Source organism: Leptodactylus fuscus, chromosome 3, assembly GCF_031893055.1.
Source record: "Leptodactylus fuscus isolate aLepFus1 chromosome 3, aLepFus1.hap2, whole genome shotgun sequence".
In the NCBI taxonomy this organism is placed as follows: domain Eukaryota; kingdom Metazoa; phylum Chordata; class Amphibia; order Anura; family Leptodactylidae; genus Leptodactylus; species Leptodactylus fuscus.
Genome location: NC_134267.1, coordinates 86,497,344 through 86,641,522, shown reverse-complemented (window position 1 = coordinate 86,641,522; position 144,179 = coordinate 86,497,344).

Here is a 144,179-nt window from a genome sequence, read left to right as displayed (position 1 = left end):
AGTTACACCGGGGATGGATATTTCAGCAAGACAATGATCCAAAACACCGCTCCAAATCGACTCAGGCATTCATGCAGAGGAACATTTACAATGTTCTGGAATGGCCATCCTAGTCCCCAGACCTGAATATCATTGAACATCTGTGGGATGATTTGAGAGCGGGCTGTCCATGCTCGGCGACCATCAAACTTAACTGAACTTGAATTGTTTTGTAAAGAGGAATGGTCCAAAATACCTTCATCCAGGATGCAGGAACTGATTACAAGCTACAGGAAGCGACTAGAGGCTGTTATCTTTGCAAAAGGAGGATCTACTAAATATTAATGTCTCTTTTCTGTTGAGGTGCCCATACTTTTGCACCGGTCATATTTTGGTTTAATGCATATTGCACATTTTCTGTTAGTACAATAAACCTCATTTCAATCCTGAAATATTACTGTGTCCATCAGTTATTAGATATATCAAACTGAAATGGCTGCTGCAAACACCAAAATATTTAGAACTAAAAATGATTAAGATTAATAGGGGTGCCCAAACTTTTTCATAGGACTGTAGCTGTATAAGTCTCCACACACCTGAGAAGGTGGTCTCTCGCTAAGGATGGACGTTATCCCCATTACCTTTATCTAGTACTAAATCCTGAAATTTCACTCTGGCCATGAAGTCTAAATAATAGACTGACCCTAGCTAAATATGTAGGGGTTTTCTTTGCTGAGGTCACCTTATTTACATTACATACAACTTACATCAATATAAAATAACACCAATGTAAACATTACAATAGGAAATCTCTTTAAACAACACCCATGGATGCATCCAATATTGACAATTGAAGATTTTACAGCCTTCACAAGGTTCCCGGCTGTCATGACAATGGGATCCCAGTCCTGGAGCTTGCTGCAGGTGCCAACAATCGCCGGGAAGACAGTGGTGGCCATGCGCTGCTGGGAAAATGGCACCTGGGTCAGCTTTGACCGAGGCGCCAGAGGGGTTAATGCAGACACCCCGCGGCTATGATGGCCGCCCGGCTCCCAAGCACCGTCTTTAAACACCCTGCATCAGGAAAGGGTTAAAGCAGATCACTAAATGCTGTTAAGAGAACAGATAAGAAGCTCAGACAAGATGTCAGCCCCATAATCATGTACAGTACATAAGTTAGTATTATAAAAAAAAATCTACAATAGAAAAAATGTGATTTTAATAAGTACATTTTAATCAAAGTAATACATTCCTTTTAAAAGTCTGTGGACGTAATCTCTACAGAAATAAATTATACTTTAATATGCGACCAGCCTTACCATTCAACAAATTACCACTGTAAAGAAAAGTATGTAAATATATAATTATGACATATGTATTGTTTTACCATACATTCTCAGTTTAGAAATTGGAAAACTACAATCATGCTTATTGTGCTTTAACAATCTTAACATTCTTGCACTTGCCTACTTTGCTGTACTATAAGATCTAAGTAAGTAATTAAGTAAACACTTGCATTTTATCATTCTTAAACTGATTCACTAGTCAGGGAAGAAATGTATACTTTACCAGGAGTCTATCATTACCGTTTTGCATTTTTAATTAAGCCGATTGTAATGTAGCATTTAGAAAGGCTATTCTAGGCATACCTCTGTTTTTCTGATCCTTGCAGCCGTTTTCCAGGAAAAACGCTTTTATTCGTAAGATAATTCATCTTCAGGGAGCTCCAGGAGTGTGAGCCCTGTGCTCCGAGCATCACCGCGTCATCAACCTAGATGTTTGTTGACTGCCCGCTTTTTGCTTGAAGATCCCTCCTGCTACTCCTCTTCACTGCTTTCATGAACAGCTAGTCCCGTCAGTGCGTACAGTGCATGTGCAAGATTTTATCGCTCCAACCGGGCTACTCATGGAGGCAGTAAAGAGTAGCAGCAGGAGGGATCTTGAAGAAAGAAGGGGGTGGCTAACAAACATCCAGGTTGATGATGCAGACTAATTAGTATCCCAATAAAAGTGTTTTTTTTTTCTGGAAAATGGCTCTAAGGATCAGTAAAGGAGAGGTATGCCTAGAATAGCCTTTTTACAGCCAGGGCTACTGAGGGACAAGCTGGCCCTTGTTGGAGTGGACCACCACCTCTTCAACTGGATCCTAGACTACCGCACAAACCAACCTCAGTATGTGAGAGCCCAGGACTGTGTGTCTGACACTCTGATCTGTAGTACAGGGGCACCCCAGAGTTCAGTTCTTGCCCCATTTCTCTTCACACTGTACACTGCTGACTTTAGGTGCAACTCATCTAGCTGCTACTTACAAACAGCGCCGCACCTTCCATGAGGTGACCTGAAGCGAGCGCTTCAGGCAGCGCTATGCCAGGGCCTCAGGGAGGGAGGCATTTTTGGTTACCTAAACCAGTCCAGGACAAGCTGTCCTGTACTGGCTTAGCACCGAGCGGTGGTTTGGGGAGGCCACTGGTGCAGCGCTGCTCCAGCAGCCTCCCCTCACACTCAGGCAGAGAGCAGGTCATCTCCGTGCCTGCTCTCTGCCTGCGAACGGTGCTAAGCCCCGCCCCTGCACTTCACCACGCCCCCTCCGCTCCGCCACGCCCCCTCCGCTCCGCCACGCCCCCTCCTCCTGGCAGGGGGGGGGCGGCTTTCTGTAGTTCTCCTCGGGTGGCAAAAGGGGCAGGTTCGCCCCTGCTTACAAAAGTACTCAGATCACTCTGCAATAGTAGGCCTCATCACAGATGGAGATGACAGAGAGTATAGAGAATTAAACCCGGATTTTGTGGAATGGTGCCAGCGGAACTACCTCAGGAATAATGCAGAGAAGACCAGGTAGATGGTGGTGGACTTTAGTAAGCAGAGATATGCTCCGAATCCATTGAACATCCAGGAGACAGGCATTAAGATAGTCAAAACCTATAAGTACCTGGGTGTGCTTCTCAATAACAAGCTACATTGGGCGGATCACCTGGATGTGTTGCACAGAAAGGGCCACAGCAGGCTCTACCTGCTCAGGAGACTGAGGGCTTTTGGAGTTCCAGGGGGCACTTCTTAGGGCCTTTTTCAACTCTGTAGTAGCATCAGCCATCTTTTTCAGAGTGGCCTACTGGGGGAGTAACATACCAGCCAGAGATAGAAATAGACTCGACATGCTGATTAGAAGGACCAGCTCTGTCCTGGGGAGCCCCTGGACACCCAGTGCAGGTGGTGAGTGACAGAAGGATACTGTCTATGGTGAGCTCCATACTGGAGAATAACTCCCATCCCATGTACGCAGCATTGTCAGTGACCGACTGCTTGACCCCAAGTGTGAGAAGAAGCGCTATCAGAGGTCCTTCCTCCCAACCATAGTCAGGCTGTATAATCAATATCAGGATAAGAACTATGTGAGCAGTTTAAAGTAGCTGGGAACAGTGATAGCCTCCTTTTAAGTGTTGTCTTTTTATACTGGTTTATAATTATAGTTAATGTTTTATTGCACTTACTTATGTGAACTATACAAATTATTTTTAGCTAAGTTGTGTCTGCATGACTCCATGCCATTTGTGATATGGAAAAACACAGTTCTATTAGGGGTTAGGCTTTATTTACAAGTCCACATTCGTCACATTCGTGTGGTATCCAATGTTTTTGTAGATGCCATACATACCTGTTTATTTAAACATCAGTGTGCATAAAACACAGTAGAAGCACATCCTTCATTTCTCTAATGCTGATGCACATCATTGAAAGTGTTTGGGCTCATGAGAAAAAAAAAGGAACAAAATCCAGATGTCAGACGTTTGTGATGGACTCTGCATACACAATATAGAAAAATGAAAAACAAACAAAAAAAATTGTTTTTTCACATATATCGTGGACAGCACAACACAGGGTGAGGACCTGTGACTGAGGCTAATGCAGCACTTTTTATTTTACCTCTACCTGTGACGTGAACACTAGGGCTATTAATAATAATAATACATTTTATTTATATAGTGCCAACACTTTACAATATATTAATCCTATCTTCAATAGTTTAAAACTAGATGATATAGTCACAAGCTGCTCCAAATTTATCACAATGGCTCCTGCTATATAAAATTTCATGCATCTTGCTAGACATGTTAGGCTCTGTTCTCACAGAGTAACGTGCCACGTATTCAGACACATATACACGTGTCAGAGTGTGAGCACTTAAAACAGATTCCATTCACTTCAATGTGTGCCGGCTCATGCGCTACACATTGAAATCAATGGGTTAAAAATCCTCCCATTGATTTCAATGTGTAGTGCCCGTAAGCTGGCACACATTGAAGTGAATGGGATCTGTTTTGAGTGCTCACACTCTGATACGTGTATATGTGTCTGAATGTGCGGCGTGTTACTCCGTGGGAATGGAGCCTTAGACATTTCTTGTGCATGCAGGATTCAAGGGAACTTGTTCTCTATCTGTGTCACAACACAAGTAAATCTCTCTGCTATAGTAAATTTGTGAAATAAAACTTGCTGCATTTGTAGTTAGTGTGCCATGTTGTCCCAAAAGAAGAGTACAGCTGGACGTCTATTTGCTACAAATTGTAAGACACTCAGCCCATTGTGGCTAGCATTTTAGCAGCAGCAGAGATCAGGCATAACTGGTTGTAGAGGGCTACAATAACTCAGTGGGAGGCCTCAGGACAAGTTGAATGAAAATGGTATCTAGTTTCAGTTGCGAGAACACATTGATACCGACTGAGAATTGTAGGTATGCATTTTGCTGACCACTGCTGCTTTATTTCTGCTTTTACTTCTTGTATCCAAATTGGATTTTGTCAGAACTTCTTTGTTCATGTGCGGCCAATTATTGGAAATGTAGACTGATCAAATAATGCAGAAATATAGAAAGAGGGTATACAGTTAACAGCATTGGACTCAAACCTATAAGCTATGATATGTCATACATTGGTTAAGGACTAATCCTAAACTTCCACTAAAAGCAAACCATACAAATCCACTGAATGTTAGCTTCAAGGGAGAGATTCAAATACATTCAAGATTCAACCAGTAGACCACATTCCATGGACCAAAAAAACCCAAAAAACCTCCCTTTATTACCAATCTCATAAGATATAATTATTAGTCCATTTAATAGCATGTCATTTATTTGTCACACTGTACATACTGTTTGTCTACTAGTAGAGCAAACAAAAAATGAATGTTTTTTGATACTCTGTAAAGTTTCACTGTTAGGAGGAGTTCACACTATTTTCCACCATGTTTGTCTACTTTTGTAATGGAAAATAAAATCCTGCATGCACAACTTTATTTTCCATTACAAAAGTAAGCAAACATGACAGAAGCTAGGGTCCGTTCTAGGGTCATTCTATGATGGAAGACAGCAACAGACATTAGAGTAGTAGCGATGAGCGAGTACTGTTTGGATCAGCCAATCCGAACAGCACGCTCGCCTAGAAATGAATGAACGTAGCCGGAACGCGGGGGGTTAAGCGGTCGGCCGATGTCAAAGCGGAAGTACCAGGTGCTTCCATTCATTTCTATGGAGCATGCTGTTCGGATCGGCCGATCCGAACAGTACTCGCTCATCTCTAATTAGTAGCGGTAGTATGCACTCGCCCTTAGTAACAAGAGTGTTGCACTTATTTGCAGAGTGGGCGGCTCTGCGTTGGTGCTGCTGTAAAAGTTCAACTCGGAACCCCCCACTTTCCACTCTACTATTAACTTGTTAATGCGTTTGGTGACATAGACACTAATTTAAGAAATAAAAAAATAAAAATCAGCAATTATGTATGATTTGCAACCCACAATGTAAGGTAGGGTTCACACCACCATTGGTGTCCGCACAGAAGGTGTCCGTTTAAAAAAAAAAAAAAAAAAAAAAAAAAGAGATGGATACCAATCATAATGGACACAAATGGACAGTAACTGATGGCCCATAGATCTCAGTGTTAAAAAAAAAAGCACTTGCTGTCCGTTTTTTCGAATTGACAGAAAAGTCCTGCATGTAGGAATTTTTTCCGCTTGAAAAAACAGACATAGTTGTAAACAGACACTTAAGGACAGAAACGGACACTAAAGGACAACAGATAAAATCTAATTGAAATTAATGAAATTATAATGGACACAGCTAGTGTCTGTTGCTAAAATCTTGAATGGACAGTAGCTATGGACATTGCTGTCGGACACCAACGGTAGTGTGAATGCGCCCTAACAGGATCTGGAACAGCTCTACAGTATGTCAAATAAATCAACTAAGCATATGCCCGAAAGTGAGAGGCTAGCGCTTACACAACTGCGCAATAACTTCAATAAGGGAGCCATCACACAAAGTTTATGTAAACTTGTTCATAATGAGCAGGTTAAAACAGATCCCATTGATTTCTATGGGTGCCGGCATACGCGAGTATCACATTGAAAGCAATAGGTAAAAGAGCACGTATGCCTGCACCCATAGAAATCAATGGGATCTGTTTTAACGCTGCTCATTCTGAAAAAAGTTTATGTTCAGAATGAGCGGAGCGTAAACTCTGTGTGAAGGCTCCCTAACATTGTAAAGGCCTCTGACAAGAGCTCTCAATATTAATCTTGATAGCCTTTATAAGAGGAAGATAAAGTCTGTACTGAAAGGCAAATTTACTTACCAACAACTTAATACATATTCAACACCAGTATAAAAACATTCATACAAATGTTGATACAGGAACGCCTAGCACAAGGGCAGAATTATACATACACTATATGCATTTTTTTCTCATTTTTTATCACCATTTTAGGTCAATTAGGATTACCAAAATTATTTCTATTTACCAAATGCCAGAATAATGAGAGAGAGAATTTGTATGGCATTTTTCATTACTTTCAGCAAAGTCAAAAGTTTACATACATTTCATTAGTATTTAGTACCATTGACCTTAAATAGAGATGAGCGAACACTAAAATGTTCGAGGTTCGAAATTCGATTCGAACAGCCGCTCACTGTTCGAGTGTTCGAATGGGTTTCGAACCCCATTATAGTCTATGGGGAACATATACTCGTTAAGGGGGAAACCCAAATTCGTGTCTGGAGGGTCACCAAGTCCACTATGACACCCCAGGAAATGATACCAACACCCTGGAATGACACTGGGACAGCAGGGGAAGCATGTCTGGGGGCATAAAAGTCACTTTATTTCATGGAAATCCCTGTCAGTTTGCGATTTTCGCAAGCTAACTTTTCCCCATAGAAATGCATTGGCCAGTGCTGATTGGCCAGAGTACGGAACTCGACCAATCAGCGCTGGCTCTGCTGGAGGAGGCGGAGTCTAAGATCGCTCCACACCAGTCTCCATTCAGGTCCGACCTTAGACTCCGCCTCCTCCGGCAGAGCCAGCGCTGATTGGCCGAAGGCTGGCCAATGCATTCCTATGCGAATGCAGAGACTTAGCAGTGCTGAGTCAGTTTTGCTCAACTACACATCTGATGCACACTCGGCACTGCTACATCAGATGTAGCAATCTGATGTAGCAGAGCCGAGGGTGCACTAGAACCCCTGTGCAAACTCAGTTCACGCTAATAGAATGCATTGGCCAGCGCTGATTGGCCAATGCATTCTATTAGCCCGATGAAGTAGAGCTGAATGTGTGTGCTAAGCACACACATTCAGCTCTACTTCATCGGGCTAATAGAATGCATTGGCCAGCGCTGATTGGCCAGAGTATGGAACTCGACCAATCAGCACTGGCTCTGCTGGAGGAGGCGGAGTCTAAGATCGCTCCACACCAGTCTCCATTCAGGTCCGACCTTAGACTCCGCCTCCTCCAGCAGAGCCAGCGCTGATTGGCCGAATTCCGTACTCTGGCCAATCAGCACTGGCTAATGCATTGTATTGGCGTGATGAAGCAGTGCTGAATGTGTGTGCTTAGCACACACATTCAGCTCTACTTCATCGGGCTAATAGAATGCATTGGCCAATCAGCGCTGGCCAATGCATTCTATTAGCTTGATGAAGCAGAGTGTGCACAAGGGTTCAAGCGCACCCTCGGCTCTGATGTAGCAGAGCCGAGGGTGCACAAGGGTTCAAGCGCACCCTCGGCACTGATGTAGCAGAGCCGAGGGTGCACAAGGGTTCAAGCGCACCCTCGGCTCTGATGTAGCAGAGCCGAGGCTGCACAAGGGTTCAAGTGCACCCTCGGCTCTGCTACATCAGAGCCGAGGGTGCGCTTGAACCCTTGTGCAGCCTCGGCTCTGCTACATCAGAGCCGAGGGTGCGCTTGAACCCTTGTGCACACTCTGCTTCATCAAGCTAATAGAATGCATTGGCCAGCACTGATTGGCCAATGCATTCTATTAGCCCGATGAAGTAGAGCTGAATGTGTGTGCTAAGCACACACATTCAGCACTGCTTCATCATGCCAATACAATGCATTAGCCAGTGCTGATTGGCCAGAATACGGAATTTGGCCAATCAGCGCTGGCTCTGCTGGAGGAGGCGGAGTCTAAGGTCGGACCTGAATGGAGACTGGTGTGGAGCGATCTTAGACTCCGCCTCCTCCAGCAGAGCCAGCGCTGATTGGTCGAGTTCCGTACTCTGGCCAATCAGCGCTGGCCAATGCATCCCTATGGGAAAAAGTTTATCTCACAAAAATCACAATTACACACCCGATAGAGCCCCAAAAAGTTATTTTTAATAACATTCCCCCCTAAATAAAGGTTATCCCTAGCTATCCCTGCCTGTACAGCTATCCCTGTCTCATAGTCACAAAGTTCACATTCTCATATGACCCGGATTTGAAATCCACTATTCGTCTAAAATGGAGGTCACCTGATTTCGGCAGCCAATGACTTTTTCCAATTTTTTTCAATGCCCCCGGTGTCGTAGTTCCTGTCCCACCTCCCCTGCACTGCTATTGGTGCAAAAAAGGCGCCAGGGAAGGTGGGAGGGGAATCGAATTTTGGCGCACTTTACCACGCGGTGTTCGATTCGACTCGAACATAGCGAACACCCTGATATCCGATCGAACATGTGTTCAATAGAACACTGTTCGCTCATCTCTAACCTTAAACTGTATGACTTGGGTATAAACATTTTGGATATCCTTCTACAAGATTCTCACAAAAGTTCGTAGGAATGTTGGCCCAATCCTCCTGACAGAACTGGTGTAACTGATCCATGTTTGTAAGCTGACTTGCTCACACCTGTCTTTTCAGCTTTGCCCATACATTTTCAATAGGATTGAGATCAGAGCTTTATGATGGCCACTCCAACACATTGACTTTGTTATTCTTTGCCACTTTGTAACCAGTTTGACAGTAGACTTTGGGTCATTGTCCATTTGCAAGACCCATTTGTGCCCAAGCTTTAAATTCCTGGCTGATGTCTTGAGCTGTTGCTTCAGTATTGCCACATAATGTTCTTTCTTCATGATGCCATCTATTTTGTGAAGTGCACCAGTCCCTTCTGTAGCTTAAAGAGGACCTTTCATCAGATTGGGCACAGGCAGTTCTATATACTGCTGGAAAGCTGATAGTGCGCTAAATTCAGCGCACTGTCGGCTTTCCCGATCTGTGCCCCGGGTAAAGCGCTATCGGTCCCGGTACTGTAGCGCTTTACAGTCAGAAGTGCGTTTCTGACAGTTATCCAGGGATGCCCTTCTGCCCAGCAGCATCTATCGTGCTGTACTGTGTGAGCAGGGAGGAACACCCCCCTGGCAGAAGGGCGTCCCTGAATTCAGCGCACTATCAGCTTTCCAGCAGTATATAGAACTGCCTGTGCCCAATCTGATGAAAGGTCCTCTTTAACAACTCCAAAACATGATCTGGCCATCCTTCTGTTTCACAGTTGGGATGGTGTTCTCAGGTTTGAAAACATCTACCTTTGTCCTCCAAACGTAACAGTGGTCATTATGGCTAGACATTCCCATCTTGTTTGTACTTGTGTATAATTGTTTGTACAGATGAACAAGCCTGGATCTTACAATCTCAAAGACTTACATTAAATGTTTTGGTTAGTGTGCAAACAGGCAAGTCAGTCTGCCGATAATATGAGCAGCCGGTGGCGGAATAGCATGAAGAATGTTCTAGGGGAGTCCCCTCACCCTGTACTATAACATCTCTGGAGCTTTAAAGTAAATTGTGCACAATAGATCACAATATACATTTTTCACAGTTTCTCTATAATTTTGACACCGACTTCATTTTTACTAACATCCAGTCTCTTTTTAAAACAATAATGCACGAATGAATAAACTAACAGAGTCCTCCAACAGCTCCCAGTGTGCCTTGGCATTTGTCCTTTATGGCTGAGGTTTACTGACAACTGAACAGACTAACAAGCTCATATAACTGGGCAGTTAATATATTATTGTCCTTCTGATTCCAGGTAGGATTTAGAAACTTGGCAGTTGAACACAATGTAACATTAAATTGCAAAATATCATGAACACTGGGATCATTGAACTGATCATTGCCAGCTTTTGCTTTGTTAACCCTCAAATATTGCATATTTTTAGACAACATGTACAAATGCTTTTGATTTTCCACTCGCTTATTAAACACCGATACTTAAAAAAAATGCAATATATTTTATTTTTGCTGATACAAATTTGTTTTATCGCATAAACATCACATTTGGACAAAAATTAGCAACTTTTCTCAACTGTTTCCACTTTTGAAAAATAGAAAACTGGGCACATTTAGCTAGCTGGGGGTTGGGCTACCAATTTTCCAAGAGATTAATTATAAAAAAAATAAGTAATATAATTATGAGAGACTAAATTATGGAAATTATGTGGCCAAATTATTTTCAGCTTCGGGTACAGCTCCACGTTTATTAATAAGATTTTGATAAATTTGGTGCATTTTACTTTAGACCTTACATTTATTAATGTATTTTACTTGTATTTTTCTTTTCTATTTTTCATTTTCTTAAATGTTAGGCTAAAGTGGCAAACTGAACAGTATTATCCGAATACTATCAAACCATTGGGTCTAAATGACACGTTTCATTTTGGTTGCTTTCTATAGGAATGGACAACTCTCTTTTATTTTATTACTTTAACTTTATGTTTAACTGCATATCTAGCAGTGGCGTAAATAGGAATGGCGGGCCCCGTGGCGAACTTTTGGCATGGGGCCCCCCGACACCGAAGATCTCGACCGAGTCCCTCCTACGCATTCCTGCGCGCTCTATTATGACCAGTAGTGGCCCCTGCACACAGTATTATGCCCCATAGTGGCCCCTGCACACAGTATTATGTCCCATAGTGGCCCTTGCACACAGTATTATGTCGCTTAGAAGCCCCCGAACACCGTATTATACCCAATAGTGGCCCCCACAGGACTAAATACTGTCACGTCACCGCTGACCGCTATACCAGGACAATTGTGGATAAAAAATCTGGTCATGTGCATTACAATTTAGTAACTCCATGTGCCTCATATTAATAGCAGTTAACCCCATCATGTCCCTCACATTAACCCTTGTGTACCTCACATAAGAGTTACTGATATGTGAGAGACATGGAGGTAATAATAAAGTATCTTCATTACTATTACCCCCATATGTCTCACATATCAGTAACTCTTATGGTGAGGCACACAGGGGTTAATGTGAGGGACATGATAGGGTTAACTGCTATTAATATGAGGCACATGGAGTTACTAAAACAAAAGTAATCACCCCAAATGCCTGATATTAATAAGTAACCCCAGTATGTACCTGTATATCTTTAGTTTCATTTTCCTGGAGCAGCTTCTCCTCTTGAGTGCAGGACGGCAGGAGCTCGGCAGGGATAAGCCCCACCTCCTGGGCTCTCCTCAGCCCTCTCATTGGTGGGCAGAGGACAGGCAGAGAAAGGGAAGGTGGGGGAGAGAGGGGGAATGTCCTGAAGCGCTGAGAGGAGCCAGACCTGCAGCTCCTGTGTGTTAGCCGATGCTGCAGCTTCGGGGCCCCCTGTTGGTGGAAAGTATTCCATCAACAGGGGGCCCCGATCATTATACTCGGGGGTCCGAAAAGACCTCCTAGAATAATGATAGCAGCGGTAGCAGCTGTCACTGGGCCCCTAATGTCCCGGGCCCTGTGACAGCTGCCTCTGCTGCTATGGTGGTAGTTACGCCACTGATATCTAGTGTTCAGTTATCACTACTACTATGCATTTTTTTCTGATCCTGCCTACTATAGATGTGAGTGGCAGGAAAAGATAATTCAGGGACAGAGCAGTATAGGCCCCACTCACTCTTATATTAGCACCTTGCTAAACACAGTGTCTGCCAGCCCAAACCACGGTGGACAGCAGTGGACATGGCCAGCGAGAAACAAGCTGAAGATGCTCTTGCCTCCACTCACTGCAGCCAAGTAGATCTTGGAGTACTGTGTCATGCATACCATTGTGCCCAACTGCTCTCATCAGTATGTAAGCTTTACTCACAGTAATACATGACAGTAGAATACTGTTGTATGAACTATATTGTACACAGCCATACCCACTGCTATATAGCACTGAATATATGCTATTTGGTTTACTTTGTGGCGCAGTGTGAATCTGAATTGCATTATGAATAACAGCTGTGTCTGTTTGCTTCAGACTGCTACATATATCACTGTGGCGGGGCATCACAGTGCCACATTGTAGATAACCATTACACTATTGCAGTGCATGCCTCCAACTTAATACTGTAACCACATTGTATTTCATTTTACAACTGACTGATCCACATCTGTTGACTCTACGTTACATATGGTGGGGGATCCGCCACCCTCTGTGGGTTTCTCTCACTTCTGTTTAGGCTAATTTTGCCAACCTTGGCTATTTTATGGATATTTAATAGATGTTAAGCTTTAGTTTATGCATTACACCACTGTCCTTTCCATCTTTTTCTTTTCCTAATTCCTATAGTGTTATTTTGGCAGTGTATGCCACAGTAAATTAGGGGTGCTACATAAATTTGGAGGTTTTATTTGGAGATACAGTGTCCCTGCTCCAGCCTGCCAAACTCTTTGCCCAAATCCCATGCCTTCAAGAAAAGTGGAAAATGAGGTGCAGAATGGAGGATAAGTCATACCTACCTCTAGCTAGTGTAAGTTTTAGCAGAACTATACAATAATACATCTCTGCAAACCAGAGAAACAGTGGAGTAGATATCTATGAGAGGAAGAACACTTTTGGAAGACACCAGAAACATTTCGAAATGTGTTCTCCATATGTCACTGTGTCTGTCTACTCTTTGTGCATACTCTATCGGAACAATTTGATCAATTTTGGAAGACACCAGAATCAAAATTTTGAAATGTGTTCCGCATATGTCACTATGTCTGTCTACTCTGTGTGCATACTCTATAGGAACAACTGAAAAAGGACTGAAGGAAAGGATTTAAAGGGAGGAACTCTAAGGCACCACTGATAGTTGGTGAGAAGCCATCTTGAGTGATAAGAGCTCCTGGTGCGACAGTGAGAAGTCAACCCCTTATTATTTTGGTATTTGTCAAGCAGACTGTAGATTTTCATTTCCATGTAGAGGATGGAAATACCTGAACTTCTGAGTCTCTGAAAACTAGAAGAATGAGAGCAGAAGCGTCTTGCGTACAGTATATATACATACAGGTTGGACTTCTTTTTCAGTTCCCTGACTTCAATTGTATACCCTTACTTCAGTTCAAGTGCCTGAAACTGAGTACAAACATCAAATTAAACAAGATTTCAAACCATTTATGTGTCCATTTCACTTTCACACATTCATTTTAATAACAATGGAAGTAAACGGGTCTCTTCACATCCATTTTGTTTTTAGATTGACTGTTTTTCATGGCCATCAAAAAAAACTAACATGCTCTATCTTTACAGCTATAGGTAGAGCTATTTGAATAGACCAATATATGCCTGTTTTTTACTGTCATGTAAATAAGTCCCTTTAATGGAGTTGAATAGACCCACCCTATGGACATTAGATCCATAAAAAATGGCCATGTGGTTTGCATTATGTTTGGTTTAATGTAACTAAAGATTTGTACTCTTAAAAAACAAAAACAAAGAAAACACTCTATTTTCTAGTATTCTGTCATGAGATATCTATCCTGTATATGCGCATTTGCAGCCATCCAGTGGTTGCTTTTTGGTTTGCACTTATATTGTATTAAATTTGTTTAATGAAAACATGGAGTCCTAATCAAGTTCGAACCAAGCTATATAATGCTCACATTTTATTCATCAAATCTTTAATGAGATAGAGCACATTCACATGACCGAGTTTAAGCCATGAAACTCAATCAGTATGTTGGCTGGAGTTACCGGCCTGCATCTTATACTGGGTGAGGGGCTCCTGTCAGTATAGTTAGACAAGGCTGCAGAGTTTTATTGAAGAAGGGATAGACAGGAGGAAGTTTAGCAAGCAGAAACACTAATAATTAAAGGGATCCTATCATTCAGAATGCATTTTTTGTGCTTAACACGTCGTAATAACCTTAAGAAAGGCTATTCGTCTCCTACCATTAGATGTCTTCTCCGCGCTGCCGTTCTGTAGAAATACCGATTTTCGACGGTATGCAAATGAGTTCTCTCGCAGCCCTGGGGGCGGGCCCCAGCTCTCAAACAGCACTGGGGGCGTCCCCAATGCTGCCAGAGAACTCTCCAGTGCTGCCTCCATCTACTTCAGGAACGTTGTCTTCCTTTGTCTTCTTCCGGAGAAGGCGGTGAAACTTGTAGACATCGGGCCTCGGGCAGAGCCTATTGCGCATGCCCACGGGCACAAGAAAAATGGCCGCTTACACAGCGGCCATATTCTTGTGGCCTGTGGAATGCACAGTCGACTCTGCCTGAAGACCGAGGCCTACAAGTTTCACCGCCTCCGCTGGGAAAAGACATTGGGGACACTCCCAGTGCTGTTTGAGTGCTGCCCCCCCCCCCAGTGCTGCAACAGATCTCATTTGCATACCAGCAAAAACTGGTACTTCTACGGAACGGTGGTGTAGAGTATAGCCTTTCTTAAGGCTATTCTGACATGTTAGTCATGAAAAATGCAATCTGAATGATAGGATCCCTTTAAATAGAGAGAACCAAAAACAAAACCCAGAGCTAGCAGTAAGCCAGGTTCAGTATGAAAGACAGTATGCTTGTGAGTTTGGGTGAAGATACAGGCCATTAAATAATTTTTAAGATTTTTACAATTACTTGAAAATAACTCCATAAGTGAAACATACAGTATAATCAATATTTAAATTTCTTGACTTTAAACAACCTAATAAAATAAAATCTATATAATATACTCTGCTTAAAGAATGTTGTAATTCAGGGATCCATTAAACATCTTTACAAATATTCAGGCAGTGTCTACTATGCCATATTTAGACTTCCTGTCTATGTGAGTGAATAAGGCATGTTCCCTGCATTCCTTATTTACGATGACATGCTTATCTTGGAATAATTTGACATACCACAGATTCTGTTTAGAGCAAAGATCCTTGGCTTTCACAAGCAGTGTGATAGTTATAATTAGCACTGATAATAAAATGTCTGAGGCAAATCAAGTTTTCAATGGGAAGATAAAAAATAGAATTCACTTGAGTCATGTTAGCTGTATTTGGTGGAGTTATTCTATTTTTTGTCTGTGCTTTTTATTTGCATTGTGTGACTACAATTAAGAAAAATGTCTGCAAGTGCTGATAAAGGTGAATTCTTTCCCTTATACAGCTCTATTATCATCGCAGAAGCAGTCAGATTCCTTGAATTGCAAAGCTGCCCATGGAAAGCTGCACACAGAACTTTTGCAATCAGACATTGACAAATGACTTCTTGGAACCACAGTAGATTTTCCAGGGAACAAAAGGAGAAGTAGCTTAGTTTTCAATTATTTTCTCTTGTCAAAAGCCAAAAATATAAGTAATAAACCTTAAAGCCCTCCAAACAAAATGAACATTATCAATAACAGTTTATTTTTTCTTAACATTCTTCCTATGTCTGCCTATTTATGACTTTTTTTTCTGTGTCTTTAGTTGGCCATGCATTGTGTTAAAACATTTAAGTCAGACACTGGGTTGCCATTAGGAATTTTGGGGCCTCGTGCCAGCAAAATTTTAAAAGTCCACCTATTACTCAATGTATCTTACAGTATTTTGTACTGTGACTCTACACACAGTATATATATATATATATATATATATATATATATATATATATATATATATATTTGTATGGTTTGACCATTGTAGCAAACAATCCCTCTGACCTCTTGTGTCCCCCTACCTCCTCATAGAATATAAGCTCTTGCAAGCAGGGCCCTCACTCCTACTGTTTGATATGTTTATTTCTTTGTCACATTGTAATGTCTCTTACTGTCGGATCATGTGTTCTCTGATTTATAAAGTGCTACGGAATATATTGGCGCTATATAAATAAAATTGTTGTTGTTATTATTATCATCATTATTATTATTATTATACACTCACCGGCCACTTTATTAGGTACACCATGCTAGTAACGGGTTGGACCCCCTTTTGCCTTCAGAACTGCCTCAATTCTTCGTGGCATAGATTCAACAAGGTGCTGGAAGCATTCCTCAGAGATTTTGGTCCATATTGACATGATGGCATCACACAGTTGCCGCAGATTTGTCGGCTGCACATCCATGATGCGAATCTCCCGTTCCATCACATCCCAAAGATGCTCTATTGGATTGAGATCTGGTGACTGTGGAGGCCATTGGAGTACAGTGAACTCATTGTCATGTTCAAGAAACCAGTCTGAGATGATTCCAGCTTTATGACATGGCGCATTATCCTACTGAAAGTAGCCATCAGATGTTGGGTACATTGTGGTCATAAAGGGATGGACATGGTCAGCAACAATACTCAGGTAGGCTTTGGCGTTGCAACGATGCTCAATTGGTACCAAGGGGCCCAAAGAGTGCCAAGAAAATATTCCCCACACCATGACACCACCACCACCAGCCTGAACCGTTGATACAAGGCAGGATGGATCCATGTTTTCATTTTGTTGATGCCAAATTCTGACCCTACCATCCGAATGTCGCAGCAGAAATCGAGACTCATCAGACCAGGCAACGTTTTTCCAATCTTCAATTGTCCAATTTCGATGAGCTTGTGCAAATTGTAGCCTCAGTTTCCTGTTCTTAGCTGAAAGGAATGGCACCCGGTGTAGTCTTCTGCTGCTGTAGCCCATCTGCCTCAAAGTTCGACGTACTGTGCATTCAGAGATGCTCTTCTGGCTACCTTGGTTGTAACGGGTGGCTATTTGAGTCACTGTTGCCTTTCTATCAGCTCGAACCAGTCTGGCCATTCTCCTCTGACCTCTGGCATCAACAACGCATTTCCGCCCACAGAACTGCCGCTCACTGGATTTTTTTTCTTTTTCGGACCATTCTCTGTAAACCCTAGAGATGGTTGTGCGTGAAAATCCCAGTAGATCAGCAGTTTCTGAAATACTCAGACCAGCCCTTCTGGCACCAACAACCATGCCACGTTCAAAGGCACTCAAATCACCTTTCTTCCCCATACTGATGCTCGGTGTGAACTGCAGGAGATTGTCTTGACCATGTCTACATGCCTAAATGCACTGAGTTGCCACCATGTGATTGGCTGATTAGAAATTAAGTGTTAACGAGCAGTTGGACAGGTGTACCTAATAAAGTGGCCGGTGAGTGTATATGTTCCCCAAACCACCTCACACATAATGCTTTCTATCCCATCTTCTCACAATGCCCCACACTGGCCCCATATGGTATATAATGTTCCACATGCTCCCCTGAGCCTTCACACAGAATGCTCTACAGTGGCCCCGCACAATATAACATGACACTCTCCTACAAGCTCTCCACAGCTGCCCCAGACAGTATGGATTTCTCTCCTAATTCCCCCTCTCACAGTATAATGCTCTATAGTGGCCCCACACAGTATAATACTCCACAGTGACCAAACCACAGTATAATATGCTCACCTCCCCCCAGTATAATGCTCCACAGAGTATAATATAGTGGTCCCTGTGCCCCCACTTTTTCTATGCCCCACTTTGTAATTCTTTATAATGTCCACTTACAGTGTAATATTTCCAGTGACTGGAAGACTCAAGCCACTAAATTAGTGTGTGAAACCTCTCTAGATTTGTTTTGATGAATATTTGTGAGATTCAGCCCTCTGGTTCATGTTGGTGGTATTATTGTACTCTGGGATTTCCTCTGACCACACAGTATATTTTGTGAAAGCCCCTGCTGACATCATGATGGATTGACCCCAAGCCAGCCATAGGTGGTAAGAGGCCTGAAGATGATGCTGGGGATTGCAGGATGACCAGGAGAGTTGAGTATAATTGTTTTATATTTTTATATGTTTACTCTTCTCCCCTGAACTTCCACTTATACTCTGGGGTCTGAGAAGAAACTAGCATGATAAACATTGTTAAGATAACTATTGAGTATGTGAACCTTGGATTTGATTTTGCAAACATGTTGTTTTATTTGGTTTTCTTTCATAGGTTACTGGTATTGTGCCCTATCTAGGTGCCATGTGTAAGTACACTTGTGATGATAATGCACTTAAAATAATGACTGCTGCTACTCTAAAAATGACCCCTATATTGAAAATGCTTCACACATAAGCTGTGTCTACATTTATAAGGATGTTGCAGAGTAATCATGGCACTCCAGGTTCTATAAGTTGATCTTAGGTGCTCTGGGAAGGGTTTAACCCCAAACACAGTAAATATAGCTTTAGCCTAAAAGCCATCCTCCCCCCTCGCTTTAAGAGCTTTCTTGTGTTGATATAGAAGAACACCATTACTTAACTGAATTCTCTCTTCTTCACTGTCACTATCGGCCTTTTCCATCTGAATGACTGAATACAGTCTACAGATGCCTCCTTTGTCACATGTACAGTATAACCATGGAGCTTCCTTGTCTCCCTTACTAAGTGGTAGAGGGGGTACAGCAGCTGGTACATTTTTAGCTTCCATGCAGTAGACTTAGACCACTTATGTCACAACTTACATGTTCCAGACACGTTATGACATGTTATCTATTCCTTCTCTTTTTACATGCAACCACGGTAGGGACTCTACCACTTAGTGTGGACTACCCAACTTGCCTGAAAGCCTAACAACAGTTTGGACTGAGTAGACAGATATCACTACGTCAGTGTCTCCCACACATCCTGATCAGTCACATCATGGAAACAATTTCCTAGCCTACAAGTTACAGATAATACAGACAAGCAAAAACCAACCTAAAATTCCTCTCACTTTCTCCTGGCTGGTTGCACCTAACTATGGGTCCTACGTCTTGCAGGAGAACTAGTCTGACTTGTGGATAGGAGTAGTTACCTGTCACTTCCACAAGGATCAACTTATGATCCTGCTGTAATGGAACTGGGACTCAGGGGTCAGAGGGAACACCTTGGACAAAGCCATTTCGTGCGGTCAAGTCTTTATTCCAGTATTCCACATCACAACAAAAGCACTCCTACCATGCACACTTCATCCACATGCTTAGCCTATTTCCATCAGCAAAGCAACACAAAAGTATTAAAGAAAGATAAAAAGCTCAAAGCAAGATCCAAACAGTGGAGGAAAGGAGTAACTTGTAAGAAATGTCAATTTGTTTGTCTTGTACATCCTCTTGTCTGGGTTTTTGCTGAGGGAAACGAAGCTGCTGGGCAAGCCTGAAGATTCTGTGCCAAACTGTTGTGGAAACTTTTACACAAAACCAAAAGATTAACCATCTCTGGGGTGGATAAAGCAGATGATAGGATGGCCAAAAGAGGTAATGAAAGGAGAGTATGAGGTGGTCCTCCTCCTATTAGAAACCCCAGTTTATAATGTGTGGGCTTTTTTTGTTTGTCTGAAGGAAATCGCTATGTGTTTAGTTTCATAAAAAAAACCAAAAAAAAAACCAAACAATTTGGAATATATGGGTTAAATCCACTTTGGTACAAACCGATTGGCCCATCTCTAGGTAACTCAGTTTAATTACTGTTTATCTTTCATTTATTAATATAATTACATAGTCAGAAAAAATAACATACTGAAGTTAAAAAATAAAATGAGAGTTTCTCCTGCCACATGCTCTGAAACCAAAAGAGCATAAAATCTCTAAGACCCTGTCACTATTCACTGTAGTTGTTTTCAGAATATTATTTATGAACAAGATTGTGCAGCAAAAGAGCTATTATGCCTTATACGCCAGTTTACTGCAGTTTGGGGCAAAAAAAAATGCACCTTTTTTTTTAACTTCTGCAACACCTTTGCTATTTCCCCGAAAAGGTGATGTAATGAGGGTGGACAGGGGGCGGACCATGCGCTCAACAGATTTTTCGTCATTTACACCCAAAATCTGGCTGACATTTCCCATCCAGCACATAGCCCGGACGAAGGTCATATAAGGACCATATACTGACTCTGGGGTTATGAAGACTGACATTTATAACACCAGTCACTATAAATGTGCCTCATCATCTTTGGTCATTGCTACATTGACATTTCTATTTTGTAGACATAGTAGTGCAACACTAAAAGTAATATAATGAACCGATGGGCTTGTTGCTTGTTTTATCTAATTGCATCAATATTACTAATACATGTGACTTATTAATCAGAATTTCCAGTATTAGCTGAGGCAGACTTTTATATAAATGTTACATTTATGACACATTAAAGAGTTAATGACTGAAGGTCACCTGAGCATTATCAAAATGATATTTAGAGATATAGTGATTACATGTAAAGATTATTATTTGTATTATTTTAGCTCACATTCAACATAAGCTTGTAAAATATAATAAAATTATGTAATTCTGCAAGCTGATGTTTTTTAAATGATGTCTGGGACTTTTCTATCCCTGTTGTCATTTATATTTTGGCTGGGAAGTTCATTCAGGTTGCTAATGTTGCATAGAAACCAAATATCAGAGCAATGAAATTACTCCAGGGATTATCTTCAGGCACAAAATATAGTCAACCTTATATTAAGCTTTAGTGAAGGTGCATTTACTCTTACGTATATTACAAAATACTGTCAGACGTAGACCAGTTTTTGCACATATATATACCTTAATAATGAATGGGGAAAGATTTGTTACAGCTCGCCCAAATTTCTTAAATGCAAATCCAAAACCATAGAGACGAATGCCGAGATGTTGTCCTGGAGCCATGGAGGTAGAGGTTAGCATTGCAGTATTGTCAAACAATGAAGTCCAACATTTTGTTAAAAATTTATTTTTAATGGTGAAGTTTTATAATACAATCTTGGAGTCCATGATAATACACAGCTAAATAAACAACTAAAACCATCACAAGATATGTTAAAACATCAGCAATTCACAATAACATCTAAAACACAAAAATAAAGGAAAATCTGGTTCTAGGATTCCAATAAAATGTTCCCTTCTGAAACAATGCCAATGCAGTAACATCAATGTAACAACAAATACATTTTTTAACAAACCCCAAAACAAAGCAATGGGTATATCCCATTATATTGATTTCTATATATCTCCATAATATATATCACAAACATTATATTAACATGCTCATTTTTAGTTATGGACCTACCCTAATGTGGAGAGTCTTATGACCATTATATTTTTTACTTTTAGCTATCAAGAAAACCAGAAGTGTTTGAATCACAGTAAGATCATATATTATTCTTTTATTTAGGTTGTTCATGATTTTTCTATGTTACCATCATCTCAACGTTATGCCTATGCAGAGCTAACCTCAATGTTGTACATCATTTTCATGATGATATGCATACTGGGGGTGCTTTATGATGATGGCATCATGTATTGTGGAGAGACACAAAGATACATACTTCAGATGTTATTGTTATTAGCTATGCTCGTAACAGGACGTACCAGTACATCCAAGCTGAACTCAGGAGCTGTACGGAATCACGCAGCTGCTGAAACTGGGAGACGGCTGTAATTTCAGCCGAAACTCCCAGAGAGAGTCTCTCTAGGTTCAATAATGTACCCCCATTCAAAGTCTCTTGGCAAAACCTCTTGGAGTGCATTGTAGAGGCATATCTAGCAGTCAATAATCTCTCACCAAGAGGTACACGACCCAAAAGTAGCCTCTGAAAGCTTTTTTTTTTATAGAGCATTGGGGGAATAATTCATGCACCCTCTTATAGAAACATTCATCTTTAATCAGAGAATATGAGAAGAGCTGTAGACTCAAATTTCAAGAAGTTCTAATTAAATAGAACAAAACCGGTCACTAGAGATGGCTGAATCAATTGGCAGCAACCTGGATTTGACCCAAATATTCCAAATTGCTCTGCCTTTAACTAAACCAAATAATTTGGTATTTATTTTGGAAGAATAAAATGATAGCCACGACATACATTGCGATAAATTATTATACTCTGGGGTCTATTCAGACCCCAAAGTATGATAGATGCCCTCTCTTGGAGTCCAGTACTCTTCTGTGACATCATGACTCCAACGTCATCCAATCACAGACCTCAGTATTGACCCCGGGCGCATGACATCACAGATGGGTGCCGGATGCCATATGAAGAGAGAGACAGAGCACTGGATGCTGCAAGGAAGCCCAAAAGAGGTTATTTTTTGTCATCTCCCCTGGACCCACTCCTTTTATACTCTGGGGTCTAAAGAGACCTCAGTGTATAATAATTTCATTTGCAGTTCTATTGGTACAAGTTCGGTGCAAACTATGGGATTGCTTAGTCTGAACAACGGACGAACAAATATTCAGAGGTTTGCCCATCTTTACCGGTCACAACAGTTTACATCAATAAGTCAAAACATGAATTTACATCATAAATAAGTATATTAATAATTTACTAATTGATTTAAGGAGACTTCTAAAATCTTCATGAAAGATTATGTGCAGAAATCCATTTTATCATATCTTGTTAGATCACTACATTTAACATTTTATTTCAGTTAATTTTAGAACCTAATGAGCAGTAGCTTAATTTCTTCCTGACAAGCTGATTAAATGTTCTAGCTTCTGCATATATATACATATTTTGTTATTTTAGCTATAACTTCAAAATACAGTTAGTCATATTTTTCTGTTTTGCTACTTCATAAACATAAGTACATTTTGAACTTTCGGATTATGTATTAGAAATATTCTTGCCACCTGCTTTAAAAGTTTTGCAATTTATGTATTTTTAAAATTCTACGTTTGACTATGTAATCCACATATCAAAGCTAAACCACCTTACATATCAACCAATCTCTTATAATATTAAAAAAAAAAAAACATGCTAAATGGTTATTTAACCCCTTCCTGCAGATGAGTGTACTTTTACATCAAATTGTGAAGCTATTACTACAAATAGATGTAGTCCTTTTGACAAAACTAAGAGGGCATTCACACTACTGTTGGATTCCGCTCAGCAGTGTCCGGGGCTATTGTCCATACAAGATTTTAGCAACAGACACTAGCTGGTCCATCTGAAATTTCCATTCATTTCAATGGGCTTTTATCTTGTGTCTGTTAGGGTCCATTTGTGTCCATTTACACCTATGTCCATTTTTTCAAGTGGACAAAAAAATCCTACATGCAGGACAATCTCCTAACAATGTCTGACGTTCTTCGTCTTCCTCCTCGTGGCGTCTGCTGATCTTTTGTGATGTCAGTGGTAACATGGGCATGCCGAGTCTCATGACATTATTACTGCAGTCTGTATTGTAGCTTCAAGTTCCCTAGGATAGTGAAATAAAAACAAGCTTTAAAAAAATGAAAAAGGTTAAAAAAAAATATATATAAAAGTATGGGCCAGACGGTGGCTCAGTGGTTAGCACTGCAGCCTTGCAGCACTGGAGTCCTGGTGTTCAAATCCCACCAAGGGCATAAAACCATCTGCAAGTCTGCAAGGAGTTTGTATGTTCTCCCCGTGTTTGCATGGATTTCCATCCCATATTCCAAAAAAGACATACTGATAGGAAAAAATGTACATTGTGAGCTCTATGTGGGCCTCACAATCTACATTTAAAAAAAAAAAAATATATATATATATCCAAATCACTTTCCTACCTAGGATACAATACATATAACAATGAACAAATAAATTAAATTTTGTAACAATAAGTGCCTGGAATATAAAAATCTAAAACCTATCCTATACACTGAATGCTGTAGTGTAATGAATTTCTAAATGGCCAAATTGCTCTTTTTTGTCATTTCACCTTCCCCGCAAAAAAATAATAAAAAGTGAGTTAAACTTTACAGAGCCCTCAACAATGTATAGATAACAACTTCTGTGCACAAAAAGTTCTGGGTATCACAGTATAATGGCACACAGAAATTTATGCATTGTTTTTAAGAATTTGGAGGGCAGATTTTTCTAGAATAGTTTTCAGGTGCCAGGTCGTATTTGCAGAGCCCATAAAGTACTAGTACAATGGAAATCCCCAAAAAGTTACCTTATTTTCGAAACTACATCCCTCAAATAATTTCTCAAAAGCTATTATCATTTTTAGCACAAGAGTCCATGCCCAATATGTTGTGCCCACTTTGTGTCATCAGAAACTTGCACTCTTAATACTTTTAATTGGGTTATCCAGGATACAAAAAGTTGTATATGTGGGTGTAAACTGCTGTTTGTGCACACAGCAGGGCTCAGTAGGGAAGGAGCACTTTTTAGCTTTTTAGTGGTACTTTCTGGATGCCATGTTGTTTTAGCGGAACCCTGAAAGTACCAGTCCAGTAAATTGGAAATCCCTGAGAAGTGACCCCATTTTGAAGGGGCAATTTTAGGGTCTATGCAAATGTGACATGGCATCCAATAACCAACAATCTAAATCTTTGCTCCAAAAGCACATAGTTCTCCTTCACACTGCTGTTTATAACACTATTTTATCCAGGATAATTTACTTAATGCCATATGTGGGAATAAACTACTCTTTAGGCACACAGCCGGGCACGGAAGAAAAGGAACAGTTTGGTTTTTGGACGTCTCGCCACTTTTGCAACACAATTGAATTGCCAGTAAAATGAAAACAGTAGGCATGTGACCATATTTTGTTGGCCTGATAGTCACGGAGACAGAAGTTTCCACGGAGACCAAATTTTCTCGAAATTATGATGGGATCTATTTTTCCAACTTGAGATCTCTTTGAATCGAGATATTTGGTTAAATTTCTCTATCCATTCCCTCACCGTGGGAGGATCTTGTGATAGCCATTTAGTTGGAATCAGTGAGTTTGCGGCCAAAAGTAAAAGGGAAATCAAGTTTTTCCTGGAGGGTTTATACGATGTGGAAGGTAGGACTAGAAGGACCATAGAGTGTGTGAGTTCAATGTTCTGTGCGTAAAGTTTATGAATTGTGTCCTGCACATTGGCCCAGAACTGTTTGAGTTTTGGGAAGGACTACCATATATGTAATAAAGTGCCTTCATGGTGGTCAGCAATTTTTCAATATTTGCAGAAGTATTCATACCCTTGAACTTTTTCACATTTCGTCACCTTGCAACCCCAAACTTAAATGCATTTTATTGAGATTTAAAGTGATAGACTAACACAAAGTAGCAAATAATTGTGAAGTGGAAGGAAAATGATGCATTTCAAAATTTTAATCGAATAAAAATCTGAAAAGTGTGATGTGCAAAAGTATTCAGCCCCCTGTACTCTAATATCGCTAAATGAAAATCCAGTGCAATCAATTATCTTCCGAAGTCAGCTGTGTGTAATTTAGTCTCTGTATAAATGCACTTGTTCTGTGAAGGCCTCAGTGGTTTGCTAGAGAACACTAGTGAACAAACAGCATCATGAAGACCGAGGAACTCACCAGAGAGGTCAGAGATAAAGTTGTGGAGAAATTTAAAGCATGGTTAGGTTATAAAATCATATTCCAAGCTTTGAGCATCCCAAGAAGCAATCCATCATCTAAAAATAGAAAAAGTATTCTAAAACTGCAAATCTACCAAGACATGGCCATCCACTTAAACTAATAGATTGAGCAAGGAAAACACTGGTCAGAAAAGCAGCAAAAAGGCTCGTGGTCTCTCTGGAGGAGCTGCAGAAATCTACAGCCCAGGTGACAGAAACTGCCCACAAGACAGCTATAAGTTGTGCATTTCACAAATCTGGCCTTTATGGTAAAGTGGCAAGAAGAAAACCAATGTTCAAAGAAAGAAATGTCATTTGTAGTTTGCCACATTCCATATAGGAGACGCAGCAAATATGTGGAAGAAGTGCTCTGGTCAGAGGAGATCAAAGTTAAACTGTTTGGCCTAAAGGCAAAGTGCTATGTATGGCAGAAAAGTAACATTGCTCATCACCTTGAACACACCATCCCCACTGTGAAACATGGCGGTGGTAACATCATGCTGTGGGGATACTTTACTTCAATAGGGACAGGGAAGCTGGTCAGTATTGATGGGAAGATGGATGGAGCTAAATGCAAGGCAATCCTTGAAGAAAACCTGTGGGAGGCTGCAAAAGACTTGAGATTCACCTTTCAGCACGACAATGACCCTAAATATACATCTATAGCTACAGTGGAATGGTTTAGATCAAAGAATATTCATGTTTTATAATGGCCCTTCAAAGTCCAGGCCTAAATCCTGTAATGTTTTCAAGAAGTATGAGGAGTCAGGGATGAAATCCAACAGCAACTTGGTTTATTTGCATCTCCACACATAGATCTGCAACTTCTTCCTAGCCATGTGCAAGCAACCCCCATCTCCTTCCTAGTTCCTGTTCCCATTAGTCCCTGCTCTTAAAGAGACAGGACTGCTTGCTATATATTACAAATCCCATTGAGCATCTGTGGTAATACATGAAGATTGCAGTTCACAGACGCTCTCCATCCAATCTGACTGAGCTTGAGCTAATTAGCAAAGAAGAATGGGCAAAAATCTCAGTCTCTAGATGTGAAAAACTGGTAAAGACATACCCCAAAATTCCTGCAGCTGTAATTGCAGTGAAATGTGGCTTTACAAAGTATTGATATAGGGAGGCTGAACACTTTTGCATATCACACTGTTCACATTTTTATTTGATTACAATTTTTAAAACCATGTATCTTATTAATTCCACTTCACAATTATCTGCTACTTTGTGTTGGTCTATCACTTAAAATACATACATATCTCAATAAAATACAGTTAAATTTGTGGTTGTAAGGTGACAAAATGTGGAAAAGTTCAAGTGTTGTGAACACTTTTACAAGGCACTATGTGCCATTTCAGTGCCCAATATGTTACGTCCAGCTTGTGTCAGTAGAGACACACACTCCAAAAACATAACATGGGTATCCTGAGCACACACAACTTTTAGAGCATTTATCTCTGATACAAACCGCTCACAACATATTGCACACTCAAATGACGTATTCCTGGCATAATTGCCATTTTCTCCTTTCACCATCAGCTGCACATTCATGTCTGGAAATTAATTAATGCAACACTTGGGGGTTAAATATGCTCACTGTACTGTGGATAAATTCCTTTAGGGGTGTAGTTCCAAAATGTGGTCACATGTCCCCTCAGGGGATTCCACTTTGCTGGCATTTCAGGAGGTCTGCAAAAGTGTCATGATGTCAAAAAAACCAAACGGTCTAAATCTGTGCTCCAAAAACCAAATATTACTGTTTCCCTGCTGTGCCTGGCTGTGCCCAAACATTAAGTACCTTTTTTAAATCATTTTTTAAATCATCTTTTATTATAATTTTACAACAACAAATTGTACAACTAAAGAACAATAAAGAACCATGGTAGGGAAATTTATATCTCCACAGCATAATTTGGAATTACACAAAAGAAGTCCCGTATCCACAGGAGTAAACTGCGAAAAAGTCCTTTGAGGAGTGAGATTAGCTTCCTCCATACGAGGTAATCACAGAATTCAAACATATCAGATCAAAACAAGTATAAAAAAAACAAAAATATGTAAATTGTGGGAGGGGGGCTGAGAAAGGGAAGGAAGATGGGTACGATTAGCAGTCAAGTCAGAAAATGGTAAAGAGAGGATAATGGTAACAATAATGACTTATATTAAACGGTGAGTTCCTGGCAGCATGTAGGGAGGTAATCATAAGGAGCTCACTAGGAGATCTTATCTGCAGAGACTATCGTCTTTCTGAAGTTCAGCCATGGGATCCATATTTTCAGAAATTTGTGATGGGAGAAGTTTGCCCAGCTGGACAGCTCTTCGAACTTTGTTCAGAAACTGTTTCACCGGTGGCGGTGTACTTTGCAGCCAGTATAAGGGTATAAGAGACTTGGCTATTTCCAAGAGATGAGTCATAAGACTGGGCTTCGAAGGTTTCAACTCCGCAGATGGGACTGAGAAACAAATCAGGGCAGGCATTAATTGCAGCTGATCATTTCTTACCTCCAATATCACCGCTTGTATGTCCAACCAGTAATCCGAAATCTTGGGACAAGACCACCATATATGAGCAAGTGTACCAATATCAGTCCCGCAGCGCAGTATAAGTTTGAGTTTGAAATTCCATGTTTGTATAGTCACTCAGATGTCCTATACCACCTACAAATCTTGCTGCAGCCAGCTTTGTTTGAGTAATGAGGCAATTTTGGAATTTTTTGTCGTGACATTGTGCAAGTTATATTTTTTAAATTTTTAATGGTGATGTAGCTATATTAGGATTGTTTTTTTGCAGGATGAAATGCATTTTGTAATGAAGCCAATTTTGGGGTGCAGGGAATCCAAGTTTCAGGGACAGGAGACAGGAGATAGGTGACAGGGAGCAAGGAAGGAAAACAGCAGGGCTCGTCACTAGGGGAGCTGATGCCGTTGATAAATGAATAACCAGCTGACCACCTGACCCTAGAAGTGCTGGTGCCAGAGCTAGGGAGAAACCAGAACCTGTCCTCTGTGATCCTGATTTTGTACCTTCCTGACCTCCAGTGTATGACCTGTCTTCCCTGAGTAGGCTTCTGCCTCTGCCTTCTGCTGCCACGTGACCTTCAGTTATCAACTCAGCCTCTTTGACCATGTATTTGCTTCTTGGGTATCTGTGTGACTCCTCTCCCCTCCCTCTGTGTGATTAGCCTCCCGCTCAACTGAACTCCAGTCCATTCTGCTTTCTTGGACTTCACTCTCAGGTTAGGTGTCTGAGTTTCTCTGGGTCCTCTTACTTGGGGTTCGCTGGGTGTGCATCACTCTCTGGGCAGTTGAGGATCTTGGCCTCGGACTTTTACTCCACCATCATGAGCTCTGGTGAAGAACTCTGGGGCCTGGTTCCGCTCCGGTTAGGAGAGCGTAGCACACCCAGGACTGTTTTTGCCTCAGCACCTGGGGATCCTGGTTGTCCAGGATTTACAGAGTTATTTGTTGCATCAGGTTCCTAATAGTGATTTTGTACTGCTTATCACCCATGGAATTCTTGGGCTTGATATTTAAAGCTTTAATTCGATGAGCAGATACGTTTTATACGTAGGAATTGTTCAATGGGTACAGTATTGATGGTCGGTATTGCATGAGATGATGCCAAAAGGACCGAGTTTATGGCAGTGTCTTTCCTAAATATTTCTGTTTGTAATATATCCACGTCACCCCTAAACAACAAAACATCAAAAAAATTAATTTTGATCTATCCTGTTTTTGTGACAAATGAATGTTTAAATTATTTTATTAATCTTATGGGTGAAAGAGGATAACGGCTCCTCTGTACCAGCCCCGATGTTCAGGACATCGTCTAGATAACGCATTCATTATGGAAGAAGTTTTTGTTCGTCCGAAGTAAATCGTCATTTGTTCGGTTTTGTTAAGAACAATTTGGAATATTCGGGACAAACCTGGCTTGCTAAGAACCATTTCACCCATCTTTAACAGAAATCTCTGTAGATGTAAATAGAGTGTTGTTTAAGTATACTCCATCACTCCATTCTTGTGGAACCTGTTCTCTTGATTGCTAAGGGCCCATCAGTTGGACACGCCAGTGAACAGGCATTTATCCCCCTATCTTGTAGATAAAGGACAAGATGTCATTAGTAGGAACATCCTTTTAAGTATAACTCAAGTACGTTATAATTACAGAGGCAATCTTGTTTATAGGGGGCGTTTAATCTGCAAGTGATCAGTGTCTATTGTAATAGAGCTTTATTTTATTTAGAAAAACCTTATCCTAGCAACCATAACCCTCTGAAAGAAAATTAAAAAAATAAGACACATTCTCAAAACCTTGAGCATTATGTAAAGGCAATTCACAATGATGGAGCCTAAGGGAAAATGATACACACAAATGATGTGACACAAATACCAAGTCAGCCATTGAAATTAAGAAATGTTGGGTTCAGGCAATAATTATGTTCAAATCAAGACTTTTTATGTGCCTTACAGAATAAATCAGAGACTGGAAGTGTTTTATTGTACAATGCAAAATGCTAACTGCATTAGAATGTTTATTCATTTTTACTCATTCAACATGCAATACTATATTTATGAACATTAAATTTGTCCAGTAAGGAAAATCTTAACACATTTTTAACCAATTCATAGAAGAAAATAAATGTTACATAAATCATCACCTTGAACATTTTTGATGGTGATAAAGAGATATAGATAAAATACATTAAAAAAATATTTAATTGATTATACATGATATGTCTGTCACATTGCTTCTATCGAAAAATATTCCAGATACTCCAATATAAAATAAATATTAAGTATTTATTCTATTGACATAAGACAACCATATCTAGACGGCATTAACAAGTAGTCTGCAAAGTGATATAAACAACCAAGTTAACAGTAAATCCCAGATGTTTCGGTAATAACCTTCTCCATTGGGATAAAACCAAACCAGATGTGGTGAAAAAGCTATACAGTATAAGAGGTAAAAATATGCCGTCTATGAAATGTTTATCTAGCATAATATTGTATTGCATAGGTTTAATGAGAAATTGGGGTATTTAACCATATTGTAAGTTTGGCCAAATCTATACAGATGGTGTAAAGCACTGAATGCAAATCAACAAAGCAAGATCTATGGAGATACAAAGCCAGCAAGGGACAAGGAAATTATAAAACTCAAAAGCCTGCAAAATCATGTAGATATTTATGTTTTAAGGTGTATCTGTCATTCCAAATCATTTTTCTGGATAAATTGACATGTTTGTGTACATGAGGAGTAACACTATTTCTGACTTAAAGTGGTTGTCCAGTTTCAGACCACTATTAAGAGACAAATGTTATTGTTTGTATAATGAAAAGTTGCACAATTAATCCTCATGGTTCTGCTTGCTGTTATTCATTTTGCTTATTTCCAGTGGATAAAAAGTAGTTAATGGCCATTAGAGATGGGCAAATTGGTTTGTATTGAGATGGGTTCGACCTGAATATTCCAAATTGTTTGTTTAGAGATTCATCTCAGATGAACTAAAATGGCCGCTACATTGTACTTTGAGGTCTTTTTGATTTTTAAAAAATTAAAAAACATTCATACTCACCTTCCCTTACCTCTTTTAGGTCTCCTTGTGGCATCCAGCTCACTCCTGGTGATGTCTAGTTCTCTTCTGTGACATCATCAGCCTGGGCTCAGAACTAAAGACCCTAGTGGCCCAATCACAGACTTCAGCAATAATGTCATAGATGAGTGCTGCGAGGGGCTCAAAAGAGAAAATGGAAGGTGAGTAGAATGTTTTTTTGCTCTGGAACTCCACCTATTATATTCTGGATACAGAAGAAACCACAGAGGATAATAACATTCACATTGACATAACTTCCATTGTATTTGTGTTAGAGAGGCACTGACATTCGATAGGTAGGATCATAGGAGCCCTAAGGCTAAGATCCCACTTTGTAGAATGCAGCTAGAAACCATTGCGTGAAAAACAACGAAGAAACACATCACAATTTTTTTCTGCAGCCTTTTTTTATTGCATTTTGCTACAATGTAAGGGGGAGTTCACATGGAGGAAAGTGGAGCGCAATCTGGCACGTATACATGTGCTGGCAGATGACGCGCTCAAAATGCTCCCATTCATTTCAATGGGCATTAGGAGCATATACGCCGCATTATTTTGCGCCCACAAAATAACGCGGCGTATACGCTCCTAACTCCCATTGAAATGAATGGGAGCATTTTGAGCGCGTCATCTGCCGGCACGTGTATACATGCTAGATTGCGCTCCCCTTTCCTCCGTGTGAACTCCCCCTAAGGTGTGGTTTGTACTGAACTTGTTTGACCTGAAAGGAATCCGGAACCAAGACACTGAACACGAATCTCCAATGATCATTTTGCAGGCTTTTGTCACAGCACAGAGATGTAGAAAACCATGTGGAACTGATACATATTGGGAATTGGGAATTTTATCATACAGTCAATAACATTTTGTCTCTCAATATTGGTCTCAAAGTGGCTAAGACCTCAAGTCGCGAGACACAGCTGAAAACACTGTGGAAAAAAATGTAGCATGAACTCATTGCAGTTTTTTCGAAGAATTTTTCATTGTGTTGTTGCTTAGTTTTTCTCTGCAGATTTTCTTCACTTATTATATGCATAGGGAAAAATCTAGCGAAACAGCTTTTCCACAGCAGAAATTTTTGCAATGTGTGGATTACATTAGCCAGAATCTCATTCACTTTGCAGGAATTGTATAATGCAGCATTTTTAGGTGACATTTCAAAACTCATTTTTTTCAACAGTTTTTCCCTCTGTATACTCTCTTTCTAGGTCAAAATTCTGCCTCTGTTTCAGAATTGGCTATCTAAAAGTATTATCTCAGTAGACCAGCTGATGAAGTGGTGGACAAGTATAATATACCTGGGGGAAGATGGGGATTCTACTAATATTTACAAAATTTTTTGTTTGAACACCATAGCTTTAGCTTAAACCAAGAGTTTAAAACCACTTTATACCATTTCAAATGACTCCTACAACTTCCACAAGTCATTCTCTTATAAACTTTGGAAACAAGACTCAGGCAAACATTTCTCTTAAGACCAATGGGAAGCAACCTTTAATCTGCTTCATAAATCATCCAAATGTAGCACTCATATTGAATCTAGCATAAAAATATATCTCACATGGAATTATACCCAAGTTGAGTTCCACTCAATGTACCATACAACCTCAATGCTATGATGGAGAAATTGTAGCGGTAGGGGTACGCTGTTGCATATCCTATGGGATTGTCCGTTGATTAAAACTTACTGGGATATAGTGTTTAAACCAATATCTGAAAGGTTCATACTAGAGATGAGCGAACACTAAAATGTTCGAGGTTCGAAATTCGATTCGAACAGCCGCTCAATGTTCGTGTGTTCGAACGGGTTTCGAACCCCATTATAGTCTATGGGGAACAGATACTCGTTAAGGGGGAAACCCAAATCCGTGTCTGGAGGGTCACCAAGTCCACTATGACACCCCAGGAAATGATGCCAACACCTCTGGAATGACACTGGGACAGCAGGGGAAGCATGTCTGGGGGCATCTAACACACCAAAGACCCTCTATTACCCCAACATCACAGCCTAACAACTACACACTTTACACACTCAATACCACCTCTCTGACAGTAGGAAAACACCTTGAAACATGTGTATTTGGCACTTGCAGTGAGGAGAGCTTGTCACCAGCAGTGAATTTGGCCCTTGTAGTAAGTTGAGGTTGGCACCAACATTTGTTTTGAAAATCAGGGTGGATTGAGCCTCTAACCAGCAGAGTTTGGGCAAATTCATGGTGGAGGGAGCCTCTAAACACCCCAGTTTGGGCAAATTCATGGTGGAGGGAGCCTCTAAAAACCCCAGTTTGGACCAATTCATGGTGGAGGGAGCCTCTAACCAGCCCAGTTTGGGCAAATTCATGGTGGAGGGAGCCTCTAAAAAACCCAGTTTGGACCAATTCATGGTGGAGGGAGCCTCTAACCAGCCCAGTTTGGGCAAATTCATGGTGGAGGGAGCCTCTAACCAGCCCAGTTTGGACCAATTAATGGTGGAGGGAGCCTCTAACCAGCCCAGTTTGGACCAATTAATGGTGGAGGGAGCCTCTAACCAGCCCAGTTTGGACCAATTCATGGTGGAGGGAGCCTCTAAACAGCCCAGTTTGGGCAAATTCATGGTGGAGGGAGCCTCTAAAAAACCCAGTTTGGACCAATTCATGGTGGAGGGAGCCTCTAACCATCCCAGTTTGGACCAATTAATGGTGGAGGGAGCCTCTAACCAGCCCAGTTTGGACCAATTCATGGTGGAGGGAGCCTCTAAACAGCCAAGTTTTGGGAAATTCATGGTGGAGGGAGCCTCTAACCAGCCCAGTTTGGACCAATTCATGGTGGAGGGAGCCTCTAAACAGCCAAGTTTTGGGAAATTCATGGTGGAGGGAGCCTCTAACCAGCCCAGTTTGGACCAATTCATGGTGGAGGGAGCCTCTAAAAAACCCAGTTTGGACCAATTCATGGTGGAGGGAGCCTCTAAACAGCCCAGTTTGGGCAAATTCATGGTGGAGGGAGCCTCTAACCAGCCCAGTTTGGACCAATTAATGGTGGAGGGAGCCTCTAAACAGCCCAGTTTGGGCAAATTCATGGTGGAGGTTGCCTCTAACCAGCCCAGTTTGGACCAATTCATGGTGGAGGGAGCCTCTAACCAGCCCAGTTTGGACCAATTAATGGTGGAGGGAGCCTCTAACCAGCCCAGTTTGGACCAATTCATGGTGGAGGGAGCCTCTAAACAGCCCAGTTTGGGCAAATTCATGGTGGAGGGAGCCTCTAAAAAACCCAGTTTGGACCAATTCATGGTGGAGGGAGCCTCTAACCAGCCCAGTTTGGACCAATTAATGGTGGAGGGAGCCTCTAACCAGCCCAGTTTGGACCAATTCATGGTGGAGGGAGCCTCTAACCAGCCCAGTTTGGACCAATTCATGGTGGAGGGAGCCTCTAACCAGCCCAGTTTGGACCAATTCATGGTGGAGGGAGCCTCTAAACAGCCAAGTTTTGGGAAATTCATGGTGGAGGGAGCCTCTAACCAGCCCAGTTTGGACCAATTCATGGTGGAGGGAGCCTCTAAACAGCCAAGTTTTGGGAAATTCATGGTGGAGGGAGCCTCTAACCAGCCCAGTTTGGACCAATTCATGGTGGAGGGAGCCTCTAAAAAACCCAGTTTGGACCAATTCATGGTGGAGGGAGCCTCTAAAAAACCCAGTTTGGACCAATTCATGGTGGAGGGAGCCTCTAAACAGCCCAGTTTGGGCAAATTCATGGTGGAGGAAGCCTCTAACCAGCCCAGTTTGGACCAATTAATGGTGGAGGGAGCCTCTAAACAGCCCAGTTTGGGCAAATTCATGGTGGAGGGAGCCTCTAACCAGCCCAGTTTGGACCAATTCATGGTGGAGGGAGCCTCTAACCAGCCCAGTTTGGGCAAATTCATGGTGGAGGGAGCCTCTAAAAAACCCAGCTTGGACCAATTCATGGTGGAGGGAGCCTCTAACCAGCCCAGTTTGGGCAAATTCATGGTGGAGGGAGCCTCTAAAAAACCCAGTTTGGACCAATTCATGGTGGAGGGAGCCTCTAAACAGCCCAGTTTGGGCAAATTCATGGTGGAGGGAGCCTCTAACCAGCCCAGTTTGGACCAATTAATGGTGGAGGGAGCCTCTAAACAGCCCAGTTTGGACCAATTAATGGTGGAGGGAGCCTCTAACCAGCCCAGTTTGGACCAATTAATGGTGGAGGGAGCCTCTAACCAGCCCAGTTTTGACCAATTAATGGTGGAGGGAGCCTCTAACCAGCCCAGTTTGGACCAATTAATGGTGGAGGGAGCCTCTAACCAGCCCAGTTTGGACCAATTCATGGTGGAGGGAGCCTCTAAAAAACCCAGTTTGGACCAATTCATGGTGGAGGGAGCCTCTAAACAGCCCAGTTTGGGCAAATTCATGGTGGAGGGAGCCTCTAAACAGCCCAGTTTGGGCAAATTCATGGTGGAGGGAGCCTCTAACCAGCCCAGTTTGGACCAATTAATGGTGGAGGGAGCCTCTAACCAGCCCAGTTTGGACCAATTCATGGTGGAGGGAGCCTCTAAACAGCCAAGTTTGGACCAATTCATGGTGGAGGGAGCCTCTAAAAAACCCAGTTTGGACCAATTCATGGTGGAGGGAGCCTCTAACCAGCCCAGTTTGGACCAATTAATGGTGGAGGGAGCCTCTAACCAGCCCAGTTTGGACCAATTAATGGTGGAGGGAGCCTCTAACCAGCCCAGTTTGGACCAATTCATGGTGGAGGGAGCCTCTAAACAGCCCAGTTTGGGCAAATTCATGGTGGAGGGAGCCTCTAAACAGCCCAGTTTGGGCAAATTCATGGTGGAGGGAGCCTCTAACCAGCAGAGTTGGTGGAAATCAGGGTGGAGGGAGCCTCTAACCAGCAGAGTTGGGGGAAATCAGGGTGGAGGGAGCCTAGTATTAGCAGAATTGTGCAACGCTTATGGTGGATGAGTATGAGGATGCGGAGGAATTGGAGAGGTTGAGTACAGACATGGAGTTTCATGTTGGGGTGCTTTACACAGGTGGGCACAAAAATGACGGCTCTACCCAGTGGTGGTTCATTTTTATCAAAGTGAGCCGGTCGGCACTCTCAGCTGACAGACGGGTGCGCTTGTCAGTGATGATGCCACCGGCTGCACTGAACACCCTCTCAGATAGGACGCTGGCGGCAGGACAGGACAGCACCTCCAAGGCATATAGGGCAAGTTCAAGCCACAGGTCCAACTTCGACACCCAATACGTGTAGGGCGCAGAGGGGTCGGAGAGGACAGGGCTGTGGTCGGAAAGGTATTCCCGCAACATGCGCCTATACTTCTCACGCCTGGTGACACTAGGACCCTCCGTGGCGGCACTTTGGCGAGGGGGTGCCATCAAGGTGTCCCAGACCTTAGACAGTGTGCCCCTCGTTTGTGTGGACCGGTGAGAACTTGGTTGCCTACTGGAGGAACTGCCCTCCCTGCCGCCAACGTCACATGCTGGAAACATCTCCATCATATTCTGCACCAATTGCCTGTGGCAAGCATTGATGCGATTGGCCCTCCCCTCTACCGGAATAAAAGACGAGATGTTGTTTTTATACCGGGGGTCAAGGATAGCAAAGATCCAGTACTGGTTGTCCTCCATGATTTTGACAATACGCTTGTCGGTTGTAAAGCACCCCAACATGAACTCAGCCATGTCTGCCACAGTGTTAGTTGGCATGACTCCTCTGGCCCCACCGGAAAGTTCAATCTCCATTTCCTCCTCATCCTCCATGTCTACCCATCCGCGCTGCAACAATGGGACGATTCGAAGTTGCCCGGAAGCCTCCTGTATCACCATCACATCATCGGACAACTCTTCTTCCTCCTCCTCCTCCTCCTCCTCCTCCATTAAACGCAGTGAAGCGGACAGATGTGTGGACCTACTCTCCAGCTGTGATGGATCGGATGCTATCCCTAACTCCTCTGTGTGATCTGAGTTATCCCTGATGTCAATCAGGGATTCTCTCAGAACACACAAGAGCGGGATTGTAAGGCTCACCATCGCATCCTCAGAGCTCACCCTCCTTGTGGACTCCTCAAAGACCCGTAGGATGTCACAAAGGTCTCTCATCCATGGCCACTCATGGATGTGAAACTGAGGCAGCTGACTTTGTGGCACCCTAGGGTTTTGTAGCTGGTATTCCATCAAAGGTCTCTGCTGCTCAACCACTCTATTCAACATCTGAAACGTTGAGTTCCAGCGTGTGGGGACGTCGCACAAAAGCCGGTGTTGTGGCACATGCAGGCGTTGCTGGAGAGATTTTAAGCTAGCAGCGGCTACTGTCGACTTGCGAAAGTGGGCGCACATGCGCCGCACTTTCACCAGTAGCTCTGGAACATTGGGGTAGCTCTTTAGGAAACGTTGCACCACTAGGTTGAAGACGTGGGCCAGGCATGGAACATGTTGGAGTCCGGCAAGCTCCAGAGCTGCTACCAGGTTCCGGCCGTTATCACAAACGACCATGCCTGGGCCCAGGTGCAGCGGCTCAAACCATATTGCCGTCTCATCGAGGAGGGCATCCCTCACCTCGGAGGCAGTGTGCTGTCTGTCCCCCAAGCTGATCAGCTTCAGCACAGCCTGCTGACGTCTACCAACGCCAGTGCTGCAACGTTTCCAACTCGTAGCTGGGGTCAATCTAACAGCGGAGGAGGAGGCGGTGGCGGAGGAGGAGGCGGTGGCGGAGGAGGAGGCGGTAGAGGAGGAGGAGGAGGGGGGTGTTCTTCTCGTGTCCCTGCCAGGAATGTTAGGCGGGGAGACGAGGTACACCGGGCCAGTTTGGGAAGCAGTCCCAGCCTCAACTACATTCACCCAGTGTGCCGTCAGTGAAATGTAGCGTCCCTGTCCGCATGCACTTGTCCACGCGTCGGTGGTCAAGTGGACCTTTGTGCAAAGCGCGGAACTAAGGGCCCGCCTGATGTTGAGTGACACGTGCTGGTGCAAGGCGGGGACGGCACACCGGGAGAAGTAGTGACGGCTAGGGACGGCATAGCGAGGTGCCGCAGTTGCCATCAGGTCCAGGAAGGCGGGAGTTTCAACAAGCCGGAACGCCAACATCTCCTGGGCCAGCAGTTTAGCGATGTTGGCGTTCAAGGCTTGCGCGTGTGGGTGGTTAGCAGTGTATTTCTGCCGCCGCTCCAATGTCTGAGAGATGGTGGGTTGTTGTAAAGAAACGCCTGATGGTGCCTTTGATGGTGCAGGAGAAGGAGATAAGACAGGACCAGGGGAGGATGAGGTAGAAGTCAACAAAGTGGCGGAGGCAGATGAAGTGGTGTCCTGGCTCGTCCTCTGGAGTGCATCGCCAGCACAGTCAGCAGTGGCAGTGGCAGAGGCAGTGGCAGAGGCAGTGGCAGTGGCGTGAACGGCAGGCGGCCTTTGTCCTGCCGTTGCTGCCTGCCACTGATTCCAGTGCTTGGATTCCAAATGACGGCGCATTGAAGTGGTGGACAGGTTGCTCTTCTCAGAGCCCCTAATCAATTTCGAGAGGCAAATTGTGCAGACAACACTATATCTGTCCTCGGCGCATTCCTTGAAAAAACTCCACACCTTCGAGAAACGTGCCCTCGAGGTGGGAGTTTTTCGGGGCTGGGTACGAACTGGAACATCTTGGGAGATTCCGGGTGTGGCCTGGCTTCCCCTAAGCTGCTGACCTCTGCCTCTGCCTCTAGCTACCCTTTTTGGTGCTGCACCTGCCTCAACATCCACACTACTTTCCCCGCTTGACATCCCCCCTGTCCAGGTCGGGTCAGTGTCCTCATCATCCACCACTTCCTCTTCCAACTCCTGTCTCATCTCCTCCTCCCGCACAATGCGCCGGTCAACTGGATGCCCTGACGGCAACTGCGTCACATCATCGTCGATGAGGGTGGGTTGCTGGTCATCCACCACCAAATCGAACGGAGATGGAGGAGACTCTAGTGTTTGAGCATCTGGACACAGATGCTCCTCTGTTAGGTTCGTGGAATCGTGACGTGGAGAGGCAGGTTGAGGGACAATGAAAGGAGCGGAGAACAGCTCTGGGGAGCAGGGACAGTTTGGGTTATTGTTCTGTAAAGCTTCGGAATTTTGGGAGGAAGGAAGACAAGACTGTTGGGTAATAGGAGGAGAGGAGGCAGAGTCTGACTGGCTGCTGGACAATGTGCTGTAAGCGTTCTCTGACAGCCATTGCAAGACCTGTTCCTGGTTCTCGGGCCTACTAAGGTTTGTACCCTGCAGTTTAGTTAATGTGGCAAGCAACCCTGGCACTGTGGAGTGGCGCAATGCTTGCTGCCCCACAGGAGTAGGCACGGGACGCCCTGTGGCTTCACTGCTACCTTGCTCCCCAGAACCATTCCCCCGACCTCGCCCACGGCCTCGTCCACGTCCCTTTCCGGGAGCCTTGCGCATTTTGAATTCCTAGTTAGAAATTGGCACTGTATACCAGTAGTAAAAATTGTGGGTGCACGTAACCCCAATATATTCTTTGAATTCCCAGTCAGACACTGGCACTATATGGCAGTAGCAAGAAATGAGGGTATTTGTATTCCCAATATACTCTTTGAATTCCCAGTCAGACAATGGCACTGTATACCAGTAGTAAAAATTGTGGGTGCACGTAACCCCAATATATTATTTGAATTCCCAGTCAGAAACTGGCACTATATGGCAGTAGCAAGAAATGAGGGTATTTGTATTCCCAATATACTCTTTGAATTCCCAGTCAGACAATGGCACTGTATACCAGTAGTAAAAATTGTGGGTGCACGTAACCCCAATATATTCTTTGAATTACCAGTCAGAAACTGGCACTATATGGCAGTAGCAAGAAATGAGGGTATTTATAACCCCAATATATTCTTTGAATTCCCAGTCAGACAATGGCACTGTATACCAGTAGTAAAAATTGTGGGTGCACGTAACCCCAATATATTCTTTGAATTCCCAGTCAGACAATGGCACTGTATACCAGTAGTAAAAATTGTGGGTGCACGTAACCCCAATATATTCTTTGAATTACCAGTCAGAAACTGGCACTATATGGCAGTAGCAAGAAATGAGGGTATTTATAACCCCAATATATTCTTTGAATTCCCAGTCAGACAATGGCACTGTATACCAGTAGTAAAAATTGTGGGTGCACGTAACCCCAATATATTCTTTGAATTACCAGTCAGAAACTGGCACTATATGGCAGTAGCAAGAAATGAGGGTATTTGTATTCCCAATATACTCTTTGAATTCCCAGTCAGACAATGGCACTGTATACCAGTAGTAAAAATTGTGGGTGCACGTAACCCCAATATATTCTTTGAATTACCAGTCAGACACTGGCACTATATGGCAGTAGCAAGAAATGAGGGTATTTGTATTCCCAATATACTCTTTGAATTCCCAGTCAGACAATGGCACTGTATACCAGTAGTAAAAATTGTGGGTGCACGTAACCCCAATATATTCTTTGAATTCCCAGTCAGACAATGGCACTGTATACCAGTAGTAAAAATTGTGGGTGCACGTAACCCCAATATATTCTTTGAATTCCCAGTCAGAAACTGGCACTATATGGCAGTAGCAAGAAATGAGGGTATTTGTATTCCCAATATACTCTTTGAATTCCCAGTCAGACAATGGCACTGTATACCAGTAGTAAAAATTGTGGGTGCACGTAACCCCAATATATTCTTTGAATTACCAGTCAGAAACTGGCACTATATGGCAGTAGCAAGAAATGAGGGTATTTGTATTCCCAATATACTCTTTGAATTCCCAGTCAGACAATGGCACTGTATACCAGTAGTAAAAATTGTGGGTGCACGTAACCCCAATATATTCTTTGAATTACCAGTCAGAAACTGGCACTATATGGCAGTAGCAAGAAATGAGGGTATTTATAACCCCAATATATTCTTTGAATTCCCAGTCAGACAATGGCACTGTATACCAGTAGTAAAAATTGTGGGTGCACGTAACCCCAATATATTCTTTGAATTCCCAGTCAGAAACTGGCACTATATGGCAGTAGCAAGAAATGAGGGTATTTGTATTCCCAATATACTCTTTGAATTCCCAGTCAGACAATGGCACTGTATACCAGTAGTAAAAATTGTGGGTGCACGTAACCCCAATATATTCTTTGAATTACCAGTCAGACACTGGCACTATATGGCAGTAGCAAGAAATGAGGGTATTTGTATTCCCAATATACTCTTTGAATTCCCAGTCAGACAATGGCACTGTATACCAGTAGTAAAAATTGTGGGTGCACGTAACCCCAATATATTCTTTGAATTCCCAGTCAGACAATGGCACTGTATACCAGTAGTAAAAATTGTGGGTGCACGTAACCCCAATATATTCTTTGAATTCCCAGTCAGAAACTGGCACTATATGGCAGTAGCAAGAAATGAGGGTATTTGTATTCCCAATATACTCTTTGAATTCCCAGTCAGACAATGGCACTGTATACCAGTAGTAAAAATTGTGGGTGCACGTAACCCCAATATATTCTTTGAATTCCCAGTCAGAAACTGGCACTATATGGCAGTAGCAAGAAATGAGGGTATTTGTATTCCCAATATACTCTTTGAATTCCCAGTCAGACAATGGCACTGTATACCAGTAGTAAAAATTGTGGGTGCACGTAACCCCAATATATTCTTTGAATTACCAGTCAGAAACTGGCACTATATGGCAGTAGCAAGAAATGAGGGTATTTGTATTCCCAATATACTCTTTGAATTCCCAGTCAGACAATGGCACTGTATACCAGTAGTAAAAATTGTGGGTGCACGTAACCCCAATATATTCTTTGAATTCCCAGTCAGACAATGGCACTGTATACCAGTAGTAAAAATTGTGGGTGCACGTAACCCCAATATATTCTTTGAATTACCAGTCAGAAACTGGCACTATATGGCAGTAGCAAGAAATGAGGGTATTTATAACCCCAATATATTCTTTGAATTCCCAGTCAGACAATGGCACTGTATACCAGTAGTAAAAATTGTGGGTGCACGTAACCCCAATATATTCTTTGAATTACCAGTCAGAAACTGGCACTATATGGCAGTAGCAAGAAATGAGGGTATTTGTATTCCCAATATACTCTTTGAATTCCCAGTCAGACAATGGCACTGTATACCAGTAGTAAAAATTGTGGGTGCACGTAACCCCAATATATTCTTTGAATTACCAGTCAGACACTGGCACTATATGGCAGTAGCAAGAAATGAGGGTATTTGTATTCCCAATATACTCTTTGAATTCCCAGTCAGACAATGGCACTGTATACCAGTAGTAAAAATTGTGGGTGCACGTAATCCCAATATATTCTTTGAATTCCCAGTCAGACAATGGCACTGTATACCAGTAGTAAAAATTGTGGGTGCACGTAACCCCAATATATTCTTTGAATTCCCAGTCAGAAACTGGCACTATATGGCAGTAGCAAGAAATGAGGGTATTTGTATTCCCAATATACTCTTTGAATTCCCAGTCAGACAATGGCACTGTATACCAGTAGTAAAAATTGTGGGTGCACGTAACCCCAATATATTCTTTGAATTCCCAGTCAGAAACTGGCACTATATGGCAGTAGCAAGAAATGAGGGTATTTGTATTCCCAATATACTCTTTGAATTCCCAGTCAGACAATGGCACTGTATACCAGTAGTAAAAATTGTGGGTGCACGTAACCCCAATATATTCTTTGAATTACCAGTCAGAAACTGGCACTATATGGCAGTAGCAAGAAATGAGGGTATTTATAACCCCAATATATTCTTTGAATTCCCTGTCAGACAATGGCACTGTATACCAGTAGTAAAAATTGTGGGTGCACGTAACCCCAATATATTCTTTGAATTACCAGTCAGAAACTGGCACTATATGGCAGTAGCAAGAAATGAGGGTATTTGTATTCCCAATATACTCTTTGAATTCCCAGTCAGACAATGGCACTGTATACCAGTAGTAAAAATTGTGGGTGCACGTAACCCCAATATATTCTTTGAATTACCAGTCAGACACTGGCACTATATGGCAGTAGCAAGAAATGAGGGTATTTGTATTCCCAATATACTCTTTGAATTCCCAGTCAGACAATGGCACTGTATACCAGTAGTAAAAATTGTGGGTGCACGTAACCCCAATATATTCTTTGAATTCCCAGTCAGACAATGGCACTGTATACCAGTAGTAAAAATTGTGGGTGCACGTAACCCCAATATATTCTTTGAATTCCCAGTCAGAAACTGGCACTATATGGCAGTAGCAAGAAATGAGGGTATTTGTATTCCCAATATACTCTTTGAATTCCCAGTCAGACAATGGCACTGTATACCAGTAGTAAAAATTGTGGGTGCACGTAACCCCAATATATTCTTTGAATTCCCAGTCAGAAACTGGCACTATATGGCAGTAGCAAGAAATGAGGGTATTTGTATTCCCAATATACTCTTTGAATTCCCAGTCAGACAATGGCACTGTATACCAGTAGTAAAAATTGTGGGTGCACGTAACCCCAATATATTCTTTGAATTACCAGTCAGAAACTGGCACTATATGGCAGTAGCAAGAAATGAGGGTATTTGTATTCCCAATATACTCTTTGAATTCCCAGTCAGACAATGGCACTGTATACCAGTAGTAAAAATTGTGGGTGCACGTAACCCCAATATATTCTTTGAATTACCAGTCAGACACTGGCACTATATGGCAGTAGCAAGAAATGAGGGTATTTGTATTCCCAATATACTCTTTGAATTCCCAGTCAGACAATGGCACTGTATACCAGTAGTAAAAATTGTGGGTGCACGTAACCCCAATATATTCTTTGAATTCCCAGTCAGACAATGGCACTGTATACCAGTAGTAAAAATTGTGGGTGCACGTAACCCCAATATATTCTTTGAATTCCCAGTCAGAAACTGGCACTATATGGCAGTAGCAAGAAATGAGGGTATTTGTATTCCCAATATACTCTTTGAATTCCCAGTCAGACAATGGCACTGTATACCAGTAGTAAAAATTGTGGGTGCACGTAACCCCAATATATTCTTTGAATTCCCAGTCAGAAACTGGCACTATATGGCAGTAGCAAGAAATGAGGGTATTTGTATTCCCAATATACTCTTTGAATTCCCAGTCAGACAATGGCACTGTATACCAGTAGTAAAAATTGTGGGTGCACGTAACCCCAATATATTCTTTGAATTACCAGTCAGAAACTGGCACTATATGGCAGTAGCAAGAAATGAGGGTATTTATAACCCCAATATATTCTTTGAATTCCCAGTCAGACAATGGCACTGTATACCAGTAGTAAAAATTGTGGGTGCACGTAACCCCAATATATTCTTTGAATTACCAGTCAGAAACTGGCACTATATGGCAGTAGCAAGAAATGAGGGTATTTATAACCCCAATATATTCTTTGAATTCCCAGTCAGACAATGGCACTGTATACCAGTAGTAAAAATTGTGGGTGCACGTAACCCCAATATATTCTTTGAATTACCAGTCAGAAACTGGCACTATATGGCAGTAGCAAGAAATGAGGGTATTTGTATTCCCAATATACTCTTTGAATTCCCAGTCAGACAATGGCACTGTATACCAGTAGTAAAAATTGTGGGTTCACGTAACCCCAATATATTCTTTGAATTACCAGTCAGACACTGGCACTATATGGCAGTAGCAAGAAATGAGGGTATTTGTATTCCCAATATACTCTTTGAATTCCCAGTCAGACAATGGCACTGTATACCAGTAGTAAAAATTGTGGGTGCACGTAACCCCAATATATTCTTTGAATTCCCAGTCAGACAATGGCACTGTATACCAGTAGTAAAAATTGTGGGTGCACGTAACCCCAATATATTCTTTGAATTCCCAGTCAGAAACTGGCACTATATGGCAGTAGCAAGAAATGAGGGTATTTGTATTCCCAATATACTCTTTGAATTCCCAGTCAGACAATGGCACTGTATACCAGTAGTAAAAATTGTGGGTGCACGTAACCCCAATATATTCTTTGAATTCCCAGTCAGAAACTGGCACTATATGGCAGTAGCAAGAAATGAGGGTATTTGTATTCCCAATATACTCTTTGAATTCCCAGTCAGACAATGGCACTGTATACCAGTAGTAAAAATTGTGGGTGCACGTAACCCCAATATATTCTTTGAATTACCAGTCAGAAACTGGCACTATATGGCAGTAGCAAGAAATGAGGGTATTTATAACCCCAATATATTCTTTGAATTCCCAGTCAGACAATGGCACTGTATACCAGTAGTAAAAATTGTGGGTGCACGTAACCCCAATATATTCTTTGAATTACCAGTCAGAAACTGGCACTATATGGCAGTAGCAAGAAATGAGGGTATTTGTATTCCCAATATACTCTTTGAATTCCCAGTCAGACAATGGCACTGTATACCAGTAGTAAAAATTGTGGGTGCACGTAACCCCAATATATTCTTTGAATTACCAGTCAGACACTGGCACTATATGGCAGTAGCAAGAAATGAGGGTATTTGTATTCCCAATATACTCTTTGAATTCCCAGTCAGACAATGGCACTGTATACCAGTAGTAAAAATTGTGGGTGCACGTAACCCCAATATATTCTTTGAATTCCCAGTCAGACAATGGCACTGTATACCAGTAGTAAAAATTGTGGGTGCACGTAACCCCAATATATTCTTTGAATTACCAGTCAGAAACTGGCACTATATGGCAGTAGCAAGAAATGAGGGTATTTATAACCCCAATATATTCTTTGAATTCCCAGTCAGACAATGGCACTGTATACCAGTAGTAAAAATTGTGGGTGCACGTAACCCCAATATATTCTTTGAATTACCAGTCAGAAACTGGCACTATATGGCAGTAGCAAGAAATGAGGGTATTTATAACCCCAATATATTCTTTGAATTCCCAGTCAGACAATGGCACTGTATACCAGTAGTAAAAATTGTTGGTGCACGTATCCCCAATATATTCTTTGAATTACCAGTCAGAAACTGGCACTATATGGCAGTAGCAAGAAATGAGGGTATTTATAACCCCAATATATTCTTTGAATTCCCAGTCAGACAATGGCACTGTATACCAGTAGTAAAAATTGTGGGTGCACGTAACCCCAATATATTCTTTGAATTCCCAGTCAGAAACTGGCACTATATGGCAGTAGCAAGAAATGAGGGTATTTGTATTCCCAATATACTCTTTGAATTCCCAGTCAGACAATGGCACTGTATACCAGTAGTAAAAATTGTGGGTGCACGTAACCCCAATATATTCTTTGAATTCCCAGTCAGAAACTGGCACTATATGGCAGTAGCAAGAAATGAGGGTATTTGTATTCCCAATATACTCTTTGAATTCCCAGTCAGACAATGGCACTGTATACCAGTAGTAAAAATTGTGGGTGCACGTAACCCCAATATATTCTTTGAATTCCCAGTCAGACAATGGCACTGTATACCAGTAGTAAAAATTGTGGGTGCACGTAACCCCAATATATTCTTTGAATTACCAGTCAGAAACTGGCACTATATGGCAGTAGCAAGAAATGAGGGTATTTATAACCCCAATATATTCTTTGAATTCCCAGTCAGACAATGGCACTGTATACCAGTAGTAAAAATTGTGGGTGCACGTAACCCCAATATATTCTTTGAATTACCAGTCAGAAACTGGCACTATATGGCAGTAGCAAGAAATGAGGGTATTTATAACCCCAATATATTCTTTGAATTCCCAGTCAGACAATGGCACTGTATACCAGTAGTAAAAATTGTTGGTGCACGTATCCCCAATATATTCTTTGAATTACCAGTCAGAAACTGGCACTATATGGCAGTAGCAAGAAATGAGGGTATTTATAACCCCAATATATTCTTTGAATTCCCAGTCAGACAATGGCACTGTATACCAGTAGTAAAAATTGTGGGTGCACGTAACCCCAATATATTCTTTGAATTCCCAGTCAGAAACTGGCACTATATGGCAGTAGCAAGAAATGAGGGTATTTGTATTCCCAATATACTCTTTGAATTCCCAGTCAGACAATGGCACTGTATACCAGTAGTAAAAATTGTGGGTGCACGTAACCCCAATATATTCTTTGAATTCCCAGTCAGAAACTGGCACTATATGGCAGTAGCAAGAAATGAGGGTATTTGTATTCCCAATATACTCTTTGAATTCCCAGTCAGACAATGGCACTGTATACCAGTAGTAAAAATTGTGGGTGCACGTAACCCCAATATATTCTTTGAATTACCAGTCAGAAACTGGCACTATATGGCAGTAGCAAGAAATGAGGGTATTTATAACCCCAATATATTCTTTGAATTCCCTGTCAGACAATGGCACTGTATACCAGTAGTAAAAATTGTGGGTGCACGTAACCCCAATATATTCTTTGAATTACCAGTCAGAAACTGGCACTATATGGCAGTAGCAAGAAATGAGGGTATTTGTATTCCCAATATACTCTTTGAATTCCCAGTCAGACAATGGCACTGTATACCAGTAGTAAAAATTGTGGGTGCACGTAACCCCAATATATTCTTTGAATTACCAGTCAGACACTGGCACTATATGGCAGTAGCAAGAAATGAGGGTATTTGTATTCCCAATATACTCTTTGAATTCCCAGTCAGACAATGGCACTGTATACCAGTAGTAAAAATTGTGGGTGCACGTAACCCCAATATATTCTTTGAATTCCCAGTCAGACAATGGCACTGTATACCAGTAGTAAAAATTGTGGGTGCACGTAACCCCAATATATTCTTTGAATTCCCAGTCAGAAACTGGCACTATATGGCAGTAGCAAGAAATGAGGGTATTTGTATTCCCAATATACTCTTTGAATTCCCAGTCAGACAATGGCACTGTATACCAGTAGTAAAAATTGTGGGTGCACGTAACCCCAATATATTCTTTGAATTCCCAGTCAGAAACTGGCACTATATGGCAGTAGCAAGAAATGAGGGTATTTGTATTCCCAATATACTCTTTGAATTCCCAGTCAGACAATGGCACTGTATACCAGTAGTAAAAATTGTGGGTGCACGTAACCCCAATATATTCTTTGAATTACCAGTCAGAAACTGGCACTATATGGCAGTAGCAAGAAATGAGGGTATTTGTATTCCCAATATACTCTTTGAATTCCCAGTCAGACAATGGCACTGTATACCAGTAGTAAAAATTGTGGGTGCACGTAACCCCAATATATTCTTTGAATTACCAGTCAGACACTGGCACTATATGGCAGTAGCAAGAAATGAGGGTATTTGTATTCCCAATATACTCTTTGAATTCCCAGTCAGACAATGGCACTGTATACCAGTAGTAAAAATTGTGGGTGCACGTAACCCCAATATATTCTTTGAATTCCCAGTCAGACAATGGCACTGTATACCAGTAGTAAAAATTGTGGGTGCACGTAACCCCAATATATTCTTTGAATTCCCAGTCAGAAACTGGCACTATATGGCAGTAGCAAGAAATGAGGGTATTTGTATTCCCAATATACTCTTTGAATTCCCAGTCAGACAATGGCACTGTATACCAGTAGTAAAAATTGTGGGTGCACGTAACCCCAATATATTCTTTGAATTCCCAGTCAGAAACTGGCACTATATGGCAGTAGCAAGAAATGAGGGTATTTGTATTCCCAATATACTCTTTGAATTCCCAGTCAGACAATGGCACTGTATACCAGTAGTAAAAATTGTGGGTGCACGTAACCCCAATATATTCTTTGAATTACCAGTCAGAAACTGGCACTATATGGCAGTAGCAAGAAATGAGGGTATTTATAACCCCAATATATTCTTTGAATTCCCAGTCAGACAATGGCACTGTATACCAGTAGTAAAAATTGTGGGTGCACGTAACCCCAATATATTCTTTGAATTACCAGTCAGAAACTGGCACTATATGGCAGTAGCAAGAAATGAGGGTATTTATAACCCCAATATATTCTTTGAATTCCCAGTCAGACAATGGCACTGTATACCAGTAGTAAAAATTGTGGGTGCACGTAACCCCAATATATTCTTTGAATTACCAGTCAGAAACTGGCACTATATGGCAGTAGCAAGAAATGAGGGTATTTGTATTCCCAATATACTCTTTGAATTCCCAGTCAGACAATGGCACTGTATACCAGTAGTAAAAATTGTGGGTTCACGTAACCCCAATATATTCTTTGAATTACCAGTCAGACACTGGCACTATATGGCAGTAGCAAGAAATGAGGGTATTTGTATTCCCAATATACTCTTTGAATTCCCAGTCAGACAATGGCACTGTATACCAGTAGTAAAAATTGTGGGTGCACGTAACCCCAATATATTCTTTGAATTCCCAGTCAGACAATGGCACTGTATACCAGTAGTAAAAATTGTGGGTGCACGTAACCCCAATATATTCTTTGAATTCCCAGTCAGAAACTGGCACTATATGGCAGTAGCAAGAAATGAGGGTATTTGTATTCCCAATATACTCTTTGAATTCCCAGTCAGACAATGGCACTGTATACCAGTAGTAAAAATTGTGGGTGCACGTAACCCCAATATATTCTTTGAATTCCCAGTCAGAAACTGGCACTATATGGCAGTAGCAAGAAATGAGGGTATTTGTATTCCCAATATACTCTTTGAATTCCCAGTCAGACAATGGCACTGTATACCAGTAGTAAAAATTGTGGGTGCACGTAACCCCAATATATTCTTTGAATTACCAGTCAGAAACTGGCACTATATGGCAGTAGCAAGAAATGAGGGTATTTATAACCCCAATATATTCTTTGAATTCCCAGTCAGACAATGGCACTGTATACCAGTAGTAAAAATTGTGGGTGCACGTAACCCCAATATATTCTTTGAATTACCAGTCAGAAACTGGCACTATATGGCAGTAGCAAGAAATGAGGGTATTTGTATTCCCAATATACTCTTTGAATTCCCAGTCAGACAATGGCACTGTATACCAGTAGTAAAAATTGTGGGTGCACGTAACCCCAATATATTCTTTGAATTACCAGTCAGACACTGGCACTATATGGCAGTAGCAAGAAATGAGGGTATTTGTATTCCCAATATACTCTTTGAATTCCCAGTCAGACAATGGCACTGTATACCAGTAGTAAAAATTGTGGGTGCACGTAACCCCAATATATTCTTTGAATTCCCAGTCAGACAATGGCACTGTATACCAGTAGTAAAAATTGTGGGTGCACGTAACCCCAATATATTCTTTGAATTACCAGTCAGAAACTGGCACTATATGGCAGTAGCAAGAAATGAGGGTATTTATAACCCCAATATATTCTTTGAATTCCCAGTCAGACAATGGCACTGTATACCAGTAGTAAAAATTGTGGGTGCACGTAACCCCAATATATTCTTTGAATTACCAGTCAGAAACTGGCACTATATGGCAGTAGCAAGAAATGAGGGTATTTATAACCCCAATATATTCTTTGAATTCCCAGTCAGACAATGGCACTGTATACCAGTAGTAAAAATTGTTGGTGCACGTATCCCCAATATATTCTTTGAATTACCAGTCAGAAACTGGCACTATATGGCAGTAGCAAGAAATGAGGGTATTTATAACCCCAATATATTCTTTGAATTCCCAGTCAGACAATGGCACTGTATACCAGTAGTAAAAATTGTGGGTGCACGTAACCCCAATATATTCTTTGAATTCCCAGTCAGACACTGGCACTATATGGCAGTAGCAAGAAATGAGGGTATTTGTATTCCCAATATATTCTTTGAATTCCCAGTCAGACAATGGCACTGTATACCAGTAGTAAAAATTGTGGGTGTATATAGCCCCAATTCTATTGCTAGGGGACTTGCAGGGTATTTCTGGGGTGAAGGTGGGGGGGCACACTGTTGGAACGGGTATCGGGGTATATATCGGGTATACGGGAATACACTGACAGTGTATTCCATTCAGGATCCTGGGAAAGCTGGGTTGCGGCGATTGAGCCCGTCAGTGCCACGTTACACTGACAAGCTTCTCCCTGGAATTTAGCTCTTATAAGAGCTGTTGGTTGTCTTCTCCTTCCTATCCTAGCCTGTCCCTGCCTACCCAGAATCTAAGCCCTAGCTAGCTGGACGGAAACCTCCGTCCTCGGTGAATTGCAAGCTCAGAATGACGCGAAGCTGGGCGTCGCTGTTCTTTTAAATTAGAGGTCACATGTTTTCGGCAGCCAATGGGTTTTGCCTACTTTTTTCAACGTCACCGGTGTCGTAGTTCCTGTCCCACCTACCCTGCGCTGTTATTGGAGCAAAAAAGGCGCCAGGGAAGGTGGGAGGGGAATCGAGTAATGGCGCACTTTACCACGCGGTGTTCGATTCGATTCGAACATGCCGAACAGCCTAATATCCGATCGAACATGAGTTCGATAGAACACTGTTCGCTCATCTCTAGTTCATACCACTATTCTACCATCCCCAAAAGTAGTACCATATATGCCACTGAAGCTGACAGCCTCAAAAAAAGGATGAGATGTCTTTTTAGATCAAAGTAGCACTGATGGTTATGCAAATGTAAAGAATGTCATGGCCTTTCCCAAGGGATGGAATCACCCTGTAAAATGGGACAACACATAAGGCTTTCTGTATCTCTCTCCAATGAAAATGAATTACGTTATATATGTTGACAATCCAACCTAGCATTCTGGGAAAGTAAGACATCGACCTCTTTTGCTCTCTCTTTTTGTAAAAAGAGCCTAAGCTAATGAAGGTACTTTTAATTAGTAAGTGACAGTTTGTCCTTTTATCTGTTTAGCCTCATTGGAGAAGAGTAACATTTCATTCCGTTTCCAATCATAACTTTGTGGGGCGAATGAGTTTCTCTCAAGATGTAGTGTGACTGGGGCATGATCAGAAATGGTGATGTTAGAAAACAGAAAAATAGAACAGAACACTCCAAACTTGATGGAAGCCATTGTAATATATTTTATTGCAATGGATGCTGTAATAGGATATGTTATTCCTCAAAAACATAGTGTCTTATTGATGTGAGATGACAGGGTTAGAGATGAGCGAACAGTGTTCTATCGAACACATGTTCGATCGGATATCAGGGTGTTCGCTATGTTCGAATCGAATCGAACACCGCGTGGTAAAGTGCGCCAAAATTCGATTCCCCTCCCACCTTCCCTGGCGCCTTTTTTGCACCAATAACAGTGCAGGGGAGGTGAGACAGGAACTACGACACCGGGGGCATTGAAAAAAATTGGAAAAAGTCATTGGCTGCCGAAATCAGGTGACCTCCATTTTAGACGAATAGTGGATTTCAAATCCGGGTCATATGAGAATGTGAACTTTGTGACTATGAGACAGGGATAGCTGTACAGGCAGGGATAGCTAGGGATAACCTTTATTTAGGGGGGAATGTTATTAAAAATAACTTTTTGGGGCTCTATCGGGTGTGTAATTGTGATTTTTGTGAGATAAACTTTTTCCCATAGGGATGCATTGGCCAGCGCTGATTGGCCAGAGTACGGAACTCGACCAATCAGCGCTGGCTCTGCTGGAGGAGGCGGAGTCTAAGATCGCTCCACACCAGTCTCCATTCAGGTCCGACCTTAGACTCCGCCTCCTCCAGCAGAGCCAGCGCTGATTGGCCGAATTCCGTACTCTGGCCAATCAGCACTGGCTAATGCATTGTATTGGCGTGATGAAGCAGTGCTGAATGTGTGTGCTTAGCACACACATTCAGCTCTACTTCATCGGGCTAATAGAATGCATTGGCCAATCAGCGCTGGCCAATGCATTCTATTAGCTTGATGAAGCAGAGTGTGCACAAGGGTTCAAGCGCACCCTCGGCTCTGATGTAGCAGAGCCGAGGCTGCACAAGGGTTCAAGCGCACCCTCGGCTCTGATGTAGCAGAGCCGAGGGTGCACTTGAACCCTTGTGCAGCCTCGGCTCTGCTACATCAGAGCCGAGGGTGCGCTTGAACCCTTGTGCACCCTCGGCTCTGCTACATCAGAGCCGAGGGTGCGCTTGAACCCTTGTGCACACTCTGCTTCATCAAGCTAATAGAATGCATTGGTCAGCGCTGATTGGCCAATGCATTCTATTAGCCCGATGAAGTAGAGCTGAATGTGTGTGCTAAGCACACACATTCAGCACTGCTTCATCACGCCAATACAATGCATTAGCCAGTGCTGATTGGCCAGAGTACGGAATTTGGCCAATCAGCGCTGGCTCTGCTGGAGGAGGCGGAGTCTAAGGTCGGACCTGAATGGAGACTGGTGTGGAGCGATCTTAGACTCCGCCTCCTCCAGCAGAGCCAGCGCTGATTGGTCGAGTTCCGTACTCTGGCCAATCAGCGCTGGCCAATGCATTCTATTAGCCCGATGAAGTAGAGCTGAATGTGTGTGCTAAGCACACACATTCAGCTCTACTTCATCGGGCTAATAGAATGCATTGGCCAGCGCTGATTGGCCAGAGTACGGAACTCGACCAATCAGCGCTGGCTCTGCTGGAGGAGGCGGAGTCTAAGATCGCTCCACACCAGTCTCCATTCAGGTCCGACCTTAGACTCCGCCTCCTCCAGCAGAGCCAGCGCTGGCCAATGCATTCTATTAGCGTGAACTGAGTTTGCACAGGGGTTCTAGTGCACCCTCGGCTCTGCTACATCAGATTGCTACATCTGATGTAGCAGTGCCGAGTGTACATCAGATGTGTAGTTGAGCAAAACTGACTCAGCACTGCTAAGTCTCTGCATTCGCATAGGAATGCATTGGCCAGCCTTCGGCCAATCAGCGCTGGCTCTGCCGGAGGAGGCGGAGTCTAAGGTCGGACCTGAATGGAGACTGGTGTGGAGCGATCTTAGACTCCGCCTCCTCCAGCAGAGCCAGCGCTGATTGGTCGAGTTCCATACTCTGGCCAATCAGCACTGGCCAATGCATTTCTATGGGGAAAAGTTAGCTTGCGAAAATCGCAAACTGACAGGGATTTCCATGAAATAAAGTGACTTTTATGCCCCCAGACATGCTTCCCCTGCTGTCCCAGTGTCATTCCAGGGTGTTGGTATCATTTCCTGGGGTGTCATAGTGGACTTGGTGACCCTCCAGACACGAGTTTGGGTTTCCCCCTTAACGAGTATATGTTCCCCATAGACTATAATGGGGTTCGAAACCCATTCGAACACTCGAACAGTGAGCGGCTGTTCGAATCGAATTTCGAACCTCGAACATTTTAGTGTTCGCTCATCTCTAGACAGGGTTACTGATCAATCTATATGTATTTCTTGTTCATCTATAGGAGGTTCACTCTGTAGCTTTAGTCTGTATTTCTGTATGGTATACTGGTCACTCTATGTTTCTGAGTAGATAGGAATTTCTTCAAATTTCTGTACCATAAATGGTCATGCTATGAACTGACCACTCAGGCCATAAGTTTAGCCCCTCACACTCTCGAAACATACTATAAAAACTATATGCCTATTCTTTTAAGTTAGCTTCAGCATGGGCCATGAAATGGATGTGTGCCATGCAACTCTGGAAGTCATCGAACAATGGGTATATTTCAGTGCATGATATATAATGGGGCTAAGTATTATCTCTTTTCATTTATTAAACACTTATTATTTTATTATATTCTTGCATGATTATTGTCATTCTTTTGCCATTTTAAAGTTACCTTTTCCCTACAGACATACCCAATATATGACAAAAATGTCAAAGTGTGACAACAGTACTCTTAGGGCCCCTTCACATGGCTGATACGCTGGCTGCTTTAGAACGTGTAAACGTTCCGTAGCAGCGGCGTCTAAAGCAGTTCCCATTGTTTTCTATGGGAGTCGGCATACGTGCGCTCCCCATAGAAATGAATGGAAAAAGCAGCCCATTCATTTCTATGGCGAGCGCGCGTCTGCCGGCTCCCATAGAAAACAATGCGATCTGCTTTAGACGCCGCTGCTACGGAACGTTTACACGTTCTAAAGCAGCCAGTGTATCAGCCATGTGAAGGGGCCCTTAGACATTATTGTTTATCCATACTCCATGCAACTTTTCAGGTGTTACCCCTTCATCAGCACGAGTCGTTGGGATTGTCCATGTTATACTTAAATGTTTTTGTCATATATAGTTGATGTGTCCATTGAAATAAAATATATTACAATAGTTTAGATCAAGTTTGGAGTTCTGTTCTATTTTTCTGCTTTCTGGCATTCTAAGGGAACATGACTAGTCCCCACAGGAACGTGCACCCATGAGACATGAATCTTTACTGTGCTGCCAGATACCTACACTACAGAAATGTTGATTTGTCCTATGGTCAGCGCTGCACCTCCCATGAGGCGACCTGAAGCAACCGCTTCAGGCGGCGCTATGCGAGGGCCTCGGGAGGGCGGCATTTTTGCTTACCTAAGCTGACAAGCTGTCCTGGACTGGCTTAGCGTCAACGTGTCTGCAGCCCGACACGGGAAGCGAGCGGTGTATTGGGGCGGCCCTGCTGGACGCAGCGCTGCTCCAGCAGCCGCCCCTCACCACTCAGGCAGAGAGCAGGTCCTCTCCCTACCTGCTCTCTGCCTGCGAACGCCGCTCGCTCCGCTCGGCCCCGCCCCCTTTCCGCTCGACCCTCGGGGGGGGGGGGGGCTTTCTGACGTCCGCTTCAGGCAGCAGAAAGCCCAGGTTCACCCCTGCCTATGGTGAGTGTTGGGAAGGATACTAAGTGGTGACAGGAAATAAAGATATAATCTAGCCGCTGGTAGAAGTTATGATGGTTAGGATAAAAGAAGTCATCTCTGATAGCTGAATGGAAGGATCTCCAGGTGTCCATAAGATATAGGGAGGAAAACCATTTGGAGATTTATTTTTTTCTTCCAAGATGGCCTTGATACAGAGCTCCAAGCTGAGAGTGACCTTTATCTTTCCTTTTTACTCTTTTGTCTGTATCTTCAAGAATCCTCTACTAAGCAAACTAGCACTTTCAATTAGCTAACTATAATCAAATGGAAGAACCTGCAGACTATTTTTCTTTGTGTATATTGTTTAAGCTGGAGATCCCTACTCAACTGGAATTTCCTGTGTACATGTACCTTGTTACCATCCCCCCACAAGCTAAGGACAGCATGGACAACATGAGGCAGAAACCTGCATAGAATTGTGGCTTCTTTTTCAAGGAAATGCTATTTTGGCATCTATTGCTTACGTGTGGAAGATGCCTAGGGTCGGCTGACTGGTATTTCTTTCTTTTACTGTGGACATGTGGGACTCTGTTACAGTCTTGAAACCTACCATCTTCTCCCCCCACAAGTTAAGGAAGCAGGGCAAGAGAGCAGCAATCTGTCTACCTGGACGGCTTCAGACTTCTTTGGGCGGTAAGAAGATAGGAGGAGGGCTTGTGACAAAGGATGGGGTACTTTTTGGGACATTTTTGTGGTTAAGGATTAATAGTGCTGATGCAAGATATGGAACTATCAGCTGAGCATGAGATCTCACTACCTACCAAAGGAACTACCACATGTTATTGTGATGGCTGCATATGTCCCCCACCTCTGCAAAAACCTGTTTCTGCCTGTTATGCCACATGCTGTAACCTCCCACCTCATGCCCTCCAACCGCAGTCACAGAGAACTAAATGTTTGTCTTTTGTTTCTTTCTTTTTAGTTGCTATGACTCCTAGTATCTCTCTATCTGCCATGAGCGTGTATGTGTTTCTCTCTTGCTATATACTACTGTACTATCCATGATGCTGTATCACACTAAATTTCCCCATTGTGGGACTATTAAAGGATTAGGGAGGATGTACCGATGGAGGAGTCAAGCAAAGACTGTGAGGCAATTTTGAAGTCACCAACTAGCAGTGGTAATCTCTAAGTTTCTAATGTATTCAGGAGCCATGAACCTTTGCCAATATTAGGGGCATAGATATTGCATATCATGATATGAATATTAGTTATGTGGCTCTTGAAGAATAAGAATCTTCCTAAATCATCACTCATTTGGAAGTAGAGAAAGAAGAAAGAAGGGAGAGAGGAGTGTCTATTTTAATTACTATGCTAACATAATTTTTGCTAATACCATCACAGTAATGACACCAGGTTGAAAAAGTAAAGTTAGGCATGTTAGGAATTTTACCTTCAAGGAAGGTAATTTCTTGAAGCAAAATGACCGATGTGATTAGTGGGAGAGTTGAGAACCTTGACACTCTATGGCAAAATCTTAATATAAGACATTTGAGATTATGAATCAATACAAGACAAAGAAACACAATCTATGTGATTAACAGTTGGGTACTATACAGTAGAAAACTGCACTGATCTTGAGCGTAGTAGTAGTGATGGGGAGGGGTGTATAGGGGAGCAGATAGTTGCAGAGACTCGGTAAGAGAATTGAAGAGGAAGGAAGTGATGTCATAGATGTTGGTACTGCTGTAATTTCCAATACCAGTTACAGATCACAAATCATGCATGATAAACTGTAAAAATAGAAACACAAAACCAAAATAATGATAATTTAATGAAGATTTTGTCCTGGTTTGTGTTGGCAGACCTGGGATTCCTACAATTGAGGACATGAAGTAGGAAGACTTTCTTATCTGGCTGCTATTATTTTATTTTAAAAAAGCTGTCCCTGCTTGCTATTACCATATGGGCCTCTTTTTGTAAATGTCCATATGGGAAAAGGTGCAAGCTATCCGTTCATCCACACTGGACAAGACATGGGCAAATCGGTTTGTAACGAGCTGTATTCATCCCAAATATTCCAAATTGTTTGGTTTTGGATGAAATTGCCTACACTTACCCCTCTCTCATTTCATGATTTAAGGTGAAGTGCACATTGTGGCACATACTGAAGTGACAGTTTCAGCAGTAGTATATGGTGAGTGATTATTGCATGCAGCAGAACACAGACACAGATAACTGTGAGGGGATTAAGAAGAACAACTTCTGCCTCATGATCACTTTTGGAAGATAGCCCGGCTTTTTTCAGTAGGCTGAGCACATTAATGGTGTGACTCAAATTGTATTGAAATTCAGTCAATTGTCACTATTTGGTGTTGGATGTGCACCCATAAAGATGGCTCAATTTCTTTATTACTTTTCAAATGGAAAGCACACCGATGGTGACTCACAATTTTTTCTTGCAATTCTGTAAATTGTTGCTCCAACAATATGATGTTGATTTTGCTTTTCCTTCCATATTGGGATAAGTGTCAGGATAATCCAGGTTCTTTTCTGCCTTCCTAGTGCTTTCCATTTCAGAAGATATTGTAACTTTTTCAGCTGGTAGGCCACACATGCTGATAGTCTCAAATTTTTCTTGAAATTCTGCAATTGTCAATCATTGGTGATGATTCTGTTTCAATAAAGGACAATTTTTGGTGACTTTTTTATAAAGTTAATTCATTATCATTTCACTTCAAGTGCTAGACATAATGACTGTGTGCCACTAATTTTTCTTCGAATTCTATAGTTGCCAGTGTCACTTGCCATTCTGTTAGCATAATAACATTAGTGTGGAATACTGCTCCCATAAAGGAATAATTTTTGGTGCATTGTTTTATTTGAAAAATCAATTCTTCAACACTTTTCAACTGGCACACGACCACAAATTTATCTCCGAAATAACAACATGCATGTAGCACTTCCATGTCATCAAAAGGGGCTAATGTTTATATAAACCCATTGCCTTTTGCAATCTAACCTCCATATGTGTATAAAACACAATGGGTATGCACCATTCCTCACAAAAGAGCAATTTATGGAGTATGTTAAATGTTAAAATGTGTAAAAACAAGTATCAGTGCAGTATATGCTTAAACTAGGAGTTTGTATCCACTACTTAGCATTAATTTTTCCATAGACACACGTCTCTTTGTTAAATATTATTAGATTACAATATTGATGGCATATAGTGATTAATATTAGTTGCTAACAACACTTTTTCTATCTCATGTTACCTGGGTGTGGTTAGGGTACACTATTTTATTGTTGTCCAAATACAGTTATAAAGAGTTTGAGGATGCTGGGGAACACCCCCCTCATAAATATAAATGAATGATGTTGAAGGTCTGTCTGTCACCTTGAGAGATGTCAGCACCATCCCACAGAGGCCAACACACAGATGAACAACCAAGAGCCAAGATGGAACTGCAAGGGATGAAACTTGAAGAAACCTAACTCTGAGCTTTTCCCATGATGTAAGCTAATAAGACATTGACTGATATTTCTGTTTATTCTGGAAGTTTCTATTTCTATAGTGTATCTATTTTTTCATGAAGACTTTAATAAATTTCCATGTTTTTATAAGAATCCAAGTCCTCCAATAATGTTACCTTATGGGTTACAATGTGAGTACGAATTCACCCAAGTATACAGTATTTTACACTCTTTCACGTTGCTATAACGTTGAATGTGTTTGACACAGAGAGCTAGAGATTGAACATATAGGTTTCTAGTAGTCTTGACAGTGTTATACACTATGTTTTTAAGACAATTTAAGCTATGGTTTATACCTAACTTGTTCAGCCCAAAACATATCTTGGTCCCAAACCACCCAAACCTGAAATGACTCTTCAGAGGTTCGCCCATCTCTAATGTTGAGTACCTGGTATCTGGTGGAGTTTTCATGAAAACTTGAAATATGTGCAGGATTATTACTACTACTACTGGATTATTTACACGTGACATGTAAAATAGTAGAGACATGACTCACAAAATCCCCAAAGAACATAGTATAGGAAACACAAAGACACTGGAATTGAAATATAGTACATGATGCAGCCAAAAACATCCCTGACACAAGAAAAGAGAAATCTAAGCACAATAATTAAAGCTGCATACTGTTTGGTACTAATTTGCTATCTGTAATAAAACAAAAAGCTAGTCACAAAAATATATATATAAGTACTTGCCTCATCTTACCTTCTTACATTGTAGATCTGTAGAATACTTTCAGTTCACAGACATGTCTATGTTGTGAGTAGAAAAACAACCCCTCCTCACTGCATTCAGTGTATGAAGACAGAACAGTCCATTAAAGCATTCTGTATCTATGGACAGACATTCTGTATCTATGGACAGACCTTCTCTAGAAACAAGGAGTGAACAGCATATTAGCCAGATATTGGCAGGAAGTTTGGTTTTTTTTTTAGGCAGAGCACATCAACATTTTTAAATAAAGTCATTACTAGAGATGAGCGAACACTAAAATGTTCGAGGTTCGAAATTCGATTCGAACAGCCGCTCACTGTTCGAGTGTTCGAATGGGTTTCGAACCCCATTATAGTCTATGGGGAACATAAACTCGTTAAGGGGGAAACCCAAATTCGTGTCTGGAGGGTCACCAAGTCCACTATGACACCCCAGGAAATGATACCAACACCCTGGAATGACACTGGGACAGCAGGGGAAGCATGTCTGGGGGCATAAAAGTCACTTTATTTCATGGAAATCCCTGTCAGTTTGCGATTTTCGCAAGCTAACTTTTCCCCATAGAAATGCATTGGCCAGTGCTGATTGGCCAGAGTACGGAACTCGACCAATCAGCGCTGGCTCTGCTGGAGGAGGCGGAGTCTAAGATAGCTCCACACCAGTCTCCATTCAGGTCCGACCTTAGACTCCGCCTCCTCCGGCAGAGCCAGCGCTGATTGGCCGAAGGCTGGCCAATGCATTCCTATGCGAATGCAGACTTAGCAGTGCTGAGTCAGTTTTGCTCAACTACACATCTGATGCACACTCGGCACTGCTACATCAGATGTAGCAATCTGATGTAGCAGAGCCGAGGGTGCACTAGAACCCCTGTGCAAACTCAGTTCACGCTAATAGAATGCATTGGCCAGCGCTGATTGGCCAATGCATTCTATTAGCCCGATGAAGTAGAGCTGAATGTGTGTGCTAAGCACACACATTCAGCACTGCTTCATCAAGCCAATACAATGCATTAGCCAGTGCTGATTGGCCAGAGTACGGAATTCGGCCAATCAGCGCTGGCCAATGCATTCTATTAGCCCGATGAAGTAGAGCTGAATGTGTGTGCTAAGCACACACATTCAGCACTGCTTCATCAAGCCAATACAATGCATTAGCCAGTGCTGATTGGCCAGAGTACGGAATTCGGCCAATCAGCGCTGGCTCTGCTGGAGGAGGCGGAGTCTAAGGTCGCTCCACACCAGTCTCCATTCAGGTCCGACCTTAGACTCCGCCTCCTCCGGCAGAGCCAGCGCTGATTGGCCGAAGGCTGGCCAATGCATTCCTATGCGAATGCAGACTTAGCAGTGCTGAGTCAGTTTTGCTCAACTACACATCTGATGCACACTCGGCACTGCTACATCAGATGTAGCAATCTGATGTAGCAGAGCCGAGGGTGCACTAGAACCCCTGTGCAAACTCAGTTCACGCTAATAGAATGCATTGGCCAGCGCTGATTGGCCAATGCATTCTATTAGCCCGATGAAGTAGAGCTGAATGTGTGTGCTAAGCACACACATTCAGCACTGCTTCATCAAGCCAATACAATGCATTAGCCAGTGCTGATTGGCCAGAGTACGGAATTCGGCCAATCAGCGCTGGCTCTGCTGGAGGAGGCGGAGTCTAAGGTCGGACCTGAATGGAGACTGGTGTGGAGCGATCTTAGACTCCGCCTCCTCCAGCAGAGCCAGCGCTGATTGGTCGAGTTCCGTACTCTGGCCAATCAGCGCTGGCCAATGCATTCTATTAGCCCGATGAAGTAGAGCTGAATGTGTGTGCTTAGCACACACATTCAGCTCTACTTCATCGGGCTAATAGAATGCATTGGCCAGCGCTGATTGGCCGAATTCCGTACTCTGGCCAATCAGTGCTGGCCAATGCATTCTATTAGCTTGATGAAGCAGAGTGTGCACAAGGGTTCAAGCGCACCCTCGGCTCTGATGTAGCAGAGCCGAGGCTGCACAAGGGTTCAAGCGCACCCTCGGCTCTGATGTAGGAGAGCCGAGGGTGCACTTGAACCCTTGTGCAGCCTCGGCTCTGCTACATCAGAGCCGAGGGTGCGCTTGAACCCTTGTGCACACTCTGCTTCATCAAGCTAATAGAATGCATTGGCCAGCGTTGATTGGCCAATGTATTCTATTAGCCTGATGAAGTAGAGCTGAATGTGTGTGCTAAGCACACACATTCAGCTCTACTTCATCGGGCTAATAGAATGCATTGGCCAGCGCTGATTGGCCAGAGTACGGAACTCGACCAATCAGCGCTGGCTCTGCTGGAGGAGGCGGAGTCTAAGATCGCTCCACACCAGTCTCCATTCAGGTCCGACCTTAGACTCCGCTTCCTCCAGCAGAGCCAGCGCTGATTGGCCGAATTCCGTACTCTGGCCAATCAGCACTGGCTAATGCATTGTATTGGCTTGATGAAGCAGTGCTGAATGTGTGTGCTTAGCACACACATTCAGCTCTACTTCATCGGGCTAATAGAATGCATTGGCCAATCAGCGCTGGCCAATGCATTCTATTAGCGTGAACTGAGTTTGCACAGGGGTTCTAGTGCACCCTCGGCTCTGCTACATCAGATTGCTACATCTGATGTAGCAGTGCCGAGTGTGCATCAGATGTGTAGTTGAGCAAAACTGACTCAGCACTGCTAAGTCTCTGCATTCGCATAGGAATGCATTGGCCAGCCTTCGGCCAATCAGCGCTGGCTCTGCCGGAGGAGGCGGAGTCTAAGGTCGGACCTGAATGGAGACTGGTGTGGAGCGATCTTAGACTCCGCCTCCTCCAGCAGAGCCAGCGCTGATTGGTCGAGTTCCGTACTCTGGCCAATCAGCGCTGGCCAATGCATTCTATTAGCCCGATGAAGTAGAGCTGAATGTGTGTGCTTAGCACACACATTCAGCTCTACTTCATCAGGCTAATAGAATACATTGGCCAATCAGCGCTGGCCAATGCATTCTATTAGCTTGATGAAGCAGAGTGTGCACAAGGGTTCAAGCGCACCCTCGGCTCTGATGTAGCAGAGCTGAGGGTGCACAAGGGTTCAAGTGCACCCTCGGCTCTCCTACATCAGAGCCGAGGGTGCGCTTGAACCCTTGTGCAGCCTCGGCTCTGCTACATCAGAGCCGAGGGTGCGCTTGAACCCTTGTGCACACTCTGCTTCATCAAGCTAATAGAATGCATTGGCCAGCACTGATTGGCCAGAGTACGGAATTCGGCCAATCAGCGCTGGCCAATGCATCCCTATGGGAAAAAGTTTATCTCACAAAAATCACAATTACACACCCGATAGAGCCCCAAAAAGTTATTTTTAATAACATTCCCCCCTAAATAAAGGTTATCCCTAGCTATCCCTGCCTGTACAGCTATCCCTGTCTCATAGTCACAAAGTTCACATTCTCATATGACCCGGATTTGAAATCCACTATTCGTCTAAAATGGAGGTCACCTGATTTCGGCAGCCAATGACTTTTTCCAATTTTTTTCAATGCCCCCAGTGTCGTAGTTCCTGTCCCACCTCCCCTGCGCTGTTATTGGTGCAAAAAAGGCGCCAGGGAAGGTGGGAGGGGAATCGAATTTTGGCGCACTTTACCACGTGGTGTTCGATTCGATTCGAACATTGCGAACACCCTGATATCCGATCGAACATGTGTTCGATAGAACACTGTTCGCTCATCTCTAGTCATTACATTTCATGTCAATCACATTCTAAGTTAAATGAGACTAAGTTGTCTGAAAAGTTAATAAGTCATTTAAATAATGTAAATATACATCAACATTTAGGTAATATATATATATATATATATAAATCACTAAAATGAAAGCCCACCTAGCTTATAGCTATTGTTAAGAGAGTGATAAACGACAAAAACTATATATATATATATATATATATATATATATATATATATATATATATATATATATATATATATATATATAATTTTTTTTATTTTTTTTATTTCTTTTTAAGGAACTGTTACAGTCTCTAAAATTTTTTAAAGAGCTCAGTAAAATCAGTAGAAAGAAAATAAAATCAGCTAAAATCAAAAGTTAATGGCAAGTGATATGAAAAAAGCAAACCACATCTCCAAAATATCTTTAAAAATATAAATGTGAAAAAAGCAGATTAGGACAGGTACATCAGAACATTGCCAAATAATTGCAATGGGGAGCTGATCACAGCGAGCTGGTCACAGGTCACAGCTACTAAATGGGTTCTTTGTTCTGTATATTCAAAGAAAATAAAGTAGGTGATGTACTGTATGTAGTGAATGCATGTGAATAAGGTTTGGGATCTAGATTACACCCAAGAGTACTTAAAAACTAATCTCAGGTATTACTGTGCTCCTATTCTTAATTTTTAAAGACTCTATAGTGACAGGCATAGTGTCGAGGGGTTGACACAAAGGAAATGTGGTGCTTATTTAGAAGGCTCTGTCTTAACCAGGTAATTATATACTAGTAAACTTACTATCCATTGCGGGCTCTTAAGAGACTACATACAAACCTATGTATAAATAAATAATTAGAGATGAGCGAGTACTGTTCGGATCAGCCGATCCGAACAGCACGCTCCATAGAAATGAATGGATGCACCTGGTACTTCCGCTTTGACGTCGGCCGGCCGCTTAACCCCCCGCGTGCCAGCTACGTCCATTCATTTATAGAGATGAGTACTCGCTCATCTCTATAAATAATATTATATTTATTAAGAACCAGACTTGATAGACCAGCATGTAATGATGACCCTACCTTATGCCATTTAGAATAGTGGTATATGTGATGTGGCAGTGAGACCTTTAGGGCTCCTAAGGGTTCGGGGCACAGTGGTGACTGCTTCTTCTGCAGTCTCTATAGTTATTGCTATAACAGGTAAGATCTAGTGGTGTACAAAATATAGTTTGACAACGTATGAAAAACTGGTTGAAGGATTATATCCAGAGAATTGTGGTCAATGATTAGTTAACTGACTACAAATCAACTTGGGCATCCATATGATAAATTAAGTTCAAAGTATGTTATGCATCTCTGTATAATTTGCAATAAATGTCCTGGGGGTAAAACTGGGGTGAGTTACTTGTTGAGTAGAATTGAGGGCAGATAAGATAACATCATTCTATGTCAAACCACTGCTTACAAGTCTAGCAGGATATATTAAACTCTGATCCTGTCATAGTCAGCGGGTAGTGGCAACTGCACATAAACACTCTTTGGCACTGCCCGTTATATATGTGTATGTTAAAGGAATTATTCAGTCAAGACTCCACTTATTATCACTACTGAAGTAGCATGAGAAAGCCATGCTGCTCACGCACTGTACAAACTGTAATGATGAGTGTAGGTACTACAACACTGCCCCAATAAAGTCTATGGGACAGTACTGCAGTACCTACACTTGCCACTACAGCTTCTATGGCGATTGAGCAGCACAATAGGCCTTAAAAATAGGCCGTCAATCATAGAAACCGGAAAAGCACTATAAGGCCCCATGCACACGACCGTAGTTTTTTTCACTATTGTTCACAATTGTAGATAGTATATGGGACTATTAATTTTTATGGCCCAAATGGTTGCAAGTGGTTTTTACTGATCAGTGCTTAGGCCATAGAAATAATCCACAAAGTATGGAGCTAGACCTATTCCTGTCTGTATTTGTGGCACAGATTCACGCATACAAGTGTAGTGGATCATATCAGTCTTTTTACAGATTTTTTTTTGTAGAACCCAGATCAGTTTTATTGCTCAGTAAAGGCAGAAGGACTTAAATACATTAATCTCCAAAGTTATCTGTTATAAAGCTTTTTCTTGGCGTTTATAATTGGGGAAAAAATAAGTGCCTTATTCGCCATTGTGTGTGGAAAGGAGAAATTTACAGGCATATTTGCTGTGCATTAGTGGCAAAAAAAGGATTGTTATCCACATTATCTCACTTTGCCACTCTGTGGACTCCTCATGCTGCTGCCACCTCCATGTTATGTCACCTTGGCACTCTGTGGCCTCCTCATGCTGCTGCTACCTCCACATTATGTCACTTTGGCACTCTGTGGCCTCCTCATGCTGCTGCCATCTCCACATTATGTCACCTTGCCACTTTGTGACCTGCCCATGCTGCTGCTACCTTCACATAATGTCACTTTGCCTCTCCGTGGCCTCCTCATGCTGCTGCTACCTCAACACTATGTTACCTTGCCGCTCTGTGACCTGCTCATGCTGCTGCTACCTCAACACTATGTCACGCTGCTCATGCTGTTCCCACCCTCCCTACTCCATGACTGGGCCACTGTTTTGCCTTTTTTGGCTTGATTGTCATCATCATTTATTTGACCTTCTTCTGATCTTTCAGAAGGAATTGGTTTTTGATTTGGTAGCCAAAAGCAGGAGTGGGTACAAAACACAGAAGACATGCAAATATTCCATTCATGTGTCATCTTTGTTTTGGGTCCACTCCTGCTGAGTTTTGGGCAAAAATGTCATTGATGTCAACGCAAACTTACTGCTGACTCCCTTTCCACTCTGTCAGGGGGGCTGTACTTGTATAAGAATATAATAGAACAAGTTCTGTAGACATCTATGTGGAATCAGCATACGTCAATGTAATAGAAGTGTGCTCTTTCACACTACAGTAGGATCTTGGTCTTGATCGAATCGTTTGGTAAAATTCGTCGAAGTGGCCAATTCAAATTTTTGGAAAAATTTTCTCATCTTTAACTGTAATATCTAGTTACAAAAGCAATGAATAATTATTCGGTTGTGGGATGACTCTGTTAAGAACTTTATTACTAATTGGTAATGGCATACACATTGCTGTAATGGCCGATTTCTGTTTATTTAAAGTAACATTTTCTGTATGAATCTGGTATCTAATATAAAATAGAATATTTTGATTCAAAGTACATCTGTTTGCTGAGGCTCATATACTTCTATTACACATGAGTGAGTTCCAGTGAGCATGATGTTACATTCAAGCTTAAATCCTCTCATTATTTTGGTTAGGAAGAATTTTTGATCTGTAACAATTAGGAATCACAAAGGAATGGAATAATTTGTGCAAAAGGGGTGAAAATGTCTCTGCCCGATGTCACATAAAGCTAAATATTAGATGATTACTAATTTGACAAAAGTGACTGATATACATGAGAAATTAATTTAAATCAATATATCATGCTAATGTATCTTAGTGAAGTATGCAAATCAGAGTAGCTTTGTCTGAGGACATTTGAACTATGTAGATTAATCTTATGCATTTTAGTTAAAATATCTAAAATAATCTGTTATTTTCTTCTTAGTTTGATAACTCCTGTGTAATTTTCATGATATGTTTTAGAAATTTTAGAATATGTAATGTGAGTTATTTTTCTATGAATTTTAGTTGTCAAAAAAAGAATACCACATACATTTTAAATAGCAAAACACTTAAATGGGTTTTCCAATGAACATATTTAATTTTGCAGAAAATAAAAATGTAAACATTTCTGCAAATTTGAGGTATTATAAAATTGCAGCATTTCAACCATTTTGGTGGTAACAGTTTGCTGTCTTGATCAGTTGCCAATGGATATAACCATGAATAAGGTATTCATGAATTATTTTTCTTAATTCTTAGTTTATTAAGTTTTTTACACATTTTACAAGTTAAAGTTCACAAAATTGCGGTAAGTAAAACAGTTTATGGTTTGTACCTATGATGAACTATTATAACTAGCCAGTATGTGGCTTGTTAAGGGTTTACATGGTATCCTAAGATAATAACACAGATAAAATTCGAACCAGTGAAAAACAAACAAACTAGCTCCTAGTAACCTAGTGTTACTAGTATCTGGTGTCTTGTTAAGGGAGTTTGTGAATGAGTGGTACTAAGAAAGTAATTAGAACAAAGGGGGGAGGGGCATCTTAGGCGGAGACTACATTTCAGTAGGGGTAATGCAATCATGCCCGCAACTGAGCCACTGGCCACACCATCTGGATGGCACAACAGTATCACACCAACATTGGTTATACCCCTTTACCAAGCCTATGAGGAAAAACAGGCAAGGTTACAGTAACTAGTTAAGCAGCAAGAACCATTCAAGCTACAGGAGCCTGAATCTTCACTACTATGATGAGAAGCTGAGGGAAAAGAATTGCCACCATCAAGCTTTGTGCCGTTCAGTCTAACATGGCTGGAGAGATCTATCAAAGTTTGTGGCCTTAATGGCACCTACTGGTAAATATTCTCAAGTTGGGATGGATCTGTTTCTCCAAATTGTTCAGCAACAGTGCCAAACTGAGGACACTGCCCTAGTTATATCTCATACCATAGAATTTGAAATTTAGACGGAACATCGCATGTCGAGCACCCCTTAATAATTTAGTCACCATATCCTGACACCTATAACAGTTTTAAGCTTGTATGGAGCTGCATATTGCATTTTTTGTGACACAAAGTGTAGTTTTTATTTATATCACCTTGGCAATTAATGTTTTGATCACTTTCTATTCGATTGTTCAGGGGAAGCGAAAAAACTGAAATGAATCTAAATGTATTTTTGTTGATAAGAAGGAAAGAACATCAGAGAAAACAGAGAGCTGGCATTACACAGATACATACAAAAAGTATGTTTGACATAACTGATTTGTCAGTTGGTCTTGGATGCAAAAATACAAATTACATTGAAATTGGAGTCTGAATGCAACTGCTGGAGATGCAACTTTGCAGTACAGATTCACACACTCATTGACACACATAGTAGAGTTTGAATTTGTCTCTGAAAATTGTGATTGATTGGTGAACCTGCTGCAGATGCAGGGTGCTGTTAGTACAGTAACACACATCATTGTGTCAGTGACACACACATGCCATGCTACGGTTAGTCTAACCCTACATTCACATGACTGAGTTTTACCCGTCACACTTAGTATAATAGAGGCAGAAAGACCATAGAGGAAAACTGCAAAATCGCAAAGAGAAATTCTGGGGGAAAAGGCAAGATGCGTTTCAACGCAGTGTTTTTTTTTTGTTTTTTTTTGCTGTGCTTCACTACGTGGGCCCTACGCCTTAAGCTTCATTCACTGAAAGAGACATTGATATTTTTCATTTTTTATTGGGTTGGTCGGTTTTACAAAGATGACAACAGAAATTGCAGCCAATTTTACATTTGAATTAGAGTCTCAAAAATTGATAGTAAACTGTCATTGTGTCAGTATGATGTATAGACAACAATGTAACAGTTTTACTATGAGCTTCTGGAAAACTTATTCAACAGTGACATCCAATATTGCTGCTCCAACTGTTGTGACTTTTTCAAAAATAGCAAGAATGAATAAGAAAATTTTTTAGTTTTTCATACTGTGTGTGAATCAAACATATTTAATACACTTGAGCTAATTTCTTATTCACTAACATATGGGCAATTTTCTTTTGGAACAATATTATTTTTTATTCAGTGTTAATGTTAGCAGCATTAAAGGAAACCTGTTAGGTTGATTTTCCAACTTAAACAGGCCTCAGCATGTTCAACAGCAAGATAACCCCTTTCTAGTGGTTTCCGTCACTAATTTCTCACACAGTCTCCTGCACAGATGTTTAAGGCTTTTAAAAACTTTTATTAGAGATGAGCCCCAGGGCTTTTTATCTGCTTTTCCCACACAATACACAATGTGATGGGTGTGATAATCTGAAAACCTATTCTTTTCTTAAGTGTTTTACATATATATATATACTGTATATATATTAATTTGTAAATCCCCTTTGACTTTCAACACTGCCTGAATCCTTCTGGCCATGCTCTCAATTAGATTCAAGCATGCTTTAACCAAAATTTAATCTCACTTGGGAACAATTATAGATTTTTCTTCAATTCTACACACAAGTGTTCGATTGGGTTGAAGTCTGGGGACTGTGGGGACCAACCCAGAACCTCTACTTCATTGTCATTGAACCATTTCTGTGCTTCTCTCTATGCATGTTTCAGGTCAATGTCCTGTTTGAAAATTATGTTGACCTTTACATATCAATAGTACTCGAGTGTACAAAGTAAATTTTCTTGTAGGGTACTAACATATAGTTCAGCATTGAGACCAGACCTTTGGTAGTGAAAATACCCCTCAAAAAGGTCCTTACTGTGGCCAAAAATAACTAAAATGTAACTTTCGTTTGTTCAGTTAAAAAGTAAAATCTCAAAAATCTCCCCTAGTTGCCCCCAATACCCTCAAGACATTGATTTTTAGAGGGAAAGAAAAATGGTGTGGTGGCTATGATACTCTGAAACAGGGTGTGCGCCCGATTAGATCTGGACACGGTATATATCTGTTGAAGGTCCTGTCCTCAAGTGCCACTATTTCCCTGTTAAGGAAAATAGTCAGTGTAGCATGAAGAATAGCACAAAGAAAAAGTGTTTAATTAACAGCTCGCGCATGTGCAAGCGATGACAATAGCACGTCTTGTCATTGGCCTCGCCCACTGGGGGGATGGTCTACCCCGTGCGCAATGATTGGTGCGCATGGGGAGTGGGCGTCGGCTTTGTAGGTGGAGCTACCCAGGCTCTAGCTATTTAGAGCCAGGGGAGTACAGTGACCAGCATCAATCCCTTAGTAGTGGGGCCAACCCTCATGGTCCTGCGAACTGCGGCTCTCACTGCATATCATATGCTTTTACAATGCTGCATCTAACTACCTCCTGATGAACTTTTGACAGGAAAACGCGTTGAGGTTGTTTAGTTAACATTCAATGTTTGGATGAGGAAACAATATTGGGGGTGATCCTTTCGGTGTTTGAGCTAACACAGGACTGACGGGGCTCAACTTATCAGACTGAATAGCAGGTACACCCTAGATGTAGATACATCCTCTATTTTTGCAACATCATATGCAGCAATATTGAGCATTAGTAGTCTATCAACGCTGTGGTGATTTTAGGCTTTAACTTAACAGGGACAATAGTGGCACCTTCAACAGATATATACCATGTCCAGGGCACACACCCTGTTTCAGAGTATCATAGCCACCACACCGCTTTTCTTTCCCTCTAAGAATCAATGTCTTGGGCAACTAGGAGGGTTTTTGAGATTGGACTTTTTAACTGAACTAATAAAAGTTACATTTTAGTTATTTTTGGTCACCAGTAAGGAACTTTTTGAGTGTCTAGCAGATTAGTTTCCTTACACCCTGTGTACTTTATAGTCAAAATACCCCATATCATCAGGCTTACTCCACCAAACTTGACAGTTCCTTCAATTACTGAATTTGTTAGCACCCGTTTCCTTGTTTCTTCCAGATCCATTTGCATCTATCAGAGCTCAGTTTATTGACTTTCATCTCATCGCTCCAAATCACCAGTTCCTAATCTTCTACTGTATACTTTTCATATTTTTTTTGCAAACTCCAGCCATCACTTGCAATTATGTTATTGATGTCAAGGCTTCGTCACCTTTTTTCAGGCAACCATTTGAGACCTGTGTGACACGTGTCGCACAGTGTTTGCATGGATGTCTGTGATCTCAATATTATAAAGCATACAAGCCACCTCTGCTGCTGTGTCTGTTGCTCCAGAACTGATAGACCTTGTTGTGAACGAACTTGATGACTCTGAATGGATGGGCAGACTTCCAACTATCCTGGCATTCACATGATGCAGTTTGTGGAATTTTCTTGGCTGAGAGGCCACTCTTAATGAAATGGATGATGCAGTTTCTCTTTTCTTTGAAAATCTTCTTCCTGGCTGATCTTCAATTAGAACCAGCTGGGGAATCAACCTATTAACACATTGAACTATTAGGGAACGTGAGTTCAGTTTGTAATTTGTAGTGTACAAGAAGAAAAAGACCACCAGGAGCAAAATAGTAACAGTGCAGTTACATGACAAGAATGTGCATAATCTGCATAACTAAATATGCTAAATAGTTGCAAATCAAATTTATGTACGAGATAGCCAAGATGATTGTCTATAGAATGATGTTAGTTCTATCTTACTGCGGCCACCCCGGAAGAACTGTGTAGGAAGATGGACTGTCACGGTGACCTCATAGACACCAGAACTCCCAGGAGAGGTGCACAGGGTAGAGTAGAGTCAGCTAGATGTGACACCAGTTGGATTAATGAGACACCCGCAGGTGCTTGGGCTGAGATGGTAGGTTGATGTCAGTGCTCCCCTACAACTAGGAGCTTGTGCCCAGGGCTTAGCTGCAAGGAAGGCAATGTCCAGGCCAGGATCAGTAGAAGTGCTCACTGCTTTATTGTAACAGGCATCTGCTGGATCACTTGTCCTGTAGCAGTGAGCTGTGGCACAGTGGCTTGTATCTGGCTGACACCTTCCCATGTATTAGCAGAGAGTCTAAGATATCTGCAGGTCCAGATTCTGGTTTACTGCAGGAGCTCAGTTACCTTGTAGAGGTAGGTGCAGGCTGCCAGAGTTGTAGCTCTGCTTAGCCTGATGTAATCCTGTCCTTTTACTGATAGTGATGCAGGGCACTGTCACAGCTTCTCTTCCCTGCTGCTGCTATGGCACTTCCTCACTGCACACAGTGTCTGAAACACAAAATGGCTACTGCCACACTACTACTTGCTTCTTCTTCCCTGGCTGCTTATTGAATACTACTTCCTCTCTCTGCTATGACTATTTCCTGTTCCAGCTACAGATCTACCCACTATATCGTGTGGTGCTATGGAGACCACAACTCACCAGGACAAATTAAACCAGAGAACAACAACTTGAAAACATTTTACAAATGAATACAGTATGAACATAACAACATATACAAACAATCATAACATGTAAGGCACTCTTATAGCCAAATAACTATTAGTAACTCATAGTAGGAAGTTACATTACAATCTATAAGGAGAAATAAGGAGCCTGAAAGTCAAAAGTTCAGTATGCCATGTTCTCCATACGGCCAGATAAGCCACCAGTTTTCCACCACAAGAGCGGGACATTCAATGTTAAAATGCGTAAAAGCAAATGACAGCACAGTGTATGGTTAAACTTGGAGATTGTATCCACTTTTATTTGTGTATGCATATGAGCCTAAACTAGTCACAGAGGACTAGGAACATGCTTCTTCTAGTCATGCTGTCATCACTGCCAATCATGCCCTGGTAGGCACCAATGACAAAGTCCATACTATGTGACATCACCCCGCAAGCTTCCCTAACCACTTTAAAATCTCATTTGTGCTGTTTTATATTATTTCTGGCTCTTGAAGGCAGGCACATGATCAGAAGCCTTCTGGACCTAGGAACAGTGTTTCTCATCCAAGTGTTTCCTGCCCAAGATTGGGCAGTGGTTATTGCAGCTCACATGGTGATGTCACCCAACAGGGAATCTGTCATTCACTAATTCCCTCTTAGGTCATCTAAATTAACAAAAACTGATGCAGAAATGGCCAAGATAATATCTAAAACAAAAATGTATTAGATCATCTAAAACCTCAATACATAACTAAATAATAGTTTCTAAAAATATAGAATTCATAAACAATCCAGCAAAAATAATATATATATATATATATATATATATATATATATATATATATATGCGACAAACCACAATTTAATGGTAATGCAGTTTTGCTGTTATCAAATAATAAGATTCTCTTGCCGATAACTGCAATGTAATGGAAGACAATAAGCATTTAGAAAAGCTGTCAACTTCAATGGTTAGAAGTCACACCCTTGTATCAATAAATCAGCCTCTGCAGAGTAATGGGAGTAAAGGAAACTGAGTCAATAATACTCCATGTAATCACAGCTTTAATGTAATCCCATCATCTCCTCACCCCAGATTTCCAACAATGACGGCATGACTTGACGGAGCAGGTACCCACACTCTGACAAGGTAAAGCTCAATTGAGTAACCAGATGTAAGGTTTTACATACACACAAACATTGAAAAAGACTGATGTTAATAACCCCACTAAAATGAATGTGACTTGAACAGCCCTGTGACATCTAATTCAGAAACAGTCATTACACAGTCATTGTTCACTGTAGTGTGTGAGGCTTAGAATTTCATTTTTGGGCAATGAGAGATTAGTGAGTAGCACACTTAGAAAAGGCTTATTTTATTGCTTTTACGACTTACAACATAAATGTTAGCTTTAGCAACTAAACCAAAAGTAATATTTGTATTAGTCGAGTTTTCATAAAATTGATGCTCATACAAGTCTATAAAAAATTAAGAAGCCAAAAATAGCCTGTTATTGAAGCTCAGTTTCTTAAGTAAGAATGACAGGACTTGTCTTGCCAATATGGAAATAGCTTTATTTGGTTGTTTACAAGGACTTTGGAGATTAATTTAGCAGACAAGTAGAAAAGAAAAAAAAAAATTCTCCGAGATTACAGAATGTTTTTTGCTGCCAGAAAAAGATATTCACTATACACAAATATAAATTAGCATAGTAATGTCTATTAATAGAAATAAGTAAATATTCCAGTTTGGGTTTTATACCATTAGTATTATACTGTTGTTTTGCTGAGTCTTATAGATAGAATAATTTGACTGGATGGTTTTTTTTGCAAAAATTCAGTATATCTGTATAAAATACTATGCAGAATTGCGTAATGAGCAAAGTTTATGCAACAACAGACATTTTCTATTTTTGTTCACCCCCCCCCCCCCGCCCCCGCTTTTCAAAAGCCACTTTTTATTTTCCAGGAACAGGGGGGAGGATGTATTTTTAATCATAACCTGTCTACATTAATCTTTCTGATACCAAACAATCCCTTTAAGGAAGCACACAGGAGGTTTTAATTAAGAGGCACACAAGGGTGTTGTTAATTTAAAATACATACTGTATAAAGATATCATTCATTTGCAGGGGATCTTATCATGTATTATCATGTCTTATCATGACAGGGATCCCGACGTAATACAGTGACTTGGGCATGTTAGATGTACCTAGACATGCTTCCCCAGCTGTTCCAGTTGCATTCCAGGGTGTTGGCATCATTTCCTGGGGTGTCATAGTGGACTTGGTGACCCTCATGAGTCGAATAGTGGTTTCCCCCTAAACGAGTATTTATTCCCCATAGACTATAATGGGGTTCGATGTTCGATCAAACAGTCGAGTATTGAGCGGCTACTCGAATCGAACTTTGAACTTCGTACATTTCACTGTTCGCTCATCTGTAATCATGAGATACTATAGGCTGCAGGCAAAAATTTCGGGATTAGATAGATTTTGTGTTGCCTATTACCATGGAAACATGCCTGTATAGGAGCTGCAAGCACAAAAGAATAGAACATTTTGATTAAAATATTTTGTTCAAAGGTGTTTGATATTTAATTTTAGATGCACTGGAACATTAGAAAAAAGATTGCAGAGGTGGACATAGCCATTAACAAAGCTAAAATTGCTTAAAAAAATACAACACTTCTATAAAATTTAGCAAATAAAAATATATTAAACTCTCATAATCAACAAGATGTCTTTTTAACCACTTGGAGACATATGTTGGACATGAATGTACAGATGTGAACTTGGCAATGTGGTACAGGCTCAGGTGCTATAGTCAGCGGGTGCCAACTGTGACAGCTGACACTTACTGCTGATAGCTATAACTGGTATCAGTAAAGATCAGGGGTGTTTTACCACCTCAGCAACAGTATCTAAGCCATTTCTTTCCATTAAGAAGCCAATCAGATCCAAGGAATGTTATATGAAGTGACAATCAGTTGTCATGGCAGAGGGGAGTCTATTAAAAATTACACAGGAGAATGGTGGGGCTTTGTGCTGGAGATACCCAAGCACTGTAAATTAGGCAATCTCTGGTGCTGCCATTAAAATGAATGGAACCGAGCAAGTGTTGCCAGACCACCGCTCTTCCATTCTCCTGATCAGTGGGGATCATATCATCACTGATCTGCAAGTTTTCCCCTATTCTATGGAGAGAATTGCTTTAGTGGGAAAACCTCTTTAAATTGATAATATTCTGCAATACAAAGTGTAATACTGTAACGGAATAAAAACAACAACACACATATCTCTGTTTTTTGGTCAAAACTGGAATTAAAAACTAATCAAAAAGCCATATCTACCCCATTACCAATAAAAAGTCCAGCTCATCTAGCCAAACAAAGCTCTTTCATAGTTCCCCAAATGGAAAAATAAACACATTCTAAACATAAAAAATTGTTGATACAAAGCACTTATTTTTCAGTTTTTCCTTTTTTTTTTAGTAAAACATAAAAAATATACAAATGTGTTACCACTGCAATTGTTGCAATCTGCAGCTAAAGTTAATTCTACCATTCAGTGAATGCCCTAAAAATAAAACAAAAAAATTAATTGAATTTGCATTACAAAAAACAAAGCCCTCTTACAACTATATAATTTGAACAAAATAAATAAAAAAAAGTTTGGGCTTTAGGCAGGTGGAGAGGGGGAAAAAAATGGAAATATACTATACCCATAGGAGGTTAAACTTAAATTATAGTTTATTCTGACTGCAGAGGAAGTTTGTTACATTGTCATTATTTACAGTGCTGTATATCAGTTAAAGATCCCATCACATCTTGTACAGTACTAAAGCATAGCACATTTTGTTCAAAACTGTTTGATGGATATTTCTTACATCACTGTCAGATTCTAAATAAGTAACATTCTTTCAGCTACATCTTTTATATTCCAGCTTAAATCAATTTTATTTTGGGCAATCTAAAATAGTTTACAGGGCCCATTTTATTTTCACAATCATGGTTCCTGTTCACTGACCCTCGTTTAATATATATATCTATATATATCTATATATATATATATATATATATATATATATATATATATATATAGTGAGAAGGTGACAGGCAAAGTGCTGGAGTCCAGATATATCAGCCCCAGATTCCTGACTTATGTGTGGTCCAGTGCGGGTCTGGAATAGGTTTCAGCCTAAGGCTTCTTACTGGCCCATAAAAGGTTGCAGAGCCTGTACTTTAGGGCAGATCCTGGGAACGAGAGGAGGCGTCTGGGTCTGTTCTGTAACTCTGAGTCCAGTGAGACCAAATTGTGCTTGAGCGTTTTTCATGTGTCTGGTAGTAAGCCACATCTATAGTTAGGTTATTACGAGTCGAACACCAGGTGGCAAACTCACTAAAAATTTGATTTCTTTCCCACCTTCACTGGCACTTTTTTTGCACCAATAACTGCACAGGGAAGGTGGGACAGGAACTACGACAATGGAGGCATTGAAAAAAAAATCTGAAAAAGTAATTGGCTGGCTAATTCAGGTGACCTCCAACTTATATGAACAGTGGATTTAATATCCGGTTCATATGAGACTGTGAACTATGTGACTGTGAGACAGGGATAGATGTACAGGCAGGGTTAGCTAGGGATTACCTTTATTTAGGTGGGAATGTTACTCACACAGCTCTTTGGGGCTCTATCTGGTCGGGATCCCTGTCAGTTTGCGATATGCACGAGCTGACTTTTTCCCATAGGAATGCATTGACCAGCGTTGATTGGTCGAATGCCATACAGACTACAGCATTCAGCCAATCAACGCTGGTTTTGCCCGAGGTTTGTTTGTGAGGAGGCGGAGTCTAAGATTGGACCAGAATGGAGACTGCTGTGGACCGATCTTAACTCCACCTCCTCCGGCAGAACCATTGTTGATTGGCCAAATGCTGTACGCTGGTCAATGTATTCCTATACCGAGATGTAGCAGTGCTGGCCATGAGCTCAGCTCGACTACTCCGGAGATACAGCCAAGCTGAGCGTACGTCCAGCACTGCTACATCGGAGAACCGCTGCTACACTGGAGAACTGCTGAACCCTGCTGCACACTCAGTTCTGCTGCATCCGAGATGCACTGAACCCTGCTGCACACTCAGCTTTACTGCATCAGAGATGTAGCAGGGCTGAGTGTGTGCTGAACCCTGCTGCACACTCAGCTCTGCTGCATCTCAGCAGCAGAGCTGAGTGTGGCTTCCCCTGAAACAAAGCATTTTTCCCCATAGACTATAATGGGGTTCGATATTCATTCGAATAGTTGAATATTGAGGGGCTATTCGAAACGAATATTGAATCTTGAATATTTCACTGTTCGCTCATCTCTACTCTATAATATTCTACCTGCAGATTACATGGCATTTTCATGCTGACAGGTTCCCTTTAAGCTGGTTTTTGATAGCATGTTGCTTTTACAGATCTCCTGAAGTGCCAGTAAAGTGGAATTTCCTGAGATTTTTGGAAGCTAGACATCTCAAAGTATTTACCAATGGTTGTAGTAAGCATTTTCCCTCATTCATTTATTTTCCATCTTCACTGCAATTTACTGCAATATACCATTTCAGTGCACAATATGTTGTGTCAACAGAGACAAACACTTTGCACAAGCTGTTGTACCCAAGATAACCTGCTTAACACATTTCAGAGTGTGTCACTGGGCATATAAACTGAGCACAACGGGGGCGGAGCTTGACCGCCGAGCGCAGTGGCTGCATGTGCCTGTAGCTCCGCTGCATATTAAGCACATAGGGCGTCTCGTAGCTTCATTCCTGGGGAGAAAATGGGCAAAGCTGGCAGAGACAAGGGGGGTGACTTACCTGGCACTCCGAAGATAGCGAAGCAGCAGTCCGACTTACAGAAATTCCTTCGTAAGAAGAGCCCGCATGCTCGCAGCCGCTCTCCCAAGATGGCGCCGGCGGGCGTGCATCCTGTGGCGCCTGTGCTCGGCTCCGATGTGGACAGTGGAGGAGAGGGCGATAGTGATGAGGGAGCAGCACCGATGATTTCCAAAGCCTTCCTGAGGAAAGAATTTCATCGTGCTCTACAACAAGCTCTCCAGCCGGTAAGGATGGACCTGGCGGACATTAAATCTGATTTGGCCTCACTAGGCCGCAGAGTAGAGGAGACGGAGGAAGGCTGCTCGAGTCTCACAGCGCATGCGAGGGCGTTGGAGATGGTGGTTGCCTCGCAGAAAGATCAAATAGATTGTGCTCTCACCCTCCTGGAAGACCAGGAGAATAGAAGTAGGAGGCGAAACGTGCGGATAAAAGGTATTTCGGAGGAGTGTGCTCAGGAGGACTTAAGGGATAGAGCTATGGCCATCTTTACTGCTCTCTTGGGCCCAGACCGTGTTTCCTCTGTAGTAATAGAGAGGGTGCACAGAGCCCTACGCCCCAAACCAAAATCCGGAGACCCCCCCAGGGATGTATTGTGTGGACTCTTATCCTATGTGGATACTCAAGATATATTATCAGCTGCACGGGCAAAACCCGATTTTGTTTTTGAATCTGATAAACTGTCCCTTTATCACGACCTTGCGCCCTCTACCTTGGCGAAACGTCGACAACTCAGGCCTCTTTTAGAGGTACTGCGCAAGATGGATATTGCATATTCCTGGCTATACCCCTTCGGATTGTCTATCCAGTTTAAGGGACGCCGTCTGATTGTACAATCTCCTGCTGATCTTACAGTAGTCTGGGAAAGCCTAAATATAACTCCGTTGGACATACCATCTTGGCTACCTACACCTGATTTATCAAAGCTTCCGGAGCTGCCCCCTCCCGATACATGGCCGCCTGCTTCACGACTTAATTCACCGAAATCTAGAAGGGCGCTGCACAAGTCCTTATCCTCTGTGTAAGCGATTATTTAGGCAGATATGTTGGACTGGCTGTAGTCTAAAGACTTCTATCTATCTTTACCCTGCTTGCACTGCCTGTGCACTGTTTAGAGGGATCTGACCTCGGGACCAGATTTTTGTATTGAGATGCAACCTTATTTAAGACATGAATAACCTCATTTACATCTGTAATCCGGTGAAGAGATCGCCGTTTTTGTTGTCTTCATGTACTATACTGATACTAATACCTGTTATTACACGTTGGCTTCGACTTTTGCCCAGCTTACTTTTCTCCCGAGTTCAGGGAGTTCAGGCATAATGCAGGTGGTGGTTATTCACTCAACAATAGTAGTCCACCGGATACTTCGGTTCCGGGATTGTGCTGAGATTGAGTTACTTATTTATCCCAGCTTACCTAAGAGATAGATGTTATCTATAGATTACTTAGCTCTGGACACCTTCATAGTTTTTCAATCTTTCAATTTTTGATACTTGATGTTCCGGATCTAGGAGCCCGCCTTGTTACCTGCTACTTTAGCTATATAACTATTACTATTGTGTCCTTATATCCTTTTGGATTGATTATTAATCTCATTTTTATGGCTTTCACCGAGACGCTGTGTGTGCTTGCCGCACCAAGTTCTTTCTCCCCATAGTCACTCGTCTCTGGGTAGTTTGCGTCCAGAGACCTAGTTGGCTATACTTCCTTTAGATAGGGAGTTTTTGTTCACTAGCTGCGCCTGTACAGGCCGGGGCGCTTCTTTGAAGACCAGCTGGTCATCTTTATTAATAGCTTGTTTTATTTGATTGTTCTGTACTCTACCCCATTGTGATATCCCTTTGTTTGTGTGTTTGTTTCGTTGCGTTCCTGCCCCCCTGATCCCTTGTCCTATTCTCCTACTTCTTATATCTCTCTTCCTAGACTACTTCTCCTCCTTCTTTTTCCTCTTCCTCCCTTCTTCTTCCTTTGCAGAGTTCTTGGACAGGCCCTCCACTCACGAGTTCTGTTCTGATGGCGGGGACGACGGTAACCTCCTATAATGTCCATGGCTGGAATGCTCCCGAGAAGAGACACAGTGTTCTTTTCTTGCTACAAAAGCTGAATACGAAGGTAGTGTTTTTACAGGAAACACATTTTAAAACTGGTAGAATTCCCAAGTTGCCTATGAATTATTTTTCTAAATGGTACCATAATTCGAGTAGTTCTGGAGCATCTCGGGGGGTGTCTGTCGCTTTTCACCATTCAATTCCCTTTGTATGCGAACAAGTTTATTCAGATCTTAATGGGAGAGCGCTATTTGTAAAGGGGAAAATTGCCATGGATACGTACACGTTTGTAAACATGTACGTTCCGACCTCAGGTCAGATATCTTGGCTGGTGGAGACTTTTGAAAGATTACGATTATTTGCGGAAGGAACTATTGTTTTTGGTACTGACTTAAATATATCTTTGAATCCACTGTTAGACTCTTCCAGTGGAAAATCACAATTGTCGCAAAGAGCCCTTAGGAAACTACACCTACTTCTCCAAGACCTAGACTTAGTTGATATATGGAGACTTCTACATCCATCAGTCAAGGATTATTCCTTTTATTCGAATCCTAGGTCCTCCTACCAGAGACTTGATTATGTATTTGTCTCTAAGAAGCTAGTCCCTTATTGTAAGAAGGCGCAGATTGGCCCGATTTCCCTATCAGACCATGCTCCGGTCTCTTGTACCATCCGATTTCTCCCCCTTCCTCGTGCAGACTTCTCTTGGAAGTTAAACGAGAGACTTCTCGTTTCAGCTGAGGTGCGGGACCTGATATCCAAACATCTGGCAGAATTTTTTGATATAAATCTCACTGGAGATGTTAGTCTCACGGTAGTGTGGGAAACCCACAAACACTATATAAGAGGTATCCTGATCGCACAGGGAGCAAAACAGAAAAAACTGCAGCAGCAGAAGATTGATTCCCTGCTCCGGCAGATCTCTGAGTTAGAGAAACTACACAAGCGCACCCAAACTCTGTTGCAACTTCAGAAGTTGACAGACCTTAGGACGGAGTTAAAGGATACTTTGGCAGCAAAGGCGGCTAAGCATTTCTTGAACTACAAACAGAAATTGTACTCACATGGTAATAAGGGGGGCCGTATGATGACCTCTCTGATTAAAAAAGCTCAGGCAAGGACGTACATACCCTCCATTCGTACTTCTGCTGGTTTAGTTTTGTCAAACACCTCCTCTATAGCTGAGACGTTTAGAGAATTTTATACATCCTTGTATAATCTAAATCCTACTGATACAGTTGAGGCTACGGAGTTGAGGAAAGTAGCTATCACTAAGTTTCTATCTTCCCTGTCTCTACCCACTATAACCAAAGATCAGGCTGAGCAACTGCTAGACCCGATCTCGGAGGCGGAACTTAGGTCTATTGTCTCCTCCTTCCCTGCCCATAAGAGTCCGGGCCCTGATGGGTACTCTTTGCTATATTACAAAACTTTCCAGGATATTCTGGTGTCGCCTCTAACTAAGTCACTTAATGAAGCCCTTTCGGGAGCTTCGCTCCCTAAACAGGCCTTGGAGGCACATGTCGCGCTGATCGCCAAGGAGGGGAGGGACCCCCAGTTATGTGGGAATTATCGTCCAATTTCCTTGTTGAACTTGGATTTGAAGATTTGGGCCAAGTTGTTGGCCTCTCGCCTTAAACCCTTGCTACCTGATTTGATTAACGAAGAGCAGGTGGGCTTTGTTAAATCCAGAGAGGGCAGGCAGAATTCGATACGCCTCTTGCATGTTACTCGCTTATCTCAGACGTTATCTACCCCCATAGTCCTTCTCGGTTTAGATGCCGAGAAGGCATTTGATCGCGTTAGTTGGGAATTCTTAATGGCCACACTCGAGAGATTTGGGATACCCAAGCCATTTATTTCTGCTATTATGACCTTGTACTCTTCCCCCTATGCTCGGCGTAAGGTTAATGGTACCCTTTCTGCCCCTTTCTGCATTGCTAATGGCACGAGACAGGGCTGCCCCCTTTCACCGTCCCTCTTTATCTTAACGTTAGAACCCTTCTTGCAAAAGATTAGAGAACATCCGAAAATTTTGGGGGTCCCCCTCCCTGGTGGGTCCCTGCACTCCTTGGCTTTCGCGGACGATGTCTTGTTTGTACTTTCTGACCCTTTGACGAGCTTACCACATGTAATAGAGGTGATTGAAGAGTATAGCTTTTTGTCTAACTACAAAATTAACCCGGATAAATGTGAACTACTCAACCTTTCACTGCCCCCAGCTGAGAGGAAGACTCTAGCAGACCGATTCCCATTCAAATGGTCAGACTCCTATCTTAAGTATCTAGGAGTTAAGATAACACGACATCTTAAAGATCTATATGACCATAATTATGTCCCTATGTTGAAGGAGGTAGATAAGCTTTTAGCGAAATACGATATACCTTGTATCTCCTGGTTTGGTAGGAGAAGTTTGTTGAAGACATATATAGCCCCTAAGATCACCTACCTGTTCAGAATGCTGCCGATAAAGCTACCGATCTCTTTTTTCAAAAATTTGAGGTCCTCTTTTTCTCGCTTTCTATGGAGGGGCAGGAGGCCCCGATTGGCATATACTGCTCTCAGCAGGAGGAGACTGGAGGGTGGGATTGACACTCCTGACCTGTTGTATACATATGAGGCAATCCAATTACAGTTTTGGACAGAGACGGCGACTGCGTCGCCCTCTTCTCCGTTGGGAAGATTGCTTAGGAAGGTCTATGGTGACTGCTTTCTTGCCGATTTATGGCTCTCGCCGAGCTCCCTGTCGGAAGGGAGGACAATTTCTAAATCTGATATTGTTTTTGGCGGGGCTCTCACGGTATGGGAAAAATACCAGCCAGTGATCGCTCCAACTCCATCTTTATGTTTACCAGCTGCCTTGGTGCCAGATATCCTCCCGAATAAGCCTCGAAAAATTTAAGACTTTTGGAATGCGCTCTTGTATACCCCTTTGATCTCCCTGTGCGATAGCGGTGACTTTCCAGAACCGGATGAACTCCGTTCCCTGGATGCTTTTGGCAAAATTGCTAATAAACTGTCCTTCTTACATTTAATCCACTATGACAATTGCAGAAAGGCCTTCGAGACTTCCTTTGACTGGAAGAGGGGATCTACATATTTTGAACAGATTTACCTCCTGGCCAATCCGAAAAAGTACAAGTCTTCTTCCCTGTTGTACAAAGTGATCAGACCGCCTAGGGTCATTAAACCCTTCTACCTATCTAGTTGGGAATCTGAACTACAGGTCACACTTGACCCTTCAGAGGTTGCAGTAATTCTCTCTAGGTCCTATGGTATGTCGACATGTGTGCGGATTCAGGAAACGCACTTCAAGCTGCTTTCGAGATGGTACTGTTCCCCTGACTGGCTGGCTACGCATGGTCTGATAGACTCTGGAACCTGTTGGCGGTGTGGCTTGGAAAGAGGCACATTACTACACCTATGGTGGTCATGCACGAAGCTGAGAGACTTTTGGTCTGCAGTGGAAACTAAATTGAAAGAGCTTTGCCCAGACTTACCTGACCTTACGCCATCATTACTGATTTTCTTCCTCCCATTACCGAATATTCCCAAGCATACTCAGAGATTAATTTATCATCTCCTCTCTGCAGCTAAAGCCTTGGTACCATTGTATTGGAAGCAAACCTCAGCTCCTTCCTTGTCAGAGTGGGTAGCCAGATCAAATCAGATTGCCCGTTTTGAGGAGATGTTGAGCTGGAACAGGAGGAATAGAAGCTCGTATCTGAAGGTCTGGCAACCCTGGCTTGAGATTAGATAGGTTCGCTCACTGTGTCGACTCGCCATCTCCTATGGAGATAAATCACATGTGGGTGCGCTGCCCTCAACAACCGTGTTCAGAGGTGAACCTGTGTCGAGAAATCTGCTATGCTTATGTCTATGTCTCTCATCTTTATATATGTTCTTACCCCCCCTTCCCCCCCTCTTTCTGTTTCTTCTTTCTTCTTCCTTTCCTTTCTTTTTCTCTTCTCTCCTCCCCCCTCTCCCCCCCCCTCTCCCCCTTTTGTGAAAAATGCAAAAAGGAGTTTATTGACTTTATTGTACCATTATCTGTGTTGTGCTTTACTATTTGCACTTTCATGTAAACTTTCAAATGCTGCCGGGCTGTGTCCTGACTATTTTTGATTTGTCATTTGATATGGTTTTTGTATACTTTCATGTCAATAAACCTGAATTAAAAAAAAATAAATAAATAAACTGAGCACAACATATACAACACTGATGTGGTATAGTTAGGAAAAATTGCAATTTTAACTTTTCATAGCTGCGCAATCATTTCTGAATAATGATCAATGCCTCACTTTGCGAATGTGGGTGTTCTGAGGTGATGATGGGGGTGCCTTGGACAAGATGAATTATTAACATTAAAATGTTTCACAATGTGTTTTGAAAAAGTCTCAAAACCACTTGAGTAATTTAAGCATACCAAAGGTTTTGCCAAGTAAAGTAACACATGCAAGACTAAGGCTGATGACCCAAGTTGCAGAAACACTGCACCCCAAGTGTGAGATTGAATGATATCGGAGGTCCTTCCTCCCAACCGCTGTAAGGCTACATAATCTACATCAGAACAAGCGAGGAGAGAGAGCTAAATGATCCTGAAGTCTTCTTTCTTTCTATTCTTCCTTAGCTGCTATTGATTCCTAGAATTTTTTTCTCAGCTTATGTGTGTCTCCTTCTGTAATATATTACTGTTTTTTATCCTGTATCTGTATCATGCTGCTGTAACACACTGAAATTTCCCCTGGGTGGGACTATTAAAGGATTATCTTAATTTATCTCTCTGACATCGCACAGCAGCATTGCACTCTGGTTTTTTTTTATGTACACTCTGACTGACAGTCTCCTATTGAGTACCAAATCACTTTTTGTTAACATTTTATGCCTTATTCCAAGTGGTATGGTTCTTTATTAGCTGGATTCGTAACCAAATTTGCTGTACATTCCACAGTAGCTTTTTACAATGTACTACTATATACAGTCTAACTGCCAGTCAAAATCACACTTTGGGTAAGTTCACACGATGTAACTTTGAGCGTGATCTGGCACGTATACACGTGCCAGCAGATGACGCGCTCAAAATGTTCCCATTCATTTCAATGGGAGTTAGGAGCGTATATGCCGCGTTATTTTGTGGCTGCAAAATCACGGGCACAAAATAACACGGCGTATACGCTCCTAACTCCCATTGAAATGAATGGGAGCATTTTGAGCACGTCATCTGCCGGCATGTGTATACGTACCAGATCACGCTCAACGTTACATCGTGTGAACTTACCTTTTGAGTGCAAAATCACTTTTTGCTAACCATTTCTTGCCTTGTTTCCTGTGGTTCAAGACCACTTGTTTGTAGGCCTCACGTACCACAAAATTTTGCATACTGACCACAATAATTTCTTGCGGATCAGTGCCAGTTGTGTAGGGTGCATTTGTCACAATATTTTGCATACTATTCTCAGTGTTAACAGATGATAATTCCTTGCAGTTTAATGTCAAATGCGTATGCCTCACCCACAATTTTGAATACTGTAAACTAGTTTAAGTACTAGTTGTATAGGCTATATTTACCATAAAATTTGGCATACCGTCTTGGGTGCTAATTAGGGATGGGCAAACCTCTCAAGATTCTTTTCACTTTGGGTTGGAATAACTCGAGTCCCTGACACTGCCAAGGCTCCTAGAAACATATCTATCTGATTTCTAGCTCTGTAAGGTAAAAACAGTTGAAGTTATGTCGATGTGAACATGACATGCATGACTATGGAAAAATGGCTACAAGTTATCTGGTAAACAAATTTGTGGCTAAGAGTCACTTGAGAAGTGATGAAAAGTAGCATGTGGTTGTTGTTATCATCATCATTGCAGTCTATCTCTCCTCCTCTATTCCAACATCAAGCATCCATAAGTGAATAAGTCTCCAGGAAACAGCAATACGTGCCCAGTCATCCAGTGGTTCATCAACTTAGCTTACATGTGATTATGTTGCTGGTGGTGCAGTCATTGTCCTATCACTTAGTGGATTCAGCTGCCTTTGGCCAACTTATGAAGTCTGCTTATCCTGATGGAGAGAATGGATTTGCCATGTATATCACAGGGAAAATTCCTGGTGGGCCTACTGAGATATGGGCTGCTACCTGTCCCGAGGCCAAGCCCTTACCCAGATCTTCAGAGCAGAGGTCGCTGGGCGGCACTGAGAGTATGTGTTGGCGGTTTAGTTGAGACCACACATGTCCTAACTAGAGATGAGCGAACAGTGTTCTATCAAACACATGTTCGATCGGATATCAGGGTGTTCGCCATGTTCGAATCGAATCGAACACCGCATGGTAAAGTGCGCCAAAATTCGATTCCCCTCCCACCTTCCCTGGCGCCTTTTTTGCACCAATAACAGCGCAGGGGAGGTGGGACAGGAACTACGACACCGGGGGCATTGAACAAAATTGGAAAAAGTCATTGGCTGCCGAAATCAGGTGACCTCCATTTTAGACGAATAGTGGATTTCAAATCCGGGTCATATGAGAATGTGAACTTTGACTATGAGACAGGGATAGCTGTACAGGCAGGGATAGCTAGGGATAACCTTTATTTAGGGGGGAATGTTATTAAAAATAACTTTTTGGGGCTCTATCGGGTGTGTAATTGTGATTTTTGTGAGATAAACTTTTTCCCATAGGGATGCATTGACCAGCGCTGATTGGCCGAATTCCGTACTCTGGCCAATCAGTGCTGGCCAATGCATTCTAATAGCTTGATGAAGCAGAGTGTGCACAAGGGTTCAAGCGCACCCTCGGCTCTGATGTAGCAGAGCCGAGGCTGCACAAGGGTTCAAGTGCACCCTCGGCTCTGATGTAGGAGAGCCGAGGGTGCACTTGAACCCTTGTGCACCCTCGGCTCTGCTACATCAGAGCCGAGGGTGCGCTTGAACCCTTGTGCACACTCTGCTTCATCAAGCTAATAGAATGCATTGGCCAGCGCTGATTGGCCAATGCATTCTATTAGCCCGATGAAGTAGAGCTGAATGTGTGTGCTAAGCACACACATTCAGCTCTACTTCATCGGGCTAATAGAATGCATTGGCCAGCGCTGATTGGCCAGAGTACGGAATTCGGCCAATCAGCGCTGGCTCTGCTGGAGGAGGCGGAGTCTAAGATGGCTCCACACCAGTCTCCATTCAGGTCTGACCTTAGACTCCGCCTCCTCCAGCAGAGCCAGCGCTGATTGGCCGAATTCCGTACTCTGGCCAATCAGCACTGGCTAATGCATTGTATTGGCGTGATGAAGCAGTGCTGAATGTGTGTGCTTAGCACACACATTCAGCTCTACTTCATCGGGCTAATAGAATGCATTGGCCAGCGCTGATTGGCCAGAGTACGGAATTCGGCCAATCAGCGCTGGCTCTGCTGGAGGAGGCGGAGTCTAAGATCGCTCCACACCAGTCTCCATTCAGGTCCGACCTTAGACTCCGCCTCCTCCAGCAGAGCCAGCGCTGATTGGCCGAATTCCGTACTCTGGCCAATCAGCACTGGCTAATGCATTGTATTGGCGTGATGAAGCAGTGCTGAATGTGTGTGCTTAGCACACACATTCAGCTCTACTTCATCGGGCTAATAGAATGCATTGGCCAGCGCTGATTGGCCAGAGTACGGAATTCGGCCAATCAGCGCTGGCTCTGCTGGAGGAGGCGGAGTCTAAGATCGCTCCACACCAGTCTCCATTCAGGTCCGACCTTAGACTCCGCCTCCTCCAGCAGAGCCAGCGCTGATTGGCCGAATTCCGTACTCTGGCCAATCAGCACTGGCTAATGCATTGTATTGGCGTGATGAAGCAGTGCTGAATGTGTGTGCTTAGCACACACATTCAGCTCTACTTCATCAGGCTAATAGAATGCATTGGCCAATCAGCGCTGGCCAATGCATTCTATTAGCGTGAACTGAGTTTGCACAGGGGTTCTAGTGCACCCTCGGCTCTGCTACATCAGATTGCTACATCTGATGTAGCAGTGCCGAGTGTGCATCAGATGTGTAGTTGAGCAAAACTGACTCAGCACTGCTAAGTCTCTGCATTCGCATAGGAATGCATTGGCCAGCCTTCGGCCAATCAGCGCTGGCTCTGCCGGAGGAGGCGGAGTCTAAGTTCGGACCTGAATGGAGACTGGTGTGGAGCGATCTTAGACTCCGCCTCCTCCAGCAGAGCCAGCGCTGATTGGTCGAGTTCCGTACTCTGGCCAATCAGCACTGGCCAATGCATTTCTATGGGGAAAAGTTAGCTTGCGAAAATTGCAAACTGACAGGGATTTCCATGAAATAAAGTGACTTTTATGCCCCCAGACATGCTTCCCCTGCTGTCCCAGTGTCATTCCAGGGTGTTGGTATCATTTCCTGGGGTGTCATAGTGGACTTGGTGACCCTCCAGACACGGATTTGGGTTTCCCCCTTAACGAGTTTATGTTCCCCATAGACTATAATGGGGTTCAAAACCCATTCGAACACTCGAACAGTGAGCGGCTGTTCGAATCGAATTTCGAACCTCGAACATTTTAGTGTTCGCTCATCTCTAGTCCTAACCAAAATTGCCTTTATAATAGGCTGAGGCCAAGGGGAGGTGTCAAACAAATTACATAGTGTTACTCCCCTTTCCTGAGTTCCAATGTGGGTCTGCTGGCCTCTACTGGTCTTAGAAACGTTATGAATGATTCTGAGACTGCTGAGACCTGTGATTGGGCCTCAGTGGTCATGTGGTTCGTTATGACGCCGACAAGACTGAGGCCCAATCACAGGCTTCTGAAGAGGCCTCAGAGTATGATGCAGCATCCATATTAGTTCATCTTAGACATTTACATTTATTCAGTTCATTAAAGAAAATCCTCACAAATTGGAATATTCGAGTCGAACCTGGTTTGGTAAGAATCGATTCGCCTATCTCTCTGTGTGGGCATGCAAAATACATGGGCAGGCATCTTTCCCACTGTAGAGGTGCGCAAAATCATGTTGTTTTCAAATCTTACTAAGGGCTCGTTCACATCTGCGTTGTCCTCTCCGTTGTGCAGGTTTCCGTTTCCTGCATAAAACAGAGCAGGATTCAGAAACCTGCAGGAGGCTTTCTCACCCATTCATTTGAATGGGTGAGAAAGCTGTCCAGCCGTGAGCGGCGGTGAGTGTTTTGTGCTCTCCACCGCGAAACCGGGTTTTATAATCCGGACACAGAGTCGGACATGCAGTACTCTGTGTCCGGATTAAAAAAATCTGGTTTCGCGGCGGAGAGCATAAAACGCTCACTGCTGCTCACGGCCGGACCCGGTCTGTGCTTTGCGTCTTCTGGCATGCAGAAGACGGAAAGCACAGAACGGAAGGCTGAACGCAGGTGTGAACCTAGCGTAAGTAGTAAAAGATGTATGCAAAAAAAATTCCAGACGAAGGAAATTGCATGCAGGATGGGAAAGAGGAGAGGAAGCCGATGTCTCTGTGTAGGGGGCACCTTTATCAGGTCTGATCTGTATAAATGAATCCTGGGGCACCATAAGTAATGATATGTCCATAGTAGAAAATACATAGCATGTAAGCATTTCTCCATGTCTGTAACAGAGGCTGAGTGACAAAGAACCACGGTTTATTTTGCCTGTGGCTGTTGCTTTATAGAATAGGCTCCTTGATTTAAATCTGTTAGAACAAGTTGCCCTGTATCCAAAGTTAGGTGTCCCATTAGGGACTGCCAGAGATAGCAAATGCTTACTGGGCTATTTCTGTTGCAAATCACTCCAATTCACAAAAGCACTGGGTGTCCAAGTGGTGAGACACCTAGTGATAAACAAGTTAGCCCCTATCCTTTGGACACGGGGTAACTTATTATAACTGGAATACCATTTCAAGCTGGCCATCATATTAGATACTTGTTGACTGAAAAGGGTAGTTTCTGCCCAATTGTAACACACACATATATATATATATATATATATATATATATATATATATATATATATATATAATTTTTACAATATCTATATTTAATTCCAAGTTTATTTAGATTTATAGATTGCTATACTTTATAAATGTGTATATTTGCTAATGTAATTTACTCAGCAATACCATGAATATAGTAAGCACATGAGACAATATCTGTTACATACTGTAGAACTTTCAAAAAAGAAAGGCAAATCAAAAAGGAACAAAAGTGAAGTAAAGGTCAGTAATTTTATATTCCACCTCACCGAATTCAGATGTTTGAAGGATAGCCTTTGCTGTAAAGGTCACATCATGGGCAGTAAACAAGTTGAATGCTTTTTGTTCCTTCACTTAGTGAGTGATATGTAAGCAGGTAACTTGTTAAAGATGTAAGTAGTTTACATGAAAAGTGACACAAATAGCTGTTAAAGTCTTTCATCATTATTTAAACTAAGACTCAAAACACAAATTTCAAGCTTTCTACAATGTAAAAATATAAATAGGGCGTTGTTGAACTTTTCAAAATCCTCTCTATGGTTTAACCTTAAGGGCCTGTGTACACTGAGTTTACGTGCGTGCATTTTAGCATAATATACGTGTAAAAATAGCAGTTCCATTGACTTCAATGGAATTTTTTACATGTGTAAAAAACACGTAAAAAAACGCATCACGTTTTTTGGCGCGTTTTTGATGCGTTTTTACACGTGTAAAAAATTCCATTGAAGTCAATGGGACTGCTATTTTTACACGTGTATTCTATACACATATATTATGCTAAAATCCACGCACTTAAACACCGTTTGCACGGGTCCTAAAGGCCAGGGATGTGAAAAAAAAATACATACCTGTCCCCATTGCTCTGGTGTCTCCCAGTGCAGTCCTTCTGCTCCTGTGTTTTCTTCCAGCAGAGTTTCATCCATGTGACCACTGAGTCCAATCAGCGACCTCAGCGGATAACACGGAATGTCACAACCAGTGAGCAGGACTGGCACCAGAAGACTGTGAACAGGTGAATATATTTTTTTAAATTTTTCCTGGACAATCTCTTTAAGTCTCGAGTCTTCTGTACAGCCCTGTGAAGAGAGGACTATCTGATCTCACGAGAACTCCCGAGATCACGCAGAAGATACAGCTTGGACAATGTCCACTGATAATTGGACAGTGTTAGACTGACGTAGCTGCTTTCTTCATTGTCAGAAATGCCCTTCTGACAGTAAAGCCCTTAATTAACATACAGGGTGCCAGAATTAACGGGTCTCAGAGCTCCAAAACGAGGGGGGCTACAGACATAATTCAAGGTGCACCAGAGTCTGTGCAGCTGCATCAATAACATGGGGCAGAAAGCTGCACAGGCTTGGAGTGGTGAAAGGTCCTCTTTAAGGTAACACATTTTTTAAAACTCGGTGTCTTATCTAGCAATCATACTTCCATTCTTTCCTTTGTTTTAGCAAGAAGTAGTGCAGCAACCGATTGGAAGGACCCAGAGGCATGGAGTAGTAGTTTGGACAATGGACAGTGGCATAATGATTGTGCGACCATGCCTGCGGCGTACAGAGCCCATGGCCAGCAGCAGATGACTTACAACGATAAATACTTGTACTAACCTATCCTGGGCTCAGCATCTTTTCTGTGGCCATTCTGTCATGTTACTGAGACCATGCTGAGGCCTGTGATTAGGCCCTATAATAATAGCATTGGAGTGGAGGGGGGCTGTTGGGAGCATATAATACTGTGCGGGGGATACTGCTGAGCATATAATACTGTGTGGGGGCCACTACTGGGCTTATAATACTGTGTGGAGGCCACTGCTAGGCATATAATACTGTGTGGGAGCCACTGCTGGGCATATAATAATGTGTGGGGCCACTGCAGAGCGTATAATACTGTGTGGGCGCCACTAGTGAGCATATAATACTGCTTGGGGGCCGATTCTGGGCATATAACACTGTTTGGGAGCCACTGTGCAGTATATAATACTGTGAGGGGCCGAGGGGGCCACTGTGGCGCATATAACACTTCCTATCAGTGGGGCCACTTTATATCTACTAGACTGTTAGGACCGTCCAGATCAGCTGTTTTGTATTGTTTTAATATGCCAGATGCTGCACTGCTCACTCATCCTATTCTTGATAACTGAATTTGTGGGTACTATAGTTGTATCCCTTTCAAATATCTGAGATACCGCTGCAGCACCTGTAACTGTCACTGTCAAAAAATTTGCTGTAGGAAGGGGGTAGATGGCCCCAGACAAAAGTTTGCATCGGGCCACAAGACTTTTGTTGCGCCACTGTAATGGGTGTTGTCAGTGGTGGCCTGAGACACAGCCAACTGCTTAAGCTCATCTCCATGGCTTCTTCAGAGCTTAGGGGTCCTGCTGGATACCTGAGGGTGGTGGTAGTAATTCCCTTACGACACCGGGGGCATTGAAAAAAATTGGAAAAAGTCATTGGCTGCCGAAATCAGGTGACCTCCATTTTAGACGAATAGTGGATTTCAAATCCGGGTCATATGAGAATGTGAACTTTGTGACTATGAGACAGGGATAGCTGTACAGGCAGGGATAGCTAGGGATAACCTTTATTTAGGGGGGAATGTTATTAAAAATAACTTTTTGGGGCTCTATCGGGTGTGTAATTGTGATTTTTGTGAGATAAACTTTTTCCCATAGGGATGCATTGGCCAGCGCTGATTGGCCGAATTCCGTACTTTGGCCAATCAGCACTGGCTCTGCTGGAGGAGGCGGAGTCTAAGATCGCTCCACACCAGTCTCCATTCTGGTCCGACCTTAGACTCCGCCTCCTCCAGCAGAGCCAGCGCTGATTGGCCGAATTCCGTACTCTGGCCAATCAGCGCTGGCCAGTGCATTCTATTGACGTGATGAAGCAGTGCTGAATGTGTGTGTTTAGCTCAACTACTCCACCGGCGTAGTTGAGCTAAACACAGACATTCAGCACTGCTTCATCACGCCAATAGAATGCATTGGCCAGTGCTGATTGAAGCAGAGCTGAATCTGTGTGCTTAGCTCAAGTACTCCACCGGCGTAGTTGAGCTAAGCACACACATTCAGCACTGCTTCATCACGCCAATAGAATGCATTGGCCAGTGCTGATTGAAGCAGAGCTGAATCTGTGTGCTTAGCTCGACTACTCCACCGGCATAGTTTAGCTAAACACACACATTCAGCACTGCTTCATCACGCCAATAGAATGCATTGGCCAGTGCTGAGTGAAGCAGAGCTGAATCTGTGTGCTTAGCTCGACTACTCCACCGGCATAGTTGAGCTAAACACACACATTCAGCACTGCTTCATCACGCCAATAGAATGCATTGGCCAGTGCTGATTGAAGCAGAGCTGAATCTGTGTGCTTAGCTCAACTACTCCACTGGTGTAGTTGAGCTAAACACACACATTCAGCACTGCTTCATCACGCCAATAGAATGCACTGGCCAGCGCTGATTGGCCAGAGTACGGAATTCGGCCAATCAGCGCTGACTCTGCTGGAGGAGGCGGAGTCTAAGATTGCTCCATACCAGTCTCCATTCTGGTCCGACCTTAGACTCCGCCTCCTCCAGCCGAGCCAGCGCTGATTGGCCGAATTCCGTACTCTGGCCAATCAGCACTGGCTAATGCATTGTATTGCATTGTACTGCTACATCAGAGCCGAGTGTGCGCTTGAACCCTTGTGCACACTCTGCTTCATCAAGCTAATAGAATGCATTGGCCAGCGCTGATTGAAGCAGAGCTGAATCTGTGTGCTTAGCTCAACTACTCCACCGGTGTAGTTGAGATAAACACACACATTCAGCACTGCTTCATCACGCCAATAGAATGCATTGGCCAGCACTGATTGGCCAGAGAACGGAATTCGGCCAATCAGCGCTGGCTCGGCTGGAGGAGGCGGAGTCTAAGGTCGGACCAGAATGGAGACTGGTGTGGAGCGATCTTAGACTCCGCCTCCTCCAGCAGAGCCAGTGCTGATTGGTCGAGTTCCATACTCTGGCCAATCAGCGCTGGCCAATGCATTCTATTAGCCCGATGAAGTAGAGCTGAATGTGTGTGCTTAGCACACACATTCAGCTCTACTTCATCGGGCTAATAGAATGCATTGGCCAATCAGTGCTGGCCAATGCATTCTATTAGCGTGAACTGAGTTTGCACAGGGGTTCTAGTGCACCCTCGGCTCTGCTACATCAGATTGCTACATCTGATGTAGCAGTGCCGAGTGTGCATCAGATGTGTAGTTGAGCAGAACTGGCTCAGCACTGCTAAGTCTCTGCATTCGCATAGGAATGCATTGGCCAGCCTTCGGCCAATCAGCGCTGGCTCTGCCGGAGGAGGCGGAGTCTAAGGTCGGACCTGAATGGAGACTGGTGTGGAGCGATCTTAGACTCCGCCTCCTCCAGCAGAGCCAGCGCTGATTGGTCGAGTTCCGTACTCTGGCCAATCAGCACTGGCCAATGCATTTCTATGGGGAAAAGTTAGCTTGCGAAAATCGCAAACTGACAGGGATTTCCATGAAATAAAGTGACTTTTATGCCCCCAGACATGCTTCCCCTGCTGTCCCAGTGTCATTCCAGGGTGTTGGTATCATTTCCTGGGGTGTCATAGTGGACTTGGTGACCCTCCAGACACGGATTTGGGTTTCCCCCTTAACGAGTATATGTTCCCCATAGACTATAATGGGGTTCGAAACCCGTTCGAACACTCGAACAGTGAGCGGCTGTTCGAATCGAATTTTGAACCTCGAACATTTTAGTGTTCGCTCATCTCTACTCAACACCCTTTGGTATCTACATTCCTAAAGGGAGCCATGAGAATCAAACCCTTAGTGTCAGCTCCTGTTCAACAGTGGGATCTCGGAACTGTCCTTTCAGCCCTTTGCGATTCTCCATTTGAGCCGCTAGGGGAAGTTGACTTAAAATTTCTGGCCTACAAAACTGCCTTCCTATTGGCGATTAACTCGGCCAAGCGAGTTGGTGAACTCCAGGCCCTGTCTTCAGAAGAGCCTCACACCTCTTTTTTGAGGACAGGGTCCAATTGCAGTTTTTACCAGAATTTCAGACCAAGGTGCCTTCTGTCTCAAACTGAAACCAACTAATTTCATTGCCGGTCTTTTTTCCGGTCCCCTCCTCTCCTGAGGAGGAGAGACTCCATACATTGGATGTGGTCCGTTGCCTGCAGATCTATTTGGAATGAACAGAGTCATTTAGAAGGTCAGAGAACCTTCTGGTGAACTTTGCTGGGAGGTTCAGAAGTCTTAAAGCCTCTTAACCCTCTATCTCCCAGTGGGTAAGGGAGGCCATTAAAATGGCTTTTTCTTCTCAAGACCTTCCTTCTCCAGCATGCCTTAGGGCACACTCCACGAGGGCAGTCGCGACGTCATGGGCAGAGCAAAGGGCGGTGCCCTTGGAGCATATTTGTGCGGCGGCCTCCTGGTTCTCCCATTCCATGTTTATAAAGCACTACAGACTTAGCTCATGTGCTTCGGACGCTGCTGCCTTCTGGCGGATGGTCTTGGGTGCTATAACTCGAGGAAACCCTCTCTAAGGGGATTACTTGACATCTCCCCACTTTGTGCTGCTGGTATGACAATAGGGAATCGTTGATTATGTAGATAATCTGTTTTCCCTTAGTCATAACAGCAGCACAAGGCTTAATTATTGTTGTTATTGTACTTTTGTATTGAGACATGGGGGGAGGTCTCTTGTCCTCTTATAGGGCCTAGTCAAGCATTGTATAATTAATTGCTAATTAAAAATTCCGCCTGTCCTACCAGCACACAGGGGCAGAAATACCCCACTTTGTGCTGCTGTTATGACTAAGGGAAAACAGATTATCTACATAATCAACAATTAGCAGCTCCACTGTTGTTAAAGTGAATGAACCAGGTGTTTCCATATATATGAGCCAGCACCATATATATATTATTCTCAGTCCAACTGTCCTGTATACTCCATGGTCAGCCCAAACAGTGCTGTGGTGCAGAAGGGTCTCCACAAAAGCTGAGTGCATGGATAAGGTTTTGGACACCCTATCAACATGTACAGTAAATTGCAAAGAATATGAAGTGCTAAAAGTACATTAATAAACAGAAGAAATGCTACAAAATGCACATGCAGAATTTTATCTCCCTGCAGATGCAACAAATGGAGGGAGATAAAGTTATACGGCTCCTATTAAATTCAATAAATTCAAAGGTAGCACTTAGTCTAAGGTACCACTAACAAATATTACAGGCAAACAAAACTGTCTGAAGGGGAAAAAAGAAGATATACAGCCGTAAAGATATAGTTTGTAAAATTAATCTGCTCAAATTTTGGACCTATTTAGATTAAAAAATAACTTGGCATAACATGGAGTGTATAATTGCTGACATCCAGAACATTTCTGCAGACTTTACATAATTACACAGTAAGGTAAGTAAAGACATACAGTACAATATATCAATTTAGTTGGCATAAATTGACACATTGACATATTGACATATTTCCCAAGGGATGGGAAAGAACTAGTCTTCCATCTGTTAGAGCAATACTAACTAGGACTGAATCCCCTTTCTTTTATGGGAAGTCTTTTAACTTTAGGTTACTTGTCTCAATCAGCTGATCCATTTCTTCCGCCTTGATATTCACCCTGCCTTCATGCTCCTCTCAAGATTGTTAATCGCCATCAGTTTTTACTTCTCCAGATCTTAAATGCAAGCTTCCAGTTTGGTAAAACACTAACATCTGCCACATCTGTATTAATACTGGAACTCATTCTAGATGATTTGGTTTCATAAATATATTTTATGCTGTTGTTGCTGCATAATGAATTACTATATATATGAGGCAAGCTCATGTAACATAGGTTAAAAGAAAAGGGTAAAAAAAAATAAGCACTGCTTCAAAAGTGTTATCATTTCTCCCTGTAGATACAGTTAGTGGCATAACTACCACGGTAGCAGTGGTAGCAGCTGCCACAGGTCCCTACACCTTAGGGGGCCCGGGCCCCCTCACTAGTTATATACCAAAAAAATAAACAATACATTTTACTTTATGAGGCCCAAGGCCACCTGAGGTGTTGGGTTTCGGGCGGTGGAGAGTCTCAGCGTGCATGCGTCCTGACAGTGGGAGAGGGGTGGAGACATTGTGCAGGAAGAAGATAGAGCCGGGGGATGGAGTGAGCAGTGCTGTGGACTTATGGAGAGTGAGTGTAGACTGGTGATTTTAACACGTGTGCAGGGCAGACTTTCAGCACACAGTACTGTGCTGGCAGCTGCCTGCTGCCTAGTGATGAAGGGGTTATTAAAGTACATAATACTGTGCTACAGGGTCCACTGTAGGGCATAATACAGTGTTCAGGGGTCACTATAGGGCATAATACTTTGTGCAGGGGCCACCATAGGGTATAATACTGTATACAGGAGCCACTACAGGGTTTAATACTGTATATGGGAGCCACTATAGGGTATGATACTGTGTACAGGGTCCACTATGGGGCATAATAGTGCCTGCAGGAACGCGGGAGAAAAGGGGCAGTCGGTCAGGGTCTTTGGAGGGGGGGGCATGTCAAAGGTTCACCACGGGGCCCTGCCATTCCTAGTTACGCCACTGGGCCTCAATCTCTGCTGGTAAGAGTCTGAAGTCACCTAAAGGGTCTCAATCTCTGCTGGTAACTCAGCTCTTGGGTCTCTGACTTAATTTGGAAGGGCTCACGTTAAGGGCCAGGAAAGTGAGTTTTGGAAGGTCTTACCACATCACATCACATCACATCACATCACATCACATCACATCACATCACATCACATCACATCACACACACACACACACACACACACACACACACACATTCACAATGACAGTTAAGGGTGGGTACTGTTGGATTTCCCATTGCCTATTCCATCTGTGGTTGTCATGGGCAACGTGATTTAAAGGGGTGCATGTTAAGGTTTCATTAGAGTAAAATTTGGGTTTCTGTCCATCCAATTGGGGAGGAAAAAAAGGTTTCCAGGTATTTTTCCACTTTCATAGTGGGTTTTTTGAGTGTGGAAAGTGTGTAGTTGATAGGCTGTGATGTTGGGGTAAAACTGTGACTTGGGCTTGTTAGATGCCCCCAGGTATGCTTCCCCTGCTGTCCCAGTTGCATTCCAGAGGTGTTGTCATCATTTGCTGAGGTTTCATAGTGGACTTGGTGACCCTCAAGAGTCGAACATTGGTTTCCCCCTAAACAAGTATTTTTCCCCATAGACTATAATGGGGTTCGATGTTCGATCGAACAGTCGAGTATTGAGCGGCTACTCGAATCGAACTTCGAACATTTCACTGTTCGCTCATCTCTACTAACCACTGAGCCACCGTGTTGTCTTTGGATTTATCTTAATAACACAATGAGCTATTAGGGAATTTGAGAACAGGTTGTAATTTGTGGTATTCAAGACGAAAAAGACTTTTCCACCACCAGGAGCAAAACAGTAACAATGCAGTGAACATGCTCATATCAAATCTAGTGGTTGGAACCAATGGCAAACCATTACTTATAATTAATATTTCTGCCTCAGTTAAAGAATACTTGGAGAGATTAATTACTTAAGGAGCATCATCCGTTAGTTGCCTAGATTGTGTTTGGGTTTATGCTCTGAGAGATTAAATCTATTGTATTAGAGATTTGTCCTAAGAGGCAAAGACAGGCATAGATGAAGAAGATTGTGGGCTTGGAACTATACAGGTATCTGTAGCATCTAAATGATTGGTGTTTTCAATCTGGATACATCCTGTTACTATGTTCCCCATTGTTGATATGAACCACCTCTTCCCCTCTGCAAAGTCCTCTTGTCCTGTCTGTTTGTTCTCTCTGTATCTGATGATGATATATAACTATCTACGACTCAATTTGTATTATTGCAATATACTCTTTTTTCTTTAAAATCAGTGAGATCTGTCACAAATTGATTATGTTTGCATTGTTTTACAATAGAAAAGGTCCGAACTGCTTCCTTCCTTCCTTTTTTTAGAATAATCTGAACCTTTACAAAATGTAGTAACCACATAAAACTGAGTTTCCAGTTTTTTAGCCAATTCATTCCATAATTTTGTTTCTTCTTCCATCAATAACTGCATAAACAGAGAATACTTTGGCTGGCACTGTATGAGGGCACATTTTGGCTGCCATTGCATTCATTGCACAGTGTGATTGAATTTAAAGAAGCGCTTTCTGCTACCTAGCTAGTGATAGTCATGAACCTCATGAAGCTCAGCTGCTTATTATACCATAAAATGTGCAAACTATGGTGGAAAGGTATCTCATTTGATAGTTAATAGTTTATTCCACTTAATATATGTTCGGTTTGCCACTATTCTTTTTTTTTAATGTGGTTACATTTTTGATGGCAAGAATACAAACAGTGACAATAAAGTTACCACTCTTCAAGTGTCAAATGACAGTTTAAAGGGGCTCTATCATTGGGAAAAGTCATTTTTACCTAAGCACATACATGTATAGCCTTTAGAAAGGCTATTCCACACCTACCTTTAGTATGTAAATTTCCTCAGTGGTTTTTAAATGAGCCCGTTTTTAGTCATATGCTAATTAGCTTCCAGCCAGCACAGGAAGTTCCCAGCAGCACTCGTCTCTGCTATTTTCTCCTATGTGTGTGTTCAAACAGGAAGCTGAGTCATCATCATCATCATCAACAGCAGCCTGTGCTGTATACAACCATAGGAAAGAATAGACAGAGGGTGCACAATGAAACGTCCGGGGTTCACCAAGACACTAATTTTCATATGAATAAAAATGGGCTCATTCAAAAACCACTGAGGTGATTTACATACAAAAGGTAGGTGTGGAATAGCTTTTCTAAAGCCTGTGCAAGGATGTGCTTAGTTAATAATGACTTTTCCCAATGACAGAGCCCCTTTAATAGTGGTTACGCAAACAGTATCATAGCAATGGTAAGATGGCATACAATTATACTACATGTTTCAGTCATTCCCTGTCCTTCATCAATGGTAATCTATATTGCAAGCTCTTTGGAAACACTAATAAACTGTCATTTGACACTTGTGTATATTGAAGAGTGTGATGGACCTTTATTCTTGTTTGTATATTAAGCTTGATTGTATATTGATGACACCCATCCTTTATTAGAAACCCAGGATCATAATAGAGGTGTACTAAGTGCAATTACCTCTCAATAGAGTTAGCAGATAAGACTTATTCATGGCACTTACTAAAGGGACGACAGTGCATCGCTCCATATGCCATAACCTAATGGAATTGCAGTTACTTTCCCAAAATAACCTACTTAACATCAATCAACAATACCAGCCCCCTCCCATTCCATCAAATTGCATAATTCAAAGTGATAAATGCATTCACTATACAGTGCCAGGAGACAATATAGATTAAAATCAAGTGGCAAACATGTGCACTATGGTTATTAGGAAGCACTGCAGAAAAGATGCCCAAAGCAAAAAATGTCCCCTCGCCATAAACAATAACATCAATATGTGCTGCTGAATTTGTCATTGAGAAGGACTCAGGTCAGAGCTTAACAACAGTATTAACAAATCCTTTATGAAATAGCTATTGGCAGCAGAAAAGGAGCCTTTTTTAGAATTTAAGAAAATAGGCCAGAGACTTGAGACTCTCAAAACAATAGCGGCAACTACCATAATATACCTTGTGACTCTCAAAAGTCAATCCTCCTACTATCAGTATTAATTCAACCAGGCTTTGCTTATGATTGAACCAGAAATAACTTCTATAGTACAAGGATCCCAGAATTCTATGAAACACTTTTGAAGATAGCAAAACAACTCTTTGTATCCATATTGTAGTTGGCCAGGAATGTGCTTATAGTCGTTGAAAGAGTTCACCCATGTCCAAACTGAATGAGTTTCCAAGGGATGTTGTCAGTGGTCTACTAGGTTGCATAGATACTGCTGCTATCTTTTCCATGTCCAGGGAAATGTCCTATATATCTTATGATAATGCAACAGTGTAAATTTATCAAGATATTGCAACCTCTTATAACCTCTTGGAAAAAAACATAGGAGATCCTCCAATAGATGTCCCATCCTGGATGCCCCTGGAAGGGAGTTTTGCTTCTCTAAACTCCTCAAACTAGATGTGTAGAATTCACTGTGGAAATGTAAATATCCTAAAACCAAGAATTATTCCACCAAGGAAGCAACAACTTAAAAGTCTATCATTTCAACTCTATGTTTTTTCTAAGTCTGGCTGTAGAAACAAAGTACTTGGCCTTCCTTAAACTACCATAGTAAAGCCATATCTAATATAATAGATCATCTTTGTGTTGCTTACTTTTAATTGAAAAATACCCTTCTTGCATACGCTTACTTAAGTTTGTTTCCATCTGACCAGCTATGTTGAAGAGAGTTCTTAGGTGATGACGCCCTCTGCGTTTAGTTAGTTATTATAGTTGTTAGTTACTTTGCACTTTGTCACATGCCATGTGAGTTTTACTTGTGCATCTCATGGGGGTGCACAGTACACAAGATGCTGTACTACTATGTACACATGGTATCTTTGTTCTTTTTGGCACGGTCTATACAGGAAGGAATCTAAATCCACTGCTGCATCTCTCTGCTGGTAACACAGCAACATCCATCAACGCTCATTAGGGTTCATGCATTTGGTAGATGTTTTTACTAAGCAAAATTACTCTTTCTTTGCTCACGTACATACGTCTTATTAACACTTAGATTATGTTTTTGTTCAGGACTCACAGTTTCTTCTTGTCAGGTCATCTTCAATGGGTTCATTTGCCATTTCAAGCCACCCCTCTATTTTCTTGCATTTGGTTATTCACTTCTTACTATATGCCTCCTATGTTGGAGACTAAATAAAACCTTAACAGACAATGGCTAGAGTAGGTAAGTATGATTCATTAAAACTGTTTTATTATGAAAAATTTCCTCCTACAGTTCCTTCCCAATTGTCTGGAAAATCAGAGGCAGTAAAGAGAGGATCTTGCACCTTGCATAATAAGCCCTTCTCAATATCAACTCAGCAAAAACATACCAAAGAAGCAAGCAGAAATGTTATGCTTATAGCAACAAAAGTAGTAAATTAGTGTCATGTTTGTTGAAGAAACGCTTTGACTGCACATTTATCAAAAGCAATAGGAATTCGAAAAGTCCATTCTTATTATTTGTCTTGTCTGTGTTAAGTGTTTCACTTATAATAGGAGGGGACCATTACCCAGTTGTCCTCTGCCGTTTAGGATAGTTGAGGCAAGTCACATAATACTTTTTATGAATGCACATGACCTTAAAAGAAATGTAACATATCAAGGAGCTCTCTAGTTTGAATCTCATGCACATGACTAATTCCAGAATTAAACATCTTGGAGATTATCATTAGTTACCTCTTATGGTTGTACATCATAGGTTCTGTATGAATGTTTTATATACATTTGCATTCCTTTTTCTTTTTCTTTCTTTGTTCTGTATGTTGCAAAGAGCCATATGACACTGCATCTATTTTATTACTACAGCCTTATCATGGATACATGGTTTATGATCATTTTTGGAATTATCACACACAGTTTTTCTCAGCCATATGTCCTTTGCTACATCATTATATTGTTGTGTTATAATTTTACAAACAGTTGTTAACTAACAAGAAACAAGAAGGACCCCCTCTTTAAATCAATGCAGACCACTAATACATGTTGGATTCCATTTAAAATTACAAATCTTTGCTAGCATACTGTAAAAAGGATTCAATTTCAGCATAAACATGTTCTACTGGAATGTCATATAGTTCCATCATTGTGAAAAGCAATTGTTAATTATTTTGTGCTAATAAAATCCAGTTGTTTCAAGGGAGTTGCATTAATTTAGAAATTGCATGTATTTATTCTAAAATGAATTGTTTACATATGTTAGAATGGCCCCATCAAAGTCCAGGCCTAAATCCCATTGAGCATCTGTGGCAAGACATGAAAACTGCAGTTCAGGCACTCTTTGTCCAATCTGACTGAGCTTGAGCTATTGTGCAAAGAATCTTAGTCTCTAGAAGCATAAAATTGGTAGAGACAAACCCCAAAAAACTTGCCGCTGTAATTGCAGTGAAAGATGGCTCTACATAGTATTGATATAGGGGGTTGAATACTTTTGCACGTCACACTTTTCAGATTTTTATTTGATTAAAATTATGAAAACCATGTATCATTTTCCTTCCACTTCACAATTATCTGCTACTTTGTGTTGGTCTATCACTTAAAATCTCAATAAAATACATTCAAGTTTGAGGTTGTAAGATCAGAAAATGTGAAAAAATTCAAGAGATATGAATAATTATTCAAGCTACTGTATATACGTATGGCTAGACTTACTTTTAAATAATCCGATTGAACTGTTGCTTGAATCTGAAAAGGGATAGGCCAAAAAAGAAGATGTAGGATGGCACTGCTGAATACGAAAACGAAAGTCCCTACAAGCTGGAGGTGAGTATGAGGAATATAACCTTATATATACAAAGCTGTGGAGGTGCTCAACAACCAAAAAAAGACTGTAGAAAAAATGGAGCAAATGCAGAAGAATGAGGAAGGGCACTCACCCACGTTCACGCTTATCTTCATACAATACTTCTTTTATTGAGGTAACATATTCCTTTAAAAACAGGTAGTGCAGGGAGGGAATAGAGCATATATAGGCATGTAGGCACACCTATGCCTACATGCCTATATATGCTCTATTCCCTCCCTGCACTACCTGTTTTTAAAGGAATATGAAAAGGGATAGGAATAAGGAATTTTATTTTAGTTTCATTAATTAGATTTATTGTAAGTATAGTAAGAGATTTTTTTCTTTCCCTTCATACTTTAGCTACATAGCTTTAAATTTCTAAACAATTCCCTTGGAAAACTATATTGCATACTCTCAAAAGTGACTCATTACAGCTTTCAGAAAGTGATATAGTAGAACCGCTCCCCCCCAGAAACCAGACTTGACCGAGGGAGATCTACATAGAGATTCATACATATTGTACATGTTGTTCTTTTGCACAATACAACTGTATGTTCACTTTATGTGAAATTACAGAGCCCGGGGAACATTTCTATAAACAATTTACATAACATACCTTATATGTACCTAGAATATTTTTTCAGAACTATTTTTTAATTAAAAATGTCCCTAACATCATTGTAATATTTATACGTTGTAAAATGCAAAAGTAAATTGAATGACATTTATGAAACTTAAAACACAAGTTTTTTCTCAACAAAATTACTAAAATAGAAACTAAAGCTAAGCTCAGTTAAAGATCTGTTTTAAACCTACATATATTGGAGACTATTGTCTAGTCAAATCAGACTTCAATACCTATACACATACTCCCAGGGTGCAGGTAATGTACATATGGAATAGAGTTGTTATAAGACATTGCATAAATTCAGTAGCTCAAGTCCACATAACATATGCAGAATTATAGTATACAATTTTCTTGTAGTGCGGGCATGCGCAGACATCTATGCACAGGCCCGATGCCTAGGAGAGTGAATTCATTGCCTGATGACGATGCAGGGAGGCTTCGCGGAGAAGACTTCTCGGAGAATCCAGCCCCACCCTCACTTGTGGACTTGGTAAGTTCAGTTTGATCGAACGTTGCCTACCCCTGAAACGAGCATTTTTCCCCCATAGAGTATAATAGGATTCGATATTCGATTCGAGTAGTCAAATATTGAGGGGCTACTCGAAACGAATATCAAGTTTTTAACTACTCGCTCATCTCTAGTTCTAACAAATGTCAAAATACCTGACAACTTTTGACACAATTGTATGTAAACAAAGGTAAGACAACAGCTGAAGGAAACCGATTGCAAATTCTAAGACAAATGTCCTGTACAGTTCCTCCAAATAAGATTTAGTCTGAGGCCACAAGTTGCATAAAAGCTATTTTTGGGGAGTTCTCTTTGTTGTAGTCGTAGGTTGACTGCATTTCTTTTGAACCAGAGCCAGAGAGTGGATTCAGTAGAAGGCAGAAGTATATTTGCTTCTATTATATTTCCCATTTATTTTGAAGCTACTCTTGGTTTTGGCTTAAAAACAAAACCAACAACAACAACAAAAACAACTGCTGCAAAATTGACAACTAAAACACAGCTTTTCAGCAAAATGTAAATCCTGCAATATGAATCTCACAATCTGCCTTTGGAATGAAGCAAAAAAGGTAAATAGTTAAGCAAAATGGTTGGTTTCTTTTTAAGTGCTCTTAGTTATTTCCAACAAATTATTTTGTGTAAGCTAAGAAAACTTTAATAGCATGCCCTAGGTTGGTCCCCACTGGTTGATAGGGAAGATATGTGCTGATTATTGAAGCTAGGGAAGTACATAATTAGGTGGATGGCAATTAAAGTTGGTCTTTGTATTTTAAAAGCATCCCCCGAGGCACCAATGCTTACTTTTTAAGGCAGTTAAAAAGTTATAGTGTTCAGCTTACTGCACCATGTTACTATTTATACCTCTCCAATTTAAGTAAACAGAGACAATTGCTTTTATAAAAAAAAAGAAAAGCCCAAAGAAACATTGTGATTTTATGCATTGCAGTGACAGCATGGCAGACTGAATTCTATCTATCTATCTATCTATCTATCTATCTATCTATCTATCTATCTATCTATCTATCTATCTATCTATCTATCTATCCATCCTAGTAAATCTATATATTTTTCATATATTCCTAATGAATGAGCATGAGCATTATTGTACATTATACATCTTCTACAATGTACATTATATTGTTATGCTTGCTAGTAGACTATATATATTAGGTTATAGTGTGTTCATTTTACATTTACATAGCTTCAAATGTACATTTCTATTTTTCTCTAACTGGCACATAACTTCATTACTCCAGGGAGTCAAGTAGGATATGTTTTCAAACTAAGTTACACTCTTTAAAATTAGCCCTGCTCTAATTTCGATTAGACTAATTATATGTAAATGCCTTCATGAATATGCATTTGAAGAAAATAGCTTCATTGATCTAAAACTGTGCCACCTGCAATAAGAATGACTAGAAGAAAACAAACACTCCAGAACTTTTATATGACAATAAACTGAAAAAATCAACATAGTAATTGCACATACACTTAAAATTATTCTCTTCTGTTTTCCTTTAAGATTATTCAGTTACATAATTGCAATAAAAAACAAACTAAAAATGCAGTAAAAATTAAATGTAAAACTATATTTGATTATTGTATTAATGTGCATGCTCCCTCCTTATATAACAAGCTATTAATAAATCTAAACAATTCCCCGTCTATACATTAGCATCTCCTTAGAAATATCTCCACGGTTATTACCACTAGATACTAAATAGGAAAACTTTAAAAAAAACTGACCAACAAAAAGGTGAATTACCAAGACTAATAAGGTCACAAATAACAAGGTCAATACAAATGACTAGTAAGACCACATATGGAGAACTATGTTCCATTTTGAGCATCAATGTAAAGATAGCAAAGATGGAACAGGTTAAGTTACATATTTAGTACAATGGTAAAGGGTATGACTGAAAGGCTGGATGAAGGAAATAATCATTCTATACATTTCCATAAGCATTAGAGATGAGCGAGTAGTGTTCGATTGAGTAGGTGTTCGATCGAATACTACGGTATTCGAAATACTCGTACTCGATCGAACACTACTAGCTGTTCGAAGTTTAAGGTTCGATGCAGAACCAGCTATACATTCTGCCAATCAATGCTGGTTCTTCTCTTACCTTTCTGAAGTCTTCTCCGCGCTGCATCCCCGCGTCTTCTTCCAGGTGGAATTCACTCTGCCTAGGCATCCGGCCTAGGCAGAGCCGACTGTGCATGAATTCCACCCGGAAGAGGTTCGGGGACCCTGCGCCGGGAGAAGACTTCAAGCAGAAGCCAGCCCAACCGTCACTCGTGGACTTGGTAAGTATGATTTTATCGAATTTTGCATACCCCTGAAACGAGCATTTCCCCCCATAGACTATAATGGGGTTTGAAATCCGTTCGAACAGTCGAACAGTGTGCGGCTGTTCGAATCGGATTTCGAACCTCGGACATTTTAGTGTTCGCTCATCTCTAATAAGCATCAATGTAATTTTTCTCTAAAAAATTATCTAAGTCTAGGGTAGACTTTTACAAAGATTCATAGTCCTTACAGTGAAAGTTTTACCGGGAACAACTTTTCCCCAGCTTGAAATATGTTGCTTGAAGATATATTTTTACCCATATGCATCACTTAACATACAATTATCCACATTGAACCTCATTTGTCAAATGGACATTTTGTCTATTCAAGTCTGTTTGTAAGTAGGGATGAGTGAGGGATGTTAATTTGAATAGAATTTAATTAAACCAGAAATCTCCAAAAGTTTTGGATTTTGACCCAAAGCGGAAAGCTTTGGAGTTTGCCACCCATAAAACACAATTTTTTTCTTTTCAACCCCCAGAGTATAATTAGTGGAAGCCCAGAGGAAGTAAGTAAACATAACACACAGTTACACTTACCTTGTCTCACCTCTCCATCGCATCGCATCTGGCAGTCCTCCAGCATCTTCTTCAGGTCTCTTCTGGTATCTGGCTGATGTCACACACCAAGGTGTGCACCAGTGCTTTTACTCACCGTTTCCTGGACCTTCACTTATTATACCCTGGGGTCAGAGGAGACTCCAGAGTATAATAGCAGCTCTTTCTAATTGTACCAGGGGTCTTGTGCTTTTCTAACAAAATTCAAGATTGGTAGGTTTCTGCAAGGGCTTGTTAGTTGAACCCTGCAATTTAGTATTGTAGTATACACAAGCATCTGGAAATCCCAATCCTCCAATTACTTTACTTTTTATCAATAGAGAACCGGCCTGTTGTTTTTGCACCTCAGTTGTGCTAGGTAGTTCTGAAGGATTATTGCCACCTATTTTCACCATTTTAATGTGCAGAAAATAGCTGTAAGCGGTAAAACAAGGCATATACATCCACCTGACTTCATGGCTCATCTCTGCCCCCTGATTTATTTATTTTTAATACAATTTGTAAAAGGAATGGGAACTATATAGGTAGTTCTTATACTTAAACCTTCTGCCAATCCACCCCTGGCTTTGCCACATAAAAACACAGCAAAATCTGCAACAAAAAAACAAACAAACTGTGTTTCTGCAGTGTGGGGACTTAGCCTAAAAGTTACTGACTGTGTGTCTCAAAAAATAAGATAACCCTTTAATAGTCCCACCATAGGGAAATAACTAAGGCAGTCCATTTTTCTGCATCACTGGTGATAGAAAGTCAAACAGCCAACCACTTTCAAACATGTCACTAGATTTACTTACCAACTCAGAAGCTTCCTTATGTGTTAAAAAAAAACAAAACAGGAGTGTGGAACTCGGTGCAGGACATCAGGGCAACTATGCTTCATAATTAGATATGAGCCAGTAGTGTTCGATCAAGTAGGTGTTCAATCGAATACTACGGTATTTGAAATACTCGTACTCGATCGAACACTACTAGCTGTTCGAAGTTTAATGTTCGATGCAGAACCAGCGTTGATTGGCAAAATGCTATACATTCTGCCAATCAATGCTGGTTCTTCTCTTACCTTTCTGAAGTCTTCTCCGCGCTGCGTCCCCGCGTCTTCTTCTGGGTGGAATTCACTCTGCCTAGGCGTCGGGCCTGGGCAGAGCCACAAGTGCATGCGCAGTCGGCTCTGTCTAGGCCGGATGCCTAGGCAGAGTGAATTCCACCCGGAAGAGGACACGGGGACCCTGCGCCGGAAGAAGACTTCAAGCAGAATCCAGTCCGACCGTCACTCGTGGACTTGGTAAGTATGATTTTATCAAATGTTGCCTACCCCTGAAACGAGCATTTCCCCCCATAGACTATAATGGGGTTCGAAATCCATTCGAACAGTCGAACAGTGTACGGCTGTTCGAATCGGATTTCGAACCTCGGACACTTTAGTGTTCGCTCATCTCTATTCATAATGTATAGTAACAAGTGCACTTGATTTTAATTCTGTTAGCATAAGGCTGGGGCCCCACGAGCCGGAAAACACCGGCATTTTACAGTAAATGCAAAGTGGATGGGATTCATGCAAATCCCATGCCCACTTTGCATTTAAAACCACAGCATGTCCATGCTGCGATTTTCAAATTTGGCGCAGTTTTGGAAATCACTGCATGTCAATTATATCTATGGAAATGCCGGTGGCTTCTCCGTAAATATAATGGTAACAGAAAGTCTGTGGAGGAAAACTCTGTGAACTTTGTTTAAAGTACTGCGGGAAGAACTGCGATGCGTTCTTGCCACGGTTTTTCCAGAGCACTTTAGCGCTACGGATCATCCCATGGGGCCTTAAAATAGACTTTTCACCCCTAAATGCATCTGAAGTTCCATCTTATGCAGTGAACAGATCATATACAGGCTGCTCCTATTCAATTAATAAGAGTGTTACTGCAGCCTTGTCTATTGCACAACGGGGGGTTTCAAACCCCTACATTATCCTGTAGATAGGTCATCAGTATGAAAACCCCTTTAAAGAACTACATATATGTCTCAACAATTCCTTTAATACAACAAACTGTCTTATGTTAATTACTATTGCTTACAAACCGCATAATAAAAGACAATCGCTGCTACAAAAAATGTGTAAAACATTACTTTTACTGAATAATTTGTATGAATGGTGAACCACAGAAGCTTTAATATGTATTCTTTTCCAGTGAATTCCTTTATTTCTTCCTAGTTTTACATGCAAGGAAAATGTTGATTTTTTTTATCAAATATTAAATTTATTGTACAGAATTTGCAACTCAATAATAAGTTATTGTATACACTTAGATAAACTGAATAGTATATTATAATTATGAGCATGTGAACTTTAAGTGTTTGAGTGATTTTGTTATGTTGTAAAAACCATGTGGGAGATTAACTGAAACAGATTTTCCAGCTCAGAAGAAATGACCTTTCAAATAAAGAATGCAAGTTAGCGTATGTAACTGTTGTAAAATACAGACATATTTTTACATGCCATATTGAAAAATGTCATTTCTTAGCTATAGCACATGAAAATAATAATTTTCATTTACACAGCTGAAAAGCGCAGATGTGTTTTGTATTGGAAAACTGACATGGAAAATGAGGAGAGAAACAGGCTTATTTTGTAGAATATTTTTATACATTGTATCTTCAAAGTCAAAGTATCCTTAGGGATAGAAAAAACAGCATCAATTCTAAAGGGGGATTTGGCACTATGAATCATATTTCAAGCTTAGTTGTCAAAGTACTAGAGACAAAAATAAAAATAATAAAACAAATATTTATATACTGTATACTTTACATAAAACCTTTAGGGTACAGTGCAATACTATATTACTGTACAATCAATGGGTTATTAATTGTTTTATATAATCTTAACCCCTTAAAAACATGGCAAAAACAAGGCTAACTCCCCATATTGTGGAAAAGCAGCTTTTTTGTTGCAGAATTTGCTGTGGTTTTTTTGGTCATAGTGTAAGGGAATTGCAATAGGAGCAGCAATTCCCCAGTAGCTGCTGGAAACCCTGGGAAGGGGCACAAGAGACAGTGAGTGCTATTCTGAAACCCCCCAATGTCGCTTCCTGCTTGCCTAGTCCTATCTTATGTAATAGGCGGCAACTTGGAGACGATCCCTTCCTATGTATGTCAAACACAAAACGCAGACAATACAAACAACAACGAGAGGTCAGCTAGCCAGGGTTCGGTAACAGTCAAGCAATGCAGTGTCAAAATTGATATTCAAAAGAGTAGTCAATAGAGAAAGCCAGAGGTCAAGAGTCAGAATACACGAATAAACAGCAAGAGAAAAAGCTAGCACGCACAAAGCAACAGCAAGCAAAAATGTGAATGCGAACAATGAATAAATAGGGAGGAAGAACCTGCCCTGAACCTGATAGGAAGGCAGGCTGTCAATCACAGGGCAAAACAAAACTAACTCTTAGGGGAGCAGAGGGAAATGAAGGTGAAGGGTGTGGTCAAAAATCAATTAACAAGGTGAAGGAATAGGACAGTGTTCAGACAATGCAACCAAAAACTCTAAGCAAGTTATCCAACTGCACACACCTCCTGCACCGCATCATGTGAGTAGAGGGTGGTGCAGAGACCGGAAGAGGCAGATATGTTACACATAGTCAAGAATGGCTACAAAAGAAATGGGAATTTATAATGACACTTTCACTTTGACATAACTTCAGAGTTCTACACTACATTTTAAGCCATGTTAAAGGTGTGGTTTGTACTTTTTTTTGACCCAAAACAAATCTTGGACCTGAGCCTCCTAAAGCCGAAGCCCATCTCTAGTCATATTTTAGGAGATTCCACTTTACTGGCATTTCAGAGATTCTGCAAAAGTGGAGAGTCCACAATTCAATCTAAGGCTAAGGCCCCATGTTGCGGATTTTGTTGTGTTTTTTTGAGCCAAAGCCAAGAATGGCTACAAATCGAATCAGAAATATATAGAAATCTCTTATACTTCTAACATCTGCTCAATCTAGTCCTGACTTTGGCTCAAAAAAAGACAAAATCTGCAACAAGAAAAGCTGTGTTTTCGCAATGTGGGGCTTTAGCCTAATTCTATGCTCCAAAAACTAAATAGCACTTTTTCCCTTCTATGTCTGACTGTGAGCCCAAACAGCAGTTTATACCCAAGTATCACATAATTAAGCGGGCTATCCCAGATACAACAAAGTCATGTAAGGCACCTATGAGGTGAACACCTGCAATTGGAGCTCAGCCCCAAGTGTGCTGGAATGAAGACTTAGCTTTAGTAGAAGGCTGCAATAGTATGGCGGTTTACCTTAATGTCCTGGCGGGTGTGGCATACTATTATGGTGCATTTCACTAAGAGTCCATTCATACAGAGGAAAATGGTGAGGAATTTGGTGTGAAGTTTCAGCACTGAAAAAAAAGCTAGCAGAAAAGGGAACCCATTGAAGTCAATGGGAGGCTTTTTTCCAGCGCTGAAATTCCACACCAAATTCTTCACCATTTTCCTCCATGTGAATGGACCATAAGGGGTTCAAGAAGTTGTCTTTTTCATATAAAAATAAGTCCACTATGTGCCTGCCCTTGTTGTTAAGTCCTCAGACTGAAATGTTTGTGAAATCTGGGGACTTAATCTGAAGGTTTGTATAAAATGTCAGAGTAATACCTATGGCAATCTGAGATTATAGAAAAGAGCACTGTATGATTTATAATATATAAGGAGAGTAATAGTCAAGCTGCCTGACAAGGGTGGTAATGTAGTGGTATGGTCCATTGAGGCCTATGAGTAGAAGAATCCAACATATTAATGATAGCTGATGCTACAAAAAAATTGGATTTGAATATCATGGATCAGTTTAAGACAGCCCTGGCCCTATCAAGAAATGGATACAAACATCATCACTAGACAAATCTTTGAGGGTCTATTGATTGAACATCCAATTATACCTACTATATATTTTTTACTCTAAATGTAATTCGCTTGGGCGCCTCATAGTGTCCAGGTGTGCAGTTTATGTGAGCCAAACCGCTTGCGATGACTCTACCCTCTTATGTTAAGAATGTTCTGCAGCATATGGATAGTCTTACCTTGAAATCGGACATGTACTTCTTGCATTCAAAAATGCACTCACCTCTGCAAAGCAGGTTGACTTCAAAATACTCATATCTGCTCTTTTCCTCAACCCCAAACAGCTATTTACTACATTCAACTCCCTTCTCCGTCATCCTGTTCCCCCTCCAACATCACTTATCTGAGCTGATGACTTTGCCTCTTACTTTAAAAGTAAAATTGTCTTCATCAGAGACAGTCTCACTCTACAGCCTGGAAACCACTCTACTCAACTGCTCACTGCTCTTCATTTTCACCATCACTGATGAAAAGCTCTCCATCTTTATCTCTAAATTCCACCTCACCTCCTGCGCGCTTGACCCAATCCAGTCACATCTTATCCCCAAACTCACTAAAGTCATTACTCTGGCCCTATCCCATTTCTTCAACCTATCCCTAACCAATGCATCCTTCCCTTCTGTCTTCAAGCATGCTACCGTCACTCTCCAGCCAACTATTGCCCAATCTCACTACTCCCATACACCTCAAACCTGCATGTGCAACACGTCCACTCTGAACTATCCTCTTATCTGTTGTCCAACTTTCTCTTTGACAGACTAAGGCTTCAGGCACCATCACTCCACAGAAACTGACCTAACCAAAGTCACTAATTTCTTCTAACTGCCAAAGCCAGGCTTCACTACTCTGTCCTCCTCCTTGAGCTCTCCTCTGCCTTTGACACAGTCGACCACTCTCTCTTGTTAGAAACACTCTCATCCCTTGGCCTTTTAGACCTGGCTCTTTCCTGAATCTCTTCATACCTAACCAACTGCACATTCAGTGTCTCCCACTCATGCACTATCTCCACACCACACCCTCTTTCTGTAGGTGTCCCTCAAGGCTCGATCCTAAGACCCCTCCTGTTCTCCATCTGCACCCTTGGCCTAGGCTAACTCATAGAATCTCATGGTTTTCAATACCATTGTGTCACAGTTGTGTCAATGCCGTACAACCGTGGTACTGAATGGTGCTAGCACTACTAGGGAAATGGGGAAGAAAAGCTGTCCCTAATGCTAAGATGGCTGACTAGGCCCTGCCTGAGGGTCCTGACAACTACTGGCACTCTAAACACGAAGACCTAACAGACAGGTAGGATGAGAGCTGAAAGAGGCTAGGGACTGGAAAACTAGAGGTGGTCACCCCTAGCGAAAGGATTAGTGCAGCTGCAAACAGTACTAATTAGGATGGGATGTACTGGTGAACTAACAGGTGCAGCACAACCAAAAACACACAGCAGTCATCCTTTAACAGACCCCGGAAAGACCTGATAGGTTGACAATAATTACACACACCTGAAGCTCGCATCCACTGAGACTCAAAGCAAGCTCAAGTAAACACTGTGGCAGATATCCAACCACTATCCCAACAGCTCAGTGGCCAGGGACCTGATCAAAGAACCACAGGACACCTGTTCAAATCCCCAGACAAACACCACCAAAAACATTCAACCATTTTATAAACAATTCAAATCCTAGCAAATTGCTATGCTAACAACATTCAAATATATCTCTCTGGACCAGACTTACCTCTCTGTTGGCTAGAGTTCCAAAGTGTCTAGCGGCCGTAGCCTCCCTTCTCTCCTCCTGCCTTCTCAAACTCAACATGGAGAAAACAGAGTTCATCATCTTTGCCCCACCTCATAAGGCCCCTCGACCTGACCCACCTATCAAAGTTAATGGAACCAAGCTTACCCCTGTCCCGTAGGTCCACTGCCTTGGGATAATCCTGCACTCTGACCTATCCTTCAAATCGCACATACAAACCCTCAATACCTCCTGCTGCTTCCAACTCAAGAACATTCATTGAATATGCTCCTTCCTCATCACTGAGTCCACAAAGATGCTAGTCCATGCCCTCATTATCTCCTCATTAGACTACTGTACCACCCTTCTTCATGGCCTCCCTGCAAATACTCTCGCCTCCCTCCAGTCCACCTTAATACCTTAATACACCTCTCCCCGCGGTGGTTCATTGGCCACTCCCCTTACCAATACCTTCACTGGTCACCCATTGCCCAGCGAATAGAGTTCAAAATACTAACGTTGACATACAAAACCATCCACAACCTGTCCCCTCCATATATCTCTACCTACTCTCCCGCTATCTGACCGCACATAACCTGCAATCCTCCAAAGACCTCCTACTCTGCTCTGTACTCATCTGCTCTTCACACAACCATCTCAAAGATTCCTCCTGTGCATCCCCCATATTCTGGAACTCCTTACCAAGACACATAAGACTGACCCCCACAATCACAAACTTTAAGAAGGCACTGAAGACCTACATATTCAAGAAGGCCTACAACCTCCAGTAACACTGCTGCCACCTCATCACCATCTTAACATCCTCTCCCCTCACTTTCTATCTCATAGATTGTAGATTGGCCTCTACCCCACTGTGCCACAGTTAGTATTACATATGTTTTATAATATATATATATATATATATATATATATATATATATATATATATATATTAATAATAATACTTAGTATGTGCAAATGGGGAGTTCCTATGTACTTATCATAAATGAAAAAGGCATTCAGGCTTTTATTTTTTCTGAGCCATAGTGATCTTGATGCTGAGCTTGTTGTGCTTAATCTATTGTTATTGGAATTTGTCCTGAGACATAATATTTTTTGCTTCAAAAACAGCTTTTTCTACTTGCAAACTCATATGCAACTTTTTCCTGGGGTATTGGGAGAGGGAAGTGGCCCTTGATGGATGTTACACATCGCAGGGGAAAGTTTTTTCCTGTATGAGGTATATTGATGATTTGTTATTCATTTGGCAGGGTACACATGATCAGCTTCAGACCTTTGTTCAACATCTTAATGACAATGATATGAACATGCACAAGATCACTCAGGAAAAACTTGATTTCTTCAACTGGACATCAAAATCATGGTTGGAAGTCATAGTGTGATACAAACCTCAGTACGTCAGAAGGACACTAGTGATTCTCTAATACATGCCACATCTGCACACCCTAAAACACCATTCATGCAATATCTACAGGTCAGTTCAACAGGACTAGACACATTTATAATAGGGTCTCTGGCTTTGAGTTTTAAGCATAAAATGACCATAAAACGAAATTCAAAACGAAATTGGGCCAAATTACTTGTTTCCAAACAACATCAATTTGTGCTGTCTGATAATGTATGTTTTGTTACAAATTTTCACATGAGGTGGAGAGAGATGGCAGGTTATTCATAGGTTTTGGCTGTTTCTACATCAAGATAAAGAAATGGCTTCTTAGTCCATAATCCCTACATCACTTCAAAATTCCATTTTCTGTTTACATCTAAGGGTCCGTCTTGGGGTTTTTCTCTATACAGGGGATGCTTTGCAAGTAAATACATGGACAGATCAACTGAATTTTTTAATTCAGACATACTAAATCTTATTACAGTCTTAACTGTCATAGTGAAGGTGTTATCTATCTAGCCAATGTCCCTGTGGTTTGCTACAGTCCTATGAAAAAGTTTGGGCACCCCTATTAATCATAATCATTTTTAGTTCTAAATATTTTGGTGTTTGCAACAGCCATTTCAGTTTGATATATCTAATAACTGATGGACACAGTAATATTTCAGGATTGAAATGAGGTTTATTGTACTTACAGAAAATGTGCAATATGCATTACACCAAAATTTGACCAGTGCAAAAGTATGGGCACCTCAACAGAAAAGTGACCTTAATATTTAGTAGATCCTCTTTTTGCCTCTAGTCACTTCCTGTAGCTTTTAATCAGTTCCTGGATCCTGGATGAAGGTATTTTGGACCATTCCTCTTTACAAAACAATTCAAGTTCAGTTAAGTTTGATGCTCGCCGAGCATGGACAGCCCGCTCTCAAATGATCTGAAAACAAAGATTGTTCAACATAGTTGTTCAGGGGAAGGATACAAAAAGTTGTCTCAGAGATTTAACCTGTCAGTTTCCACTGTGAGGAACATAGTAAGGAAATGGAAGACCACAGGGACAGTTCTTGTTAAGCCCAGAAGTGGCAGGCCAAGAAAAATATCAGAAAGGCAGAGAAGAAGAATGGTGAGAACAGTCAAGGACAATCCACAGACCACCTCCAAAGAGCTGCAGCATCATCTTGCTGCAGATGGTGTCACTGTGCATCGATCAACAATACAGCACACTTTGCACAAGGAGAAACTGTATGGGAGAGTGATTAGAAAGAAGCCGTTTCTGTAAGCACGCCACAAACAGAGTCGCCTGAGGTATGCAAAAGCACATTTGGACAAGCCAGCTTCATTTTGGAAGAAGGTTCTGTGGACTGATGAAACAAAGATTTAGTTGTTTGGTCATACAAAAAGGCGTTATGCATGGTGTCCAAAAAAAAGAGCATTCCAAGAAAAACACTTGTTACCCACTGTAAAATTTGGAGGAGGTTCCATCATGCTTTGGGGCTGTGTGGCCAATGCCGGCACCGGGAATCTTGCTAAAGTTGAGGGTCGCATGGATTCCACTCAGTATCAGTAGATTCTTGAGAATAATGTTCAAGAATCAGTGACGAAGTTGAAGTTACGCCGGGGATGGATATTTCAGCAAGACAATGATCCAAAACACCGCTGCAAATCAACTCAGGCATTCATGCAGAGGAACAATTACAATGTTCTGGAATGGCCATCCCAGTCCCCAGACCTGAATATCATTGAACATCTGTGGGATGATTTGAAGCGGGCTGTCCAATTCTCGGCGACAATCAAACTTAACTGAACTTGAATTGTTTTGTAAAGAGGAATGGTCCAAAATACCTTCATCCAGGATCCAGGAACTGATTAAAAGCTACAGGAAGCAACTAGAGGCTGTTATCTTTGCAAAAGGAGGATCTACTAAATATTAATGTCACTTTTCTGTTGAGGTGCCCATACTTTTGCACCGGTCAAATTTTGGTTTAAGGCATATTGCACATTTTCTGTTAGTACAATAAACCTCATTTCAATCCTGAAATATTACTGTGTCCATCAGTTATTAGATATATCAACCTGAAATGGCTGCTGCAAACACCAAAATATTTAGAACTAAAAATGATTAAGATTAATAGGGGTGCCCAAACTTTTTCATAGGACTGTATATGTCAGCTTTACTTCTATGGAATTCTGAACTTGAATTCTGGAATATGTGAGAACTATCTTCAAAAGGCCCTGGATTCCACTTTGGGATATAATAAGTTACATACTGAACCTATTGTGAGACACTTCAGGAGGCTTATCAAGGGAATCATGTTGAGTTGAAGGTGAGAGCTATCTATCAGGTACATGATATACCACAGCTTAGGGTTAGGGGTGGTGGTGACCTTATGAACAAATTGCTGCAAATTGAGACCAAGTGCATGGTTAGCTTAGAAACATTGGCTTCCAAAGGACTCAAAGTAAAGTTGAGTTTTTGGTGTTTTCTTTGAGTGCATCCCAAGTTGCTGCATGTTTTTTTTTTAAACATAGTTTTTTATTATTTGTTTTTAGCTTCTTGTTTATCCTACGTGGTATTAACAATTCACTGGATCACCTTTGAAGCTTTTGGCTACTCTATAGATCTAGTTTGGATCGCCAGCATCTTTGAATCTTTTCGATGCTCTTTTTATCCAATTGCCCTCATTTTTATTTTTATATATTGTATATTATTGTTCTTTCACATTATTAGCATGTTTTTATACATTTTTTCCCCTTTAGTCATTATCTTACTTTACACACATGCTCCCCTCATTTGTAATTACCATTTTATGGTTTATCCCCCTATGTTACGCAATTTATGTTAACATTTATGTTCATTTTTTTTCAAGGCACATCCATACATAGCTATACTTATTTTTTTTTTCTTTTGCTTTTTCTGTCTTGTACATCAGTATTTACCTAATAGTCATATGCAATTGTATTTTATTTTCAATCATTCATTTTTTTTTCTTGTGCAATTATTAATTGTATAACAGGAGTTTATTTATTATTTATGTATTACTAATTTAATTTTATATTTATTCACTTATATAATATTTATTATGATCGTATATGTATATATTTTTATATTATAATTATATTTATATATTATAATTGATAAAATTTGATGCATGTATATATGTGTTTTTGTTACATCATACATATAATAATTTAATCTCTACATCACCATATTGCATTTTCCTGCACACCTTGTACCTCTAATGGCCACTTTATGCTTGCTTTGACATTTTTCCAATGAGCTCTGTCTCTGTCCTATATGTTTGTCTCAACCTCATGACACAGGTTTTGTTTGGATGTTCTATCTAGTGGTATACTGTACAGTATATGTGTCTTGAATGTATGGGTGCAGCAGTCGCTGTTTCCAGTGTGTAGGTGCTAAATGATTCCTATAATGTTCGGTCTTGGCTATTTGTGAGCATTACTGGAAGTGACATGACACATATTTTCTTCAAATGTGTATGTTTCAATTCCTAGACATGCCATTTTAGTGTATGTAATAAAAAATCTGACTTATTCTTTTAAAAATCCAATGCATGATCTTTTAAGTGTACATGAACTCGAGCAATTATTCTGCCAGTTCATGAAGCTCCTTGCGTATTACATATATTTTAACAGATGACATGGCATTAGTATAACACACTCGTGGCTGTTCACTCCCTGCCAAGTAAATGTTGGGCATACTGTATAAACATCAGGCACTCTGTGAGACTTGAGCACTTGTTCCAGAAATGCTAAAAACTATTTACCACTTTCCAAATCTTTAAGCATAATTAAATATCTGAATCTCCCAATGTGGAAAAACGATATATTGCCTAGTATGTCATTTCTATCATTTTATTATAAGTCTTTAGGAAATCTTGTAATAAAGATCCACATGCATTAGTCTATAGGGAGCTACTTTCCAAAAAAGCTTAATCCTCTTTTTTCCAAATAAGGTCTTATTTGCATATTATTTGCTTAGGGAAAAAAAAAAAAGATAATGAAAAGTTTAATAACACTGGGCAACAGCCAAAAAGGTTCTGGTATGAAACTTGCTATTTCTGGTATGAAAATTCCTATGTAATCAGGTTCCCTATACACGAATCTGTTAATAAAATATTGAAACTGGCTCTTGTTTTAAAAATATTTCATAATACAGATATAGTAAAAACTACGCAAAGTGTGCTTCTTCGTCAACTTCAAAATTTAATTTTACAAGTCCTTGATGACCAATTTCCTTAAAAATTGAAGCAGAGGTTTGGGACACAGTGCACATATATCTTGCCAAATGCCATCCAGTTTTCTTAAAAACTGACAGAATAGTTTATAATAGCAAATTTACGTATGAAAATGGCACTTCTAGTTTTCAGATGGGTCAATAATTTAAAAATGTATTCAATTCCAGTTATAAAGAGAAGCTTCTGAGCTTTAATTTCCTGTATTTGGAATTTTTGTGGACAATTCTAAAGCAAGATTTCACAAAAAAAACTTCAAAAAAAGCACAACTTCTGTTGCAAAACCTGTGACAAGAGGTGTCATTGCTGGCTACCATTAGAGAGACTCCAGAAGGTTCATAAAGGAAAAAAGCAGAAAAATGAAAGTGTAAAGAAAAAAATTGTGAAACACATACTTTCTGCTCATATGTAATGATAAATGTTGCATATCACAAAAATAGGAACCAGGATAGAATTTCCATTATCAGCACACTGAAATCTATCAGAAACAGCTGCTTTCATTAAAGAACCAGAAAAAAAAGTTGACATTTGATGTCCAGTGTAATTTAGAAAAATAAAATAGTGAAAATTGTGCAAATTTGTAGCAATACCTCGCAGTAGTTGAAATTGTTGTTAGCACACATGCAATACCAGCTTTCACTGCTTACTTCAATGGGAGATTAGTCTGCTCTGATCTTTTCATGAACTCACACTTACACTATTACGATTGCAATGGAAGTAGAGAAGGAAGTTTCTTACTGAATGGCAGACAGAGATGTTAAAGGGGTTGTCCCATCACAAGGATCCTATCTATACTGCTTGTTAATGTGGATTTAGGACTTTTCCTAAATACACTGCTTCAGCAAAACTGCTTTGTTTGTCCACTATCTTACTTTATTCAATTCATTGTTGACACATCCCTTGACTTATCTGTTCAAAAGTCAACTGATATATCTGCCTGCTCTCAGGGGGGGAGGGAGGAGGGGCTAAGTGCAGGGAGCGAGCCTGTGTATCTAGCTATTCCTGTGTCTACACCATCTGACCTAGGTCCTGCACTCAGATAGAGGAGAGGAGCTGCTTTCATTTCTTCTGTTCTCCCAGTTATCAGGCTAGCTAATTCAATTGTGTTCATTATGGCAGAGACAGGCAGTCTCTGTATGTAACACAGAATGCAGTTGCTGCTGCCTGTACTTCAGAGTCCAATATGGGTGGGCGGAGCTACACACTAATTTGGGGGCGGAGCTAAACAACAGGTTACATGTGAAACCCGCCCACCAAATGATGCAAGAAACCAGGAAGAAAGAAGATTTTACAGCAGTGAAGACTGGTGAGTATGCAACGTGGGAATACCCCTTTAATAAAGAATTCATACAAAAAGTAAAATGAAAACACAACAGAAAAGCAAATGCTTTTGCTGCATTTTGTTCTGTTTAGTTTATATCTGTGCTTATATGTATGGAACTGGAGCCTTAAGCAACCATATTGTTACTATCACAAGCAGAATGCCAATAAAAGTCACTCAAATGGAGTGAATGCCTGCGTGTGCTCTATCTGGACACACAACACCATCATCACAAAGGAATTCTGCTGTAGAATGGAAGAACTGGGAGGGAAACAAGAGGGTAGAATATTCCGTCACAGTAATATCCAGGTCAGCTTGGTTAACAGTAATCTTAATTGACTATTCAAAAATTGGGGGGAATTCATCGAATACACCTAAAAATGACTTGAATTACCATTTTTTCGAATATATAATAAAAAGAATTAAAAAAAAAATGAAATGGTGACAAATACTTGATGAATTCGATTCAATTTAAATAAGGGGGTCTTTTGAAATTTGATATACTATATTATTATCATTTATTTTGAGGTACAATCCCTGTGATATTACAATTGTTTTAGGAGCAATTATTGTATAAATTTAACTTTTAAAGTTTTTGGGTGCCTTCACACGGAGTTACGCTCTGTGCATTTTGTCCATACACGTGTAAAATGTAGTAAGCCATTGAGTTCAATGGCTTATGCGCATATTTTTCAGCTTGTATTTTTGCGTGTGTGTTTTTGCGTGCGTAATTTTGTGTCCGTAAAATTACGCACGCAAAAATACGTGCGCAAGCCATTGAACTCAATGGCTTCCTACATTTTACACGTGTATTTTTGCACATGAAAAATGGACAAATCTACGTGTGAAGGCATCCTTACACTAGGGTTAGGGAGGAGTGATTTTTTTATTGGATAAAAATTTAGCTTTTGTATTAGGTGCAATTGTTGAATAATTTCTCCGCTCCATGCAAGCCACACTCACTTTTCTAAATATCGCAAATACTGGACTGGCACTGGATGTGAAAAATTATAAATATGGCTAATAGTTATTAAAAATGAAATTAAACACAAATTATGTCTTTTTTTTTTTGCACACACAGTTTTTGAATCCTACTCATTGTTATTTCTTAGCATTTCACTCCAATGGCACAAGCAAGGTGGCAAAGTTAGAGCAGATATTTATTTGGGATCGATATACTTACATTAGGGAATATTTGTTTAATTATAACATTAATAAACTTTGGTACATTTTTTTGGAGAGATAGAGATGGGTGAACCTTTCATAATGAGTTTATTACAAACTTTCCTAAAAAATTTCAGGTTTGGTCTTATCTGAAATTTTTATGCTTTCCACCCATGATTCATTATTATAATCTGGGTTCTCTTGATAATCACAGGCCAAGTGGAGGTGCAGAAAGTAACACTCGTGCTCATCTTCTCTCACCGTTGAGTCCTATGATTGGGTATCAACATCATGAAGTTTTCATGCAATCGTCATAAGTTGCACAACACATTTGGCTTGTGATTGGTGCTCAGAAGTAACCCAAAGTCACTGACATCACCCGGGAGGCCAGAACATGCACAAAAAATACACCTTGGTTCACATAATATATCATTTTTTCAAAGCCAAGACCCCCAAGCTATAGATAATTTCAACAATTTCCCTTCGACCACCACCATATATATTGTATATTCCTTGTCCTTCCTTGACTCCTAAAATTACAGTGGTTACCTGGGAAGCCCTGATGCTGAAATACCACTAATTTTCTCTTATTTTCTTTCTAGGTCACCATGTAGTAGTTTCTTAGTTTCCATAGTTACAAGGAATCTGCTGAAGTTTCTCTTGCTGCTTAAATTTCAATCACATTATGTCCCAAGCAAATAATAATGGATTTTTTTTTAGTGAATAGTTTTTTTCTCCCCATTGGCCTTAAGCACATAATGGTGTGTATTGTTGTCAACAATCACTCTGTTTCTTATTTTGTAATTTTCAAAAAAAAAGTTTTTAACAATATAGCAACTATGATACAGGCAATGAAAAACATTAGACATCATGTTTTTCAGAAAGTACACTTAAAAAAGTACACCAAACCAGCAGAAGAATGGGGGACAATATAGAATAAGCTGAAGGTGAGTTATGAATAAATAGTCAAGAACTCCATGTGCTAGGGGTAAGGTCCCAGACATTACTGGCAAGTCAAAAACCCTCCATTTTTCTCTGTGTTCTGGGGAAAACATTGGCTTATGTAATAGCAAAACATGCTGGATACAATGTGGTGGAGATAAATGCCAGAGATGATCAAAGTCCAGAGGTTTTCAGAACTCAAACTAAAGCTAGTGTCCTGAAAGAAAAGGAGGTCCAGACCAACATCCCTGATGAAGCCCTCCTTATGGGCGATACGCATAGGGATGTTGGTCTCGACCTCCTTTTCTTTGGGGATCACATCTAATAGGTAATTATTATATTCCAATTGGTTATATTTGATACTCGCCATTATGTCTAGATGTGCTTAGTAATTGTTATTAGCATTTGATCATATTGTCTTTTCATTTTTGTTATTTAAACGTTATACTTTTGGTGATAATGTTTTTTGTCACTATTATGCTTTTTTTTTTTGTCTATGAATTTATATCTGTTTGGATGCTTCTGAAGTAATATTATAACACATTGTTCATATCTATTTTTCTAGATTTCTGTCTTGTACTTACATTTTATATTTAGCTAGATGCCTATATTTAGGGATAGGTGTAGTGATTTGAATATTTTCATTATTATTCCTTATTCTGCTTGGCCCTTTTCATGTTTTTAAGTTTTTTCAGCTGTACCAATAAAAATTATTTATTTTACATTGGGTTGACCATTCTCTTTATAGGTATGTTCCCTTTTTTCGACGCTGTTCAGTTTTTGATTTGGCATACATTGTAACTAGAGATGAGCGAGTAGTGTTCGATCGAGTAGGTGTTCGATCGAATACTACGGTATTCAAGATACTCGTACTCGATCAAACACTACTAGCTGTTCGAAGTTTAAGGTTCGATGCAGAACTAGCGTTGATTGGAAGAATGCTATACATGCCAATCAACGCTGGTTCTTCTCTTACCTTTAGAAGTCTTCTCCGTGCAGCGGCCCCGTGGCTTCTTCCGGCTGGAATTCACTCTGCCTAGGCATCCGGCCTAGGCAGAGCCGACTGCGTATGCGCGGGCATGCCCTCAGGCGCCGGGCCGGGCAGAGCCGACCACACATGCACAGTCGGCTCTGCCTAGGCCCCGATGCCTAGGCAGAGTGAATTCCAGCTGGAAGACGCCGCGGGGGCACTGCGCCGGGAGAAGACTTCAAGGGGAATCCAGCCCAACCAGCACTCGTGGACTTGGTCAGTATAATGTTATCGAATTTTGCGTACCCCTGAAACAAGCATTTCCCCCCATAGACTATAATGGGGTTTGAAATCCGTTCGATCTCCCGAACAGTGTGCGGCTGTTTGAATCGGATTTCGAACCTCGGACATTTTAGTGTTCGCTCATCTCTAATTATAACTGATCCCCTCATTGATTCAGCTTTGGGTTGTGCCCACTCTAATCTCTCTTTTCCATTGACTAATATTTAAAAGTGGTAGGCACACATGAGCTTAGTGGTCATAGCCACTGGGTCTCTACTGTATTATACAGTTTTTGAAAATGCAGCGTTTCCTCTGCTGATTTTTTTCTCTGTGTGTGGACTTGGCAAGAATCCCATTCACTTTGCTAGTACTATAACAGAAAATGTGGAAAAAGCGCTGGGCTTTCAAAACAAGAAGCTTCAGTCTTATTCTCTTTTTCTCTATTCTTACTTGAAGACGCTATGAAAACACTCTATAAAACCATCTCTATTACTGACTAAACATGATATGGACAACCTTGGATCTGATTTGAATGAAGCATGGGCGAAACAGCTCAAGCAGGCTAAAGGTGAAGTTAAAGAGCTTTAAACTTTCCAGATCATTACCAAGTCTGGTATCCAAGCCTTAAGTCCGATCAGGTTCAACAAGCAGTTCAAGAACACCTTAATGACATAGAAAACAGAAACAGGCAAAACAACATTTAACTTAGAGGCCTACCTGAGGCTACACGGGACCAGACCTGTCTCCCACCAGTCTATTCAACACTCTATTAGGCTGTCTAATTCAACACCCCCATTGAGCTTGACAGGGTCCTTAAAGCTTCAAGTACTAGGAATGTAGGCCCAACTAAACTGTGTGATTTTATCAGCAGAGTTCACTATTATACCATTAAAGAAGAAATCATGCTGAAAGCAAGTGAAGTAAAATTCTTCGATTTTGGCGATGTGACCATCACTTTCTTTCCAGACTTCTTCCGTCATACCCTAAATAAAAAGCATAGATAAAATCTGTATTAACCTCTCACCTTCACCAAAACCCTGGAATTTCCTCCGCTGAAGTTATCTTCATGGGAAGCTCTCCTTAAAGACCTCACTATACCCATAGAGTTCTTCAGAGGAGACAGAAGTTCCACCTCTAGGACACCTCAATCTCAACGACCTAGAAGATCAACCCTCAGAGAGCTCCAACCTCCATCAAGAGAACCGTGGATTCTCCTGAGGACTCTGAGACTCCCTGTGACTCTTGAGAACCAAATCGCCATGTTGTTTTTAATTTTGTTCTTTCTCCTCCTGTCAGGATACGGAGTCGCCGCGGTCTCCTTGCTGCGTGGCGTCTCCCTGGGAGACGTGTTAGGAGTTCTATTGGGTGTGCTTAGGTCATTAAGGGTTAATCTTTTCCTTGCCTTCAGTCTCCATGCCGTTAGCCATCAGGTGTGTTCTCTGCTGCTATTTAAACCCCACCCAGGCATGGATCTTTGCCAGCCATTCACTTTGGGTTTCCTGGTTCCTCTGCTCAGTCTGATTCCCTGTCTGTTAGTATTCGGTCTGTTCTCTTGGTTTATTTACCCGGCTTGTATTTTTGACTATCCCTTGTCTTTTGATTTGGTACCTTTATTATATCTCCTGGCTTGACCTCTTGCTCGTCTGACCTCGCCTTCTCTTCTGTGTCTTGCTGGGACTTGTGGTCCTCCCTGGTTCCATGCTGTTTAGTCTTTTGTTTTGCATTGCAGTTACACTGTGCTTTCTGTTTAGGTGTGACCCCCGTGACTCCAGTCCCTAGCACTTTCAGGGCCTCCTCTCCCCTTATCCTAGCTGCCGGATAGAAGCGTAAGGAGTCGTGGTAGGCGCACTTCAATTAGGAAGTGCATTGGTCTGCCTCATCTCAGATATTACAGCATAGTTATAGCTGCAGGGCCTGCGACCCCTTTTGTCATTAGTTGCACAGTGTTGCTTTCCCAGCTGTGTCACTTTGCACTGCCTGACCCTGACTCTAATCCTTACACCTCCCTTTCATAGTTCAGGGTTTCCCCAAGCACCTTTACTCACCCTGTCTCATTAGCAAAATGATAAAGTCCGTTTGGCAATGTAGACTTAACACGTACACAATAAGAGTTCAGTTCTATACTTGTTTACCTAGATACTCCCTTACCACATAGGCATGCACAGTGCCTCTTCCTTAGCCCCAATAGTACTCCAAGAAGTACCTGGTGTCTGTACTTCCTTAGTGCTCTGGCTTTACCTGTCCCTTTTAGAGCACCCCTGGAAACAGTTAGTGCCTTCTTTATTTCTCCTTTGTATTTAATTATCTAATCCCCTATATGGTTCTGTTTCCGCTGACTTTAACCTTCTCTCTCTCCCATGTACCTAAACCTTCTCTGAGGGTTGATCGTGTATTTTAACACAAAGTGAAAATGGTATTTGCTAGAATCCCATTTACACTTTGCTGTGTCTGTAAAAGACTGCAGTTTTTTAGTGGGCCCCAGGCCTAACAGTTGACGAGTTTCCCCTTGTCTGGCAGGGAAAAGGTTCATCAAAGGTGAATGATATTAAGGAGAGGGGACTGCTGCATTTCATTATTATCCCATACTCTCTCCCTTTCTGTCCTGACACTGATAAGGGTACAGTACATATTATGCTTCACCACAAAGAATGACATGTGTCCTATCCATTCCAGTGTCCCTATGTGTATCACTACCAGTCTACACCACTGTATAATCCCTGTCATGCTGCTACTTACAAGCACTATATTCTAATACTCATTTTTGCCTAATATCATGAAAAAAATGTCTATCTTGAGTGTTTGTACAATTTGGCTACTGATCAGCTTTAAGTGGCTGGTGAGATAAAAGGCATCACATTTTTGGACTAACTAAAAATATATAACATGGTAGATACACTAGAATAGATCTGCCAGGCAGAGAACTACTGTACATGCTTCGGGAATGCATGTTCCCAACAGCCTGGCCAGAGAGAGAACAAACATCTCATTTTTGAAAAAATAAATTCATTTGATAATTATCTTATATTAAAATTCTATAACATATTATATTGGATAACAATTTTTTACAAAAGTTTTGCTTCCTTGAAAATTTTAGGTGATAAACCCATTCAAGCTAAGCAGAGATATTTTGGATAGTCTGTATCACGTAGACATTTTTAGAAACATGAAATTAAGTGTTAGTGATTATGAAGCATGTAAATGTTTCCAGCGCATTAGTTGAAATGAACAAAAAGTGTTTTGCTGCTTATTTTCTTTTGTACTCAATGTCTGGTGTACCCCATATTAGTGTCCAGCAGTAGTCAGCTATCATTGATGGATTCCAGGAGCCTTGACAATGCTTTTCCATCATGGCAATATCCTGGTGAAACTGTTGGCAATGTTCATCACTGACTGCACCAAGATTTGCAGGGAAAAAATTCCAAATGAGAATGCGGAACATTAATTTCAATGACATGTTTCACTTCATCGCTTTGTAAGCTTCAAGAAGGTTGTCAACCAATTCAATGTAGTTTGGTGCTTGATAGTTGCCAAGGAAATTCCCTGAAACACCCTTGAAAGATTTCCAAACAATAGTCTCAGGCCCCACCAGCAACTCTTCGAAGTTCTTGTTATTCATGATGTGTAGGATTTGAGAACCAACAAAAATGTCTTCCTTAATCTTGGCATTTGTTATTCCTGGGAACATTTGTCTCAAATAACGAAAACCTTCTTCTTCCTTGTTCATTGCTTTCGCAAAATGTTTTGTCAGCCCGAGTTTTATGTGAAGTGGAGGCAGAAATATCATTGTTTGGTCCACAAGTGCTTTATGTGCAACATTTTTCTGCCTGAGAGTCAACTGGTAACAGATTGGCCACTTCTTTCTACTGTAACGTTACTGCTTAGCATGACTGTCCCATTTGCAAATAAAACAGCAATACTTGGTATATCCGGATCAGGGGATAATCATACTCATTAGGGAGAGTGTGCACCTACACAGGCATATGGAGACTTACAAGCCATTTCTGGACAGTGCTGTTTCGATCTGTTGGATCTCCTCATCATAGCATAGGGATACTAGTTTGGCAAACTGAAAGACTATAGACCAGGATCAGGGGATAATCATACTCATTAGGGAGAGTGTGCACCTACCAAACTAGTATCCCTATGCTATGATGAGGAGATCCAACAGATCAAAACAACACTGTCCATAGCTGGGAATCTGTTCCTTTTGGAATAGAAATACTAGTTTGGAAATAATCCCCACATTATGTTATTAGGCTCATTAAACAAGTCATGCATGATGTTAAGGGGGCTGCCCCTAGAGGGCAGCAAACAGAGGCGTTGTTCTCCACTGGTATATTCGAGCAGCAATGCCACTAATTCTAAATATCCACAATTGTATTTCAACAACAGTTCCATGTTCTCATATGTTTCTTTTAGGCGTGCAGTATAGCCAACAGGTATTGAAGAATGAACATTACCAATGTGTAACAAGACAACCTTGAGACTTAACACTGATGGGTCAATAAAGAAATGCCACTGATTCGGCTCATGTACAAACCCCAAAGCTGCAAACAATCTATTAATGTCTGTGTAGAAACACAGGTTGTCAACCTGTTTAATAAACTGCGTTAAGTCATCTTGGCAGCTTCAAAAGACAAACTTTTGTACCAGGTGACAGGAAATGCCATTCTTGAAGTCTTGAAGCCAGTAAGTTTGCATTTGGTTTTTACAAATGTAAGTCCTGGACCAAGTCATTCAGTTCTGGCTGTGTTATAAGATGAGGCTCACTAGCTAGCAAAGACTAGCCTGTGGAAAATCAACGCTGGTTCTGCAGCAGGCTTGTCCTTACTAGTCAGGAGAGCTGGCAGCTTGCTGTTATGAGGGAGGTGACTCTCTTTCTCATAGGAATGAATTGACCAACGTTGATTGGCCAGTGTACAGTATTCGGCCAATCAACACTAGTCCTGTCGGAGGCTCCTCTGTGAGGAGGCGGAGTCTAAAATCGGACCACAATGGAGACTGCTCCTCACAGACGAGCCTCCAGCAGAACCAGCGTTGATTGGCCGAATGCTCTACACTGTACAGCATTCGGCCAATCAACACTGGTCAATGCATTCCTATGAGAAAAAGTCAGCTCCCGCATAAAAACAAACTGCCAACTCTCCCGACTAGCAAGGACGAGCCTGCTGCAGAACGAGCGTTGATTTGCCAAATGCTATACAGTGTATAGCATTCGGCCAATCAATGTTGGTTCTGCAGGTAGAGTAAGTGCCCATTCATATTAGCGCTTGTCTCCCGTCCGGAAGGAGTCCGCAGGAGGACCCCACTGAATGGAATATCAGCGCAACTGCAAGCGCTGTTCAGTTAAAGTGCACGAACCCCATGGACTATAATGGGGTCCATGCACTTTAACTGCACAGCGCTCCTTTTAAACACTATCTTCCTATTTCTCGTGGACTTGGTGACTCTCCTTTAGTCGAATAGTGGTTTCCCCTGAAACAAGCATTTTTTCCCATAGAGTTTCCAATTGAATAAAAGATTCCAGCGTCACTCCAAGGTCCTTGTAAAACGTAACCTTTATTCCAGTATTAAAATCTTCAATACATGTTCACAAGCAATGTCATTTCGTAAGTGTTTCCATTTCTTACATAGACCCGCTGACGCGTTTTGAGGACATCTTGTCCTCTTAGTCATAGCCTAACTTCTCTTACTCTAGGTAGCTATAAATACCTTCCAGTATAATTACAACCATCTGTGGTGCCTGGGAACTACCATTAAAAACAAAATTAACCCTTCAGAGTTATCTATTCCTAAAAAATACACTATTAATAAATGTAAACTCATTCCTACATTTTAAAAATCAAACACGAATACATTCATATACAATACAGAGATATGCTTATTCAATAAATTGATGGACCGATATCAGATTCTAGATGTCAAAATAATAGCATACACAATGCGTACTCATATTAAGTTCACTAGTAAAGAAAATTCACATAACAAAAACTAACATTGATATGTTATATTGTATATTCCTAAACTTTCCACTGAATAGAAATTATAAATTCCCAACATCAGACCATGGAAACTACAGTCTGCAATCATGATTTCCCAGATACTGGTAACTATGTTTTTTTACACCCATCATCATCCAAACATGAATGCTTACGTAGTCTTTTCTAATTTTTATTTTTTATCTTTTATATTTCATTTTTTATTTTTTATTTTTTGTTCCTGTTTTTCACATTCATGTTTGTTTGATTATCCATTTTCATTTTTGGATCAAAAGTGAAAAAGAGGTTGAAGAACGGAGCAAAATCATGTTGTTATAAACAAAAATGTATATGTACATGTGCTCACCACAATTCTGTTAGTGATCAAGGCTCAAGGATCAAGTAAAGGATCTTGAGGGAGAATTGGATTTAGACACCCAAGTTAGGAGAAGTAATTCACAATATTATCCATTAGCGTCTAGAGTAACAGCTATAGACCAGTTCCAGACTGCAATAGAAAAAGATCTTACGAAGTTATATCGGGATTCTTTGAGTAAAAATAGAAAGAGCAATTTAACTGAGAATGAGAAAGCTAGCTTGCATAAGCTTCAAAAATATGATACCCTCACTATCAGGATGGTGGATAAAGGGGGTCTCGTTGTTGATTTAGACACTAAAGACTATGTAGACTCAGTTTATAACATCATACATGATACCAAAACATATAGACATATATCACACGATCCAACCATGGATTTTTCACGAATATTGGATAAAATATTAATGGAGGGGGTCGCAGTGGGCATGTTTTCGGAGAGAGATATAAACTTTTTAAAAACCAATCTCCAGTAGTGCCAATATTTCATGGGCTCCCAAAGGTTCATAAGGGTGTGCTCCCTCCTCCACTCAGACCTATCATTTCGGGCATCAACTCCATAAATGAGAGGACATGCCAATGGGTGGATCAGATCCTTCAGCCCTTGGTAAGCAGATGCCCGGGATATCTCAAGGACACCAAGGAGGTACTTAAAGTTTTTGATTCGTTTGAGTGGAGGAGGGGGCACACCTGGCTCTCTTGCGACATCGTCGCTTTATACTCGTCCATTCCACACGACGTTGCGATTCGTGCAGTGACATATCATCTTACAAGGTATTCCAATTTGCCTCCTATCCAGTGTCAGTACATTGTGGATGTAATAGAATACTTATTAAGTCACAACTATTTTCTATTTAATGGCAAGTCCAATGTCCAAAACCTGTGGGGCACCGATGGGGGCCAAATTTTCCCCTTCTTTGGCGAATCTGGTGGTCTTCTGGTGGGAGGAACAGTTTATTCTGTGTAACGACAATCCATATAGGAAAAACATTGAATGGTATGGGAGGTTCATAGATGACACGCTAATAGTGTAGACAGGCGATAAGGAAATTATACCAGATTTCATATTAATGAAAATCCATATGGTCTCAGATTCACGTATGAAATGGAACCAGAAAATATCAACTTTGTGGACATTACACTTACAGGAGTGGAATCTGAGGCTAGGGTCACCACAAGTACGTATCGTAAGAAAATCTCGGGGAACAACTTGCTCCATGCAAGTAGTTCCCATCCCAAGCACACCATACGGTCTCTACCTGTAGGGGAATATACCAGGATCAAGAGAGCTTGCACTGATAATAGAACTTATGAAACACAAGCCCAGGAGGTCACAAGGAGATTAAGAGACCGGGGATATACCCCATGGATGACCACAAGGGGTAAAAATATTATCTCAAAAAAGAAAAGGAAAACTCTATTATATCAGGAGAAAAAACTGAAAACTAGGAAAGGGGTTTATTTCACAACCAAGTTTAGTGATGAATATGGGGAAATTGTGGACATCATTCGTAAGAACCTACCTATACTGAACCAGGATGATAAGTTAGGATCTATCATGTCAGAAGGCTGCAATTTTGTAGCCAAGCGTGGACAGTCCTTGGGTAACTATTTGTCTCCCAGCATGTACATTGATAGAGGGAAAAATAAAAATGAGACCTGGTTATCCCTCAATGGTTTCTATAGATGTGGTCTAAGTAGGTGCCAGGTATGCCAATATGCTAAAAAGGGCACATCATTTACTGATGCATTGAGAACAAGAAAATATGATATAAGAAGTTTTTGTAATTGCACAACAGAACATGTTATCTACATGATCACATGCGAGGTTTGCAATTTTAGCTACATAGGATGTACGCCCAGGTCTGACAAAATCAGGATATCAGAACATCTTCAGAGCATATGTAATCCGAACTCAAATAAAAAACAGGAGTTTCTAAACATTTTATTGCTGAACACATGGGGGATTTATCCTCCTTTAATTTTAAGGTCATAGAAAAGGCAACTAGACCCTTGAGAGGGGGGGATTGGGGGCACAAATTAAAAATCTGTGAGGCATTCTGGATTTTGAAATTGAATGCAAAGTATCCGAATGGTTTAAACCGTAGAAATGATTTAGCCTACATATATTAGTGTTCATAATAACAGCACAGGTATATATACACAAAAAAAAACATGTTATGGAATACTTACAGACGGTGATTTGCGGTGGGTGGCTCCGGTCACTGGTCTGTGGTGTGCGGGTCCGGTTGGGAATTTGATTCTTCACTGCGCATGCGTACAGAGGGATACCAGTACTGTGGGTTCTCTTGGGTGCACATGGGCTTTAGGATATGCGATATTCAGGGTATTACCTTATAGCATGAAATTCTATCATTTGGAGCATGAATGGTGCGCATGCGCGGTTATGTATATGAGAATTGAGCGTAAAGTTGTACAGGGCGCATAAGTGGGATGTAAGTCTTTAAACATGTATAGAAATTTATTTGGCAACACACATGCGCAGATGGCGAGAATGTTCCAATTTTTATTCCTGGGTATCGAGTTGCAAATGTGAATCCATCATGGGATGGGGATATATGTATATATATCTGTATCCAGTGCTTGAGCCTTGATCGCTAACAGAATTGTGGTGAGCACATGTACATATACATTTTTGTTTATAACAACGTGATTTTGCTCCATTCTTCAACCTCTTTTTCACTTTTGATCCAAAAATGAAAATGGATAATCAAACAAACATGAATGTGAAAAACAGGAACAAAAAATAAAAAATGAAATATAAAAGATAAAAAATAAAAAATAGAAAAGACTACATAAGCATTCATGTTTGGATGATGATGGGTGTAAAAAAACATAGTTACCAGTATCTGGGAAATCATGATTGCAGACTGTAGTTTCCATGGTCTGATGTTGGGAATTTATAATTTCTATTCAGTGGAAAGTTTAGGAATATACAATATAACATATCAATGTTAGTTTTTGTTATGTGAATTTTCTTTACTAGTGAACTTAATATGAGTACGCATTGTGTATGCTATTATTTTGACATCTAGAATCTGATATCGGTCCATCAATTTATTGAATAAGCATATCTCTGTATTGTATATGAATGTATTCGTGTTTGATTTTGAAAATGTAGGAATGAGTTTACATTTATTAATATTGTGGTTTTTAGGAATAGATAACTCTAAAGGGTTCATTTTGTTTTTAATGGTAGTTCCCAGGCACCACAGATGGTTGTAATTATACTGGAAGGTATTTATAGCTACCTAGAGTAAGAGAAGTTAGGCTACGACTAAGAGGACAAGACGTCCTCGAAACGCGTCAGCGGGTCTATGTAAGAAATGGAAACACTTACGAAATGACATTGCTTGTGAACATGTATTGAAGATTTTAATACTGGAATAAAGGTTACGTTTTACAAGGACCTTGGAGTGAAACTGGAATCTTTTATTCAATTGGAAACTCTTAAATACGACCCATAGCCGGTGAGGTTGAATTCCGTGCTTCACCTGTCCTGAGACACATTGGCTTTTACAAAACCTCTTTTTGGACTGAACAAGGAAAGATTCAAAAGTAAGTGGGCTGCATTTTTTCCTTTTCCCCAGTCCCGAATTGTTTTATGTTTACATTTTTTCCCATAGACTATAATGGGATTCGATATTCAATCGAGCAGTCGAATATTGAGGCTCTACTCGAAACGAATCTCAAATATTTCACTACTCGCTCATCTCTACATGTCAATAAAAATGGACTTATTCAAATTCTACTGAGGCAATTTACATACAAAAGGTAGGTGTGGAATAGCCTTTCTAAAGGCTATGCAAGGATGTGATTAGTTAAAAATCACTTTTTCCAATGATAGAGCACCTTTAAATATCAATCTTTGCAGTTGATACAACAACACAGAGGATGATAATATAATATTATAGGGAGGGATTTGTGAAAGCTTGAACAGGGAAATTAATTTTAATTGAAAGGAATACAAAGTTATGTATCCTTGCAGTGGAAACATATTTTACAATTATGTATTAACTAATAAAACAATTGGTAATGCTGCTACAAAGGCACATAAAATCCTATGATACATCAAGAGAGGAGTAGAATAGGACATCGTTTTTCTTCTATAAATATCACTAACCCAATCTCATACACACTGTGCACAATTTTGCGCTCCTGTATATAGGAATGATATTGATCAATTAGAACTGGTGCAGGAGGGCAATCAAACTAATTAAGGGGATGGGCAGATTACAGTAAAAATACAGGTTATATAACTTGGGGTTGTTCAGGTTTTAGAAAATACATCTTAGGGATGACATAATTACATAATTACAATGTAGAAATGTAGGGATATCATAGAGACAGATTTGGCTTGAGGACACGTCTAAAGACATTGTCCAAGCAGGCTCCCCGTGTTGTTTTGTTTTTTTGCATTAAAAGTTTTATTAAATTTTTCAAGTCATTAGATACAATGAAAAACATGAACAGTAAGGTTAGTAGATGGGTGTTACAGTCAGCAGGGTTTATTAAAAAAAAACAACTAAACAAACAAAACCCTGCGGAGCCCTACTGGACTCTGAACTGCAATAACACCCTAGTGTGAATACGGTCTGGCAGTTACCGTCACTGGCAGTGAACTAAACTAACTGGTGTACTCTTGTTTAAATCACAGAGCAAACCTGTGCAGATCAGAGCAGCCACTACAACAAACTAAACTGTCTAGCCAGAACCCCTGGACTAGACAGAGACCGACTAAACACTGTGAGCTACAGGTCCACCCAACCCACAAGGCAGCTTACTGCCAAACCAACTATCACTTGAATACTGACTTAGGGAACACTAGCTAAGGCAAACTGAGATATTCACAACACACAAGGCAGCATGCTGCCCAACTAACAATGGCATTGCTATCTCAGGGCATTTGCTAGCTAGGGCCAACTAAGATTATTTAGGCTGGAAACCATGCACCCTCACACACACATCATTTAGGATTTGATATTTGATCTTAGAGTGCCGGGCGTCCAGACCAGCCCCCTTAAATAGGGAAGGGGGAGGCCCAAGAAAATAGCCCAGCTGCCCACGCCGAGCGTACATTGGCCAACACCCCAATCAGTCAGGTACGCCCGGCTGCTGCAAGAGAAGTTAACCCCTGCAATGCTGGACTGTGCAGTGGAACAAGCTGTGACTTCCATATCATGGCCGCACGTGCTTCACAATCCTAACAATGGGAAAGCAGGGGGGAGAGAGAGGAAAGACATTACTTCGGCAAAGCAATACAGTAGGACAGGAGGGGGAGTATGCAAAGTGTACAGATGCATCAGTGCTTCATTGGTGAAGAGTCGTGTGGCTACACGATACATGTAGCACGCTCCCAGGACCTGGCAAGCTAGATCTTGTAGTGAAGAGAGTGATGCCAATAACGGATTCTAGTTGCAACAGCAGCTATATAGTAACATGAATCATCAGGAACAGCAAGCCCCCCTTTGGAATTAAGGTCTGGTCTTGGTTAGTTTTGAAGTTCTGTCGGGTTTTGAGGTCGATATATAGTGATGATCTTCTGAAAGAAATTTCTTAGGAAGCATGATGGGGATCATCTGGAATAGGTAGAAGAGTCTATGGATGACATTCATTTTTAGTAAATTGACAAGGAAAAGCCTTTGGTGTCCCATCTATCAAGGCTAGACTGGAACGTTTGTAAGAGGGGAAGAAAGAAAGTTAACAGAGTAAATGTCAAATGCAAGTGACTTACATGTAAGCCTTTAATGTCTGGGTTATTCCTAATAACTATTTGTAGGTGTTCCATGATAAGGGCATATAGGAGTGTCGAGAAGGGAAATCCTTGATGGGTGCCATTGCAAATAGTCAGTGGGAATGACAGAGTGCCATTCACCCGGATTTGAGGCTCCCTATTTTTCACTCTTTATTAGAAATGAGCGAACGGTGTTCGATCTAATTGATATTCGATCGAATATCAGGCCGTTCGAGGTATTCGATTACAATCAAATACCACGAGGCAAACGCACTAAAAATTTGTATCCCCTCCCACCTTCCTTGGCACTTTTTTGCACCTATAACTGCGCAGGGGAGTGTTATGGTCAGCAGGGTTTATTAAAAAAAAACCAACTTAAATGAAAACGAGCCCTCTGGGCCATTACTGCAACCAACCTGGTGTGAATACAGACTAACAGTTCCTGTCACTGCCAGCTAAATTAAATGACCAGGTGCGCTCTGTTAATATTCACAGAGCTCTGTGCAGTCAAAGCAGCCGCACAAATAAATAAACTGGCTAGTCTGAACTCCAGGCCTAGCCAGAGACCAAGTAACCCTGTGTGTGGTAGTTCCACCCAACCACCCAGGCAACTATTGCCAAGCCCACTCCCAGTCACCCTGTCTGGGAATTACTGCTAGCTGACCCTACAGAGTTTTACCACAAACACACGCATACAGGGCAGCATGCTGCCTGACAAACAGTGGCATTGCTATCTCAGGGGTCTTTTGCTAACTAGGGCAATGTTTACAGGCTGGAACCCAAACATACATACACACACATCATATCAGGTTTGGAATGCGATCATAGAGCGCCGGGCGTCCAGACCAGCCCCCTTATATAGGCAAGGGGCGGTCACCAGCAAATAGCCCAGCTGCCCAATCCGAGTGTCCATTGGTCGACACACACGTCCATCAAAGACTCGACCACACCCGGCTGTTGCAAGGCAGGTTAACCCCTGCAACCCTGGACTGTGCATAGGAACAGGCGGCGACGCCCATGTCATGGCCGCAGTTTCTGCACAATCCTAACAGGGAGGTGGGACAGGAACTACGGCAACGGAGGCATCGAAAAAAAATCGGAAAAAAGGGGCCACACGGTGGCTCAGTGGTTAGCACTGCAGCCTTGCAACGCTGGAGTCCTTGGTTCGAATCCTGCCAAGGGCAAAAAAAAAAAAACCATCTGCAAGGAGTTTGTATGTTCTCCCCGTGTTTGCGTGGATTTCCATCCCATACTCCAAAGACATACTGATAGGGAAAAAATGTACATTGTGAACCCTACGTGGGCTCACAATCTACATAAAAAAAATAATAATAATAATCGGAAAAAGTAATTGGCTGGCTAAATCAGGTGACCTCCAATTTATACGAATAGTGGATTTAATATCTGGGTCATATGAGAATGTGAACTATGTGACTGTGAGACAGGGATAGGTGTACTGGCAGGGGTGGAAATGTTACTCAAACAGCTCTTTGGGGCTCTATCTCGTCGGGATCCCTGTCAGCTTGCAATATGCGGGAGCTGAATTTTTCCCATAGGAATGCATTGACCAGTGTTGATTGGCCAAATGCCATAGAGAGTACAGCATTCGGCCAACCAACGCTGGTTCTGCCGGAGGAGGCAGAGTCTAAGATCAGTCCACAGCAGTCTCCATTGTGGTCCTATCTCAGATGTAGCAGTGTTGAGCGCACAGCCCTGCTACACCGGAGATGTAGCAGAGCTGGCCGTGCACTGAGCCCTGCTACACCCAAGATGTAGCAGAGCTGAGTGTGCGCTGAGCTCTACTACACCAGAGATGTAGCAGAGCTGAGTGCCGGAGGAGGCGGAGTCTAAGATCGGTCCACAGTCCGATCTCAGATGTAGCAGTTTTGATCACACAGCTCTGCTACACCTGAGATGTAGCAGAGCTGGACGTGCGCTGAGCTCTGCTACACCCGACTACAATATTCGACTATTCGAACGAATATCAAACCCCATAGACTATAATGGGGTTCGATATTTGTTCGAATAGTCGAATATTGAGGGGCTATTCGAAATGAATATGGAAACTCAAATATTTCACTGTTCGCTCATCTCTACTCTTTATCTCTCCAACAGCGACCTGGACTTTGTTGAGGGACATCTGGCTGGCCCCTACCTCCTGAAGGGGTCCCAGTTGAGTAGCATCTGGCCAGGCAAGTTGGGATAATGGTGAAGTGCACTGAAGCCGTGTTGGAACAAGAGTACAGAACAGGACATAATACAGGTAGCAGAGGTATCACAGAAGACATAAGGCCACAGATAGCAAAGATATTGCAGAAAGCACAAAGCCACAGTTAGCAAAGGTATTGTTGATGGCTCAAGGCCACGGGTAACAGTCACAGAAGCCAAAGTTCAACAGGAAACAGGTAGAACAGATATAGCAGAATTAACAGAACTAGTATATCAAACAAGGCAGACAAACTCTGGAATAAAACTGCAGAAAACATGAATGCAACAAATCAAATCATGGAAGCTCAGCACATTGCTTAGCTAAAGTGGGACAATGGAAGTAGAAGTAAATACATACAATAATATAGGAATTGGCAGGAGGTAGTTTGATTTGTGAGAACACATTCTTAAAGAGACAGGATCACACAAAGAAGTAGCCAGGTCAGCTAGGAAGGCACTATACCAGTGGATGACATTTTACAGTTCATTCATGGTGGATGGTATTTTAGCAAATCCAGTCAATATATTCCAAAACAGTTTTTGGAAATCACAGCTTGTCAATTATACCTATGGAAATGCTGATAATTGAAGTAGAAAGTCTGCAGAGGAAAACTCTGTGAACTTCTGGGAAAACCGCTGTGGGTAAAGCTGCAATGTGTTTCTGTCGTAGTTTTTTTTCCTGTGTCCTGTCTTTGCCTAATACTCACTCACCAGGTGGCCCTTTTGGTGCTTTTAGAGCATAGCTATTTTTCTTAAAATAAGTTTTGTTAAAAAAAATACCAAAAATTAAAAAAATAAAGTGTCAGAATGGTTGCCGAATCACTAAACAGTGTCTAGTAAAAATGACTAGCAAAAAACAGGGCAAGGGACAGGAAAAAGCAGGGGGAGGTGGAAACACTTGTGCAAGTACTATTACTAAAAATAAGAATATGAATGCAGTGAAGGGCAAGGTTTGTTTGTTGACTTGGATGGTGGAGTGAGAGCTGAGCTCCTCACCAAGTCTCCTAAACAATGTGACTATACTACTATAGCCTGGTCTGAAAGTTGTCAAAATATATTCTTACTGACTCCAGACATGACTAAAAGAAGAAAAGTTTGGATGAAGCCTCACACACTTTTGGAATTTTACTTTTCTTTGAGATTAAGAATTCTAAAGAGCCCTGACACATAATGCCATGAACTGTACCTCTGCAGTGCTAAGTCACCTTCCCCCACGAGATTGAATTAAGTGCCAGCACTTTCCACCTTGGCACTGGCGGAAGACTCTACAACATGGGCTAAAAAGATGAATTCCATGAAGGCTACCTTACCACTTATCCCTGGGCACCATTCCCAGACTAGCCCTTGTGGTGCAGCTTCTTCTATGTCACTTTCAACCCTCATTGCACAGTCCTGTTAAAAAATGAGGATGCTGGAGAAATCCACTTTAGACATGGAAGTGAGGAACACTATTGATGATGACAATGTCCAGCTGAGAGATGCTGATGATTTTACTAATTTATCCACTTCTATTCTGACAGAATTACGCTAACCAATTTAAGTGGATGTAAAATGCTTACTAAAATCCTTTGACAAGACTGTACACAAACTTGGGGAAGGGCTCAATCATTTAGACAACCCACAACAAATTTATAAACGCACCCTGTGATGTAGGAAGTAGACTCTGTTGAATGTCTAAAAGCTAAAGTCGACCTAGAAGACAGGTCAAGACAAGACAATATAACATTTCTAGGAATTGCTGGTTCTATTACACCAGAAGACTCTCTTACCCCAATCATGACCTAATTATTGACATGGCTCATAAAATACCTTAATCTAAGAATATGGTTGACAATATGACAGGAGGTGTGCTAGCAAGGGTCCATTTCTTTCATATGAAAGACCTCTTACTGGCCACAGTGTGGAGATGTAAAAAGCTACCTCACCGATATAACTACCTCACATTGTACATGGACCTGTGCACTGCTACCCTACAGCAAAGGTGAAATCTGACTCCGGTCACATCTTCCCTTAGAAATAATAATATTCTGAACAAATGGGGCTTCTATGCCCATATCCTGATCCACCGAAACAAAATGATATTCATAATTCAAAACATTAATGAAGCAGCAACCATTACCAACCTGGCCATCCAGCCAAACTGAGCAATCATGGGAGAAGAGCCTTGTGAGAGTGGTAAAGAAGAACCAAAAGATCAGTGTGGCTGAGCACCAGAGATGCAGTAGGGAGATGAGAGAAAGTTCCACAAAGTCAACTATGACTGCAGCCCTCCACCAGTCAGAGCTCTATGGCAGAATAGCCTGAAGGAAGGCTCTCCTCGGTGTAAGGCTTATGAAATCCCACATATAGTTTGCCAAAAAACACATGAAGGACTCCCAGACTATGAAAAATAAGATTCTCTGATCTGATGAGACAAAGATTGCCCTTTTTGGCATTAATTCTAAGCAGTATGTGTGGAGAAAACATATTGTCCGTTCAAGATTTTAGCAACGGACACTTACTGAACTGTCAGAAGTCCGTTAAAATTTCCATTAATTTCAATGGGATTTTATCTTGTGTCCATTTGTGTCCTATAGTGTCCGTTTGCATCCGTTTACACCCATGTCTGTTTTTTCCCAGCGGACAAAAAAATCCTATATGCAAGACTTTTCTGTCCGTTAGAAAAAAACGGGACCTTGGAGGCCATGGGAGACGGACTTATAATGGATCAGTTACTGGCCATTTTTTGTCCATTATGATAGGTGTCTATTCTTTTTAAATGGACACTTTTATAACGGACTCCAACGGTAGTGTGAACCCTACCTAACACTAAGCCCTACATTAGTTATGGAAGCTGTCAACCAGACAGTGGCTATTATTAAGGTTTTAACAAGGTAATAAAAGAACACAGACATAAAAAAATATATATTAAAATGAAAATTCCCCTACATAACACTCTTTCACTATTTTAGCTTTAAAAAAAAAAAAAAATGATTAAAGAAAATATCCTACAGAAACTGGAAAACAATAACAACAAAATCAAATGTAAAAAATAATCCTTTGTTTTCCCTGTAGAATAACTAACAATCCTAAGAATGAATAACATATCTATACACTGTATCATTCCCCTTTTTTAATTATTGTTACAGTATCGCTGAAATATTAAACTATAGAATATATTTTATTCCTTTCATTATTTCTGGACAGTTATTTAGTAGATTTTTTAACAATAACTCTACAAATGAAACTCTTTTGCCTTAAATTGCTTTCTTTTCAGCCATATGAAAGGTAAAAGAATGCTGACTATATGTAGAAAAAGTCAAAAGCACATTGCATGCTTTGAGAAAAATAATGATCTCATTAGCCCCGGGCATTGTATTCTTTCTCAGTAGTGGAGATTAAATGTCAGCTAACAACAGTCCAAACAATAGGTCTCTACACAATGAGACCATCACTGTTATGATCTATTATCTGGGCTCTTAGAAGACATCATCAACAATTGATTCATTTCTACTGCACATTATCTGTACAGATCCTGAGTTAAGATTTCAAAGGCATAATGTTTCTTTTCATATGATGCTTACAGTACACATATCCTCTACTGTCATGTTTTCATTTAATTTCCTCCAGCGCCTTGCCTTTCATTAGAGAGATCATCTTATTGAATTATTAAATGCTATTTTACAATAGGTTGAACGCAGAACAAAAGTATTTTTACAATAAACTTTGTATTAGAAATGTCAAAGAACAGCAAATGGCAAAAGAGATGGCCTCTTTACTATCTGCTTGAAATCTTCTTCTATAGCGTTAATAGTCACATCACTTCTGTGCCACTATTGTACTCATAAGCAATTCATCCCTGGGATCTATAGAATGGGTGACTTAATGTTAATAGAACAGAACTGCATCTATCAAATTATTTTACATTCTTTGTACCTATTAAGAGAAATTCTCATATTTGGAAAATCATACAAGTGTGGGTCTAGAACATTTCCATTCTCTTGCCACCTTAGACTCATTTTTAACAAATTTCAGGCATAGTGTTCTATTCTTTTGTCATTTGTGCCTTTTAATAGGAATAATAGAAAATCAGAATTTCTTCATGTAGTCCTTTTCTATTTTAATAAGAACCTCATGATTCGAATGTAGTATTGATGTGCAAATTCAGTAGGATTTTAGCATTTTTTAAAAAGAAGTTATCAAAAATGTTTTATATATTTCAAATATAAAGAGGTTTAATTATTTTATAAGCAGGGAACTGTGTCTGTGCAAGGTTAGCGGAGTCCTGACCTAACAATACTGTTCTATATATAAATTACTCTGCATATTGAAGCAGACAGATGTCCAAAATATTGTATGTGCATATATATTATGAAGGTATCATTATTAGATCATAAAATGCACTTAACCCCTTACTGACAAGCCTGTTTTGGGGCTAAACCCGTTACCAGTCTGTGCTGCACCAGTTCATCACATTGGGCCTATAGTATGGGTGTTATGGTTTGCTGGGTTTATTAAAAACAAACAAACAAATCAAACCCAAAGGAGCCCGCTGGGCTCTGGACCA